General features: G+C 26.5%; 2 protein-coding genes across 4 annotated transcripts; both read left to right on the top strand.

Moving 5' to 3' along the window:
- Positions 1-11,676: 11,676 nt before the first annotated feature.
- On the top strand, positions 11,677-15,127 carry LOC112603268. The gene is made up of 3 exons (XM_025351774.1): positions 11,677-11,967; positions 12,828-12,942; positions 13,735-15,127. The coding sequence occupies exons 1-3, from the start codon at positions 11,748-11,750 to the stop codon at positions 14,327-14,329; spliced, it is 930 nt and encodes a 309-aa protein (XP_025207559.1). The 5' UTR covers positions 11,677-11,747; the 3' UTR covers positions 14,330-15,127.
- Positions 15,128-21,072: 5,945 nt separating this feature from the next.
- Positions 21,073-110,760, top strand: LOC112603264 (two pore potassium channel protein sup-9-like). Of its 3 annotated transcripts, XM_025351768.1 has the most exons (9): positions 21,073-21,276; positions 21,646-21,780; positions 22,222-22,289; positions 24,414-24,566; positions 27,106-27,261; positions 27,444-27,585; positions 29,810-30,011; positions 80,231-80,349; positions 108,740-110,760. In XM_025351768.1, exons 4-9 carry the CDS (start codon positions 24,440-24,442, stop codon positions 109,056-109,058), a joined length of 1,065 nt encoding a protein of 354 aa, XP_025207553.1. In that variant the 5' UTR covers positions 21,073-21,276; positions 21,646-21,780; positions 22,222-22,289; positions 24,414-24,439; the 3' UTR covers positions 109,059-110,760. The 3 variants fall into 3 exon arrangements, with proteins under 3 accessions (XP_025207553.1, XP_025207552.1, XP_025207551.1); XM_025351767.1 differs by lacking the exon at positions 21,646-21,780; XM_025351766.1 differs by lacking the exons at positions 21,646-21,780; positions 22,222-22,289.
- Positions 110,761-112,297: the final 1,537 nt, after the last annotated feature.

Genomic DNA, 112,297 nt, shown 5'->3' with positions numbered 1-112,297 from the left:
TGGCGGCGGCGGCGGCGGCGGCGGCGGCGGATGTGAATGCCCGACAAGGAACACGATTATGTAGTATTATTATTATTTTTGTTATTGTTGTAGTGAACTTCGACGCACGTTTCGTGCGTACGCGGCGGCGGCGCTGCTTCTGATGCACGCACGACGCACGATACTAAATAATAATATCATAGCACATACATACCTATACATAATATCATATTATACGGTTATGGTAGTCGTTGTACGGGAACGTCGACGGACGTACGCGCATCATCGGTTGATGTCGCCTCGACCCGAACGCGTTTTTTGATTTTTCACTGGCACGTGTTTTTCTCATCACCACTCGCGCTCTCACTTCTTCCCGTTCGCGCCCTCTCTCCCCCTCACCACCCCCCGTCCATCGCCTGTCCGTCGTCCACGCACACGCACGCTCGTTCTAGCCGATCACCGCTCGGTCGCGCACATCATCGCGCTGCCGCCGACTCCGCGGCGATCACACGACGACATTCGGCGTTCGACACGCCGATGTCGGTGGCCGCCCATATCCTCCGCCGCCGCCGACATGAAAACGGCCGACGGCGGTCACTGCGGCTCTATAGCGACGCGCATAGTAGTAGACGTCATCCCGACAGCGGCCCACACGTTCTTCCGCGGGCGGCCGTGCAAACGAACCACCGCGCCGCGATGGTACCTATTCATTATAATATCATAACATTATCGTCGGATAGGACGTATTCGACGCCCGATAAAAACGTCCACGATTGTTAAACGACGCCGTCTCGTTTGATTCGCGCGCGCGCGTCCACGATGCATCTGAAAATCTCCACGCAAATAGGGACGAGATCTGCACAAGTCGCGATATTATTAAACGGACAAAGACGTAAACGCGATTAAGTCGTGTTACCCCGCGGTGGGTGAGGTCAGGATTACGGGAGTCTTACGCACTTTAATTTTTGAATTTTTTCGTTTACAGTGCAGAATATACCTGTCTATAATGATAATATGTCATGTGTAAAGTCGAATTTCAAAATATAAATATACTTATAACGCCGTAGTGAGAAAAAAATCAGTAGATAATAAATAACAATAATGGTAACGATATACATGACACATAAATCGTTTTGCAGTGCGTAATGGAATAATATACTGAAAACGTTTGATAAACAGAGATCCACAACGTCTCTGCCGGCGTTAACTCGACGATTGTGCTTACACGTAAATCTGAATTCTGAAATCTCACGCATAACATGATTTCGATTCAATAATTAATAGCATGTCGTGTCTATATGACAAATTTAGTATAATGACGTCGTTCGTAAACTAGAAATGTGTTTAGCGGTTAACAATAATTGATACTATAAAAAAATTGAGTCATTTAATGTTTCCAGTACTGGGAATTTGATTGTATACTATTATTGTTGAACGTCTTTAACTGATTTCTCATTTATATTATTACAATGGTGAATGAAGACGAAAACTTTTAATTTCAAAATTGCAGCTATAATATTATACAGCTGATACTAAATATATATATCAGTTAATTAATTCCATGTCCTGTAAGAATAATATTCTAATAGAAAGTTATAAGAAAGGTCAACGTCGATGACCTTATATATCAAACAAATATGGTTAATTAGTGTTAACCGTTGAATGATTAGACTGCATATTATAATATAGTACAAGAAAATAATGATAAACACATTTTTTTTTTACACGCTCTCGTAATTTCTATTTAAACTTTAAATTATTATATTATAAATATAATTGGCGAACTAATGTCTTTTTAGATAAGTATCCCTATCAAATATGCACGTATAGTCGTCGATGTTAATAAAAAAAACAACTTACCGATAACTGTAGGTATTATATTGTATAGATTTTTTTATATAAATTGAATTCATTAGGTTTTAGTTATTATTTAAATTAATAATGCATTTAAATGCATTTTATCCCTTAAAATTTGAATATTTCTGTAAATGAGTGAGATATACTTCGATTTTTGTGTAGTAGATATTTCAAATATTTAATAACACATTTTCGTATGAATTTTACTCGACATTCTGAATACTTTATCCAAATATTTAAGCCTATAAAAAAAATATTGTAATTTTGTATGATGTTTATTATATTGTTGTTTTCTGGTGGTATGTTACTGATATTTCAAAATATTTTAATGAATCAAAGTTTACTTTATATTTACTATATAACTGAACTATTCATTTAAAATTCAATGTATTTGTATCGAAGTAGAAGTATACCAAAAAAATTTTTTTAGGAATATTAAATTAAAAATATTTGTGATCAATCAAAAAAGTAAAACACTCAAACATGATTAGGTATGATAAAAAAAATGTAAAAATATTATAATATCATTCTAAAATGTTATTTGCTGTGTTATACAATTATATAAAAAAATATATGTATTTTTTTTTGAAGTTAAAACTTTTAGAAACAATGAATCCACATTTAAATAGATGCTCAATTTTACGTATTATAAATTAAATCTTATATGAAGTTAAAAAAAAAACCTAAGTAAATTTAATGTACTATATGTAAAACCTATGTATACGTAGAGATAGATAGCGATTAATTTATGGCTATTATAGGTATGCAGTGTATAATAAATCATCCAAACAGATGAGAGCTTATTATATTATAAATTACAGTGTATTTACAGTGTTACCTGACATGTACCTACCTACAATCATCAAAATATAACTTCTAATCTTATAAGAAATAAATAAACGTTTACACGCATTAAATTGCTGCAATTGAAGTTATTAACCAAAAACCTAAAAGAGTCTATCGATATTGTTTTCAAATACGTGTCAACTCTTATTTTAATTCATGTATAGTTCGAATTTTCATGGATATTTCCTTAGTCTAACAATTAATCGAAAAAAATCCTTAAGTTTTGTAATTTAAATTCACTATAATCTTATCGATTAGGTTGGTTTAACTTAGTCCCGATTACATTATTATTACATAATTGTACCATTTGTGGGAAACTCTAAAATTTATATACAATTTAATAATTGTTAACAATAATTATTATGCATGTCAACTGTCCTAAAGTTGATCACATGTTATAGTAATTTATCATTGTATAAATGCAATTCAAATTGTCCATCTTGAAAATAAAGTTCGATATTATACGTAGATAAGTCTACAATAACTAAGTCTTTTGTTTTTAGTTTTTCTTTTAATTATTTATTATTTATACTATTTATAAGTAAAAAAAAAAAAAAATTCCTGAAGATTGTATTGAATAAGTATAATAGTCAAGATCTAATTGCTCCATCACAATCAACGTAAAAATCTTAATACTATATAAGTATAATAAGTATACAAATTAATAGAAAAAAAATTATTGTAAAAAAAGCGACATAATTTTTTCAAACATTAGAACTCAGTGCTTTACAACACATATTAAAAACAAAAAAAAAAAAAAAAATTAAAAGTGAGCGTGAAGCATTTAAGCTAAAAATATCTAACACGTAAAAGTTTTTTTTAACTAGATAATGATTTTACGGACAAATACTTTTATTTTTTTTTTATAATGATAAAATAAAGCAAAAATTGTTCTAATTAGTATTCAAAATAATAAATATACAATAATAATACATAACATTTTAAACCTCTGTTGCACAGACACCCACTGTTGTTCCTCCTTGAGAGAATTCTCTACCTATTATAGACAAATATATAATATTATGATAATTTATCATCGCCATTAGAGCATAATAAACGGTAATATCGTGTTATTGTTTTCTCCTTTGAATTTTAGTGACGGTTAGTCTCTAACCTCTGTTTTGTTTCATATAATTGTACTTTATACACGACAAACACACTAAGCATTGATATTCCAAAGACGTCACGTGCTGTATTATGTATATCTTAATTTTCCGCCGCAGGGAGAGCCGAAAAACGTATTATCGTGGATAATTAAATTATATCATGTACATAATACTTCTCTTTGAAGTTGTACACACAGATACACGACTCTTTGATTTATGGGCTCATGGTGTATCTAACCATAATACGACGACTTGTTATCGAATAAAGACACGATGTATATGTGTAAAAAATAAAATCGTATTAAACCATTTGTTTTATAATTAGTATAACAGTTATTTTATTAATATTTAATTCAACACTAATATATTATAGTACAGTAGAAAATTTAAGGGGGGGGCCCGAACCCCCTCCCCTTTCCGGCAGTTATATTATAATTGTAGTTGTAATTATATAAGCTAATAATGATTATACATATATCGTCGTTTAAATTAATTATTACGATAATTTTGGTACTTGTTTGTAAGCATATCTGTATTTTATACTTAGTGTTCATTGTTCAATAACTTTAACTATATAATATAATATTTATGAAATTTTTGGACCTAAAGTAGGTGAATATGGAAGTGAAAAACTTGGAATATTAAAAGAAATACATATGGTTATAATTTGTATTTAAAGATGCTCTACACGATAGTATTGTTAGTACATTAGTACTCTAATAGCTAGGTATGCTTCTTTTATTACTTCGTGTAATAACGTTATTATAATATTAATTTATCGATACATACACGCAATTTTCAACTAAAATGAACAATATGTATTTATATAAATCCTGTAAAATAATCTGAACGAGTGCTATTCAAATATAGGTAATCTATTTTGAACCCGATTGTAATTTAAACATTTCCTTTTTTGGTAATTCGAACATCATAGTTTGGGTAGGAGTGGAAAAGTTTCCGTATAATCTACTCGGTAACAAAAACTAACACACATATGTCTACCGGTTCTTCATCTTATTCCGTCCCAGGTATATTAAATAGAACCTAGATAGTTTGAATGAATTCAGATTAAGTGCGATCTATCTGGATAACTGTATTGGTCTAATAGTTTTTACATACTTAAATGACTAAGAAATTTTGTTACACCAATTTACTTACTAAATTTAACAAATAACAAAAAAAAAAAAAATTAATTTCAAGTTTTAATTGTTTATAACTACATACATATATTTCATGTATACACTATATAAACTAATGAAATAGATAGTATTCCGAAAACTTACTGTCGACAAAATAACATAATAATAAAATTTCTAGTTTTGGAAATACTGAAAATATAATACCCATTATAATGTCGTCCGGATTACCGCGTTCCTGGACTATCTACTGTACTTTCCTATGTCTACTTAAAATTATGAAATCTTGATGCTTGAAAAAAAATGTCTCCCGGTGACCGGTACAAAGCGATTACAATATATATTTTGAAAAATAAAATACCTTCAGAAATTATTATATATACCTACCTACATGTATATATTTATAATAGGTGATTATACACTTGATAAAATATTAAAATATAACGCCATATATACGTAACGAGTATATTTCTTATAGGTACCTATAGTATATATAGGTACTCAGATGGCCAGATACCAGGAAAATTACCCTCAAGTATTCCATAATGCTAATAAACTATCGACGGATCATGAGGACCCTGAGCGTGTATACGAAATCGATTTCGAGATCGTTAAAAGTTATTGCTGTGCCGACACAAGTGCACATAAAATAATATACCTCATAAACAATACAAATATTACATGCTATACATAATATGTGTGTAGATGGTACCAAAATATAATGCGTGCACAGTGCACGTATTCTAACAAGTAAAGTGGAGGAGAAGCGTGGATCGGAGTCGTTGTTTAACGACGGGTACATCGTATTAACACGATAATAATCATAAGATCTATTATACATTTATACCTAAGCCGGGGTCGTTATAATATTTTACTATACGTAGGCCACAGGACGAGCGTTTTGGAAATCGCGTTGAGGGTGAGTTCTAAGAACGGCATCAAACTACCAACCCTTAAGCTATCTATATACTATATGTATTTGTACACGTGTGAAGGGTGAACGGTATTTATTATAATAAGTATGCATACTGTCATCGTCATCGTCATCGTCTAACGACTACCTGGATTTAAAAAGATGTGCAAATGTGTGTATATATATATGATAATAATGTTTATTATACGTATTAAGTGTATAAGTAGGTACCGATTGGCTGCAGCTAAAAAGTTCTATTGTTACCGTTATGTATATTGCCCTGAGTGAAGTAAACATATAACGAGGAGCGCTTCGAGTTTTTATTATACCTACTCGGCAAACATTATTTCATATGCTTTGTTAAAATAATAATAATTGAATCTACTTACGTCGTTATAAAATGTCGAAATAAGCATGAAAAATTATTATAGTTATGCCTATTATATTTTAATATGTTGCGGTACTTGTTGCGCCGCCGAGGACTTATATATATTAAAACGTGCACCTGCAATTGCAACACACGTACGCAATCTTTCGAGAATTTATTTTGGTGTCGGTCGTTTGTATTTTTGTGTACGAATAACTAACGAATTTAATAATTACGCACCTAATATTTCAGCAATAAAAGTATCCTGCAGTATGCGATGCTCCGATATAGACATCCCAGTACTTTCTAGCACATATAAACGGGACTCTAAAATATGACCCTGCCACCACTATAAGTATACAAATTTATGCCAAACACCAAATTGTAAAGTTATTCGTATAAGCTAAACTGGTTGCGTTAACCCACAAGATAGTCCTCAAGATATTTACCTATAACATCATAATAATAATTTTTGATCACTGATGTAAAATCTATTTTGATTAGCTTCCATTTGCAGTTAAATATTCGAACTGTTATATATTATGTAAATATAGAAAATAATTTCTTTCTAGAGGTAATATTATATTTACACACTATATAATGCTGTCGAGGATAATATTTTCAAAAATCAAACTTGTTTACGCCCCTCCAAACTCCAGCTGAATCCCACAAAGCGATGTGTATATGTAATCTGGTTGTTAATACAAAATGTAAATACCGGTACACGAACAGAGTTCGATTATAAACCTGATGCACATATCTGTAACAGCATACACTACGTGTTCGAATTTTAAAATGCTCAAACAAATGAATTATTATAACGTATACTTTAATTTCTGTTGACTTTTTCTACTTCATGTCCCTAAAATTCGAAATCGGACACGTATACGTAAAAAAAATTAAAATATAAACAGGTACCTAGGTACATGATTAAGCCTTCATTTCATATCGATATAAAAGTTCAAACAGAAAATTAATATTAAAGTGTTAGCGCCTAAGTAAAATTTATACAAATTAAATAGGCTATGGAAATATTATTTGCTCAAAATTAATTTCATTCATTTCCAATCTCGAGTATCCGATTACTATAACCATGTTATACTATATTGTATATAAATTTACAATATAACTTATATACGTATCTCCAGATAATAATTTTTACCTTTTCATATGAATACGTATATTAAACATATTATGTAATAATTATTTTTTTTTCACGTGGATATCTCTCATAACCTATAATGAATTTAGAACATTATACATTTATTGCAACTATTATCTATTTTAAAACTATACTATTTTGGCCATTCCAAAAATTCATCAAAAGTAAATTATTGTAATGTCTTTACGCACCGTAGTTCATTTAATATTTTTAATTATTTTGATTTTCAAAAAAATTGTACTGTATTTTTAATATTTTAAACCATTTATTAGTTTATAATTACCTCGGTAGTACGAATACTTAAAAAGGAAAATAATAGCTGAAACTTAAAATATAGATTAAGACTTAAACGTAAATTTGAATACCGCTATTTTTATAATTAATTATAAAATATACTCTGATTTCAAAAATCACAATATTTAGTATCTATGAGAAAAAATATTTTCCCATACATTATGCATAATGCTATATTTATGCAAATTTATACGTAAAAACTCATGGAAATACCGGTGTTACCTAAATTATTAATAATACTAAATACAATAAAAATCGTAAAAAACAGATTTTTGCTTAAAATGTTTGCTTTTCATATATTTCAATATACTCGTTTATAGTTTTGAAATAAATATTTAACACGTATGAACTTTCGGATGTTTATGTATGTGTGTGTGTGTGTATGTGTGTCTGTGTGTGGATTTATACTGCATGTAATATATTATAATATTATGTTTATTATAGAATCATCGTAGTGGGACGTTATGTCGTGATGCAATAACAAAATTATAACTATAAACGCTGTGCTCATAATATATATACTATCATCACCAGTGAAGTCATCAAATTCTTATTAAAAACAGACCACTACTATAGTATATGTTTAAGAAAAGGATGTTTTGTGTGTATAATAGTGATAATATATTTGTTCGATTTGTGCAGGCATTACAGTTGCAGTCAGCTAAATCGAGTCACCTTCGCTTTGCTCATCGCGACCCCACATCCTGCATGTCACTTACGCGCCACTCCTACAGCCAGCTAGTTTCTTTAAAACTAAAATTATGCTTTTACTACGCTCCTGCTGCAGGAAATTAAAAATACGACAACTATACAACACGCAATATGGGCATAATTAGGTATAATAATATAATACATGGCACTGTACATACATATGGAAAGTCATCCATCATCAATCGCCGTATTGTACAATAATATTATGATTTACATTTTCCGATTAACCGATAAAAGTCAATGAATAATAAATAAACAAATAAAAAAACAATAATTGGATTTGGATATTTAAAATAATGTTCAAATCGTTTAGGCTACTACATTTATTTTATGTATTATCTATATGCCCATATTATTATTATTATTGTATTCATAATTCGTGCAATGTATGCGAATTCGATCGATTGATTTATCACAAAAAGACGGGCCCGGCTAATTGTTCATCGTAATCTGCGTTCAATATTTGTTGTATTATTATTGAGATTGAGTCGTTGCGCACGTAACAACAATATTATTATGTTAATATTTAAAGGTTCTTAATTGCGCCAATATCGAATTGACTTTACGTAATCATCAATATTGTAGTGATTGATTAATCGTTATTCATAACTAATAGGTATAAATGTATAATATTATGTTATGAGATTTAACGCGCATGTTCAATTACAGAGTTCAACTAGCAAAATTTCATTTTAAGTATATATATATTATAATTAAAGACCGCAGTGTTGCTAAAGATTTATAAATTCGAGCTTTATCGTTTAATGGCTTAATGAGTTCATCGATAATACGAACCTATAATACTGTATAGTATGTGTATAATATTATTTATAATTTAATAATCATATTATTTTGTTTTGGTTTTTGGCATTTGTTTCAAATTAATTAGGCAGATAAAATCACATTGACCGGAAATTGTACTTAATATATATACATGGCACACATTTAAAGCCATTATAAACTGTGAATATTATTATTTATTTTTATTCAATGTAATCCTTTGAAATTGTTCGACGACTGATAAATTTTTTTTTAAACAACCAAAGTACTTGAATTATATTTATTAATGTTATTTTTCCAAAGAATATTACTATTTTCTAATCATATTTTGAGGTATAATTATTATTAAATTATTTATAATAAATTATACATATATGTATCAATTTCATCATTAATAATATTATTTTTATTCGTGGGAGTGTTTTATCGTATTTATTATGAAATTAGTTTGCGTCATAATGATGTTATCGGTGTAAATTAAATAATATTATATTATATATATTTTATTTTAGTAACCATAAATTAGGCAAATTTAAAAAAATCTGTTTAATTTCCACACTTATAATCAGTTGAAAATATTAAGTAAAGTTCAATTTTATTTTTTAATGGAGTAGGTACTTTTTATAACTGTTGTAATCTGTTTCATCAGAGTCCCTGCACTGTTACAATTATTAAGACACATGATTTGTGTTATAATAACATATTGAGTAAAGTATCATAGTGGCATACCGATTTGGTAATATAGCATTATCTTTATACTCGTAGATTAACATCGCAGGGACAAAGTGTGAACAGAGAGCACGTACATTACTACGGAGTGGTAGTCTGAACAGGAGTATCATCTAATGCGACATGTGCGCGAGAATGGAAAACCAATTGTTGTAACTGGTTAAATTTTTTCAAATTTTTGTTTATTTTACGAAGGGAGTGTCAATCACCGAGTAAGGGTCTTAGTTTTTACCATACTATAAAACAGTATTTTCATACACATCGTCTCTTTTTCTACCCATTGAAAACAGCCCAAATCGAACGTGGGTTCCTAAATATTCTTAAAAATTGTAAGTTAAAAAGTGTAAAACTACATTGCACAAAATCAAATCAATATAATATTTCTGCCATAAATCTGATTCAACAGTTGAATTTGATTTAGAAAAAAAAAGTAAATACGTATATAATAAACATAACCTCATATGCCATATACTATAATATAGTCATATAGGTAATTTAAATTTCTATATAAAATAACAATATTATGGTAGTTCTACCCATGATATTTTTGGTTGCTCATTGCAATAACTCTAGTAATAAATTTTAAGTAAATTAATCCTTTAACATAACCAACACAGTTTTGTGACAGTACGTTTATCCGTAAAAACTTATACTTAATTAGTCACATTTTTCGGCTGTATAAACAACTTATAGGTATACCAATAAAACATCTAATTATGGTATATTAAAATAAAATAAACAATATGTTATACGATCGTATAATCGTGTTATCGGCTATATTTTTCACAGTTATATAGTACTTATTTTAATTTATTTAACGATATTGACAGGTAGATTTAGCAACTTTATTCAAATTATTAGTACTTTTATAAAACTAGGATAAATATACTAGATCCGTTGAAATCAAGTTATAGTCTTCCTTTTTTTAATGCACTGATTAAATTCTGTATAAACGCATTACAGCGTCGTGGTCATAAAATATACACGAGTAGATGAACACATAATGTTTGATGTCCGTTAGGTCTGGGTGGCGGGTATACGACATCGCGTAAGACAAGCATTATTAAAAAAAGATATTTTCATTTTTACGAGTTACGAGACACAGGACACACATGAAATTATTTCGATGCGATTCTGTGGGGTCTATATAAATTACACACGAAAATACAGTTCATAAATATTTTAAAATATCATAGTTCTATACATACACGCGCGCGCGCGCGCACACACACACACACACACATTTTTATATATATATGGAAGAATTTCAATATCATAAAAGTTTTTCATTTTTTATTCTGCGTGTTACTTTTCTTACAGCATACTATTAGGACTGTTATGTTATAGGTATCTACTGTATCTGAGATGTATATTATTATAGGGCAGCTTACAAGTATGTAACGCGTACTGCGTATTGTGAATTATTTTTACCACATTGATGGACGTAGTGCGTACAAAATAAAATCGCCTGCCTGGGCCTAATTGAGGCATCTACGAGTATTATACCATACGTGTACTCGTATATAGCGTCATTATTATTTAAATATAGTTAAATACTGTTATAAATTAGGAACAGTCCTATATCGCTTATACTCGTACATGTTGTATAACATGCGCTTGTACACCCAACTCGTAACAAAATAGAAATAGATTTTTTTTTTTTGAGCGAGATTTCTTGTTAAGTTTTGAACCGACACAATCCACCAGTACTGCTATTATCAATGGTTATTACTTCAACCGACGCAGTACACGACCGCACCGTCACGCCGCAATAGTTATATACGTATTATTGTATAAGTAAGTTACATCTATAATCTATATTCTAATAAAATATAGCATATTCGTATGATTTAAAAAGATTATCGCGATGATCACTGCCGCTGTCATAGGATTTACCATCGGCTCATTATTGAAAACCGTAGTCGTAGCCCAACAGAACGTTTCATTTTTAAACGGACTTCCAGAAAACTTTACATCAGACGGCGCCATCGACGTGCAGTATACATCATGTAAAGTCATCACTGACCGTATCGTGGCCACCGCAGAGGGAAAGTTTTCGCGGTTTTGTCATGGAATTTGCAACATAAGTATAAAATATACACCTCTATAATTTGTATCCGTTATACGTACATTTAAACTCGTAGTTAGGAAATCAATACTGCATTGTCCAAACGATGACATAATTTATTATGATAATTAATATGACAATATTATTATTCATCATTAAAAGATGCGGTATTATTTTTTATTATACTTAAAATTTAGTAAATTTCCGTGGGAATGTCAAGATTAAAGATCAATATTATTTCATTTCATTTGATAAAATAATTTTGGTCATAACTTATAACATTGATGCAGGATTAAAACGCAGAGAAAACAATTTAACGAGTATCATATTATTGTATCTGCTAAGAACGTATAATTAAAATAATAATTATTACAGTAATCTAACTGTTGAGCTATGTTTGACGTTAAAGAAAATTAATGTAAATATAAGAATGTTATTATTTATATGTCGATGTCAATATGTGTTTAAAAGCAAAACAAGTTTCTTTTACTAAACGAAAGTGTCTCTAAGCATTCTCTTTGACACTCAATAGAATGTTCATTTTTTTTCTTCAAAAGTTAATTTCTTGAACTACTTTACATAATACAATACTTTAATACGGAGGCTGATCTTCTTATTAAAAATATTTATTTTATTAATATATTAATAATAATTTGTGTTTATTGATATAAAAAACAATATTATATTTTTAAAAATCTACATGTGGCTCAACAATTGCATTATAATATACTTTAAATTAATTTGTATTTATTTACTTTTGTATAAATTTATTTAATATAAAATAAAACGTATACATTTTAAATTATAATAACATTAGTAACTAACGAGTAACGATTATAGTTCATTATAAATGTATTATTATTGCAATTATAATTTCAGATGAGACAAACGTGAGGCTGCACCACATCGAAAAGTTGTTAACAGAAGATGCAGAAAACATAAAACAACGATTGTTTCATATAGAACGCGTTTTATTGAGCGGACAAACCATTAGGTACATTAAAAGTATTAAACATTAAGAACAAATATAATTTATAGATAAATTTAATTATCTACTTAGCCCAATAGTATAGAATACTTGTATCGCTTATCTATACGCAAACCAATAATATTGCATTTTTATTTAAAATATAAATTACAATCAAACTCGTATTTTAATGTAATATTTTTAACATGACATCAGTTTTTATTATTGTATTTTTACATTTGTACAACGTTGTTTTTATGATATGTACAGCTTTTGTTTTAACGATTTAACGTCATATTTCTACCATATGTATTAGAAATATGAAATATACCGAAAAAAAATGACGAAAAATTTACCAGTAAATTTGGAATTATTTTTTAATGTAATATACAGGTATTGTACATATATATTAAAAATTTAGATGCATACATTTTTTAAAAAAAATGTACAACATTGGTAACACGTATGACAGACAATAACTACGTTCAAGAGTAAAGCTATAACATTATATTTTCAAATCATAATATTTCAGTAATATAACTTATAAGTTAAGTCACTATGGAGTATATTCAATAAAAATTGTACGTTACAACATGACAGTTAATCGAACACGAAAAACACGGGATATTAATCTGACGTTCGCCAATTTTAACATAAACTCTAATAATCCTGCATATTGGCGCATTTGATGGCTACTCCTCGGCCCTCTCACCAAACTGTATACGTCCTAGATCCGCGCCCAAACGTGTACCCGCGCGCACAGCATCGAACCGCCGTCGATATAATATTAATATTCCGCGCGATATTTTGTATTTCCAGCAAAACCGGCGACGGTGCTGCGGTGCAGGACACCGAGAGACTCCGGGAGATCGGTACGTACAACGGCACGGTGTCTACCGTCGACGAAGGTCCGGTAGCCGGAAGTGGACGTCCGCGGAGCCTGCTGACCACGAACACGGTGTTCGTCTACTATTGGCGTGTGGATGCGTTCTGGCGGCTGTCGTTCGGCCCGGACGGCCTGGCCCGCAGTCCGCCGTTTTACGTGTCACCTCGCAGCTACCGGATCTCGCTTTCCGTCCATTCGGACGTGACGGCCCGCACAGTCCGCGTGGCGGCCGTGCCGGCCGCCGGTGAGTACGACGAGCAACTCAGGTGGCCGTTCGCGCACCGGATCCGGCTCAGCGTGCTCGACCAGACGGACGTCGGGCCCGAGGACATCGTGTCCCGGGTCTGGGACGACGTCCAGTGCGCCGCCGCCGAACCACCGACTACGCAGCACCGCCGCCAGAACCAGCGCACCGCCGCCGAAACCGTCTGCGCGTCCATGGAGTTCCGGCACGACGTGCTTACGTACAGGCGTTACGCGGCCGGCGACGCGATCATCGTCAAGCTGACCGTGTTCTTGAATCAGTGATCGCGTCGAGGACCTTATCGTCTTAGACCTCGATCCGCACAACAAATTCGACCCGACCGAGAATTTGGTCGATGATAAAAAATGCTAATTAATTAATATTTTTAGTAAAAATTTGTGTTTTTTTTTCACGTAAGTTGATCACGATAGTGGGAGTAAATATGAGTTTACTTGCGACTTATTGATAACATAGATACACATTGTATTCAGGAGTAGGTTATGATGGTCAATAACATCTTTTCCGAAATATACTTATATATAGGTACATTATTCAACATATTTATTTACCTATCGTATAGTTTTTAATTAAAGCTAGCCACCAAGAAATTATGTGCAAATAATAGATTTTTTGCAAAGCGCTATTACCTTAAACCAAATTTTGAGTTTTCTAATCTAAAACTACATATATTTTTGTTACTAAGTTCTATGTAGGCAAGATATTGATAATTGATTTGTGGAAAGCGTTAATTTTTCTTTTCTTTTAGACAGTGGATGTTTGATGTGTCGGACACTAAATTTTGGTATGACACACACACACACACACACATAGATTAGAACTATTTGCGCTGAGTACCCTATATAAAAGTAACTAAGCAGTAGCAGTGGAGAATAACCATATATGTAGACGAGGAACCGTTTTTTTATTTTTTATTGGGTGTAAACCTAGCCTAATTGTTAGCAAGGATTGTAATGAACACGACTGCATTCTGTAATAAATAACAACTTACATGCTGTCATTTATTTAATTAGCTATTATACAATGCTTGCCATTTATATATAAATATACGTGTTGATATTCATTTTGCACAGGGCATTATTTCGTATAAATGTGTCAAGTATACCTATACTATACATGTATCATTTTCTTTATGTAGTTAGTATCTAGTAATATATTGATATATATATAATATTATTATATGTTATAAATGTATATATATATATAATCACGAAATTAATACGTTGACACTTTTTGAACTGATTATAAAAATAGGACATTTTTGATATTTTTTAAACATTTTATTCTATGAATGTCTGTAGAAAATAAAATGATAATTGAGGTTTAACAATACAAAACGTAATATAATTCTTCATAAGTTTTTTACATATGGAATTAAAACGAATTAAGCGTAAATCTATAATGATATTTTTATAAGCATTTAAAGTTAGAATTTTAAAAAATCACAAATTATTTTGTAGTTAAAATGTATTAAATTTTCAATTTTTATAGCTAATTAAGGCTTGATAATATTTTTAAACAAGGTTTCTCATTAGTATTTTTTATATAATCCCAAAAATTTAACAAATAAAAAGTTACGGTTTTTAATAGACATTCTAAATTCCAATTCTGACGAAATTAAATATTTAAACAAAGTACCTATAACGATTTTAGTTATTTTGTTGCTATTTAAAAATATTCTTAGGGACTTAATAATTTATGTACATCAATCTATTTTATTATACGCATTACGCAATGACATTTTCAAAATATTATTTAGATTAATTTTAAGCTATTGCATATTTATATCATACAACGTCTACTATATTACTTTGTATTAGTAAAATAAATTACTTTAATCACAGCAATAAATAAAAATTTACTATGAAAATATATTATACAATATAAGTTGACGGACAGTTTCTATTCAAAATTGTTTATCGTATATTTGTATGTGATGATTTATCATTAAAATCAAAATATTTAATACATCTATTAAAGTGTCCTACTCAATGATAAGATACATTATTGACACCTATACTTTACAGCAAAGCAATCAACTTTTTTATATTAAATTTATGTTGATTTTGTATGTCATTTTAATGGATGACTTCTCACATAGAAGTTTCTACGTAAATCTGATGTGTTTAGTATTAATTCGGTAACATGTTTTATAAATAAGTAAGTATTCTCTCAATCAAGTATATTTATTGTGCCTCATAGATATATAATATTTTAGTAGTGTATAAATAAAAATAAGAAAAATAAATAAAAAATAAATTATATTGATGAGATTTTTGTTTGTTGGTCAAAATTCAAAATCATTAAAATATAATAAAGGTTCTTCAAAAGTATTTCTCATAGTAATTAAAAAATATTAAAAATCGATATTCTCAGACTTTTTAAAAGCGTTTGAACTTTGAAGTTTAAATTTTGATATACTCATAATTTGATTTTTAGACAAATAAAAAATAATAAGCTTTCTTAAATTGATTTTAGTAATTTAAAAATATTAATTCTAGAGAATTGTGACTTTTCATTAAGCATATTATTGTTGGCATATTAAAATAAGGCGACTCACGAAGGAAGTAATCCGCTTAATTTTTTTTTTCAGAGTAAAGTTGCTTAAAATATATAAATGAGTATATTATTAAAGACATTTTCAAATATTTAAAATTAACTTTAAGCTACTTACAGTAAGGTATATCACGAACTTATAAATCCACATCATTCTACAGTATATCGTTATGATAGAATTAATTCATTAGTTTCCATTATTATATTGATAAAAATTAGTTTAATCTTCAGAATTAAAAAAAAGTACTAATTATACTTACACAGTATACGTTATCTAAATTATCTCGAAGCTTATGTATAGCTGAGGTATAGTTCTTAGTTATTCATAATTTTTGAATAATGAATAACTATTATATTTTTTATTTATTTCACAAGTTTTTTTTATAATATTATTTTATAGGTTACTAAGAAAGGTTATAGTGATATTATATTATATGATATAGTCCAAAAATTAATATAAATATATTAAATATACGAATGCGTAGTATTAATGTTAATGTTAATATTCGCCAGAAAATAATGCCGTTTATTTATCTTCAACGACATGTTATCTAACATAAATTAATGTCCTGATTATTAATATTTTTATTAATAATTGATACAGCTAGCTTAATTTGTTTTTTTTTTCATTAAATAATTTAATTTTGTTTTCAATTTGTTTAAAATAATAATAATAATAATAATAATAAAAATAAAGAAAATATTAATAACTCATTTTTGTTTCACAATTGTATTCACTGTGTTAAACGAATATAATATGATAACAATAATAAGTAGGTTGGTTTATATAATGTTATTAATAATAATATTTTTATTAATTAATCTTTTTGTATTTGTAATTATAATTAATGACCTACATCATCATATATTATAGGCATAGGCATTGAGTATATATATATGTATTATATATTATACTTAATGGTATAGGTTTGTTTTAATATTAATATATTTTTCTAATTTAATTATCTAAACATATAGGTTATATAATATATATATATATATATGTGTGTGTGTGTGTGTGTATGTGTGTTAAGTATAACACTATTATTCTGTAAATGATTGGAAAACCTTTTAAATTGTAAACTTCATATTAATTATACATAAGTATTATAATAAGGTGTATTTAAAAATAATATTTCTCTCGGTATTGTATTCGAATTATCTACTTAAAACTGATGTATCTAAATGTTTTTAACATTAATTAAAATAAAATATTTCTTTTTAATTAGTCATTTATAAAAGTCGGAATAATATTCTCTTAATATAGCCAAAATAAGATGCTAATATTCCCCTAAAAAATTGATAATATTCTTCTAATATTCTTTAAAAACTGTAATTAAATATGCAAAAACTATATAATAAAGGTTATTAATTATGATACAATTCTATATGTTTACTGAAATATATATTTTTTTAAATTTACTTAAATAAACAATTATAGATTGGTACCATACAATTTAGCTTTAAAAAAATGTTAACTCAACATTTTATTTACTCATTCCATATTGCTATTCCATTTATAGTTATTTCAATAATAACGGACTAAAAACTTATTTAATATTGTTAATAATTTTCGTCTCTACAACACAAATTATCCAAATTCTATAAAATTAATCGATGTATTCTCTAATATCCTTTTTTTATACGAAATATTCTCTTATCTAAAAATATTCTCAAATATGCAAAAAAAAAAAAACTTTTGCCATTGAATTATATGAATCATAATATTTAAAAATTTCAAACCGAAACTTGATTGAATAGACTCGAAAAAAAATATACAAAAGAATATTATTTTGACCTCCAGTCATATAAAATACTTGTTACATTAAAATTACTAATAACATACAATAAATATTTCATTGTATGATTATTTATTGTTTTACACTCAAATATCTCAAAAAAATTACAATAATGTATACATTTAATGAAAATGTTCATATGTACTAACTACCAAGCGAGTGAGGTATGATTATGTAAAATGTGTAATTCTTTCCAGTATCTATAACAATATAGTCGTTGTATAAATATTAAATATATTGAATATACATTCAATGGTAAGAAAATTTGATTTTAATTTCTAGTAACAATATTACTTAATAAAATTAATATAAACGAGTACGGAGTATTACAATATATAATATTTTTACTACCTATATGTATAAATAAATAAGTCGGACTTGAAGATAATTGCATGGCGTGTTAATTCATACCTCGTGCGTGCATGTGAAAACATTTTAATCTAATTCAATTTATAACTATATATTGTGTAATATATAATATGTGTTAAATACGGTAATTAAATATTTAAGTTTATTTCAAAGTAGTAGGTATTCATTATAAGTTTTTCAGCATATTATAATTTATTATAATTTATTAATTATGAGTTGTTTGTGTACAACAATGAAAACTTTACGATAACATTATCGAAACTGAATAGGAATTTTTTGGTTTTCGTGGTTAAATAAAATCCAGTACATTTATACACTATACTAATACATATTATACACTAAAGCGGCCATGAAGAAAGATACTGATACACATCATAGTAATAATAATGGAATCTTTTAAAATAAAAAAAAATAGATGAGTACTCAATAATAACATTGTGGATAGCCCCTATTGTTCAATTTCAAACGAAACTCAATGAATCATAGCTATATAGGTAAGCATTCATTATACATTGTTTTGAAACAGATCTCTTAAAAATATTTTCGAATCATAAAAAGTCATGCATACGATTTATTCTTTTGATATGTAGTTATACATAAGTCGTTCGATACATGGTTCAAACATTTTTGACTATCATTTGATCGTTTAATCGTATAAAAAATAAAATGTATAATAAATGAATAATTTATAAATTTATAGAAAACAATTCATTTTTAGATTGTTTTTGTAAATAACAATGCTTGCCGATGAATAAATTTTCCAATAAAAATATCAAGCACAGATATTTGATTATACAATATACTTGTAATAATACAACTAAAAAAAAAATAACAATGGACACAATGACGTTAATATAGAACGTTGAATGTATCGACTCAAAATATTGAATATTGTACTTTGAGAATACCTATAATTACTCTATAATTTTTAATATTATAATACAATTGATTGACCTATCACCAAATTTATGAAATAAGATATTATTTAAGATCTTATTTTGGTCAATATCATAATACTTAAATAATAAATTATTTTAAAATGTTCATAACTTGCTTCAAAATTAAAATATCATAAGAAACATAGTATATAAGGTAATATTTTTATCTTTAAATTTAATCATTGGTCAATTTAGTCAAATACCTATTTAAATAACAATAGAATAAAATTGATTCTTCTAATTATTGCTATGTAATTGCGTTATAGTAAATAGGTACAAATTTTGTGGATACAACGTCTTCTTATAAGTGTTATATCTTAAATCCTTATAAAATATGTATTTTTAAAGTTGTAGGATTTTAAATCTATATTTTTTGAAACATATTTTATCTAGATAATTCTACTTCGACAGTAGATTTTTGTTTAACGTACATTAAATAAATGTACATCCCTGAGTATAAATTTTTTTTTTTTTTAGTTGATCATAATTAAATGTGTAAAAACTTACGTAACCATACTTTCCGCTTTCGAGCTTTGTGTCCCGTTGTTTCCAAAGAACCCAAAAATATCTTGTTTTGAAAAAAGACGATCTGTGGCATTTTATTCCGCTACGATAAACAGCACGTAATATTTATTCATCACAATCAAAAGTATGTTGGTAGGTACCTATACGGTATCGTATATTGTTCACTAATATATACGTACATACCTAATATACATTTTATACTGTTGACGGTAAACACTCATCATAGTCTGAACAGATAGAAATTATACAAAAATAAGTACTTAATGGAAGTCGACAATTATTATAGTTTTCCTAGTAAAATTTACAGGTGTCCCGCTTTGAGCAAAATAAAATTATGGTCACGTTAGTATATTATAGATACGACTTGACTACGAGTGTCGTTCAACAAGTAGGTGCCTATAAAACATAGCTTCATGTCGGTTGGTGGTTTTTACCATTTGGAATCCACGAGTTAATCTCGTCACATCATCATAGTATGATATTTAAATCGGAAGGATGTACACAATATTCGAATTGTTCTGATCGAATCCGCGCGGAATCGTGCACGACTGATAATAATTCATTACAGTTATTGCATTATTGTGTAACGATATTTTTAATATTATATGACGTCACGATGACGATAGCAGCTGCATCGCGTACGAGAACAATGCACGATAATAACGTACGATTATTTTTATTACTGCAACCCAATGACGGGACGTTCGCGGTATATATCTCGCGCCGCAGGGCCGGCGACACTGCGCGTCGCAGCTTCGCGCGGGAAAATCGATTATTTTCTCCGTCCTACCCGGGGTGGGCGCGATAAACGGTCCGGCGGCGGCGCTCTCGCACGGCGGCGGCGACGTCGATGGTGGCGGTGACCGGCAAACCACGACCGACGGACACACGGCGAATATTATGATGATGATAATATCGTCGTAACAATATTATGCGGAAAAGCGTTAGGCCGCCGAAGAAAACGAGAAAAACGATACACGGACGTCGGCTTTGAGATAGCGCTGGATGTGAATATACATGCGTATGGTACGTAAAATATTTTAATGTTATCTATAAAGTATAGGGCTTTTAATAATACGTATACCATAATAGCGTATTTTAAAACGACGTGCACAGCTATTATGGGTATGTAACAGGATGGGACGAAAATCGATCGCGAGTTTGTCGTCCGCGGAAACTGTTTCCAAAAACGCGCTTGGATAATAATAATATCTACTCGTACATAATATATTGTGACGTGACGCCAAACGGCTGTGGATCGTTCGAGTTCCGTAAATCCATCAGAGACGTAAGACGGCTCTCGAATGGTATAATCAACACTGCAATATGATAATATGACGTTGGTCGAATGAACAAAATTAATAATATAATTATTTATATAATATATTATTACAGGCATACACGTCCAATCAAATAATATTCTTTTTCACAATTTCACCGAAAATTGTTGATCTCACTGTATAATTATAAGAGGCGTAACGAAAGTTCCCGTTTTTAATTCTTCGGACCGTTGGATTGATTTAACAAACGGTAAATTATTTTTAATGTCTGATTTAGTAACCACAGACAAAAATCAAAAACAGTACTTATACTCGCTAGTGTTTTCATTAAAAATACACTACCTATGTGTTATGATTATTTTTTTTTACTTTAGATACTAGTATACTACTATATAATATATATTGTTATACGATATCACTTGAAATAAAAATGCAATATTAAAGTTATCGTTTCTATGTTTTAAAAGAATCTGAGATTGCCAATTTATATAAAAGCTTTTAAAAAGTATTAATTTTTGAATAGTTATTACTTATATTAGAGTTTAAAAGATTCAAAACACACCTGTACCTATCTATTTTACATATATAATTTATTGGTTCAATATATTATATCTGACATAGATTGATCTCACATTGAAAGTAAAACACCATATTGTTTTCAATTATTATTATTATTATTTTTTTTGTGAAGGGCTGAGGTGGGTGGGAGCTCATCCGCATTTTGAACTTAACGAGAGCACCTCTACTTTGTGAAGAACGGTATGTATGGCTTTTATTTCTGTCATGTAAACACATTTATTTTATAAGCCAAACTTTTTATTTTGTCCAATTAATTTCTATAAGCGACTGTTTTTTATACGGTTGTCAAATATTTTCTTGCACTTCAATAATTGGTTTTTTATTTATTGTCAATAAAGTTATACGTATATTTTATTTTTAGATAATTAATTATCAAAATCGCTATTTTTGAAAGATAAGTTTAGTATTAATTATAAGTTTTTGTAGTATAAATTGATCGTCGATGAAGAATGCCACATATCCAAACAAAGTGGTGTTGAATTTAAATTTATAGTTTGAGCCTTGACCTATTTTTCTTTTACGTAAACAGCACCTCTTCTTCAAAATTTCCACGTAAGAAACGTCAAAGAGATGTTTTGGAGCAGTATTACTTTTTTTGAAAAAACGTGCACAATAAATAATAATTTCAACCAATATAAACAGTATTAAGACTGAGTTAGTACTAAAAATCGGTATTGGTAGGTCATAATATATAAGTATACCATTTTATTTCACTGTTACATTACAGATAACTGAATCTAAAAAAAAAAAAAATATTAAACTAGTGGTTCTTCAGAAATAAGCTCTCACTTCCTCTCTATCAATCCATATCTCTATTTGGTTGCAGAAGAACTAAATATTTTGGTGTCTATGACAAATATGTGTGTGTGTGTGTATGTGTCTGTGTTTGTGTTATTAGCATAGGCGTAGGGAAGTCAAATTTTTTGGAAGGCTGTAGCCCTCCTAGAGGAAAACATGTACTGGTGGAGAACTTTGTCTACATTGAAGGGAGGGGGCTAAGCCCCCCAAAGCTACCTCTAACTATGCCTATGGTTATTAGTAATAACTTATTACACACAATATATAGATGTAGATTGTTTTTGTACTTTCTTTCTTTCTGTTTCACGTTTGATTGATTACTATCGGAACTGTCATATATGTGTTTCGATAATAAATAATTTCATACAGCGCCATCCAGATAAATAAGTCAAACATTAGACTTCTCGTAGGTAACGCAATATTGGGGTTATTTAAAATGGATGATGTTAAACAAATACGAGTACGTAGTAAATATGCATGGTGATACGGTACGAATGGTCCAAATAATGATGATCAGCTTATAATATGTATTCATTCTAGTTCTAAAACAATAATCTGTATTATAATATGTAAATATAATACCATGCGTTGTGAAATCTATCGGTATTATATATTGTGAAATATTCGGAATATCGCGATTTCATTATATCTTACGCTAAGTTACGGCCAATCACATCATTTATTGTCTTTATATGTATACAGTAGTCGCGATAATGGATTATATTATGATAATAATAATAATAATATGTAGAGACATATTCGGACGCGTACATAAACTGCATGCCTAATCGTAAAATAATCATTTTTGTTTTAAATATTGCTATCGTTGTAGCCGTAATCGTCTATAACATTAACTCACTTCAGATAACAAATTATTCTAATACACATGGTAATGTGGACCGTTTATGTAAAGAAATCGTTATTACGTTTAACAGTAAAAAGCAATATAATATGCAATACAATTTACAATTTACAACACAGAGCGATTATTCCTTGGACAAACGTTTTCTTTTATATTATATTATTATTGTACAACACATTAAAATATTTTTATAAATAAAAATTATAACTACGATAACATAACATGAAGAATTCATCGTATACAAACTCCAATATAATATAAATTATAATATACGTATGCCATTATTATAGTAACTACGCACATAATTAGTGAACGATGTATTGAAATTTAGTAAAACAAACACCCAGCAAATAGCTTGACAGAATTCATATCAAGAATAATTTCCACAATATAGAACATGGCGTGTTTGCTATATTTTGTTTCATTTACATGCATAATTTTTTTAATTATTATAATTAACGTTTTTAAATTAAATGTTTGATTAAAATTTAAAAAAAGGTATTTTTTATTGCAAACACGAATATTTGACTTCAGTATATTTTATTAAATTAAAATGTAAATGTGTGTGGATGTATGTCATATTATAAAACATACTGTAATAGTACATAATATATCGCAGCTTAATTAGATTTTGTTTGTTTCAGTAACACGTATCGAATAAACAAGAAACATGAAGCGGCAGAATGTGCGCACACTATCTCTAGTAGTTTGCACGTTTACATATTTGTTAGTAGGAGCTGCTGTGTTTGATGCATTGGAATCAGAAACTGAGAGAAAAAGATGGAATCACCTTTTAGGTAAAAATCAATTATTTATGTACGAGCATAAATTTACAAATTTATTGAACGCTAAAACATAATATTAAGTTTCTTCTTTTAATAAATCTTTATTATGAAAAATTACAATCAATTAAATTCTTGTACAATAAGTAATTAAAATAGCAAGTGATAATGAAGATAATAAGATGAAAGAAAATCTCACGTTAAAAAAACCTAGAGACTTGAGTTAATTAACATATCATAGCACTATTTTTGTTGGTGTCATTTGATTGAATTTCCTAGTAGTATTTTTTTAGCCTAGGCCTTTAATAAACTGATTGACATTTAGTTTAAGTTTAAGCGTCTGTGTTAAAAAAAAAGCGATCTCGTCGATTGAACAGATTTTTTCATCTGATTTTATGAAGTTGTTTGAAACATACTAGAGTTTAATATTAAATTATATAAAAAAGACGAACATAAAAAAAATAAAAACCTGAAAATTCGCACTGCTTCATAGGCTGTATACACTCAGTATATATGGATAGTAAGAGTTTCAAATATTTCATTATTGATTTACAGAATGGAAGTGTTGAATTTGAATTCAATGATACATATTTGCATATAAAAATCGTTCTAAGTTTAGACAGTATGTCAGCCTCTATTAATAACAATATTTTATAAATAATTTATGAATTATTAATATTCAATAATTTATTTTTCTATACGTAGTATACTATAGTATGGAGTATGATACTTAGATCTAAATTTTGCCAATAACATCGCATAATGTTTTTTCTGTTATCAACTTTTGGTCTCATAAAAATGCTTTGATTTTAAACTTTAGTATTTTTTATGGTAGAAATGTGAATATTTGATGATTAAAAATAAAAAAAATCCTAGTGGTTAGTTTTTTTTTCAATAATTGAGATAAATAAAAATTCATCATGATTTTTCATAAATTGTTCTTATGACACAAAAAATCAAAAATATGTAATAGGTATATAGAATTTTTTATAGAATTTTTTAAAAATCAAATATTATTTAAAAAAAATAAAATATGATTTTAATAACTTTGTTGTAATTTAAAAAAATATTATTTGCAGGAACTTGAAACTTTATACTACTTTTTATACGAATTATTATTTACTATAAACAAGGAGTTTTATAAATTTAAATTTATTTTGATTCATTTTAAGTTTATTATACCAAGAAAATATTCAATCTGTTTAATGATAATAAATTACTATTAACATCTATAGTAATAATTACAAAAAAACAAATTATTTGTGAAAATAATAATATAAATATAAATTACTTATTGTAATATAAATAAATTAAAAATATAGACCACTTCCACACAGAATTATTTTTAAAATATTATACAATTGTACCTATATTAATATAAGTAATATCAATTACAATCATTTATTCTATAACTGTTTCATAAGATACTTATTATATAGCCATATAGGCATTTAGCAGAATATTAAATCATGTTCCTAGATTTTTTTTTTTTTGTTTTTGTGATTATTTTGATATTGATAAGTATACTTTTGATCCTCCAAAATACCAACTACTCTCATAGCTAATGATCACAGTACTTTTACTACTCCAAAAGGTGATGAAAGAGATTAACTGAACTAAATACAAATTTAATAAAGAGTACATGAATAGATCAAAATAATGACTTAAGTTATTTTGTTGCAATTTAAAACTTATTAATCACAGGAACTTGAAACTTCTCACCACTACGTCCTTGTCTATTATTATTTATTAGGTATTTACTTTGTATAATAATTACTCCTGTAGTTTAATATTTCTTCAACTTTTGAATACAGGCAAGAAGATATAGAACATTGAGTAAGCACTCTGTAATTCTGTGAATATTATAAAGAGTATTCAAATAAATATGAAAAACTTAATGTATCCACTCTAATACTAATAATAGTAATAATAATAATAATAATAAAAATAAACAATATGATTATATTATAACTAACTTTTCCTAAATTTTAAATTAAATTTTGGGCATTTATTTTTTTATTAAATATTTAATATGTACGTAATAACTTTTTTTAAGAATTTAACTATATCTGTTAACTAAGTTTAAAATATGATAAAATAATAGACCTGTTAAAGTTTGTAAATACACGTGTTGGTTTAATAATCGGTTCTAAATGAATGTAGGTATACCATACGTGTGTTCAGTAATCTTAATCATAATTCGAATATATTTGAATAATATTATTATTTATTATAGCTAGGTTCACTTCCTTTACTAAATTCAAATACTAATAGTTAGGAATGTTACTTATTGTTATAAATTAATGTTAAATTATTTATTTACTTGTGAACTGCTTATTAATATTTATGTTTTAACCATTTAATTGGTTAGAATTTGTATTTTTGAATTATAATCAAACAGAGATTAATTCAAAGTCAATCTTCAAAGTATATAATTATGATGGTACTCGTAACATAAATTTGTAATATCCTTTAAATCTATGTTCGTTAATAATTTTAATTAATAAACATATTATATATTATGTGTACTATATATTTATAATGATGGTTGTAGAACTAAAGGCAGCTTTGGTGCAAAAATACAGCATAAGTGAAGATGATTACAGGATGATGGAGGTTGCCATCATTGAAAATAAGCCTCACAAAGCTGGACCACAATGGAAATTTGCGGGCGCATTTTATTTCTCCACAGTCGTTTTGGCTATGATCGGTACACAGCTTTACGATTAATATGTTATAAAAATAGATAATAGTGATGTTTTCTTATTATACAAGTTGTGACTCATTACTTAATAAAATAAAAAAATTGTTATAAAAATGATTTAATAAAATATAGAATGATATAATATCATGTTTAATATATGGATCCTAAAAGTGGTATATTTTTCGCAGGTTATGGACATTCAACACCAGTGACAATAGGTGGAAAAGCATTTTGTATGGCATACGCTATGGTGGGCATACCATTAGGACTTATTATGTTCCAGAGTATTGGTGAACGTTTAAATAAATTTGCGTCCGTAGTTATTAGAAGGTGAAAAATCGTTTTAATCTTTTTTAACTTGAAAATTTTAGTACACTAAAGTTATAATTTTTATAATAAAAATTAAAGAGCTCAGAAGTGTAAAAAACAAAATATTTTAGTAAAAAATTAAACTATAAATTAAACTTAAAAATTACACCTATAATCGTAATGTTATACAATGAATATGTCTTCATTAAATTGAACTTATAAAAAACCAGGTATCCAAATTTCAAGCCTTGATTTAAAAATTAAAAATTAAATTAAATATTAATTAAAAAATAATTTAAAATTTTTGTGATTTTGATGAATTTTTTCTAAGAATAAAACAACATAATTTAAAATTAAAATTATAAAAACATATCAATTTTTTAGTAAAAATTAAGTCTTAAGTGTCTTTTAAATTTCAAGGAAGTCATTAAAACAGTTACGTTTCAATAAACTAGGATTTCACCGTTTTTCTTTCAATTTTGATCTAGTTAACAGTAAGCAATTCTATTTTGTTTTGCAAATACAATATTAATGTAATTTTTAAATTTAACAATTTTTGTGTGATTTCCTGTTTTTAGATCAATAAAAAAATTTCGAATGATAGACAGTTTCGTTGATTTGTTGTTATCAACTTAATATTAAAAATATGCTTAGGCATATGTTATCTTTATTTTAATTATTGGCAGAACAATTTATTGATTATGGTTTTTGAAAAATCAATATATATTTTATACAGTGTACAATGTACATAATAGTATATTAGGTATATCATCAGTAATATGGCAAACCTATTTTAAACCCTAAGCAAAGTATTTAAACAATGACCTACCCATTAACTCCTTACAACATAATATATAATTTTAAACTTATTGCTAATTTAAAATTTTTATTATAAGACATAGTCGTTACTCATTAATAATTTAATATTATAAACTATGATAATATGATTAACTATGATAATTAATTAATAATAATACATCCATCCACACAAATTTTTAATTTTTAATTTCAATATAAATGTATATAGAGCTAAGCAATTAAATTAAGCAAAAGTCATTCACTATACCACTGTATTTTATAGTTTACTACAATATTTATAAAATTACATTAACCTTGTACCTATACATAGTTTTATTAAATACCATCTAAATTGTATTTTCATTTATATTAAGTAAAATTTAATAATTTAATACATATTTAATACATTATCCTTAACAAAATGTCTCATAACTTCTTAGTTACACCATAAGTAACGATAATCAGAAACTCAAAGTATAGATATTAGTCACAGGCTTGTAAAGAATACTTAAATTCCGTATTAAAATCAATTAATAAAAATATATATTATTTAAAAAGAAAACATCATATTTAATTTGAATACTTTAACATATATTTTATTACTTCAATAACATTTCATTTTTTTTGATAATCAACTATAAATATGTACTTAAGATAAATTGTTCTGCCTAATTTAAACGACACGAAGTCTCTACATATATTGTCACATTCTTGCTAAAAGTATTTTATAAATATAAGTAAATTCTATTTATTTTTAATGAAAACATACTATTATTTATTTGACTTTTGAAACACGATTGGTCCATAAAATTGTTTTTTATTATTCGTGTGTTCAAAAAATTTTAATTGATCCTACAAATGAATTACATTGATCACCGAAGTATACTCATACCTACTCACAATATTTTTAAACTTGTTTTGTTGAACCAAATATCAGATTTGACAATTTCCAAAATTATTCGTATAAATAATTTGATTAAAATATCATAGAGTTATTTCAGATTGAAAGGGTTTGGTTTTAATATTTTTTATTTGAAAAAATTCAAAATAGATCAAACATAAGTATCTGGATTATATTTTTTTTTCTTAGCATAAATATGAAATAGAAAAAAATAATTGAGTATAAATATTAAAAACGTATAGATATTACGTATTTAAATACAAAAGTTGTATTAAAATAATTACATTAGTACGCTTTACAAAACTATATTTATAATCGTTAGAGTTTTAAGGAAATTAACAATTTGCATAAGATTTTTAATGTTTGAGAATGATATTGCAAGTGATTAAAAACCTTTAATTTTCTTGCTTTAGAAATTTTGGTGATTTAAAATTGATAGCTTTAGTAAAGAAACAACAAGAATTTTTTATCATGTTTTCACATCAATATTTCAATACCCAACAACATTTTTTGAATATATGAAACGTTTTAATTATTCATTTGTAGGGCTAAACAGTACTTAAAATGTAAAAAGGAAGAAGCCACGGAAATGAATCTAATGTTTGCTACTGGACTGCTGTCATCGGTCATCATTACCACTGGCGCGGCCGTGTTCTCAAAATACGAAGGATGGAGCTATTTTGATAGTTTTTATTATTGTTTCGTTACGCTCACCACCATTGGTTTCGGAGATTACGTCGCATTACAGGTACTTATCAAATGTTTTTCACATAATAGATTTTCGATACTGGTCCTATACGCCTCTTATCATCTGACGTTCATTTGCTTTCAAACTATAATATCTTAACACTTACATTAAACGTTTAGAATAATGTTAAAGTAAAATTAAAGAGTAATGCGTCATAATAATTATAAATGTTTCATTAAAGAATATAGTATATATTTAATAATATGCAGCGTATACCACCTATGCTATACAATTATTATCTTTTGTTCATTATCAATGTCGAAAAAAAATGTTTTTCAATGAATAACAATACATTGATGTTAACTCTTTTTGAGATTTTTTTTTTATAATAAATAATAATAATAACAAAAAAAAAAAAAAAACGTTTTTAAATTTTATATTTTGACTCTGATTTCACCAATCGCAATAACTGGTTAATGATAGTCTGCATTAAAATATTTAAATTTTTAATTTTAATAAATATTTTTTTTAAGCAAAATTCTTATCGATTTTAATTTATAATTCAAAACGTTATTATAATATTTTCTTATTTGATAGAAAAAAAAAAAAATTATAATTGAGAGTCAATTATTCTTGGTTATCGAATGAAAACGCATTATATATTCCTATATGATTTCTATACATCGCAGTGATCAAATAATTTTACAGTAAACAGAATGTATTAAACTTAGCATGTATTGGACCAGTACCAATCTTATATTTCCCTTGATGTAGTGTACAAGAACAGTATTTGCAAATAGAAATTAATAATCAACACCATTCTATTTGTTTACATATACGATATTATAGTTTACATAAGGTAATATATGATAATAAATAATAATGTGTACTCGCTTTAATATATTACTCGTAATATATGTTATCAAGTTTGTTTATTAAATCGTGGTTCTTATACCAAACTAAATACACCGTTGTTAATTTCGGGGATTACAATTAGAATTTAATTCAATGGTTATAGCTATTAAGTGTTATATTATCACTATATGAATGTAATAACACAACTGTTTTGATTTGTAATAATTGTAATTTTTACTAAGAAGAATTTATATGAATATATTTACAAAATATATCCTTAATTGAAAGTTCAATAGATAACAGATATATGCTGCAAAATAAATTGTTTTTATCATATTTTATTGTTTAATAAATAATATATACGCAGTTTATTAAACATATTTACTACAGATCCATTGATTGGATTTCCGGTTGGTTTGATTTTAATTGTTATGTGTCTAAAATGTATTGTTAAGAGTTGTTATTAAGCACAATTTTGAAATAATTATTCATTTAAAATGTTTGAATTTTAATTGTAAGAACAGAAAACTAATTCTGAACCGATTAACGGAGATTTTAATTAATTTTTAAGTTAAGTGTACAATGTTAATATTTTACAAGTATTATTTCAGAATTTTTAATATTATAAGCTATTTTTTTTCGTACCAACTGAAATTAATATAATTGTAATATATTGTATCTACTACAACTTTTGTAATATTAAATATAATCTTTATCTTATCGCAATACCACTTATACCTAATCTCTGTTAATTTCCATACTACGACTATTATGTCATTAGAACAACACAAAATAAATAACAAAACTAATAATGATGAATAAGGAATTATTATTTATTATAAACGATTATCATCATCATAATACAAGACTTACAAATTTTAAATTAACAATAATTATTGGTATATACTATTTATTAGTTCATTATGTCTTCACAGATACTAAAACTAAATGCGTATAAATATTTTTATTATTAGAACATGGTAAATGTTTGAAATACATGTTACGGGAACAGAAGACTATCGAGTTTTACATTACCCAGTCAATGTATACTTTGTCCAGTGTTTTTTGGGCAATATATTAAAAATACTATTTTTGCCATGCAGGGTTATATTTTGACCGGTTCAAGTTACTTTTCCTGTAGGTACTTAGTTGGGCATTGTAACTTAAGCTATAAACAAAACTTTCCATTTGAATACAATTTTTTTTTAAATGTGTTAAACAGTTAAAAAAAAAGAGTATAGATATATAGTGAGAAGAATATAAGTACTATGTTACAGTCAATTTAGTATCTATTATATTTTTGGAGTTATAAACGCACTTTTATATTTATATTTTATAAAGTAATTGGTATGCGAGTGTAGAAGTAATGTTTGGATGTTGTGCAAAAATTGGATTAAACGATGATTTTACATTATGATTGTACATCCAATATCAATAATTAGTAGATTAAAAGCTGAAGAAGATTTAGAAGCTGTAATAACATCTATGAATACTGGAACTCATTGTGAAGTAGATAAAACATTGATTGAAGAAGAAATAGATAATAGAATAAATAAAATAACTGTTGTAAGAACAGAGTCAATTGTAAATTTAATGTTCAAGAGAATTAATTTATATTGCCCAACATAGACTGGACAATCCTATACAGCCCGGGCAAAGTATGATTTTTCCTACATTGTTGATCATAATTGGGCAGTACCATAATGCTCAAGTAATGTTAACATTGCCTGATAGTCTACTTTGACCGTAACATATATATTAATAGAACATTAATTGTGACGAATCGATAAATTTTAACAATTACTTTTAGTATTATACTGTTTTAATGTACTTACAATCAATGCTGGATTTAGCTTATTGAGAAGGTGCAATATAATAGACATTCGATGCTGAGATTATTTAAGGGACCTTAATTTATTATTCTAGATTTTTTAACTATGTAAATTAAAGTAATTAATTATTAAAAATATTAAATAATGGTCAGAAAAATAAGAACGAGTAGTTTAAGAAATTATCCACACCCATTTATTCTAGACTGTTATAAATTTCGTTTTATTCTTACTTGTGGTTCAATTTAAAGGTACACATGAGTCATGAGGTACCTTAAAACGTTTTGTTTTTTCAAATCTATATTTAATATTACCAAACATCGAAAAAAAAAAGTATTATTAATATATGATATGAATAATTATAAAAAGCAAATTTAAAAGAGGTCTCTGATATTAATAATTGCACCTTAGCCTCCTAAGACTTAAATCCTGCATTTCTTACAATAATTGAATTATGTAAAAAAAATTTTTAAAATATTCACTAACATAGATTAAACTACATTTAACTTAATTAAAATTGATATAAATTAAAAAATTGACAGTTCTGTACTTAAAAATTAAAATAAATAAGTATAATATAAAAACATATTTTCAATAATTATGATAGGATGAATAAGACTTGGTGCTAGGAATTTGGTCTTCTTGTGACAAGGTTATGATACCAATTCTTAAATTTGACGTTATTACCAATTCATCCACCTCACAGTTAGTCTTGAAATCCTTTTAAAAAATACACATAAATTATTAACATTTTTGTATAGATTTATCACATCTTCAATATTATTATAAAATAAATATATAATATAATGCTTAATGATAAAGTATAATTTATATAGTTTTAAATACTTTGAATTAAATAAACATTTAAAGGATAAAAATTAATTTTGTATAAGTTATATTCTGTAGGATTATAAATTTTATTGTGTAGGTATGTCATAAATTAATTATAAACTGAAAATATTATATTACGAAAAAACTTATATCATGTTAAGTTTTAATATACAACTCAGTGTTATAAAAATACTAACCAATTTTTCGAAATTATTTTTTATTTAAAGTTTAAACTATAAAATTTTAACAATTGTATAAACATTACAATATTTTAAACTACAAACAAATAATAAAGTGTATCCAATTATATTAGTTAATAATTATAAATTAATATGGTATAATATATTTAACATATTTGTCTATAATGCAAAAGAGGTTTTTCTAAGAAATTAAAATCTAAAAATTTGGAAAAACTATTTCTGTTACCCAAATAAATATGTTTTTAGATATTTTTATAGAAAAATGCATAATTTTAAAACAATTAATTTTGGATAAAGGTTAAATCATTGTGAATTAATTACTTGTAAATGATTTAAAGTATATATCGTGAAAATATTTGAATTTTTTTTTTTTATTAACGTATAATTAAAATTAGAATATTTAATTGCAAAATTATTATACTATCTAGTACATGCAACAAAAAATTATAAACATTTAATTATAAAAATAAATATATGAACGAATCAATATTATAAGCTCATTAAGGGTCTCCAAACTATGATTTTTGAAACTGAATATGGTCCACGAACAAGTTTATCAGTCCCCAAGGATGGAAAACAATCAAATAACATCCAACCTTAATTCGATAAAATATTAGTAGAAAAACAACGATATCCTACTTGTCATCAATTTACAATTTACAAAGTATTATTAAAGTTAATTTTAAGTACGTGTATTTAAATTTATTATAAGAATTATTTTATGAAATATTTATAAGTATATATAAAATTAAAAATGTAATGTGTTTTGTGCTTATAGACCGCTAAGGGCTTTTAATATTTTATGTGGCCCTTGAATCAAAAAAATTTGGAGGCTCTTATGGCTTGAAAAATTATCACCAATAAATGATTATAATTTTATAAGATTATATGTATAAGATATGAATAATTATATTAAAATTTACTTTTAATAAGTCATGTGTGTACAATAGCAGTATAAAGCATTATTACTCTATGGTATAAAGTAAATCCAATAAAATAATCTCTTAGGTTTTGAGTTAACCTCATTATTGGGTCGGTTACTGTAATAAATGTGTTAAATGTATACTCAATAAATCAATTTTTTATATAAAAAAGTGATATTTTCTATTTCTAAAGATAGATAATATCATAAAATATTTATATTATTATTGATATTTTCTTAATTTGATAGGTTGAACTCATTATTATCAAAAAATATTGTAATATGTTATATAACTTATGAATTAATATACTAATGTACCAAAAAAAGACATGAATAGATTATTCTAAATAATTTGAAAATTTTATTGCATATATAAAATAATAATTAACGTTATTACACGGGATCATTAATGACCATAATGCTTCACTTAATCTTGAAAATGATCTTAGCCAAATGAAAAATTGATATGCACTAAATGGTAGGTAATTCAAAATGCACAAATCTAAACTCGTTTGATATCAAATTTAAAGATGATCGCAAAAAACTTAAATTATTTTACAAACGCTTCAACAGTCATATAATTTTCCATACAAATCTACTTCTCAAAAATCTTACAGCCATCATAATTCTTGGTAATCCTAGAAATATCTCGAATATACACAATTTTGTTATTTTTTAAATTTATAATATTAATAGTATTACCTATTTGAAAATAAATATATTGAAAAAAAAATCAATCTAAGTTGCTTCTTTCCTTAAAGTTTAACCACTTGTCTAAATAATGTATATTTTTTTTAAATGTCCAACTGTATATTGGTACTAATTGCATAAATATCTATCTAAACATACATCATAAGTTACACAATTAAAAAGGTTCAACTAATATCTATAGTATTATAAACTGTTAAATTTTTTTATAAATTATTATTTTAAACTAGCGACAACAGTTTTAAGTATTGCGGAAAAAACTATTTAAAATACAATTTAGATTTTTGAGCGGAATGAAGATACCTATTTTTTTTTTAATTACATTTTATTAAAAATAAAAAGCTTAAAATTTTTATGTTTAATTTCATTATTTTGTTAATTGGATAAATACAGAAAATTATAAAAATAACTATTAACTATATTTTATCCGGTGAGAAAACACGCCTTGAATCAACAAAAATCGAGGTTTTTATCCAAAAAATAGTAGAGCTTTGAATAATTTAGTTTCAAATAAAATTCTAAAAATAAATCAGAATATTATTAATTCTAGTGTCATGATCAAACAAATTGAATTATTATTAAAATTTTAAAACGTATAAAAGTTTTATACTTATTAAATTTTGAACAAAGATGATGATATACTATAATTTTATACATTTAGAAAAAATAATGTATAATTTTTTACATCTGAAGACACTTAACTTTTCTCTATAATATTTAGGATAGTTTTGATAGAAAATCAGATTTAGTTTGTTATTTAGAAGTTAAGAGTAAAAAGTATATTTTTAAATAATATTAAAAATAAAAATAAAATTATGGAAAAACGAGAATTTTTATACAAATCAGTTTTTTAGATTTAAACTTTTCACCAAATATTGATTTTAGCATTTTTTATAAATTATATAATTTTAAAAATATTTTATGTTATTTATAGACATTTTACATTTTTTAGTTATTTGGTTTATATTAAGTTATATTAAAATTATTATTTAATATTTGCAATGTTTTTGACATGAATAGCTTATAAAGTATACCATATTATTAAGAGTAATATACATAAATTATAAAATGTTCTAAAAATAACGCCTTGCGTTAACGATCGGCATTGTGTTTTTTATGCAACGAACTCAAATTTAATACAATATATTATATTGGTGACATACTCGATGATGAGATAAAATTGAAACCTAATACCTATATAGTAGAGTGACTTTTCTGGGTATTTTTGTTTAGACAGCTATTTCATTTATTATTAAATAGGTACCTAATTAATATAAAATATTTCATGTTATAATACTGCAATTTCAAGTTGTTGCTAATAAATTCAAAATGTAATAAAAGACAATAACTACTTTTGATAAAGCATATAATAAGCCAATATGATATAATAATATCTTTAAGAATATGATAAATACATAACAATTTAAAATGCTTTAAAAATTGAAAGTATACAATGCTTATAATTTTTTATTATTAATATATATTATTTATTATAATTTAAACTGAATGAATAATAATTTATATATTGTTTAAGACATACATAAATTTAGTTTTAAATTTTATTAAATCACTTTAATATTAAAAAAAGTTATCTAAAAGTTTAACACTTCGTATTATGCAATTAAGAATTTTATCTTAAATAAATGTTGCTTTAATCTTTACCTATAGAGTTATTTTGAATTCTTTCTAAGTTTTTAGAATTATGAAAAAATATAGAATTTTAGTAAAGGAATCTTTTCCAATAATTCAAGGAAGTGAGATATTTTTCAAAATTATTTCTTAAATTGTTAATGTTTTATTTACAGTTTATATCTCTTATGTTAAAAAGCGTGCAATTATTGTTATGTAGACATTATATCGTATGTCATTGTACATTAATTGATTTATAATTCTTGCAGATCAATAAAAATGACGACATTTATTATTTTATTATTGACACATAAAAATATTGTAATTACACAATAAAATTGTACCACTATTTTTTTACATCTTAACAATCATTATTATTATTATTATTTTTTATGGATTTTATTACTTTGCTTTTTTTGAAAATATTAATATTACTCTTAATTATATATTTTTATACACTTCTTAAATATTACCACCAAACTTATAATTTACAGTAAATTATTTATAGTTTTCATTAAAATAATATTGAAATAAATAATAAATACGTTATTTATGTAGGTTTCTATACTAAAAATGATAAAAATATATTTTTACGTTAGATAAAATTTTTGAAGTTCATAAAAAAGATCTATTATTGTATTAAATAAAAAAAAAAAATAATAACAATTAGTCTTATAGTAAATTAATTTTATTCCAATTATTTAAATTAGATTTATACATTAGGTTATTAAATCTTAGTGTGTCCTAGATAAAATAGCGAATAATTGATGATTTCGTGGATTTTTATAAAGTAAGCACTACCGAAATTCATTGAAAATATAGTTGTTATAAATTTAAAAAATAATAATAATGTGAATTTGTTGTTGGTACATCTGTGTGCATAAGATAAAGAAATGCATTGGTATTTTTAGATATATTTAAAAAAAATTTAACCATAAACAAAAAAATTAATTTATACAACGACATAATATTATATGTAAACTCTGTATAAGCATTAGACTCAATAATATAATTACAATATTTTTTATTATTAGAGTTTATTTTTGTAATGTGAAGGAGATCAGAAAACTTAGTGATCTGCATCTGGGAGTCTATTGTGTACATAGTACAAACGATTTTTGTTGAGAAAAAATTCAAATTTACATTTGATGTTTTATCGAAACTTTATTGGCGTACATTTATTTTGAACGTATGAAAATCTTTCGAATGGCATTTATTGCTGCACACGGGAGATGTAAATATTATAAATTGTACGTATTTTTATTTTATTTATTATTTAAGGAAATCTTCTATTAATTTCTTATCTCAAGTTATTGAATGTACAATCACAAAGATTCAAAAACAGCAATTGAACTAAATCTAATACATTCGTCTAATGTCTGTTTAAGTCTTCGCAATGTATACAATTGAGAGTACCTATGTACTGCAGTATATTATAATAGATTTTAAAATCTTAGTTCAATTAAATTCTATTAACGTTTTACTTGGCACAGGGATATTAATAAACTTTATATTTACTAATTGGTAATTAACGTATACTTTGCGTAAACTAATTAATCAGTTAACACTGAACTCGACTTACTAATTATTAATGCCTACTTTCTTGTATACTTGTGTTTGTGTAAGACACGATAATTGAAGAATTTAAGTTTTAAAATAAAACGCGAATTTTTCATTGAGGTGGAGACTCATAATATCATTATAATATATTTTATTAATATTATAGTTAATTGCGTTTGTATTATTAATGCATTTTAGTATTTTCTGAATATTGGCTTATGTTTCTAATGTTTCAAATAAAAATCAAAATTTGACGTCCTACACATTTAGTATAATATTATTTACTAATATATGGATTACATAAAATTAAATATTTTTGATTTAATATCAATCATATCATGATTTTAATGTCGGATTCGTGTATCTTTAAGACCATTTTTGCATAGTTAAACTGTAGCAGAACAACAATTACTTCGTTATCTGATTAATCAGAGTTTAGGTAGTCATGGCCATTACCCGGGTAATGTTTGTTACATACTAGGGGTGGTACTTACATCATTGGAGATATTATGACCAGATTGTTCCCAGTTGCGACTTTTCACAGCATAACGTTTCAGCTTTTTGTTCATCCGTTTAATCATAACATTTGCCTCTGAAAGAATCTGTGATTGTATCACAGCATATAGCTGTATTCCATATGCACCCTAAAATATACAGTATAATAATAAATATAATAATTACATTTTGAATTATTTTTAAAATAAACAATGTACATTTTTTAGCGTAATAATAAATATGTTCCTCAAAATACACCGTTTTATTATATAAATACAATGTGTTGAAAACAGTGAACGAAACGCAATTGAAAGTTTCAATAAAAATTGATTATTTAATTACAAATTAAAATACATCACGCATTTTTTTTTTTTTTTGACGTATTGTAATTAGATTTACAAATGATTTTTATTATAATTCTTACATTAATCAATATCTCTCAAAACATTTTGGTTTTAATACAACAATTTTATGCATAAATATCATGATTGCAGTTTTTAAACTGCGAAAATCTACTTGTTTATTAATTATTGACTATTATACAAGACAAACCTTGTGTGGCCACCTATAAACATAAACAATAAATGGTACCTATTGTAGTTTAATGTTTGATTTATTGTGATTTGCAATACATGGCATGATATAGTGTACCGTAATGCATATTCAAGTACTTTTTAATATTTAATGGGGGAGTGGGAATTATAGGTAACGTTAGTCGAGATGGTTTTTTTAAAAGGTATTTACCTACGCCTGTTTACAAATTAAGTGTACTTGATTTAACGCAATTAGGCGACATTAACACGAAGTATATTTTTATTTTTTATAGAATTATTAATAAAAGAAATATATGGTGGCCCTGCAGTGGTGTATGATTATTATTTTTGAAAGAGATACAGATTTTTCTGTAACTATTAGGATTATTATAATGAATTATATTTTTTTATTAACTATTGTACCATGTAAAATTACAAATAAAGTAGTTTGTTATTTTTATTTACAGTGTTTAACAAATTCTAGTTGCCTTTGTCATTCAGCTTGAAATTTTAATTCTTATATTTTGTGTATACTTAGAATTAAAATACAATATTGTTTTATTAAACCTACCACTAGTTTTAGTAATTTAACGAAATTAAAACTAATAGAATGACTAGTAACGGTGTAAATTATTTAATTTCGTGAGGCAAATATAGAAGTAGTATTTTATAAAACGTATCAGAAATTAATAAAATTACTCATGTTTATGTACCTTATGTACTTTAATAATATAGCTTTCGTTATTTTGCGACCTATTATAGCATAGTCTATAAATAAATAAAATAATGATACAATAACTGTAGAAAATAGATAATAATAATTATGTTCTAAGATAAAATAGTCATTTTAGTTCGTGATAAGAATTAAAAATTATTATTTATGATAGTGTCACGTTTTACCACAATGGCACAAGCTACAAATATCACGTCATTATATAGAATTAGCGGTGTTAGTGTGTTATCAGTTACCATGAGGTACAAATTATTCTAGTTATTAGAAAATTAGTATTAGTTAACCATATGTGATTTTTTACAGCCATTCTCGAGGGGTACCACCATCCAATAGATTGTGAGGCTCGTGAAACACCCTATCTTTCCGCCACTAAAAACTACCATAATCTTCTTTACCTTATCCCACTAGTATGCTACTATGCGTGCCTACCATTGTTATTTAAAATATATTGTGATTATTATTAAGTACCTTTAACGAACAAATTATATAAATCCATTACAATATGCAAATCATAACTTAAGAATGTAAATATTTTTTTTATTTTTTTTTAAGTATTAAATTAATTTTTATTTCCTATAGATATTTTATTTTATATGCTTAGACTTTAAAATCGTATGGAATTTCAACTTCTGAAATGTATCATGTAATACTCAAAGAATTACACTTAAATTATTAATAATATAACATTATTATTTTATTATTTTATTATTTTTGTAATATAGGGATATAATAATTAATTTAAAAGTATATTAAATACTTATTATCATCTTTAACTCGTACCTATATTTACGTTATAAAACGCGTTCACGCAGTATAATGATAATAAAATAGTAATGTAACTATAATGATTTTTATGACTAAAACTATCAGCTTTAAAAAAATGTTTGTAAATTAATATTTTTTAGAACTCATTTAATTTTCATATGTTATTTTTTATTATAAATTTTAAAATTTAGATTTTAAAATATTGAAAAATATATTTGTTTTTACGATAAGCCTAACTCATTAAAGAATATGTCATAATATCAAAGCTACATCATCACTAATTACTGAATTAGCGAACACGTGGTTTAATAATTGTACACTTTATTTACAATAACAGCAGAAGCAATAGACATTCTTCATATCTCACCCCTTGTCAATGTCCGTGGAGAGTTTGTAAGTCTTTTGAATTGTTAATTGTAACATTATAACTAAACATTTTAAATTCATAAAGGAAACCGAAAAGCACTTATATGTTTATATTATTTGATGTTATACTAAATATTATTTCAACATAGTATTATTTTCTCAAAATTACAATGTTTGATATTGTTAATTATTTTCATACATGCCATATATTATACGAATTAAAACATATTTTGTATTTCGGGTAAATACTAAAATATTTACTTAATTTTGAAGAAATTACGAAAATTCGTTTCGTTTTAAATAAATCTGTTAAAACTTCGTAATTAAAAACTAGAAAGTAAACTATTAAGCTTAACTTTTAAGAGACTATCCATTTTAATACCAAATAATAAAATATTACTCAATTACTTGTCTAAGAATAAATTGAGAGTATAAAATATGTAATATTTAAGAGGACGTCATACCCACATAATATGTTGTTTCCGTCTTACACACGTACGATATAGAAAAAATATGTTTACGCTGTTTTAGTAGAACTCGCTCAATTTTGATTCTAGAGTAAATATTATAATTATAAAATTAAAAGGTGACAATATTTCGGAGGGTTAGACACTAAGTTTTTGTCCATTATTCCCAATTTAACGTTCATATAATCGTTTAGCATAAGCAAAAATTTCAAAATTTTCAAATAACCTTTAATTTTTTAAAATTTAAATTTAAATTAAAAAAAACTTAGCAACTTACCCTCCAAAATATTATCATTTTTTAATTTTATAATAGGTAATTTACTCTAGAACAAAATTTGAGCGAGTTCTATTCAGACTGTGTAAACGGGTTTTATCTATGTCGTACGTGTGTAAAACGGAGACAACACATGCGGATATAACGTCCTCTTAACAAATACAAAATTAAAATTTTAAAACATTTGAAAATACTCATGGAATTACTTATCATAAATTATGTTACCAATAAAATCAAAATTAAAATTGATACTATTACATAAGTATTTTAAATTTAATGTTTATTATAAATTATAATACTTTAAAAAATATTGCTAATAAAAAAATAAATACGTTTAAAAGTTTTTAAACCATTAGGCTATCTATCTGTAAAATAAGAAACAAGTTCCAATTAAAAATTAAAAGTTAGTGTTTAAAGTTAACTATTACCTACAGCACAGGGTGATGAAATATAAAATGTTTAAATTGTATATACTTTAAATTCCAAAGTGAAAATTTGAATAAACTTAAAACTTAGTTAATACTTTTTTAAATTATAATTATTCTCTGTTAATAGAATTCTTGTTTACATTTTAGACTCTGAGTGAAGCGATGACTGTATTGATTTTACAACGATGTGTGTGTTTATTTTTATTATTTCCTATGTACGTGATAAGCAGATGAAAAAATGTTTTAATTTAAACTTTGAGCGTGGTTTTTGATAGAAAATCGTAAAAAACAAACAAAACATTCTATTAATATAATAAATGCAATATTTTTGGAAAAAACTAAATCAACCTATATCAGAATATTTATAGTAAAAATAATCACTTTAATAGTAATAACACAAAATAATAAATATTTACTAACTAGGTACTGGTATTTTTAATGAAAAATTTAAAGTATACTAAATCTTTATTTATTATTACAGCTAAAATTTTAAAATTTAATGTAAAGTTTCTCTTAGATTATTCGTATGAAACTAAAAAATCTAATTTAAAAACACAAGTGAATTTTATAGGTATTTTAAGTTTAAATTTGAACAAAATAACATATTTTAAGAATGAATAACGATGTTAATAATTTTATTATAATTCGAAAATATTATTTGCAAGCATTCAAAACTATTATATATATTATATATTATGTTACAATGCGCAATTCAATTTTCAAAATAGGTATAGGTATATTAATTTTAAGACATTATCTATTGTGTTATGAACCTATTTACACTGTTCTTCATAAGCACATAATTCAGTATAATATAAAAATTTATTTTTATAATAATTAAATACTATATAGTATAATAAATTTTTTCGAAAAAAATTTAATCAGCCTACCGTAATAATAATAATATTAAAAAAATAAATGACTGAATAATTTTATCAAAAGAATTATCATGAAATATACTTAGTAATATAGGATGGCAGTCTCCACTCAGAACCGTTTTTCGCATATAATTTCGGATATCAATGGTATTTAAACCTAACACATTTTAATGACCCACTCAATACTTAATCCACTGTAGAGACGTAGAATAGTGCCTACTTGAGCAGCTTTCTTAAGTATAAATTTATAATCTATCATAATTATATCATTCTTTACAAAATTAATCATAATATTAAATATCTTATTATAAATTGTATGATTTTAGTAATTTTTAGGTTTTTATACAGCAACAAACGTTTTTTTTTAATTTTTCTTTTTCTGAATTATTCAAAACAACTTTCTGAAATAAATAAATTCCAATTTTACGATTTCCCGTTTTTAATAAATTGATGATAAATAAGTTAAAAATAAAATAAATATATATCTAAACGAATCAACTTTCAGTATTGAAAGACCTATGAAAAAAAAAAAAAACGTATATTTTGAAAGTACTATAATATAGTAGCTTTTAAATTATTCATTTAATCAGTCGTAGTAGCCCACCCGAATCAGTTGTACCCATGTGACATGTATTATTTTTGTTAGCTTAGTAAAAAACATAATACTCTGTCTTTACTGAATCTACCAATTTATAATGTTAATAATAAAATCTGATTGGTTATTCCTATTCTTCAATGTTGGTTAATGTAATTGATTTTGTAATTATGTTTGATTATATTAAATAAAAAAATTAGAAAAACAAGATACAGATGTATCAATAAATATACTTTATTTTCATTCATATACTTAAATAAATGATTCTGTAATTACCTATATGGATACATGAAAATTTTAGCGAAACAACCATAAGTACATTCGAATTTTTTTTTTTTTTTTGAACTCTTGTTATTTTTAAAAAAAGAAAAAAATCTTCAATCATCAATTTTGAAAGTAGTTGTTAGTAATTAATTTTAAATTTGATTATGTTGATAGTTTATAGATTTGAAAATAGAATATTTTTAATATTTTTTTCCAAGAAAAGTTAACAAAAAACTAGTAATATTTACGCAATGTTTGGTTTCAAAAAAAAAAAAAAATGATTTTATTATCATAACAATTTTTGTTTTTAAAAAAAAAAATCATAAAATATTGAATTTTTAGTAAACAATTAATTAGGTATTTTTATATTTTTTAGATGCAATGAAATTTGTCGTAAAAATAGTAGGCATATATTAACTATTTATAGAAATTTAAAATTGTCTACCTTTTTTTTAGTTTTTTGATTTATATTTGATAATATTTTTGTTCCCAATTTAAAAGTTTGAACATTTATTACAGTTAGTTATTTTTACAACTGTAAATACTATCGAAAATACTTAAACAAATTTTTTTTTTTGATAAGAATTTGAATAGTTACTAATTTGGAAAAATTTGATCAGCATTTAAAAGTTTAACCTTTCACTTCTTATGATTTTAGTTTTTTTGTTAAATTTAAAAAAATTTTAAATTATTATTTTATTACTTAACCTAATCTGGAATTTAAGTTAAGTTTATAATATTATTCCAGATAGGATTAAAAACATAAGCATTAATAATCTAATAAAATTTAGTTGACAATGTTGATATTTAGTTATTTTAGTGAATTACTAATCAATAATGGCAATGATATTTCATAGTCATTTTAAAATATTATATCTAACTCTTTCAGGCAATGGTGAAATATTATTATATTGAGAAGTCATTATCATGAGTGTAAACGTTCTTGAAAATAAATATAATTATTATTTATTATTATAATATGAAATCAAGATAAATAATTATGGTGCTTGTTTATTGATTGCAATAAAAATATTTATTTAAGTATAAAATAGTATTTGATTTAAAAAGAAATATAATATATATATATATATATAATTTATACTTTATCATCTACCTAGTTGCTAGCAATAATAATATTATTATATGAAAGAGTTATAAAACATTAATACTATGAAATTCGATGATATGTTTTTATTCTAAAATTCACTATACTTAAAATTAAACCATATTACCTTATTATAAACTTGTGCAGTTGCAGCTAAAAAGGTACTTGTAAAGGTAAATCCAAATAATAATAATAATTTTATAGAATCTAAGCTTGTGCCTGCGTATAAGAATAAAATAATAATTTAAAGAATCGGTGAACACATAATATTTCTAACACACATGATCAGAAAATATCGACAATATTTAGTAAATACATACATTTAGAGAAAAGTGTGAGTGATGCAAATTACTACAGATTATTATTATTATTTTCCTAAATATCTAGTTCTTAGACCCTAATGATATTTTTTTAGTAAGTGTTGACAATATCATAATTAACATTATTTTTAGTAATATATACAATAATAAGCTATTAATAACTGATTTAATTAAAATATTATAAGAATTCATTAGAAATAGAGATTGGTATCCGTTTTGGTTCAGTTACGTTTTTTGTATCTATACCTAGTATACTTACAATAATTTATCATTAAATTCGATAAATTATTAGCATTGATTATAGAATATAATATAGTATATTATAGGTTTGAAAAATCATAGTAATAATACAATGGCTAAGACACCAAAATTAAAATAACCAATATCACAAATAACAAATGTATCAGGATAACTATTAAGAAACTATAACTTGTAACTATAACACAATATATAACTTGTATAATATTTTTAAATATCTAAACTATGAATTCATTGTAAAATATAATACAAATCAATTAATTTGATACTTTACCTTTGGTCGCACATTTTTTCTTTATATGTAAATATAATATGTTAATATATGTGGTAAATGGAATTGTATTTAACTTGTGGACATAAATGATTTTGATTAACATGCTAGATAATTCCCGATTAACATATTATTTTTAATGTTATAATTTATTAGAAATATTAAATTTTTAATAACAATAATTTTTTGTCGTTAATATAAAATTAATAAACTTTATAACAACATAATTGTTAAATATTATAGTTAATAAAACTTTTTTACTACACAAAGTTTTCCGACAGTATACAATGTGATAATGATTATGTTATTCTATATTGAGATGAATAATTAATTATAAAATAATATATTATAATACTGTATTTTAATGAATTGGCTTGGAAGAGAACAAGTTTTTTTCAAAAGTCCCTTATTATAATATGAATTATTATTTATTACTACTCATTATTTATTATTAAATCATTAAATAGTATAATTTTCTCAAACAAAACAAGTTAAGTTATTAATCTTTTCGTTTTTGATAAAAATATTGAATCTGGACATGTTATAAGTATATGTGCGTATAATGATAACGTTTTAGTGACGTTTTATTCAAAAAAAATATTTACAAGACTTGTTGTGTTTTGACTTTAGAAAAATATAACTAGCTCATAAAATGAAAAAAATTATTAAAAAAATAGTTACATTATTTTTGGATACCTACTTAATTACTTAATAATTTGCAGAATTATAAAAACTACCTACATTTACCTACTGGACTTATAAATTACAATTTTAGGATTCTTCGAGCCATTGTAATATAATATCACACTAATCGTTACTAAAAATCAAAAATATTCAAACACTGTACCAGAGTGTGTTTTAATAATGTTAACTACGTTTAAATAATATCGGATTCTATTAGCTTATACTCTAAGGCGTATACCTTACAATGATATTACTTTTTAGAATTTCTTAATTTATTTATATTTGGAAAAAAGTAAGTATTGGGACTTGACATTTTAATGCGTATAGCGGACATTATTGTATATTTATTATTATAAAGTAAAACCTATTAATGTTCAAAACTTCAAAATGTTTAGTTATTTATCATTTTTACAATGAAATTACTTTTAATAATTATTTTATCCTATATGTATATTATAAAATATAAATTAAATACCTTAACATAACTCTAGTAAAACGTCTAACCTGGGGCTCAAACATTAAACTTGAGCCTAAAACAATCAACTCCATATTCTACCTTCTAAAACCGGTGTTGAAATACAATATCTCTCTATTTAATAACCTCACAATATATAAATTAATAATAGTACCAGTATAATCATACAGTATTGAAATATAGGGTTCTATAATACCTTCTAATGCTAAAATGCTTTAGACGTTTCAATTAATTTGCATGCAACAAATAACCTCCTCTTACTATTTTACAAACAAGAATCTTTGTTAAGGCCTAAAATTTCTACCTTTCATTAATTAGTTAATTTGTATAATTAATTAATAATTAAAATTATAATTTTTATACTAATTTAAATGTTCATGGTAATCTACTAACTAAAGACTATTATTTATCTCACATTCAAGAAATATACACAAAAGACTAAAAAAACATTTTGTCTTAAGACCTATTAAAATTAAAAATAAAACATTAATATAATTCACACAAATTGAAAGTATCTTGACATAAAATTTCCCAAGTATTGATACACTGTGGTTGCAACCACGTACTACGAAAAGTACTATTTTAGGCTGTTGTATAATAATAAGATTTCATAATATTAAAAAGTATTTATGAAGTATTTATTTTACAGTGTCGTATTTTTTTGATATCGTTAAGATGAAAAAAAAAGGAAAGTTAAAGTAACCGCTCTGCTATACAATAGGTGTCGAATGCACATCGCCTTTGATAAAGTTCTTGTTATGTAGCTAAGTGTTAAAGTGTAATTCAATGATAAATTATTACATACAAAAAATAATTCTGACTGAAGATGTTTTATCAATATTATTACTAAATATATCTTACAAGTTATGATATATACTTTACTTATATTTAAGTAACTAATTTAATTATTCGTAATAAGTCCAGCTTTATTTTTTAATTATAGCAATAAAAATGTTTGTGGAACATTGTATTTAAGTTTTAAATCTTATCTATAAATAGTAAAAGTGTTATGAATTTTTAATTACAAAATAATTTGCAAATTTTCGTGATTTTGACAATTATGTGAACATTTTAACTTTAAACAATTATAAAAAGCATTGTAGTTTGTCGTTATATGCATATACTTTAAATATTTTTTAATTTGTGTCTATATTATCAACTTATGAGGAACCTTGTATTAATATTTTATCGACATTTAAAAAAAAAAAAAAAAACAAAAAAAAAAAATAGATACAGGATACTCTTAAATGTTTATAAACAGTCAAATAGCTTAAAAAACATTAAAACATTTTAAAAATGTTTTTATGTACTAAAATTGTTGACATTAACATTTAATAATAATTTTAAGTATTCACGATAATTTATATTTTAGTAATATCTAAAGAGAAAATCAATTTTGTAAAAACTGGATTGCATAAAAATTATAGTATTTCTTTAATTATTATTCTACAAAGTACCAACTATATCAAATTTGCTTTTAGAAATCATGCTCAAAATTGAAAATCTAAGTAATCTTTTTACTTACAAAAGTTTCTTCAAACATACACAAACAAAAAACGCACTTATCATTCTAAAATTAATACAATCATCGCTCTGTCTAGAATCAATAAAGTTATTTTTTTTTTAGTATTACTTAAGTATTTTGTTTTACATTGAAGACAAAACATAAACAAAAATAGTAAAACACAAAAATCATTGTCTCTTGTATCGTTTATAAATTTGGTTTCTCAACTGTGAATGTAGCCTGAATATTATTATTTTCTGTTATTTTTCATGTGAAACGATTTTTTATAAACAATTTATGGATGTCTGACGTCCTCTTAGTTCCTCACCCACATATTCAATGTGATCAGGATACTCTGGTTACGGATGTAGGTATTATTTTTATAAAATGTATTGTCATTTTTCAAATTACACAGGAGGTCGTGAAAAATTGTGAAAATCGATTTTTTGAAAGCTTTTTAATGCGTAAGTCTAAGTAATATGTGCTATGACCTTGCATTGCAAACGAGTTATTTTTCAAATCTTTCATATTATGTAGGTGTTTACAGACTAAGACCGTATGTACCTACAAAGTAGTTTTTCAAAAATAAATAAATTCAAATTACAAATCACATGGTTATATCTCACGATAGCGTAAAATACACTAAATAAACTGTAGTAAATTATGAACGTACAGTAATTTACTAATGCAATTAAAACAATATTCAATATTTGTAGTTATTTAAATTAACATCAACCTAATTGATTCAACTATTAAGATACTAAATAATGATAAAGAAATTCATAAAATAATTAATATTACTATCATATATTATTTGCTAAACAATAACATTAATTTAACATTGCGAAATAACGTTCTGAGATATAATAAGTTACTTACGCAGTGAAATACCTATAATTTATACTTAGTCACCTAGTATATTATTATAGTTACTACTTTTTTTTAAACTTTTAGTTTAATCTCGGATTCAATATAAAATTATAATACTATCGATATTATAATAGAGGCATTACTCGTAAAGCGTTAAGTGGTATAAGTAATCTCTATGTTATACACGTACAGGATACAATGTGCCTCTTAAAACTTACAATAAACAATAAAACAATATTTCCTTCAACGTCAGACCAAATTAATATAGAATTTCATGAAGAATTAGTTTTTCTATAAGTTTTAAAATAATTCTGACTGAAGATGTTTTATCAGTCTATATTACTAAATATATCTTACAAGTTATGATATATACTATATTTATATTTAAGTAACTCATTTTATTATTCATAATAAGTCCAGCTTTATTTTTTAATTATAGTAATAAAAATGTTTGAGGAACATTGTATTTAATTTTTAAATCTTATCTATAAATAGTAAAAGTGTTATGAATTTTTAATTACAAAATAATTTGCAAATTTTCGTGATTTTGACAATTATGTGAACATTTTAACTTTAAAAAATTATAAAAAGTATTGTAGTTTATCGTTATATGCATATACGTTAAATATTTTTTAATTTGTGGCTATATTATCAACTTATGAGGAACCTTGTATTAATATTTTATCGACATTTAAAAAAAAAAATAAAAAAAATAATAGATACAGGATACTCTTAAATGTTTATAAACAGTCAAATAACTTAAAAAGCATTAAAACATTTTAAAAATGTTTTTATGTACTGAAAATATTATATATTATAATAGAGGCATTACTCGTAAAGCGTTAAGTGGTATAAGTCATCTCTATGTTATACACGTACAGGATACAGTGCGCCTCTTAAAATTTACAATAAACAATAAAACAATATTTCTTTCAACGTCAGATCAAATTAATATAGATTTTCATAAAAAATTGGTTTTTCTATAAATTTGATTAAAATTAATAACCAACTAGAAATACGGATTTTATGATATATTATTTAAACTAATAAAATGTGTTGTTCAAGTTCGCCAAGTAAAAATTTGAATTTATTTCTATTATTATTATTTTTTTTTTTTTTTTTGATCTATGTAACTTTTAATATATATTTTCATTCAATTTTAAAAGTAAATGTGTCTATTTTTCATGAAAATTTTAAACAACTAATCGATTGATTTGTTTAATGAGCTAAACGGAGAAATTACAAAATCATAGTACAAAATTTGATAAAACATATTGTACAACGTTTTTAAATTCATCACAAGTAAAAATAATTATAAGATTTAATAGAAATTTTAAAATTCAATTAATTATATTATTTTTATACTTTTTGTTAAATTATTCAATTTTTATATCTATTTATAACTTAGACTCTATATTATAGCACATTCTTTAAAGTTAACTTTAAAGTTTCTTGGCGTGTAACTACATGCTTTGCATCGGCGTTTGAGAAATTCCAAGCTTGTTAAATCTAAAATTTGGTAATTTTGTCGTTATCTCACAAATTTATGGTATCTTAAAGTATTTTTGTTTTTGAAATCATATACGTTAATTATAGAGCTTACATGGATGAAAGTTTTTAGATAGCTATGTAAAAAAAATGAAATCATCTAAGTCCAGAAGTCGTACACAATTTAACTTTTATTTTTATAATTAAAAAAAATATATTATGATTTCTTTTACTTATGTATTATAGCTTATTTTTGAAATAAAATGTTTAAAAAAAAAATATAATTTTTGTAACTATTAATTTTATTATCCCTATTACCTATAACTAACATAGGTCATAGACCATTGAACAATTTTTCAGTTGAAAAAATAAATATTTTATTCTAATATGTTTTTATTATGATATTTTTTATTAAAAAAATTACAATATATGCTACGTGTATAATAAGAAAATGTGATGATAGATATAGAACTTTTTTGTTTACAGAATAATATGAGAAGGGAGGCCACATCCAATGATGGAACCCAAAGAATGATATTTACAATGAAAAAATTAACTGTTCTATAGTAACAAATATAAATCTATCTATTTTAGTTACATTGCAGTTCACTTATCTTATAATAAGAAAAACAATAACTATCAACTTAACATTTCAATTTTACACAAAAAATTTATTTCAGAAAATTCACACTTAATAATATTTGCTTAATACATACAATTTTAATTTAAAACGCCTAATATATTTTTTTTAATTTTAATAAAAAAATTGTTTTATTTAATATTTTACATTTTGAGCTACCATTGTAAAACATATGATCTTAACTGATGTCATTTAATTTTGTGTACAACATACGCTGACTATATTGTATGCACATGTAATAATAGTAAATTTTTATTTTTATTGAGATATTTATAATTGAAATGCAGTATGATAAATTTTAATTTATTTGACTCTAACAAATTGTAAACTATTAAACATTTACTGTAAGCAGATAATATTTTTCAACACAATCCGTTTTAATGAATATGATGAGTGTTGACTTAACACTTCAACGTATAAATATTTTTTTTTGAAACGCTAAATTGAAACAATAGAAATTAAAAATAACTAAATTTCTTTTATAAAATCGACTGAGTGATGTTGAAAGTTTAAATATCACTATAGTATCAATTTATAACAATATTACAATAATACTAATGAATTTTAAATAGTAATTAAGTTTGAATATTCAATATTATCATATTATAATCTTCAAAAAATATATGTGGTAATATCACTATAGTAAATAAAATTTTTGTATTTCCTATTAATACTTGAATCATATGTTCAAACTTTAAGTGTTAAATTTAAAAATGTTGATACATTTTTATCTATAAAATAGTATGAATACTTTCGTGAATATTTTGATATAAACTGTAAATCATTTAATTTTACACCTTGAGTACAAAATAGACCCAATTTTCTACTAGTAGCTATTTATAAAGTTAATAATCGAAGCATTTTTAATATTTTTGAAGTTGACTTTTTTATACTCACAAAATATGCATTATTATAAAACCAATAAACTTATCGCTTCACTTAAAATTTAAAATAATTAAATATTTATAAATAAAATAATAATAAGACAAGACATGTGAATAAAAAAATAGCATAACTCTATTTTTGTCTTTCTAATAACCTCATATTTTATTCTATTATTATACAATAAATTTAAATTATGGGATTGTATAGATTAGATTATAAGTACACCTTTTTATAGTGATATAGTACTTAAGATAACTTAATTCAATAAAATCAAAAATATTTTAAAACAATTATTAATTATTATTTATAGGTATTATCAATCATGAATAACATAGTTATATAAATCTAAAGATAAAATAATATTAAATAAGTTTATCAAAAATTAGTTATTGTTTTATAATTATTTTATTTTACATATATTTTTGAAAATCGATATCACACTCAAGTTTTAATAATTGTATAATTTACTCTATATAAATAACTATAAATTTAAGATTGAAAACTAAAATATATTTTTGGTGTTTTTGTATTATTATTGTTATTTTCTTGTTTTATATTAATTATTTATGTATAAAAATGTAAGTGAAAAAAATATTATGTCCACATTGTTTTTGAACAATTACGTACCTAAACTGGTACAAACTATATATTTTGAAAACGAAATAAAATGAATAATACTATTAATATATTATATAATTTTGTGTAATAATGTCAATTTTGATAATAAAATATTGTAATTATAATGTTTTAAATACGTAATCAGCAAATGCATATATTATATTACTTAAAACAAAAACTGGAATTTTTAAACGTCAACCTAAAAAAAGGGGGAAAAATAAAAATCACTTTGTTGTACAATAGGTATCGAGTAGTTAACTGTAATTGATGTGTTAAATGTAAACATTGTAAACATTACATGTATTCATATAGTTATTTGTAACTGAGTTACACTTAACTCAAAAAGTGAATTACCTAGCGTAAAATTTTCATTTTATTTTTATTTTCAACCTCTCAAAGTATTATATCCTATTTTCTATCAAAAACTACCCCAAAAGTTTTAAATCGAAACATTTTGCTGCCTAAAACAGTGATAACAGACATCTTTCTGCGTATAATGGGGCTTGACGAGTACATCTGGCTTTTACCCCAGCAACGCTCCACCCTTATATGATAACGCGGTGTTACCTCTTTTAAGCGAAAAGTCAGAGGCCCAGAAGCCAAGCACTCCAAAATCCCGCCAGGGGCGCCGCCTTTGTTTGGGTGCCATCAGTGACGTACCCAAGATTTTAGTACTGTGTGTCTGCCTTATTTACGAGAGGCCACTGAATAGAAACTTTAACCAACTATGTATTACAAAGTAGTTGGCTGTGCTCGCGATTATCCTTATTAGTTAGATATTTATATCACATTTTTACACCAACATTCAATATAACTATATAAAATTTTAAACTTACTTACAAACTTTAGGTATTATCAATTAATTGTTGCATTAAAATATATATTCAATTAATACATATATCTGGAGTATTTAAATAATTTTAAGAATAAAGGATTATAGATATTTACTATTTGATTTGTATAGGTACATTTATTTGAGGTGTATTTATTTTAATTTAGTTTTCTTTGATCTAGAAAAGTTGGTTCTAGATTCTAATCCAATACAAAAAATAATTAATTCTGAGCGAAGACGATTTGTCAGTCTAGAACATTTTATACTATATTTATAATATTTTTATTAAAACGGTAGCCGGTTGGTTGAATTAATATAATTTGCATATCATCATATTTGTATATAATAATATACTTAATAGTTAAGAAATTTCAAGTACTATTATGTAATATTTTATATTTATATAAACAACAGTATTGGTTATGTTTTGTAAAGACCCGTATTGCCGTATTGTCATATCACAGCTACATGTATTGTGTTTCCCGATTTAAGTTCATTATTTAAGTTGATGAGTTAAAGCACGATTTCGTATGCATTATTGATACTTTAATATTTAGTCGTCAGGACTATAATTTATAATAAATATATACATTATATGTTTACTATTTCTATACTTAAACATCACAATTAAATTTTTATAGGATCATTCTTGAGTTTGTGTACATTTAAAAAAGTATTATTGTTAAATTTAATTTTTAGATTGATTATTGTATATATTTTTTTTCAAATAAAATAAATGTTATGTAGTTTGTAATTTTGAGGGGCCACATTAACCTAAGAAAAAAACTGTGGATCAGCTGACCTCCCAAATCCCCCTCTGGGTCTGCCCCTGGGTGCTATAATGAGCTGCTGCCGCGACCAGGGCACGGCGGTTTTCTGCTCAAATCAAATCCCTCCAACTAAGGCGCTATTCCCATACCACCGCGAAGCTTTCCTCAAGAGTGACGTACACGCCACGAACGAGCGCGGACGCTCTATGAACGCCCGCGATCGCACGACGCGCGCATGCCACCACCAGAGCGGACAGGCGAAGCAGGCCTACCCGCCGGAGATGGTCTCCAATCCCCGTGGTACAAGGTTTGAGCCCAATGCTTTAGCCTTCGCAACTGCTGAGTCCGCAACGTCCTCTCGGGACAGTACGCGAAGTCTGCCGCGAGGTTTCTTTATGTGCGAAACGGTTTTTTTTAATAGATTGCCGTTTCTGTTATGAGTGTCCAAAGATCACTCTTGGCCCCAGCTGGCCAGGTGCGCGCACGTGATACTCGAAAGGGGAGTCAACCACTATTTACGAGACTTATTAACTTAATTAAATTCCTGCCGGGGAGCCCAGTTTTACGCTGCTCGGAGAGCGTCGGTCTTTGGCAACGGGCGCATCGCGCCTGGTCACGGGACTCCCGTCGGGAGTCTCCCGGCCTTTCCTACTGCGACCAACAGTAGCCGTCATGTCTCGATCGACGGCTATCGGAGAGCCGATATAGCTTCTACCGCACCTTTTCAGCAATTCATCCCGCTGTGCGGTCTCCTTACATTCCGGCGCGATAGTGCGTTCCCAGCAGAGTCGGATCATAGCGCTTAGGTCGCGGCCCTACCGTCACCTATCGTTGTCCGTCGCCGTAAAATCACTAGCCCGACCTTCACCAGTAGTGTGCGACGTTTGTCCGGGAGGACCCACCACGCCCGTTTCCCGGCTGGGTCGAGCCGGGAGAGTCCGGAAGTACGCCACTTAGCCCTTAATAATTATCACGGTCCATCACGATTCACGGTCTATCCCGGTGGAACCGAATTAACTCACTACCGTCTCGCTTCACGGTTCACTTCCTGGCGGCTTCCCAGTCAACGGATCGGTCGGACAAAATCCGAGGAAGCCCCGAGTGTTTCGTCGTCTAGGTTACAGTAATTACCGGGACCCTTCGCGGTAATTCTACGCGCTGGATGTACACCCGTGTCTCCTAGGCCGCCAAGTACGCACGTGTGGGTTGCTCGAAAGGAGTTCTGGTCGTTACGGCCAATGAGCGATCATTATTCCGGTCCAGGTCGCTCACAAACCTTTTTGGGTCCGGTTCTCAATGCTGTTTAACGTCGATACACGGTTGATACTTTTCTCTCGCTGCGGAGTCCCCGATAAAAGCAATTGTTAAAATAGACCGATGTTAGCCACCGCGACCTTCGAATGGTTGCGACGTTTCTATGCACCGCTACGAGGAAACCTCGGTCAGTCGGTACGAGCGCGATTCCACCTATAGTTGCATCGAAGCCCACTCATTATTCCTTCGTGGTCCTGACTCGTCGGTCTCGAACCCTAGAATTAGGTAAAGCCCCCGGTGGGGGCGGGAGCGAAGCGATCGTGGATCCCTACCGCCGCGCCGTGGACTAACGGACCCATAACTGAGGTTTCGCAGAATAGTGATAACAGGCAATGAAAAACTAGCATCGCTCAGAATATAAAATGGTAATTATAAATGTTTAAAAATTAAAATATGAAGACTCATTTCATTTATTTACATATATTATTAGTAGGGACCGGATTTACGTATAAATGCACACATAATATGCATTGGAATAAGCTTTTTGAAATCTGATGAGAATTGTCCCAGATTTAGTTCATTTTCATTAAAATAACACGAATTATGTTTTGTATATTTGTAGTTTTATTGTGCATATTGTTATTTATAACACAAATATTTGTTTTTCTTCGTATTTTCACGTTCTGCCACATAATAACGATAAAATTACGACTGATCGTTATATATACCATTAATATAAATAAATTCGTTGTTCATATAAATGAGTTCAAGTGTTCGACGATGGTAACCAATCAGTCAGTATTATGCGTTTTATGTTTAAAATTGTGTCAGATTTTGTATCTAGTAATTTTTGATATAATTTTTTAATTCGTAATTTCAAAATATTAAATATAAACCACTAATTACTAAGAATCACATAAAACAATTTAAAACTTAAATCATCAAGTTTAAAAATTACAAAGCAAAGTTTCTTTTCTAATTTAAACGCGGATAATTATAATGAATATATCTACCAGACTTATATTTCTGCAAATATTCTTTTATTCAAATAATGAAATTCATTTTTTCGCGGTTTCCTTGAAAAATATACTAAACGACACATACCAAATTGAAAACGAGGATTGTTAAATGCTGAACATAACAAAATACTTTTTCATACTTTTAAAACCTTTTTTAAAAGGTTACTTATTTTTTTTTATATGATTTTAAATAAAATATTTTCGATTCAATTTTTAGTGTATATTAAATAATAAATGCATATTTCTTGGTATATTACAGTATATTTTGAGGATTTTTTTTTGCATATAAATCTGGTCCCTACTTATTACCATTTGTATACATAATGTATACAAATATTCTTAAAATCCAACAAATTAAAAATACTTTAAAAATTTATATATACCACAGTATACATAAATATACATAATATTTATTGTACTTGAATTTGTATTTTCTTTATGTAGTTCCTATAAGTTTATAAAATAAATGCAAACTAAATAATTTAAATCGATTCTATTCAAATCAAAAATTTAAATTGACTGAAATTTTTCTATTAAAAATTTAAACTACACATAATATACTATATATTTATACACACTAAAAACTGATAAATTATAGGATTATACAATATACCACAACACAAACATCAAAAATCAAACTTGTCATCATTATTCACAAATTTGATGTTTTATAATATTATAATATCCCCACTATACATGTATTCACGAAGTGCTTATATCATTTTCTATACATTGTATAATTTTTAAAATATATTTATAGGCATAAAAAATTATTTATAAAATTTTTTTTAAATTGAATATAAGAGTCTACATAAGTTGTTCTGATATCTGTAAAAAATGTTAAAAATATTGAGTATAACTTTTTTTGTATGCATTTGAAATTGGAATTTTGATAAAATTTGCCAAACATTTGCCAGCTATTTTGTAGTTATTCAAAAATGTTTATACTGAAACTAAATAATTTAAGAAAATATATATAATGTACAGTTATTTTACTAGAAGTTAAGCTTCGGACAAAATTATATACAAATTTAAATGATATATAATTATTTTGTTATAGTTCAAAAACATTATTCATGGGAACTTAGAACTTATAAGTCATATATTATGAATTTTAAAATGCGCAATGACATTTTAAAAATATGTATATTAAAATTAAATAATTACCTATTTATACCATGAACCTTTCCACTGTTTTACGGTGAAGTAGTATTACGTGATTTAAAAATCAAAAGTTAATAACATCAATATATTGTGGTATAAATATATATTATTATTTATTATAATAAAAATAAAAAATATAAAAATAAAATAAATATTTTTAGTAAAAATTGAATTAACTTAGGTATAAGACTAATATAAATTAAAATAAATTACTTTCATAGAAATATCAAAAAACAAATGATGAAATGTACTTTGTGATATAAGCTTATAGATGGTCTCCGCCCATAATCATTTTTTGTATAAAATGATATATCATTTAATTTTAATTTAACATATCCAATCAACATCGACTGCACAACATAGTGATACCTATTTGTTTCCATTTTTAAAACATAATTATGAGTATTGAATGTAATTATTTTTTTAAAGGCTTTTTTATTTAATATTTATTACTATATCGAAACTTATCTACAAGAAATAGAAATTGACAATTGCATAAAATATTATAACTTTAAATTTGAGACGTCACTATTAAGTATAGTTTGTTTAGCTTACATCCGGTATATAAGTTCACTATACAAAGATACATCTAAATCTTTTGTATAGCGTTAAAATTGTTTATTTTAGTTAATATTTTACGTATTCGATTTCCGACAGAAAAACAATGTTTGTGTAGAAAATCTTTATTGAAATAATAGATTTATCTTGTGCTTTTAAAACTGAATTTGAGTTGTTTATCTTAGATTGTTTCTTTAAGAGTGGGCTATAATTAAGGAAATGTTTATTTAGAAATGTGTATTTTCTGTTTCGATTTTTGACCAAACAGTTGTCTGAGTAATAATTGTGTACACTCGATATATTTCATACAAGTTGTTTGTTGATCAGAAAATAAACAATAAAATGAAATGTATATTAATTAAAATAACATGTCTACAGCAAAATTTATTTAATAATTATTAGATAACTAAAAAATTTAGAAAATTCATATATTTTATGTAATAATTAGGTAACAATAAAATTATTTAAAACCCTATAAAAACATTTTTAGATTATGTAAAATATTCATAAAGAGTAAACTATTGCAAAGTGGTCCTATTTAATATTTATTAGTATTAAAAATTAAAGGAAGGAATATAGGTAAGCTTCACTTTGATTTACAGAGGATTCGTGTGTACCTCGTTATTATGTAAGAACTATAATGTAGCTGTAATGTGTTAATTTTTAATACAATTATTAAGTATTTTATTCGATAAAAAATAGTTCTAAGAAAATATGTCCATCTTTTTGGTTACCAAAACAGTTATACTAATAATAATATTAAAATTTCAACACATTTTCTTTTTTTTTTTTTTTTATATAGCTTTTTCCAATTATTTTGAAAAATACTAAGAATTTTCAATTTTTACATTCGAAAAGTATTGCCTATATCTAATTCTCTTTTATAATCCACCATCATAGTTAATGATCTAAGCATTTTTTCTGCTAGAAAAAAGTGTTTTGTGATACAAAAATAAAAAAAAACTTGCATAATAAAATTATAAAATCAATAAATTCATCGCTATGTCCGTCCAGAACCTATAATTACATTGGTATTAAATCTGTTGACATAATTAATTAAATAAGTAAATATAAATAAATACTTTTTTTTTACGATCTCAACAGGATATTTTTATATTTTTATCTAGCGACAAGTTATGTACCCAAGTATATATAACAGTAATAATAAATTCCATTTTTATCATTGTAATATGACTTAATAATTGTTTGGTAAGAGCTAAAGCTCTTATTTTTTCACATTTAACATTCTTATATGTTAATTGTAGGTCATGTAAAACGTATATCATCATTCTTTACTGACTTTGTAAATATTTATACTAACCATTTTCTAAATATCAAAAAATTGTATTTTGTTATCTTAAGTTTAGATAACTGATATTAGGAAAACTTAAGAAAAAAAAAAGGTCACGTATATGGTGTATAAGTTGAAGATATTTGTTGTAAATATTTTGAATTATGATGAATATTATATGATAAAATATTATTGGAGGATGTATAAATACTGGAATTTTGAAAATATATTTCATCTTATACATGAAAATTGTCTTTATTTGATCTATTCGTACCACTGAATGATAACATTAGTTAAAATATATTAAAATTATTTAAGTACATCATATATATTTATTTTACCCTTAATAAACTGACAGTTCGTATAATCGTTAAGAAATTGTATGTATATTATGAAAGCTTTACATTTAATATTAAAATATCAAAAATATATTGTATTTGTTTATTTTTATCATTTTATCGCAAACACTTGAGATTTTAATCAAAAACTTTTTATTATTATTTAAATTTTAAACCAAATAAAGCCAATTGACTTTAACAACTAATAAAAATTAATCAAAAACTTAGTTCGAAATAAAATGTTATATTATGGTGACTTTCCATTATTTAGCCCACCCAACTTTTACGAAAGATATCCATTTTGTTTTTTATTTTGTCTCATTTGATAAAACCGTAATAGGAATAATACTTAATAGTTTGTATTCAAATTAACTTTCAGAAAGAAAACTAGTAAACTAATTTTTAAAAATTACTAGGAAAATTGTGTAATTTTCGTTTAAAACAAATGTGATATGATTGTACAATCAATCAAAATAATAAATATTGTTTTTTTTTATCGAAATATCAAATTAAAATAAAGCGTATAATCTATTTATTTATTTAAGACTAAAGTAACATACAATTTAAACATAATATATAAATTATAAGCCGATTGATTGGTACCTACTATAGATAACTATAACTATTCGTAAAAAATAAAAATGATTTTTTTTTTTGCGAGAACGACAATAAAAAATCAGTAACAGTAATTTTTTTGTAAATAAAATGAGTTTACTTTAAAATTTATAGTCTACCCAATTCAAATCAAAATCTTTCTACCTAGGTGTACCGCAAATTTTCATGAAAACTCTTTAAATTAATGCTTAAAAATTTAATTTTTTTCTTATTAAAAATACTTGTAAGACGAAGTTATTATTATACCTTTATATTTAAAAAATAAGTGAAAAATATTTAAAGAATGGATTTTAATACAATTTAATAGAATTCGTGTTTCGCTAATACAACTAACCCCAAATGCATAATTACTTGATATATATGTATAATGAGTATTACATTGTATATATATATATATGTGTGTGTGTGTGTGTGTAATGAAGATCACGATTGACTTTGAAGATAATAGCTATATATATATATATATATATTTGTTCCTATATTTTATATTATTTTATAAATTATTATTATTTTATTGTTATTGTTGTGTAGTTAATAGTTATGCATGACATTAATAATAATTATAAAACTAGTTATTGAATTTTCTAGTTGATCACATCCTATTGTTATTTTTACAAGTCATGATCCACAATAATATTTTCTTCACACATTTTTATTTTAGTCTTATCATTTCAGATTCAAAGCGGAGCAGATGAATGAATTGATTTTACAATGTATATTTATTTTTTTTTTATTATTATTTTACATACGAGTTATAATAAAAATAATGCTTTGACCTTTAATCTCGAACATAGTTTCTAATAAAAAAAAACTTATGAACAATAAAAAATTACTTTTTAGTTAAAAATCAATTAAATTTGAGATTTTTAATACCTAAGATTTGAAAACAGTTTGATACAAAATCCTTTTAAATCAATAAACCTTGAATTAAATTTTCAAGCCTTAGCTATAAAAATTGAATAATTTATAAAAACTATAATATAATTAAAAAATATTTGTGATTTTGACGAATGTCATCAACATTTTAACTTTAAGCGCTGGTAGAAAAAACTTTAAATTCCTAAAAGAACGCCTTATACGGAATTTTCTATTAAACTTTAAAGCTATTTTTCAAACCTAAAACTGTTTATCAATACTTATCCTTAAAAATGATTATCCATCTCTTGAAATGTCTTTAATAAAATTCCATCGATTCTAAATATTTTTGAATTTTCATTGAATATAATTAATGGTGAAATGTTTTAAGTTCCTATGCCCTATGGTTATACTTTATGAATTACAAGAAAAAAATGCGAAAGATTTTTTCGATTTGAAAGGGACCTGAGTTATGAAAAATAAAACTAAAATCATTTTATGATAAGTGGTTATTAATTTACGCGTGAATATTTCCTATTTCATAAACGTTTTTCTGTTTTTTTTTAATTCTAGCAATAACAACTTTTATATTAAACATTTAATCTCTTTGGACAAGTGAAAAATGTGTTATCGACATTTTTAGAAGAAAAAAATGTGAAACATATATAAATAGGTAACTCGAAAATTCAAATTATTTAAAAGTCAAATTATCCCATGTAAGAAAATACAAATATAAACATATGGTAAAAATTTCTAGTACTTATAGCTATTCATTTTTAAATTACAATAAAATAAGAAAAATTATTTTATTTAAAATTGGTTTTGTATAAGAATCTCAGTTTTTTCTCACTTTATTTTTATGTTTCTATATTATTTAAAATTGTATTTTATATTTTTAAATTAAACGTTCTAAAAGCACCAACTATGAAAAATATCCATTTTTTTTTTTTTTTTATCAAAATCATCCTCAAAGTTGAATATCATTGTAAGATTTATAAATGAATTGCTTAGAATTTGAATAAATTAAGAATTGTCACAAGAAAATTGTACGACAGCCATTTTTTGTCATTTAATTATAACTAAAAATATGTTGATGAAAATATTTTACTATTATTTAAATTAAAATATTCTATATTCAGTGAAATATTCAAAATATTTGGATAAATTGTGAGGTATTTATAGAGATTTAAAATTGTTATTGATTTTTTATAAAATAAAAATTTAACATTTACACCTATACCTAATAATTAGATTGCAATTTTATGTTTTTTATCTTTTTATCTTTCTTTTTTTTTATAAATGATTATATATTTATTTGGCATTAGAATATAAAAATAATTATATTTGATTTATTGCTATTATTAATATAATTACGATGAAAATATTTTTGTCTAAAATAATTTAATTAATGTTATTATATTTTAAATTTTAAATTAAAATTTAACCCAACTCAATATTATAAAAATATTCATTGATCACTATCAATGTATTAGTAAAGAATTAATATAAACTAATTATGTCATTAATAATTATATATGAAGTCATATTTTGAGCTGATCATTTTTTATTAACATTTTTATTTATATTAGTTTTAAATTGAATTATTGTTATTCCATTAAAAATATAAACTCATAATATAAAATTGATATATATATATACATACATACATACATACATATATAAGTGGTAGTTACTATTTTACGAATAAGCAGCAATAATTTACGAATATTTACCAAAACGATGACATCAATATAACTTCTATTCTATCCTAGAATTAATTTTTTGGAATCTAAAAATATTCATGTACCCTTGTCAACAACGTAGAAAAAAAGTCATGACAGTTTTTTATCTAATGTAAAACGATTTCCAAGTGTTTAACAATCACTGTTATTGACTAGTATGCTTTGAAAACTGGCTATATTATGAGGAATAACATTTGCTGAGAATTCAGTATAGCAAATATAATATCTATGACAAGTGGAAAAAACATAGGTAAACTTTAAAACATAAACAATATTAACAATAGTAACATGAAACTTGAGCGTCATGATTGAGCATAATTCCAATTAAACATTTTATGTAGAATAAAAGAAAGTTTTAGAAAGAATTATTAACAGTTTGTTTTTATATTTTAAACATGAATGGTTCAATGGATAAGCTATACTGTCTCTAAAAAGCATACAAACAAGTTATTTTAATAACAATGTCAAATTAATTTGACATAATAATTAAGAAATACGGACCATTGGTTAATGTTTAAACAAGAGAGGATTATTTTATACTTTTTAAAACGACTTTTTATATTGAAATAATGCGATTAAAGTTAAAGGTGGTCTCGGAATTTTATTTTTAGGTAATGTAACTTGTCAACCAAAAATTATATTACCAAATTTTTGAAACGCTTTGATTTTCACCAAACACGACATCGTTCATTTTGTAATTTAATGATAAAATATTATTGTGTGAAATTTTACTAACATCGTTTTCTCAAAATTATATTTTATTAAATTACAAATGTTGACAAAGGGCAAAATATTTAAGATAAAATCAGATGACAAGGGGTAGCGAGACTCCTCTTTTACTTATAATATACGTACTGCGGTCTGACGATACGATGCGTGAGAAAATTATGTGGGGTAACTTACAATAAAATCTAAAAACTTTTTACTCAAGCTACTTAGCTATAAATAAAAAATGAGTATAGAATAAAATAAAAATACACTTTGTTATTTTAACAAAGAATTAATTTCTATAATCGCATTAAAAATCGGTTTTATACTATGCATTTATAAAAAAAAGTACCAAAAACCGTTTTAAAATAAAATACAGTTCAGTAAACCAATAATTACTAAAAAATATATATATAAAAATATCTAAAATTTCGTATTCTGTTGAATAAATTTAATATTAATGAAAAAAAAAAACTAAATAATATATCTATGTCCTATACATAGCAATATATTTATTCCTCTAATATACCTATAGGTAGTACGTAATAGAAAGCCTAGATATCTAGGCTCTCTAGTACGTAATATACACAATACACGGAATACACGGGTAAACTTTTAATGATAACCCTGTTTAGATTTCTACAAAGTAAATTATATGTCATCCTAGACCATTCCCAGATGCGACTTATACCTTCATATTTATCACATTAAAATTATATTAAATTCTGTATCATGGTAGACGTACAAAAACTTATCCGCTTAAAGTGAATAATTAAAAATTTCATACTATAGATATTTAGATCGTATTTAAACATATTATAACATAATATTATTATACTTTTCCTTATATTTTATGCCTCGTCAAATATTAATATGCATCGATATACATTAATTCAGTCCATCAACATTTATTTTAATAACTATTATACAGTTTCTTGTTTCCAAAATTTATAACGGTACCTGTCTTTGTGAATTTTAATAATTATAAGTGTGATGAAACTGACAGGACCGTATTTGTGGTAATTTCCTCGCGAACAAAAGACCTACTACATGTATATTCATAATTTATAATATAATATTCCTTAACTTTAAACCCATACGGAAGATAATTTTCGACCTGCAGTTCTAAATGTTTCGATCCGATTAATGTTTCGATATTCCATCATACAATATATTGTAATACACAAAATATAATACGGTTTGACTTTCCACAAAATACAAACAAATGCCAGAATCAGAAACTATTAATGGTTAAGTTTTTAATAAATGCAATTCTATATTTTGGTGGTTTATCATTTGAAATTAAAACTACGACAACATGCGTTGGTACCTACAATAATTATTAATTTATGAAACGAATACATTAAACAAAATACTTCCGCTTAATATATTGATACTTCATTGGTTACAACTATAAATCATTATGCGCATTAATATTATGTATCCGGTCAGTAAAATGCTAAAGACGCTAAAAGCTAAAAGATTAGATTCCAATAATTTTGGTAGATACATCCGACCATAAAACAAATAATAACGAAGGAGATAAAATATAATTCTAAGAAAGTATTAACTGAACAATTGCCTGTTGCGGTAATCAAATGAAGACATGATAAAATTACAGTGGTAATTACAAAATAAATAATTCGAGTATATTTGTACAATTTATATTTATTATGATACATTTTACTAAAGTTAAGGTTTTGCTAGAATTTAGATTTTGTTAAATTATAAAATAAAAAATTGGTCTTATTTCATATTTATTTCACTGGTCTGTGAAATTGTGCATCGTATCAACATTAAACTACTTAATATTTTAACAACAATAATTTAAACATTAAACTATTTTAATTACTAAGAAAATTCTTAATAATTTAAGCAGAAACGATTTGTATTTATATTTCAAACTCGTATATTTCATTCATTATGGATAGTTCGTTCGAGTGATTATTTTTTGTAGTTTTTACAATTACGATGATAATACTTATGATTTATAGATAACGACATACATATATATACTTATAATAGAACGTATAATAATTAAGCAATTATATTATAGTTTTTATAGACTTACATAATCGTCTATAAATGCGAATGAATTATTGTTTTTGAACTTTTTGATATCTTGAATTTTGCAGTTTTTTTGATAGGGTACGGTAACTATAACAAAAATTTATTACGTTAAAATGAAAAAAAAATGAACAACTTGAGCTATAGCTAGTACGGCGAGAGTGTTAAAAGGATAATTCCACTCAAAAACCACCTCCGCAATACTCGGGATCCTTATAGTTAATAAATATATAAATCTTTAATAATAGAATCATCAAGATTGTTTAATTTTATCACAAAGATATTAGGATCCTGTTTAAAACGTAATTGTTCCTTTTTTTCTCTTGTCCCGACAAACTTTAAACAACAAGCTTTTTGTTCCGTATTTACTATTATAGATAGTCCTGTTTCTAATGTCATAATACCCATATACTTATAAGCATGTGTATAAAAAAAACATGTGAACACGAAAAAAAATTTAAAACAATATGCTTACTGTTTTAATCAAAGTTAATTGTTATACGCTATTTTGTATAAAGAGTAAACTGTGATAACTAACAGTTATTAGTGATTAGTACGATACATATCCTATTGATGCAAATATAATGAACCTCACAACATTCACTTTTTATCTCATATAATAAGTAAACATATCTCCAAAATCAAAATATCATTAAAAATACAAAATATTAAAATAGAACTTTTAGAAAATTATTTTTTAGAATCGGGCAAAATTAAAATTTCTTGTTTTTTTATAAATAATGTACAAAGCATTTGTTTTATTAATTTGTATTTTAATCTATTAAAAGATATTTGCGATATCGGTAGTTGCAATTGGAGATAGAACTGAATTCATACCGGGAACAACTTTTTTTAAGGAAATACTAATAGATTTTAGTATATTACATTCAAACTTATCACTTAGATTTAATTCATATTATGCCATCAACTTTCGATAACTCAAACTTGGATGTCTCGAAATTCTTGATATTTTAAGTATAAAAATTCTCATTAATACTGATTTTGGAATTTGTTTATCTCAAATTCATCCCCTTGTGAACTCTGAGTTATCGATTATTGACGATTTGACCTTATCATAACCAAAACAAATTACTTACCCGAGCGACATTGAATGTGATCGAATCCGAGTGGAAACACGATCACGGACGTTTTCATTTCGTTACTTCGGCTGCTCGTGAAGCTGAAAACAAAAAGTATAAACGATTATTCGCAAGTTTAAACGATAAAAAAATAATATGTTTATTAACAACAGTTCATTAAGGCTATCGAACAATTAAGAACACTTCAAATTAACAAAGAACTTACCGCTGACTCCAAAAAACCCAAAAAACAATACGATTGAAAACAAATTTACGTGCATTTTATTATTACATTTTATTTATTACATATTATTTATTTGGCTTTTGAAAAATTCAGTATTAATAAAATCGTATTCAAATAAGCGCCTAATAATATGAAATATATAATATGAATAAAAATGTAAAATATGTTGAACTTATAAAATTATGAAATATATATCTATAAAAATAAAATAAATATAATATTTTGTAATGAAAACTTAATTACCTATATATCAGTTATAGCGGGATAGCGTAATCCAACATACTCTAATTAATATTTTAATAAATTATTAGAATTTTTATTTCCCACATATACTACATATATTTACTATGAATATTAAGTATTTTATCCTTTTGTTTTTTTAGCGTTTCTTTTTTTTTTACTCTGTATCATAGCTATTTTCAATATTATTTCTGCTTGAGTTTTATTAGGACTGTAATAACTATATAATATTGCTGAATGAGAGCTGTACAATTGACTATTATATTATTCTCTAGTATCTGATATCCAAGTTACTATTAATATCCGGCTAATCCGATTAAAGTCCAATAAATATCAACAAATTACTGTGCTCATATTATCGATTGATTTCATTTGGCATCATTGGAAAAAATAAAAAACTCAAGCATTCTCAATCGTATTTTATCGGTTCATAAAATTAATAATTATCATGCGGTTATGGACAATGATTACATGGGTACTTACGAAAGGAGTGATTTTAGCGGATTGTTTGTTACGGAGATTCTTTTTGATATTATGCAGGTAGTTACAAGTATAGTATAATACCACATTGTAACAGGTGTCTTTCTTCTACTTCTTGTTCTTCTGGCGACGTAGGCGTATTTTGATCAGGAAATAACGTTACACGAATTGTGTAGATACGGTTACTCATGACTATGGGAGTCGATAAAAATGCAAGTCTGAAGCGAATAACAGCGGTTAATACTATTTGAATCATTGGTACGCGGATGTCCGGAATCGTAACTTCAAAAACTTGCCAATTGCAATATATACTGACGATATAATAAATAATAATAATAATAAACGTATATTAATAATACCGAAATTAATAATAAATAATAATATTCGTGTTAATCGTGTTGCATAATGTTTCCGCGATAAGGACGAAATAGCAGACCAACAGCAATAACGACGGACGAAACCGATAAGCGAGAATAATAATAATATCACAATATCAAGTCGCGTACGATCGCGCTCTCGGAGAAGGATCGTGCGCCGGCGCATGTACTTGCGTGCGCCCCGTGGCTAAGGGTAGGACGACGAACTTTTGAGATGAGGGTAAATCGAGACGGTGGACGCCGACGCCACCAAAGTTGTTGCATCGTTATTGCTTAGGGTCCAAATTAAATGGGAGGAGCTCATAACCGGGTTCTGCTCTAAGGGTGTAAAGGAACCATTATATCGTCAACCTATAATAACACTTCGAGTTTCTTATTATTTACTAACAATTATAAAATTATTGTTACGGAACAAATTATTTATAATTCCTATAGAAACCTGAATAAAATTATTTGAAAGATTATTCGTATAGATTTATATGTAATATTTTTTGTTCGTTATTATTTTCAATTAAAATTAAAATTTATTTCATATATTATATATATGTAGAGCATATTTATAGGCGTTAAACATCGGTGTAAATTATTTATACAGTTATATTTTAATTTTGGATACAATTTTAGAATTGAATGCATTCTTCTTTAAGTTCAATAACGGTTGTATAGTTTATTTATAAATAACAGAAGACAGTTTCAGTTATTTAGGTATACGCAAATGGCATTATGTTCTAAAAAATTTAAGGATATTTTTTTTAAATTGATGGAGACGCGCAATTAAGTTTTAATCCTTGGGCTTTTTGAAGACTTAATCCGATTCGAAATGTGTCTCAGGGGCCGGTTTGAAATTATTCCATAGGAGATCATATCATACATGTACATGGTTATTATTAATTCACACATTTATTAGACATACAAATGATAACGAAAAAAATAATTTTTTACCGAACAAAAATAAAAATCAACATGGGACCAATTCAGGAGGTTCCCATACTTTTTATGGTACGACCCACTTTGAAAATTATTTAAATTTTAATAATATAATAAGATGATGGGTGTAGTTAGTTTTTTATTTGATGACCCTATTTTTTCCTTCGCTTTTTCGATTTCTATCAAAAATAATGTATTATTTAATAATATAACGTGACCCTCAATCCATAGTTTGGGAACCTCTGCTATAGAGTATAGAGTATCTCGCTAGATTCTAACTACGACCTTCTATTTTTTCTCTTGGTAAAATTTTTATCGAGTTGTTAAAATTTGAATGTTTGTTATTTTTAGGTCAATATCTCCAAAAGGAGAAACGTTAATAAAACAAATAATGAATATGTTAGTTGTTTTCATTTATAATGTAATAAAAACATTAATAAGTAATAACTATACATTTTATACTCCAAGTAAATTTTAAAATTTTAGCAGAGTGGGAATGTAATGGTTTTACATTTTTTCAATTTTTTTTATTGTAAACGTAAGAAGATGAGCTTCGAGTACCTGCTAACATTGACATAGTAAATAATGGCAAGTACACGGCTCTCTGCGCTGTATACCTACTCCATATTTACCAGAATGAAGTTATAATATTTGAATTATTCAAATCCAACTTGTAGCTTGACTTGAATGTCTAGATGTATTAAGTTTATTTTTGGTTACCTATAACTTTCTATTAATACTTTTAAGGTAATAAATTGAATATTAATACCTTATGTTTAAAAACAACAATAATAATTTCGTAATCTTTCATATTTTATCAAATTCTAATTACTTTTATCGTTTGATATAAAATTAAATCATTTTCTTTATACATAAAATATAAATGTATCACAATTTATATTTTTCTTAATAAAATCTAACTGTAAAGAATGAATAAAATATCAAGACATTTAGAATATGAATATTGATATTTTAATTTTTCATTGTAAGGTCATATTACAGTTATCTTTAAGCCACTAATGCATTAGGCGTATTTCTGTTACATTATGGATTTACCGGTAATTTACTAAACACAATAATACATTTATATAATTTTAATGTTCCTAAAAAGGTTTTTTCCTTCATCGTCACACCCAATTTATAATACATACACACTTATATATATATATAACACGAATACATATACTATTATTATATATATTTCTAGTATCACTGACATTTTTTTAGTTTATACAGTTGTATTTGATGCTAAGGTCATACACGTCATACCCACCAATAATGAATTAATATATATTCTGTTCACGAAAATTAGTTTTTCTCTGTATAAATATCGAAAGTTGGTTTTTTTCTTCTATATATTTATTACAAATTTATTTATACATTTATTTATTTATTATTATTATTTTTATTATTATTATTATTATAGAATCTCACCCTAGACTTGGTTGTTTGTGTTGATAAAGTCGTATATATTTATTGCGGACCAATGCATCCAGTCCACCACCTCACTATACACACAACTAAGTACCAACCCTATAGTCTGCAATTCACCCACTCACCGTTACATCGTATATATTTATATTTGATGTATCATATTATAGGATCCATCGTGCACAAAATATTAATAAAAACGTTTTCAGGGCGATCAAGAATATGGTTTATAATTTACACATAAATTTTATTACTTATTGAGCAGTTGCAGGCTATCGGTGTTCGCGTTTTGAACCCAACGATTTTATTGCGACGCCTCGCAAATCAAACAAACTAAATAAAAATACATAAAAACGTATTTCATGTACGACGATGATTATTTTTTAGGTCATATATGGCTTTTAATATAGCAAAAGTTTCGGACTGGGCTATGAAGTTTCTTATTCTTTTATAACCATGACAAATATATATTGTTGTAGTATATCGCAATACAAATACATTTTATTCGGCAATCTTCAATGTTCCGTCCCTCTTAGCTTTTAATATAAGAATATATCCCATGATAAACCTTTCTAGGTACCTACTAGAAAAGTACCACATACCTATTACTTTGGCGGTCAATTAGTACAACAGGTACACACATTCTATTCAGGTATGCATAATTTCTACTTGCTATCACACTAGAGCGATACTGTGGACGCGCTATGCCACCGTACGGCATACAGTGTGGACCACGATGATCCGAGCTGAGTGGCCGTGCAATATTCAGCTCTATACTTTTAAAATTTACATTTATTGTATGTCTTTATACTGAAATTGAGCCCTTTGGGCCTTGTCTGCGTATAATACGATAAACCTTTCCCACGAGTCATAATAATTATACCTAGTAAGCGACATAGAAAAGACGGAGAATCGAGCAAAATCGGTGTACAAACCGTATTCACGGTAGTTATATAAACCCTAACACTAATTTAAATACTAATGACTTGCACCCTCAACATGAAATGTCTAATCTATTGTTATATGGTTGTAATAAATTGTGAAATAGTATCCCTCTCTTTATATGTATATAATGTGTATATATGTTATAACTTATAACGTTCAAACAACCGGTTTTGTAAGTGAAATTATCGTGTACTCGTGTTAATTAAATAATAACTGATGATCATATGTATACACTGAGGTCAAACTCCAGACGTAGAAATGAATAATTAATTAAATGAAGGTTATGAGCATCCTATCGGTTCGCAAATAACGTGTTATTTGGAAATTAAAATCTTGGATGACATATTCAACGCCGAACTGAGTATACAAACAAGAATCAAAATTTTAAAAAATGACAAACGTAATAATATCCAAATAATTTGTTAACTTAACGCTAAAATTCACTAACAGACGTTCACACCTCGTATTATAATCGACTTATGATAGATTATAATATTTTTTATTAAATGTACCTCTGCACTTTTAAGAAATTTGACAATTTTCTAGAAAAAAATTTATTTTTTCATAAATATAATCTAAATGCCGTGTTGACTTCTGGCCAACCAGCAATGCGAGTAGTATTGTCTGACATATCGAATCGGCCCTGTATACAATAGCATCAGTTTACACCTGCCTACACTCGTAGGTATGCAATCGGACGGGATCGAATGCTCTCCGGTCAACCCCTATTCTTTTTTTCACTTAAATGTTTCTTGGAATTGCATTCCTACCCACAATATGATTGTTGGGGTTATGTTATATTGATAAATTATAATTGGTCAGACAACCTACAAGACCCAAAGTATTTTTCGTTAATTGTTAAGTTTTATTTTTCTTTATCCTATAGCAATATAAGTACATATATCATGTCATATGAAAAATGTTTTAAACCATTTAACACGATAATAAAATACATTATTCATATTATGTAAGATAATCATGTTATATCGATTCATGTGTACGTTTTCTCGACTCTAACGAATAATTAATACCTATCAAATAAAAATAAATTACTTGTCAGACAAAATATCCAAATATTTGAGAAAAAAAGTTAGAATCGTATATTTATGTCACGGAGGACAAAAAAAAATCCACCCCATTGTCTGTTATGTCAATTTGACTGTTTCAGTATTCCGAAGATATTACTAATCTCGAGTTCCCCCGAGTTTGCGTTCCCAGATTGAAATCCTTATTTTATATTGCCGTTATATCCATTCATCACGATTTTCGTTTATATAGTCAATAGTCACTATATATTATTATATTTGATTTAAAAAAAAATAAATACATCATTTTACAATATTAATTTTATCCTTTGGAAATCATAATATTATATTGTATTATTTTTCCCGTGTGATTGGTTTATTAATATTAATTAATTTAATAAGCAAAACAATATGTATGTTCGTTTCATGTTAAATTTTACATTTGTATTTTTAATTTTTGTTTGTTCACTATATTACGTTCTTTAATTCTAATCTATAATTATTTATATAGTTATTAATTCATAGGTCCATACAGTTGGGTACAATAAATTATAACTATTAGTATGTTAATTATTACAAACATTCATAAAATAATCGCATTATATAATATTCAAAGAATTGATTAATATTTTTAATTGGTATTTTTTTTTTTCAGAACTTTTGCTTATACTCATACGAAATAATCATTCCAATTAAAAGTTATCAATTACTTCTTAGATAATATCTAAATGTGCTAACTCGATTAATTAATAAAAATTCAAAATGATGTAATATTTATTTTATAATACATTGTAAAATATAACATAACTTATCGTTTTTACAAAACTGTACCAAATGTGATATAGGTTACTCTGAGGTCAAAGATATAAAAGTTAAACGACTCCTATTTTCTAGTTATTTTCAAAGTTATCAGATAAATAGAAGTTTTTATGCAAAACTAGCTTTTGGCATAATCAATTTTATTCAATACTGAATGACTATAAAAAATTGAATTTTTCAACAAATTTATTTTAGTGGTTTCTAATATAATTTTTAAAATATATTATTGAGTTACCTTTATATTATTTATAGACATTTGAAACTTTCAATTTTGTTAAATTTTTTTCAGTTTTTATTTAATGAAACTTTTGTTTGAGAGCAAAACAAGTTAACAATTTATTAGGAGGTTCTTGATATTGTTTTTTCTAGAAGTAAATTTTTTTGAAAATATAAGTACAGTTATAATTTTAGTAAATTAGTCAGACACATGAAATTACTGAATTAATTTATTCCAGTTATAAATAAATAAATTAATTAATTTTAATACCTATTGCTTAAGAATGTTTAACAAAATCACTTATTGTTTTTAATTTAATATTTAAGCCTAAACTAAAGCCACATTCATTTTTCATTAGCGATTGCAGTTATAATTTTTTATGATGTTTGGTATTTAAACGTATACAATTAATTTATCATTCATAAATTATTTTAAATTTTTAAAAATTTTAAAATATAAATAATTAGAAGTTTACTCCTGCTGCATAGTATAAATTTAAAAAAAAAAGACATTTAAAAATAAATTGCGAGTTTGAACCCCTCTTCTCTAAATAAATCGTTAGATATGTACATAAGTAACGTGTCGACACTCGACAGTGTTGGTATTTGCGATTCACTGTCGGATAGAACATTTAAATATACCTGAAAAATTGTATACCTATAATGCACTTATTATAAATACAATTGTATAGTCTATCTAACCGTTGTTTTCATAATATGCATGTTGCAAACATCTGTTCAGGGTATATAACTATATTATATAAATGCAGCTGCAAATTAACTCGGTGACCCCCTCTCGTCGTTAGGTAGTGTCTTCGACTAAGAGTTGGTTTTTTTTCTACTTTCCAGCCTTCAACAGATGCTTTTCTGTAGAACGATATATACTATATACTCACAAATCTGGCAGATGTTTCTATTGTGCCTCAATGTTATTGATGTATTTTTAGTACGACAATGCGACATTATAGCCATATGGTTCGAAACATATTATATGACCTACCTAAAATATATACATTATACACATTTGAAGTTTACATATTTTTCGAAAATACCATACCTTTTTTTTTGAAATCTAAAAGAATGCAGCACTGTTATAAAGTAAAAATGAAATGTGACAAAAAAAAAAAAAATATATTATTTAAAAAGGATTTATTTAGATTCCATTAATGAATTATTTCAGTGTTGTTTGCAAAATAAAATGTATGAATATTATATACTTATCTAACAATTTTTAAATTCAACCAAAGAATTTTTTTTGGTTAATCCCAGGTCAATTCGTTAATATTTTGTGAAAATTGGAAGTATTTCTCATTTATTTGTTGAAATCAATTATAATAATACCATATAAATAAACACAATGTGCTTTTCTCTTTAATGAGGTAACATTGTATAATATTTAATTGATAATAATATTTTTCTGACAAATGATTTGGGTTTTTTATTGTTTTCGCCGCATTTTATGGTTTATTCTGTTTTGATTAGATCTCATTTGAAACATTTTAGAGGTCAAACGTTTGTTCATTAATTCCGCTGATTTTTAATGGACTCTGCCTAGTGCTGAGTATTTACTGTTTAAACTAATTTCATTGCAAATTTGATATGAAATATAATATAATTCCAACAAATAACAATAATAAGTCATAAACTCGTAGCATTCGTAAATAAATGACAATAAGCGAAACATACACACAGTTAACTAATTACGACTGTATAATATTTTATCTTCTACTTCAACGATTCTTAAACTCTGTATTTTTAATGAAATATTTATATTTATAATATATTATTATAAATATAAGCCGTTAAATTCTAAACACTCGAATCGTATTGTATTTATTGACGTTTCGAGTAAGTATTTTAAAATATTTTTCACCCCTATCAGTATATTTTATATTATTTTGATGCGAATATAGTAGTATACAATAATGACAAACATTTAATTAATATACTATTATGATAGTACAAGGTAATAGGTACACTCAATAAAATCTTTGGCTTTGACTATAAAAATTAAATATTGATGCTTGCAGGAACTTTAATAGTACCTATATAAACCATCGTAAGCCTTAGGACACTGTATTAATGGTTAATCCAGCTTTGAATCTTATACAAAACATGTGATTCATGTGCATAATAATAAATTATTATAGTATATCTTTGTGGTAATTAATATTGTTTTACACTTTTATCCGTTTTATCCCTGAGAATCAACACGACGACGATTAATAAAAAGCTATCCATTTTTCGATTGGATAATACAATAAAACCCACCTGTGGGCAGACTAGGCACGCATTATACAATACAAATATCATTAGACCACCTTAACTATAGTATCGCTAAACTTTCACACTCACATAATGGCATATAAAAGATTATTTTTGAGGTAAAGTCTATGAATTTCTATACCAATTATGTTTATTACCAGGGCTCGCAAGTTATAGCATTGAAAAAATACAATAATAGCGCATTAATATACACTTTATAACACCAATGTAAGCGCAAACAAATGGCACTAAAAATTAGAATACATAAAATAAAATTGTCAACTAAATTTTTTTAAATTTTTTTTTTTATAAAAATGTCATTATTTTATATATATATATAGGTATTTAAATACTGTTAGTCAACTCTGAAACGTAAATACGGTGAATCCGATAATTGCAGTAGAATTTGTTTGACATATATTTTAAAAATAACCAAATTATTGGAAATGAATTGAATAAATTGTGTGATGTCATCGATAATAACAATCAACAACGTACATATACTGAGTAAAAATCAAAAAACATGTTTTCATTCGCGTATTTATACACTTAACAGGTGTTATATTGCTCATTTCCTTTATTATATAAAAATATTTTTATAAATAGCACTTGAAACTTATGAAATTTAAATTAACAAAATACAATTTCTTATACATTAGAAAAGTGTGAAACAAATTTTTATCTTACTTTCAATGTTCATGACTTACCAAAAAAAATTTGCATTCACAAAAATTTTCTAACTCTGTTTATTACCATGAACGCCTCATGATCAAATTCATACTTATTTTAATTGTCTTTTTTTTACTTCTCTAACTGAAATTATCGTTTAATTATACTTAAGTATCTTAATATTTTTAAATAACAAGTAGGTCTACTTCATTGTTGTTAATAGAGCAGCCCTTTTATTCTATGGTGCCTCCCTGGTAAATTTTCAAAAATCTCACGCTCTCCTTTAAAAAGACCTTTTTTATGTTAGTGATATAAAATAACTAAATATTATACAAATAATGACATATATTTTTTCATCATTTTAAAAACAGAGTATAAAATATAAATCAACTTAATAATATTTTGTATACCTATTTTTTAATACAATTTTATAAATTTTTTTATTAAAAATTAACAAGAAACTAGGGATCATTATTTCATCATCACTATATTTCTCCCGTACAGTATCTAAATTTCTCCCTGGGAGACAATTCTATTACTCGTAGTTGAGTAATATTGTAAGAAGTAGTTTTCATGACTCGTTACACTCAATAGCTCTCACTCTAAAATTATGAATCACAAACTTAACAAAAATACTTGAGTTTAACGATAAGTCAATAGTTGTAATACATGTTCATAATAGTTTTTAGTTTATTACCTCTAACTCAATATTGATTTACAGCATCTGACTAACCCACCCGCCGACTTAGATGGGGCACTGTCTAGGATACTCTGTTATTGGATCTTGTATTCGGGGAAAATAAAAACCATTGTCTCTGTACAATATATTATATTATCAATGCGTCATATTATTATTACAATACCATGTTTTCTTGTATATTATTATACGTGTACACGGTAGATATATAAATATAATAATAATATGATGACGATGACGATGGTGACATATTATATTCGTTTACTGTTTGTGTATCGGAGCGAAATCCAGTGCCAGTGACCGATCACTTAAACCCGTCGTCGTGATGAATACTTCAAAATACACATGACAGGATAATAATATACTATGCACATAATATACATTTATGACATATATATATAAATTTATTATAAAATATTCATGTTATCAGTACCATCAGGGTCGCAGTGGACTCTATAATAACATAGCCGAATAATAATGCCGAACGAAATAGTAATACAGACGCTCGTGTCTATATTTGTAGGACACCGAACGATGATGTATCATATTATTAATATTATTATCAGTATTGTCGTCGTGTGGTCCTCGGCAGTACAGCAGCTACGCGACGGTTAGGTGCCACCCATCCGTCAGCGGATTCGGCTGTGACGCATCAATAATACTACATTATTTTTTTTCCCCCCGAATAATAGGTATTTTGTGACGCGGCGCGTGTGCGGAGACATCAAAACGTGTAGCGCAACATTCTATACTGCGATATTATATTATTGATTTATCTGTAATTATCACACGAAATAACGTCGTTTCACTCAGAAGACTGTATAAAGTTAATAGTATTGAATAATTACAGTATTGTTATTTGTACATTATTATTAGTAATTCGTCATGTCGCTAAAAAAAAATATAATAATATTTTGTCGATTTATTATTTACACGTGATTTGCTATATTTACTGAAATAAAATCGTCAAGTATCAAACAAGAAACATCATTCGCAATGAAATTGTATATTAACAGATTGACTAAAGTTGCATATACTAATAAGCAATAAACATCGTAGGTGGTAGATATTACGACATTTGATCGATTTCGTAACTTGGCGTAACGAAACAAAATATTCACATTATAAACATCAACGTTGAAATAAAATAAATGTTGTTCACTGAAGTACCTACAAAAAATCGGATATGATCAAATCGTTTTTTTGCCATATTGTTATATTGTGCAGTCTAAGATAAATTTTATTAAAAATATGTAATATCTGAATAACGGGTTTTGTTAATCATAAAACGACTATACCTAATAAAAACCAGAAATTATTTGGTTACGAATGAAATTTTAAATAATTTTTTAACGGTATACACGCATTACCATTCTACTTTTTTTTTTTTTTTTTAAACGTGTTTTACCTATGGTCGTTTAAAAATCAATATTTGTTAAAAAATAAATAAAAAAATGTGTCGATTTCGACGAAAGCTTTCAGCCAGTTTTCCGCTTAAACAAAAAGACGACTTAGTAGGGGAAATCATTAAAATGAAATAGAAAGTAGATAATTTTAAAAATTGTATTATTAGTAGCGTCATTCATGCTGCATAAGTGTTTTCCGTATCTCAAAAAACGCATTGTTTAATATTGAAAATAAATATTACAGCTCAACGTTTTAAAAAAAAAACAATTTGGAGGGTTCCCCCGTGATGATAGAATAGCGTAGTACTGATGATCGATGATATTATTATCTATTTTATTTTTGTATGCCCCCAAACGATATTCTGAGAGGGATTAAATCGAGGGTCTCGCGAAGTCTTGTACGTGCATAAATACACAACACACGATTCTCGATTGAATACATAATATTATAATCCGCGACACAACGCACTATAATACAAAAATAATAACTATTCGCAGGTGTTATGCGAATGTGTGTATGCGTACACACGATATACGCCGACACTACATTCATTTGGAACACATAAACACAATACAAATTTTGGATTCAATTATTATTTATTTATTTTACAAATACCAACTTTGGTTTGATACTTCAAAATGATGACTTATACGTAGGTACTCGTATAATTATTACGAGTGCGTGACTGTTATTTTATACAATATGTTCTGCAAACACCCATACGAATATAATATATGGAACCATTGATAAACATTGTAAATTGTAATATAATTGTTACACGTACGTTTGTTTCAGAACGATCAAGCTTTGACGACAATGCCCGGGTACGTGGCGCTTAGCTTGGTGTTTATTTTGTTTGGACTCGCCGTTGTTGCCGCCAGCATCAACTTATTGGTACTGCGTTTCATGACCATGTGAGTACCTATAATTATTAGTATCTACTAGTATGAGGATTATTTCTTGCTTCTAATTAATTACAACAAAATTCTCTGTCTGATTGTTGTTTATTTTTGTTCGAATGTCGGACAATTATTCAAATAAAATAATTGTATATAATAGTTATATTTTTTGTAACTGTTCGTGTTTAAAAATAATTTTACCATGTATTATATTGTATATATATATATAAATATACAATATATAAAGCAACGTTAGAGAAAAATTATTAATTCCACGATATACATTTTTAAAATGAAGAAAGAAATATTTAAATTATTTTTTTAGTACAATGCTTTTTCAGTATAATTGGCATTTAGCAACGTTTTTTTGAATTTAATATCGAGGTAATAGTATACCATATTGTTATTAGTTTATGCTATTTAATTTTACACTATTAAATTAGTAAATAATATTACAGAAATATTCCCTTTGAAAAATTATATAATATAAACATGAAAGACTGGAATCGGATCTCTATGAAAAAAACATATCGGAGCCAAGGCCTTACTAGAATCTTTAAATTACAATTTTCGAAACTAGAATCTATACTTCAATAGAATTATGGACATTTTTAAATTTAAAAAGAGACAGTAATAAAAATTTTATTTAAATTTTATACTGGAACCGATCAGAATAAGACCGACATTTATTATAGTGAAGAGCCGGAATCGAAGTTTTTTGTGCTAAATGTATACCGTAAAGGCAACAGTAATAATTGAAATCAAATGTCAATATTTCCAAACATCCAAATCAAAATTCAACAGTCACAAAGATTTCAGTGCTCGGTAAATATATACGCAGGTCCGTCTCACGACGTTCATTTTAAAGGATAAAAAATATGAATCGTTGAGACGGTATTTTTTTTTTTTTTTTACAGCGCCTAGGGACTCGTTCTGTACGGTCAGACGGTTGAAATCGAAAATATAATCTTAGATGAAAAACATGGTAATGAAAAACCACGCGATGGTCGATAATGCATAGCGCTAGGTAACCGCGACATAGTACAAAAAAAAAAAAAAAAAAAAAATGAGATATTTTTATTGGGAGGTCGTCTCCGCAGAGGTATACACGCCCAAAAAAAAAAAAAAAAAATAATAAAAAAAAATAAAAAAAAAATAAAAAAATACATTCTGAAACTTATAAGTTATTTAGAAATCCAGTGAAAAATACAGACGACTCGATGACGGTCGAGCAATCGCGACGCGCCATCTGTCGCGGCCGCGGCAAACGGCGCGCGGACGACTTGCGACGACGCCGTTTGCTCAGTGGGTACGGACGGATTGTTGTCTAGATCCGATTAACGAAAAACGTCGAAATTTACTTATACTCATTTTTTCCTTATTTTTTCTTTTATTACCTGCCTTTGAGCGAAAACGTCGCGCGCGTAACGCATACAATATTCGCATCGACACGTCTTATAATAATCTAATAATTATTATTATTTCTACACGCGGCGAGCATCGGCGCCGTGCTGTTTACCCACAGCGTTCTTTATTGTTATTATTATTATTATTATTATTATTATTACTATTATCATCATCGTTGTTATTTATTTTTGAATTCGGGTAACGGATACCGCGCATACCGGGTAGACACATACCGCGCCACGCGTAATGTATAGGTAACGCGATACCTACGTGCGCATATAATATAGTACAGTCTCGAAACACGTCATCCCTCCGGCGGGAATTCCTTTTGTGTGTCGTTTTCGGGTCCGGCGATCTCGTCCAATCGCCGCGCGGTAGGTGCGCCGGCGGCGGCCGCGGCGCCCGGCCGCGCGGGACGAAATTTCGAGAACCGGCGACGCGCCGTCCGCACTGCACGCGCGTGTTATTATACACGTGCCGCCCGCCCGCCGCCTCAATCGCCGCGACCATAGATGCCCTCCGCACGAAACGCACAATAACTACCGCATCATAAGGTGTGTTGCGTGCGGTGTGCGAGGTATTGTGCGGTGGTGCGGCGTGTGCGCGCGCGCGTAGATATATGATTATCATGTCGGTGCGATGCGGTGTGACTGTGCGTGGTGCGTGCGTGCGATATAGATGAGGACTACCCCGAGCCTTGTGACCTTTTTCTGTTCCGTCTCAACGTCGGCGGCCGGCGACGGTTCGGCTGCCCGCGAAGAGGGTCGCCGCGGGTCGACCTTGGGGCGCCCGAAAACCCGTACGGACGATGTTGCGTCGTGCGCGCTTAACGCGTGTGCACCACCGCGCATTAACCCGGTATAGAATTATTAACTAATAATAATATAATATAACGCGATATACAACATAGGTAGAGACCGCGTTCGATTTGCTGCGCACCGCCCCGCTCGTGCGTGATGTCGGGTGCGCCCGAAATGCGCGCCGCGTACGATTTTACCGATTTTTGTTTTTTTTCTCCGTCGACCACGGCTTTCCCGCGATGGTCGATAAAAAAGAACATCGAAATTCCGTAGACACTTGCGCGTTAATCGTTCAAATCTCGAAGCCGTTCGTTCAAACAAAACTTTATAATACATACGATTCAGTTGTACCGGACTCGTCGCGAGTTTCCGTTAAAAGCATAATATATACCTAGGTTTATTATTGCATGAAATTAATATTGATTTTGATTTAATTGGACGGCGATAACGCGAGAACCGTAATGATTTTTAGTCATTTCGTAGGTAGTGTAATTCAAAAAATATCAATCGGTGCGTTGATTTTTTTTTTTTTTTTTGAGCGACTAATACCACGAACCTATTCACACAGTTCTAGGAAACGTCGGAATTCAAGTTGATATAGGCAATGGCAATTAGTAGTTTTTTTACATTATTAGGTAACAGTACCTATTTTAAGTGATATATTTCGTTTTTTTTTAAAATCAGTTTAACCGCCTACCACCGTTCTATTAAAATAAAATAAGTTACTATGGGATAACACTGCTGACTGATCGTCTCCGTTTAGAATAATTGTATTTTTATATTTTTAGTCAATGGTTATTAAAACAATTATTATTATACATGAAAGCATAAAGCGACATAAATTCAGGCAGCCCTACTAAGAAATTACGGGTAATTCGGGAGTTTCGTTAATTATGATTGTATTCTTGGAATATATTCTGAACGCCCTTTAATAATCTCAACAATAATTATAATAATAAAGCGTTTACGCAGTATTCACGCCGTGGCACAAGTCGAAATTAAATTCAATAGGCCATAAAAATTTTGGGGACCAATTACTTTTAATCGTGCAACACGGCACACTACCATAAATTTTAAGTCAAGCCATCTGCCAACTATTGTGTGTTCAGTGTGTTGTGGATGATACAATGCACTTACATTTGGGTAGACCTCAGGTCCATATAGCGATAAATCGACGCTAGCCGTCCCTATAAACGACAAAAAGTAAAAACCTACCCAGATAAAATCGATTTATTAGTCTTCTAAAAACCTTTTTAGTGTAGGTCTCTCTATGCACTCAATATATATTAAAACTTAGGTATACCTATATTCTGTATCTCTATAGTTCATGTATACAAAATTAAAATAATATTTATATTCATTTCGAAAAATGATAATATGATAATATTATTTATCACAGTAATGCTTGTCTGTACACGTACCACTTTACTGTACCGATGTAGGTACTCCGCTAGTTTAAACGTGTAACCGCGTTAATATTAAAATAATTTATAAAATATAATTTAATATACGTAGTAACTTCTGGGGTCTCGAATTGTGACATAATATCTATCTGAACCGTGCATGGTAACAGAATATTATGATTGCAATTCTCTGGGCACGCACCCAAATCGTGGTTAAAAAAACGTCGCACTCCCATGTGTTGTCTTTGTCTTACGCATGTACGATATAGTACATTTTCGTTCACCAATTTCAATAGTGTGTTTTAAGTTATGATAATAGAGTGAATTGACCTTGGTTTTTTACGATATTTTAATTTTTAAGTGAGATTTATATTTTTTATATTCATAATTTATTTAAAAATTAAAATTCTAATTGACTGAAAGTGGAAACAATGACAATGAAATATTCATTCAAGTTGAACACAAATATTAGAATGTACTAGTACAAATAAGTGTTAGCAAACAATCGACATTAAAAAAGTAACAACATTAGCACCTAGCGAGTACATAACTATAGGATGCATTGAAATGATCAAAGACATTTATTTTTGTATGCATAAATGTAAAACCGTGTATTTAAAAAACCCGAGGAACAATAATTATTATCAATATTAATAATATGTTTTTTAATATCATACATCAGTTATGTTATAACGTATACCAACTTGAAATCTAAAACTTTTAAAATAATATCTTTGTATAGTATTCATTTTTCACTTATCAACCATTATAATTTTAATTTATTTCGGTGATAAATTATTTTACGATGCTCAAGACAGACTAATAATAAATACAATGTGTTATCTTACTTAACGGCCATCACCCCGCTTCGTTTAGTCATAACCAACATAATTTTTCCATTAATGTAAATGATAAAAAGTGTGGCTCTTGCGATAAAAAAACTAATCCCTCTGATGTGAAAAGATTTACTTAACCCGAAACGTTGTCTTGAATATATTAGTATCGATTACTATCAGCTACAGTTGTCAGTCACTAACTTATAAACGAGGTAGAGTGAATTTTCGTATATAAATATATATACTCAGTATATATTTAATAAGAGGCATTTTATCGGGACCTTGCAGTAGACAACTAAACAACAAGCATTTTATACAGTATTCGTATAACATGTGTGTGCACAATCAACCCACCCTAAAGAAAAAGAAAACTACGCATAAGTTATCCCCAACATATATTATATTATTATAAGCACGGCGCGTGAACGCATTGCAGGTATTATATTATGTTATTATGACGTGAATATTATAGTGAATGTACACGGCATATTGCGGTTGTAGTTCTACATACATACATATTACATATGGATAATTATCCATTGTTGCTCGGAGCCATCTTATTGATCATCTATTTATGGATACGGTATACATACGCATATGAAATACGATGTTTGGCCAAATTTATTGATTTGTTGCTATATGCGGGCGCAAACAAGTATTTTAACGTATTTTAATTTTATTAAACGTAATCGAGGTATTTGTACATAAGCGCAAATACGATATGTATTTAAGCACAAGCACGGCTCTCTCATGTAAAATACAATATCAGGTGATCCATTTAACTTAGGGCACTACATTATTATACCAAAAGCTTAATGTTTTTAAAAATAAATTTTTTTACATAATTTATGTCGCTGAAAAATAAATTTATTATGTTAGTATAACATTTTTTTTTTTTTTTTTTAATGACATCAATATCCTTTTTCAAAAGCAAAATATTTTTTGGAGTAGTTTGATAGATAAAAATCGAAAATCAGATAAGTAGTTTTTTAAATTTAAAAACGATGGTTATCTCGGTAGATGACCGTGCTTGAAAACTAATAAACTTGTCCGAAATTATAACGAAAAATAATATAATTGTTTTTAAAAAGTTTTGTTTTATACTAGTTTTAAAAATTTTAAAAATTATGTAAAAGAAATATTTTCAAAAACATTATCATTTCCTGAAATAATGAATGTTTACGTAATGTATGTACATATAGATATTAGATATGCTTCATATGGGAAGTTCATAACAAGTATGATACATTTTTCTGGATAATTTACCAAAATGTGGTTGTAAAAATTTAATCATATCTACACTTCGAAATTGAATGTAATAATTCGTTTAACTTTTGGCTGTGTAGATTTATTTAAGCATTAAATAATAATTTCAGAATTCCCGACACGAATATAATCCGGTAATTTTGTACCCCCCTTTCCCTTTAGGCGGAGATTTAATCGAATTTTATTGTAATTATCTCCCCCCCCGCAATTCTCCTTCCTAAATATAAGGCAGTAAGGCTGAGTTGAGATGGTTGATTATTTTATTTTTAAATTGAAAAACATAAATACAGTAAACTAAAGCTATAGTGTTTTACGTATATTTTAAATATATAGATTGTAATTTGTAAGTATTATTATATTATTTTACTATCGCAACTTCTCCGTCATGCAATATTTAATAAAATAATATTAAATCATCTTTAAAACTAATAAGTCATGGAAAAAATGTTTAACTTGTTAATTTGTAATAAACATTGTTAATAAGATAAAATGTTTTATTTTTTATCGTCGGTACTGTGATCATGTACCCCTCATAAAACATAAAACAACACTTAAAACTTTACACCTACATAATTTCAATGCGGACATGTTGTTATCCATCCAAAAAAAAAACGTTAAGACTATAATCACATAATAGGTAGTATTATTTGGGTATCTACCTAATACCTATATTACATTTCATTCGTAAGATTTACATAATCTCAAATAGTCAAATGTCGAAATCTATGCTGGTCTAAATCAACCGAAATTACCATAAAAACAATTGTTAACTTGCATTTGATTGTTTTTCCATTCTACATTACCGTGTAAATTGTATCTTTTTCAGCTGACAGTATAAGTAATATTCCATTGTGGGCACAGTTCGATTTAAATTTTAAGACATAAAAGCGACATTTTTTTTTTAAATTAGGTTTTATTTACCAGAAAGCATTTGAATAATGTAGATTATTGGATAAGCTTATAATGTATTGTGAAACTAAATAGTAGTGTCGAATTTACATTGACTTATTTATAAAGTAGGTTTAGTGAAAAATCAAAGAGACGCTTGGGTAAGACAAAACATAAAATTAGATTTTTCTCCTCGTAAATGATTTAGATTAAATAACCTTGTGGACCCTCATTGACCGTAGACGACGTACGGTCGTTATTACACGAACCTCATCGTTGAGTACGTGTGTTTATAGGTACTTAAAAATGAAACTAATAAATAATAATTTTTATAGTGGATATGACAGTATAATAGGAGAAAACTTATTTTTAAGTTGTCGAAGTTTTTTCATCTATTTTTAAAACCTTTAAACAAAAATATTTATCTATAACATAAATAAAAATTTTATATCTACTGGGAAGATCCCCTCCACGTAATAGATGAAAAATATATTGCTCCAACGTTTTGTAAGAACATTAACTACAAGAACCTTTCCTATTAATTGTATTACACACATTATCGACGAGTGACAAAAATATGTATAGCCGTGATTTCATGACGAACGATTTTTAATATTACTTTTTAAGTATATAATATACTGAACAAGTATGCGAACAAATAACGTAGCATTTTGTACGTAAGATTACATTTTAAGTATAATAAATACGTAGGTATGTTATTGTTATTATTAAATAAAAAATTGTAAATGTCAATTTGAATCAAACCATTCAACTTTATATTAGCTGACGTTCTCAATGCGTCAACTAACGATAATACTATAAAACCTAATATAATAATAATGTATTATATTATTATGTAACTACTAGCCAACTAGTAACTATGCCATTGATGTCGTGTATTGCAGGAAACTTTTTTAAGACCTACGGTATAAAAGTTTTTTGTAGCATTGTACGTGATTACAAGTATAACGATGACATGTAAAAACTTTTTTGTGAAACCATTCGTCACGACGTTTTAATGATTACCTACGAATTGCCAACAACATGATTAGGGGAGGAGCGCTACACTTATACCTGCATTAGGACCTTTGAACTTCAACCTCGCGTATGTGTGTTTCTGTTATAAGTACTAGGTAAATGCGGTAACAAATAATAAGTATTATACTACGCTGATTACTATTTTCCCAAGACCTTTTATCTTTTATACCTTAAAATTGCAACGACCTATTTCTTAAGTACTTATTACGAATCAAAACTATGATGCTTTTATATTATTTATTTAGATTATTTAAATTACTTGTTGTACTCTCGTAAACAATCTCCTATTAATTAATTAATTAATAAATATTTCATATTTTTTCAATATTGAATATTTAATTTTTTTTTGTGCCTAGCGTATTAAAATAAAATAATGCAGGTTTAGAAATGAAATAGCACACCGTCGAATGCATAATCATACGATTTCACATTTTCGTATAAATATATAATATTTATGGTAAATAACAATTTGGACTATATAAATTAATAATAATCAACTATGAATAATAAATGTATAAAATAATTTTATTGTCACTTTGCTATATTATTATAGTATATAATGATAAAAGCCAAAAATAAAACATACGTCTAATACCTTTATATGGTAATTGGAATAATGCGGTTCTTAATTAGTTCATGAACGATTAATATGAAAATGATTATGAAATATCAATAAAAATAAAATTATCACAGAAATAATGGAATGTATGAATTGACGTAGATTCATAAAATGTATAAGATCCATTTAAAACCATATTAAAATATATGTTTGAGAGATTATTCCTAATTGAAACGCATATTTTTAATATAATTTTTTTAATCTCCATTAATTAAAAAATATAATATTGTATTATTTTAATTATAATACTGCGAGATAAGAAAGATTACGGAATACAATTTTACAGTCAGCAGCCTAGCGATTACGCGGAAGTGTCTATTTAGTATATTATAGACTTATGTAATATGTTTTAGTTATCTAAGGATATGTCTTTCATATCAAGCATAATATATAATAATGAAATAAATTATATTTCAAATTATTTCTTAGAATGTTTAATTTTATATTGTCGAATGACAAAATACAAAATACTAAAAAGTGAATATATTATAATATACAATATACATACTGTTATTATATTTTTATGTGTATAATTTATAAATTTGAAGAAATCATGCCAAGTATAAAATTTATTGGCAATGAATTCTTTACGGTGTACTCTAGTATAAATCTCGTGATTTTGTTTAATTATATTGAGTATCTGTACATTTAGAAGTACGTTTTAATAAAACTCATGGTTAAATATTGGAAAGCATAATATGATAGGTTATAAGTAAATATCCCTAAATTTTTATTTTCTTAGAATTGTTTATAGAACACGAATATTTCAAAATTGAATCTTAATTTTATACATGCAAAATAAATCTCACTTAAAAATAATATATAGAATACACATTATCGATTTAAGTGAATTTTAAATACATATTTGTTTCATTAACTACCATAACTCATAAGAGTGTTTATTTTTATGCAATAAAAAAGTTTAAATATGTATGTTATTTTCCAAGAATTTTGTTAAAAACATGATATGTTAAACATACAGATATTTTATTTTACATTAATTTTTAAAATTGTTGTTATTATATTATATTAAAGAAAATTACTGAGTAAAAGCATGAACAAGAAAAACTAATTACTATAATACTAGAATATTATATTGCGCAGTACTAATTGATATAGTACCTAGTGATATCAAAAATCGTTACTTGTCTTATCTTATTCATTACAACATAGTATGTACCTAATAATGATTTACAACATATTAACAAATTTCCTGTAATATGCCTGAAATTAAGTAAATATAAAAGTATAAAGTACATACAATTATGTAAAAATGAAAACGTTTTATTTTATTCATGATGATAAAAAAAATATGTTTATTTTCAATAAGAAATGAAAAAATTGGCATTAATACAATTTTATTTGCACATTATCAATCCGCGCTCTAATTAACATTTATTTTTTTACGTATGCAAAAATGTTGTATTTTTAACACAAAACAAAAATGCGTAAGCACAATTTAATAGATTCTGTAGACATTTTGTATGACATTAAGAAAATATATTTAGGGAATGATCAAGGATATATTATTACATTTTATCAGTCACTGACCACTGTAGTGTAATCAAAAATAATAGTTCTTTTTCCTCGTCACGTTGAAAAACTACAAACATCTTTGTATTTACTTACAAAAAAATCCAATTACTAACAGAATAAAAAAATTCGTTTTTTCGTTTGGTATATATAGCGCTTAATTTACACTTGTGGACTTAGCTTCCTCCCCCCTCCCGTCAAGTTTTACTCATTAATTGAACTACTGTGGCCATGAGAACAGACCGATTGAATGAAAATATATATTTACCTTTATAATAATGTTATATAATTATACATATAATATATACAATCATTTAACGACGTCCAATGTGACTGCGCACATAAATAACCTAAGGCTTATCAACATTTTTAGGTCAGAAGTCAGAATAATCTATTGTTAATATACTATACATACAGATTGGTAAACGTTATGATATTATGCAGTGGCCGAAAAAGTATGACGCGCATCCGGTCCACGTCATGGTGCACAGGTCGTAGAGCCGATATCTCCCACGAAAAGCCGTACACGAATTTATATTCATTGGTATACTATACGACTATACATGGTGTCCTTGAGAGTTTAGACCGTAGTTTTTGTTCCAAACGCGTGTGTAGTTGGGTTTCTATACGATATAATACAAAAGTGTTTTAAATTCATGCTGGTTTTTCGTGCAGCCGGAATCGATTCTCATACTACGACCGTCATCGCATGTATAGATTCAAATACGAGTATAATAATACGTTGTACAACGTCCTATTCATATTTATTGTCATAATATATCTTATAATGTGTAAAGAATATAAATATTTCAAGTTTTTTTTTTTTTTTTCATGTTAGAATATAATTTTATATACCTATTTTTGAAAATAAGAAACATTCAAATATGTATTTTGAATACTCGATTTTATTTTATTCACTAAGAAGATACTTTTTTCCATACTCATCCGAAAATAGTTTTAAATTTGTAACAAAGCAAATACTAAGGGTAATAATAATGTACAGATGAAACATTATTGAAGAACAAAGTTGTCGAAAAACTCGGGGAATTGTTTTTTTTGTACCTGTTAATTTTTGCTAAGAAAAAATGTATGATGGTGTGGGAGAAGTTATTTCTATATGTCTATATTATATTATTATGTCTGAATATATGTCTAATGCAGTTTTCCTATAATATAAATATTGAAGATTTAAAACCAATAAAATAAATATTGAAAAACAAGTAAACAATATTTCTATTTCGTACTAGTATGACTTAAAAACTTTTACTATGTTTTTAATTTATTTATTATAGTATTCCCAAAATACTTTCGTTGACATTTATTAGATATTAAATTTGTTTAATGTTACAATAAAATATATCCTGAGTATCAATTTGTGGGAATCGATTTGTAGAAGTTTAGAAACCAATTCGTATTTACTAAATACAATGCGTTATATTATATATATATGGGTATACAATGATGGGGATAAAACCATCATTCATCATTATAAATCTCTTTTGTAAACTCACATTGTAGGCGCGTCATGCACTTATCTGAACGGCTTGAAAAACTCGCCCCGCCAATACCTACCCATATACGCAGATGTAATAACAAACGAACGTGGGAAACCACCTGTCCCCTGGGGTCGGCTATTTCAGTCGTGTCCTCATCGAGGTCGGGGATTAATATGTTCTTGACAGTTGAAAATTGTAGAATGGGATAGGATCGAAAATAGAAGGGTGATTAAAATCTCGGGGGGGAAGTTGATGCGCACACAAAAATCAGTATACTCATATACAATGAAAGTAATATAAAAGGAACAATGAGGGTCCCGTTAACATCGTTTTTCGTGGGTCAGGTAGTAAACCACACGCCCAATGTATGGATACATTAAATATATTGTATTAACATAAAAAATAAAAAAAAAAAAACCATTACCGTATTTGTTTGTGATGTGATTGTATTAAAAATTTAAGCATACAGTGTTTAGGTCCATTTGAAATCAACAAACAGTGATTTAGTTACACAATATATTTATTTATGTAAAATGTATTTTCAATTAAGAGCTGGTTTTGAAATCCCGACGAGCGAAGAATATAGTAGAAAAAAAAGTTCTCGAAGTTTTTTACGTTATTTTTTGTGTTACTACTCACAGGCTGTGCTTTTTACACGACTACACGTCTGTTAATCTTAAAGATGCTAATGAATAACGGGCAACAGAATTAATAACCGCAATAACTGTATATAACATTTTTTAATTCATGTGGACTAGGCCATAAAATTTGAATTTTATTATTATTATTTTTTTTTAACCAGTTTCATTAGTTTGTATAAAATCTCGAATATTCACTAAACAAAATAAAAAATATTTTTACACGGAATTTTTGTTTTTTAGGACGTCTCAAAATGCGTTTTTTTTTTTTTAACGAAATAAATATTTAGATATTTTAGTAATATTATTCAGTATAATATGTGTTACAACAGGTTTTTAAAAACCTTGAAGTGAATAATATACTTAAAAATTCTCAAAAGTCTTTTATACGGAATGGTTTTTTTTTTGCAAGGTCAAAATATGGCCATTGTTATGTTTCCAACTACCTTTTAAATAAGTATAAGTTTTCTGAGTCGTCGTGATAAAGGCCAAATTGTAACTTTCATTTATACCAAACGCCGTAGTTTCACAATCACACACAACCAGACGAGTACAATTTGGATAACACTACATTGTTCATACAATCTTAGGTGCCCAACTATATGAGCTTGAAGGACTTATTAACGAACAAACTCCCTTTTTCCAATGATTTTTGCAATCTCTGTTTACATTGTGACGCGCATACGCACAGGCCGCTTGTCACAGTCAGCGTCTTTCAAGCTGATATTATTGATTTTTCCCTCCACATTATACGCTATCATGTAGGAATTCGATTGTCACGTCGTTTTCCCCACTTTCGTTTAAAATTATTATTAATAATGCATGAGTGTGTGAACGCACACGTGTGTGTATTTTAATAGCTTCAACTGGTTGTGGTCGGTATTTGAGTTTGTATTACAATAACATCTGCAGCTGCATCCGTTAAAACTGTTTTTTCACCAGTCCCCGAACTGAGATTGTATAATATTTTGTACAACCGGTTTGCCCAAAATGAGTACATTACCTTTATACGAGTATCTATCCAATAACATTATAGGTAGTCTAAAAGTATATATAGTAACGTTACAACATTTTTATTAATATTAACAATTATATTATTGTCGTTACCAAAATGATCGTTAAATAACCATAACACTCAATGAAGTATAGGTAAAGCAGTTTCTTTAAACTAAAAAACATAGATTAATATTTTTTTAAATTAGAATAGTTATAAAATTATAGCTTGTGCCACCTACAGTGTAGCTAACTAAATATTCTGAACAACTCACAGTTTAAGTAAATATTCTTCTTGACGTTTTCGTAAGAAAAAAATATAAAATCACAGTCTAGAAGTTTAAGTTAGTTGGGCGCTAGAAGAAATAAAATACCTAATTAATAACTATCAAAAAATATAAACATTAATGGTTAAATGACGAAATTAAATAAAATTAAATTAAATTAAGTTGATAGGTAGTATAAAATAATGTACAATATTGTCAACACAAAAGTCTGAATAAAACATTAAGATCATTTTATACACATCGTTTGCTGTATAAAGTAAAAAAGTCATGAACTACACGACACCATATTGTGTTTGATATTTATTATAATATCCAATATGGCACGTTTCATTTGATTGGTGAGTGTAATATATAAAAAAATATTCAAATTTATTATTATGTATAAATGAATATGTTTAACTGTAATAAAAATGAAAATATTATGTGTGTGTAATGTGTATATAATGTTATTATTTGATTAAATATCAAAAGACTTTAGAGCATTGATTTATTTGACGAAGTCATCTATTCATAAATTGGTGGTGAACAAATAAAGTGTTTGGTATTGTTTATTATTGATATTCATAATGGTGAATGATAGTGGAAGCTCTATTACTACTTATAAACAACACTCTGAATTAAATGCATTCCTATGATTTTTTTTTTTTACTTATTTTGTAAAAAGAAATATCTAGTGTGGTCAAAATTTATTTTACATACCAATACTGTACATTTCGACGTAAAAAACATACTTAATCTTATTTAGACAAAAATATCTATTGTTCTTATCCTAAATAAACTTCTTTAGCATAATAAGCACTTAAATATGTACATCAACTTTCTTTTTTTCTTTCTCTGTCAAAAAAATTTTCAATTTAAAAAAAATAAAATATTAATAATTTTACTTAAATAAAAGGATGATTTAAAAAGAAAGCCGGATTTGAAAGTACAGTTATTTTTGTTGTTTCTTGAAGGAACAATGTTTTTACTATTTTTTTTTTTTTTTTTTTTTTGTCACTAAGGTTTTTTTGCAACATTCCACATTCCAAGGGAAATAAATAATCATTTTTATGGGACAGAAGTTTTCTAGACTAATATTTATTATTATAAAAAATAATCAAACATTAAAACATTATCTTTCTGTTTCCTTATAATACCTAATTTGAGAGCTACCAAAATATGGAGGAATAGCAAGATGAAAAAGTTTTAATACCTTGATCCATTATATGTCATAATCACCTACAACATGTTTGAATATTAATTATGCAACCAAATCGCTGGAGATTGAGTTTTTGATTTTAGCAGACTGACCGATTGATATTTCATTTTAATAACACCGTACAGATACCAACTCTATCATTTTTCTGTTTGATCTGTACCTTAATAATTCGACTGTCAGTCGTCAGAATGCACTAAAGCGCAAGACGTTCGACTGATTTGGAGAGTGTTGAATTAATCGCAAAAACGATAAAAACCACATATTACCTACTATATATTATACTCGTGTAATTTTTTTAAGTAACACGGCAATGTATTACCGAAAAAGCTCACGTTTCATGGCATGAAGTCGCCTCTTTTCGCGATTAGAACTACTACTATTGTAAGTTTAATGTATGTCATGCATTATTCATGGACAAATAGGACGTCGTATATAAAGAACAAATCCATGGTTGCCGATCCCTATAACTACCTATTCGAATCGAATAAAGAGAGAATATCGTGCGTGTTGTCGGTAAAGAAGAAAAGAATTTCCGAAAGTACGAGCGGGTGTGAGTTTGTATTTCGTTTATGAATGACCCGTTGTTTATAAATATAATATTGTATGTAGGTATTATTATAATGGTATTGTATAACTGGTTCACCAACCGCCCAAACGAGTATTAAATTACCTATCGTTTACGTTAAAATTATTACACTCTCGTGTGTCTAATAGTGTAGAAGCGCATTATTACAATACGGTAATATAGATACATGGCATATTATTTGGTTTAAATTATAGTGCGAATACGTATTATTATAATTCGTTTATAACACGTATAAACAAAAAAATTGTTAACGGCCATGATAAAATAAATTCATACTCGTATTATTGCTACACAAGTAATAATGTTGTTAAATAATATGTTATTTGTGTATGTGTGTGTGTGTGTGTGTGTGTGTGTATGTGTAACCGCATTTTAAGTGTCACAGTCAATAGAGCCCTACGTATATCAGGACGATGGCGGTGAATTGTTTGTAGGTATATGCCATATTTGCATACTCGACATTTCCATTATAGGCATTTAATTAAATTGAGGTGCTATAAGTGACGTTTTATCGAAATTGAGTTCTTGTGACAAACATTACTATTAATTTAAACATTCAAATCGGTACGGTTTCCAAAACTCGACAATGAACAAATACAATTATTTCTACGCCAATAAGAAATCACGTACCTTCGATTAAATTATGTTTTTACTCTTCCTTAAAATATAAAAAACAGCATTTTTTTTCTTTTTACCTCTCTCGGGAGTTTTGTATGCGTCTAGTCTACCTACGCAATATTGTACACGAGACAGGATTTTAAAATAAGTATGTTTTAATATTGTTATGATTTTTGTAATATAATTTTGATTTAATATGGTTGCACACTTTTTTTTTACCGATCAATCAGTCAACTGTTTTTTAGAATATTTTCCGCGCAAATGATGTTGTAGTAACATGATTTCATTAATTAAATTTGGCGTCGTGTTGATATAATTGGAATCAAAAGTAATAACAAAAATTTTCAGGTCAGTGAATAATAAAATAAATATAAATAGATTTCCATTTTATTTTTGCTAGTTTTATATTATAAAAAAAAAAATAATAATAATAATAATTTTTTTATTATCTATTTATAATAACAAATATTATTTCTACTGAAAAATAAATTAAAATGAATACCTACATCTACATGACTATTAATAACAACTAATAAAAACACTATTGTTATTTCTTTTCACTTTTCACTTTAACATGTAATTGTTTACATTTTATTTTATAATTTGTTATAATCATAAATGATTTTTAAATTATAACAATACTATATTTGCATAAAAATATAATATTGGCTATAGTGTATAGTGAAATAATTGCTAAGTTGGGTATTAAACGAAAAATATTTTTTCTGTAACAATTTTTGTTATTTTATTGTGGTTTAAAAAATATTAATTTTAGGGACTTGAAACATTTTTCCATTAGCCATTAGGTACATATATTATTTTTTTTATACACAATGGCATATTCAAAATATTTAGATTCATTTTATCTATCATAAGACTTTATTAAATGGCCATTTCGATCAAACAATCATATTGAAATATATCGAAAGTTCGAGCTAAAGTGGATACCGATTTAGGTTAAAGTACAAATTATTCACACTGGAATACGTTTAATATGCATAATATGCATGATTTAGTTATGCTAACTTTATGTGGATATGACCTTATTTGTATTATTATTCAAAATTCTGGTTGATTTTGGATAAGGTACCAGATGCGATGAATGCTCTTAAATGTCTTTTGATGGTTACTATGTATTCACGTAATATTCTGTTGTAAAAGCCGCAAAACCTTTACAACCACCCCATTGTTGTGCGTACTCAGGACATATTTATTTAATTGTCCTCAACTTTACTACAGTAGTTTATTTATAATAATATAATAATTAATAAAAGTTTTTGTCGGTCGAATTACTGTAAATGAACATGCTTGAATATTTTTCACTCGACCTTTTACACGTACGTAATATTATTAGTACATAATACGTAAATTAATATAAGATTTAATGATGATTAATAGCACTATTATTTCTGGGTAATTAGATATTACAATATATTATAGCAGCTTAAGTTTACACGAGGTTTAGATATGCAAAACGGTAATCCGTAAAGGATTTTAAAACTGCCACAGGATGGCCGATAAAATCGTTACGGGAATTCAAAACACGAGGTATGCCTACTTTCACATTAAATATTATAAGTTGTCATTCTTACCACAGCCCGCCCGGCCTACAACTATCAAAAACCGCTTCATAAAGTAACCAAAAATTCCAAAAATAAAAAAATGAAAACTACTGGCATTTTTTTTTTTTTAATATAATTTAATGATTTAATTTTTAGCAATATTAACACTTCTCTATCTTAACTTGACTAATAGTAATATAAAAATAAAACACCAAAATTAGATATTTATAAATAAATACTATTGCGATGCAGTGTAATGAAGAACATTTAAAAACCACTAAAGTAAATATTATGAAAACAATATTTCTTGATACAATAATTTGAATTTATTTATTTGTATAAAATACTGTACAATGTTTATTTACATAAATTACAAATTAATAACATTTCCTGAAAATGCTAAAAGATACTCAAAAAGTAGCAAAATATGAGATACAAGTTTTACCTTTAAAATATCTGTTACATTAAATGAATTTTGTACTTAAAATTATTTCTCCTAGAACAATATTTTCTAAATTTTCTATCTGTCGGACCCCTTAATAAATATAAAAATAAAAAATAATGACAAATAATAAATATAGTATATTAATGTATATTTACGTTCGCGGCCCCCTTTTGATACATCGAACCACAATTTGGGAAACGCTGTCCTAGAATATCTAAAAAGTGATACATTGCAATGAATTTCGGCCTATACTATTACCATAATCTCAATAAGAGTAAACAATATATTTCTATTTGATTATTTATTTTTTCTAGGAAAGTAAATATATTATTTTATTTCCTGGCTAATAAATATTATAACTAATGTAAAATACAGATCATTATTATTGTTTGGAGACATATACATATTTACAAGTTCTATATGAAATGAGCGGGTAATAAAAGGTCGTCAGTTAATAATTACGTTACAAAATTCGTCAGTAGAATTGTTATCGTACATGCAAATTGTTCTCAAATTCAGAATTTGATTTAATAAAAGATATTGTCAATTCCACTCAAGTTTTACTGTTTGTAGGAAAACATGTTAAGAACACATCTTGTACAGTTGTATCTAAAAATAATTTTAAAGTTGATTTTATTACAAATGTAAGATTTACTTACTACTTTCATTAAAAAAAGGTACCTAAATTTTTAAAATCAAATTATGTTTATTTAATACAATACTTAAGTTATTAATATTGTTTGATTTAATTACATCATACATATTAAACATACTTATTATTATATTTTGTATTTTTTTTATTCATTCAGTGGATAAGTTGTATCTCAAAAAGTAAAGTTTATAAATCATAATTTATTTATACAAGTTATACTTTATTTATCTATTTTTTTGTATAAATTACACTACTAAAAATAATAATACATCTACAGTCATAAATGCATATATTATTTTTAAATTCTGTATTTTAAAGTTGTCTAGGCTTAGATATCAAAACTTAGTTGCTTTATTATACAAAAAATTAATAATTTTTTTTTTTTAAGTTTAAAAATTACGTAAAATAAATAATTATTTTATAACTGTAGTATTTTGCGGACATATTTTTTAAAAACTTCTTTTTAATTCAATATTAAGTGCGTATTTTTTTTCATTAAAAATCCCATTACCTATCTTATTACTTTTGAAAACAATTAATTTTGTTAATGTCATGAATACATTATATAAGTTTTTTTATTAAGTTATTTATCTTGATTAGTAAAATCAATAAAACACTTACATTTATTTAATTAACTATGCTGTAGCCTGTAAGTAACAATGGCATAAAATCCCTAAACCAATAGATATATCTATATATCTTACGTCCAAGACCTTGGGACGAAAATAACTTTTAAAATTTAATTCACCTACCTTTAATTATTTTTTTTTTCATTTGGACGCAATTAGTTTGTATCTAAATTTATACGTGAGCACGTGTAGCGCTTTTAAGTGTAATTCACAGCACCCTTATTTCTCAAACGGTATAGGCTTAATAGAACTGTAGTTGATAGATTAATATCGTTTAGCTACACGGTCTTAAATAAAAGGAAACTTGTTGGATATAATAGGAGATAAAATATCATTACATTTTAATTTCATTTGCAATAAAGTAAGCTGCCTTTATGCTTTTGTATTTTAAACGCATAAATATTTTAATAATAGTATAGTAACAAAAAAACCAACAAATGCACTTTTCGATATCCACGAAACGCTACTGTATATCATTTGTATGACGTGTATGTGTGAATATCGTATAGTAAATTTATTTTTAATTTAATTTAACGAATAACCGTTTTACTTAACAAAAAAAAAAAAGTAATATGTATTTTTACATTATACATCGTTGAGGTTGGCCGTCGGCGCATAGTAATAATATCGTTGGGCTTGGGCGCACATCGTTGATAATTTTATGCTCCAACGCTTCGCAGTTACTGAAACGATTTACACGTTTTGTTGACGGGCGACCACGCAATTAATATTACTTGTTGAATTCAAAATCTTTTCAACTTTTAGATCTACATTTTTCATAAGAGGATGCCACGCCATCGCCTGTTGTTTCCATGTTTTCGATGAGTAGAACCAATTTTGTGGATTAAGCTTTAATATCCTTTAATATCTTAGTGAAATGATCTATTATTAAACATTAACTCGTCAGTTTCTTAAAATATTTAAATTTTTAAACGAATTATGATTATTTTTAAATATTAATATTTTACATACCGCAAAAACCGACAAGAGAACACAGATGATATTTTTAGTTTTAAATTTGATAATAAATCAATTCACACTACTGTTTAAATAAATAAACATATATAATTCATTGTATTGAACGAAAATTAGCCGTGTTGTACGTGTGTAAGACGAAGACAACAAATGCGGGTGTGGTGTCTTTTTAGAAGTAAATCTTTGAAGCCGATTTAAAAAAAAATATATACAAATAGACAAAATTAATATCTTTTCCTCTTTTAAACGTATTTATGTCAAGTACTCGTATTTACTAATCGAAAAGTCAAAAAATATGCATTTAACTCGAAAAATGAATAAATTTATTAGAAAAAAAATTAAATGTTATTATTACTATTTAATTATATACAGTTAAAAAGTAATAAAAAATTCAAGAATTCCAATATTTTTAAAAATATAACCAAGTAAATCATTATTTTCAACAAAATGCGAATATTTCATATGTTATGAGAAAATATTACTCAAATAAAACTAAAAACACTAAATTAGCAAAATAGTAATAAAAACCGTAAATATGCAAAAAAAAAAAAAATAGCAAAATTTAATTTCGTGTATGACATTAAAGAAGTGTGAAATATTTCTGTATCTTACTATGGATGTTCTAGGACAAACTAAGAAAAATATGCATTTATTACAATTTCTGAGCCCTGATTATAACTCATAATATTATATAAGTGTAATAAAAAAAATGTATTCTTAGGGTAAATATATCAAAAGTTTTGTTTGTTTTATTTTTTGCTAAGTGATTAATTCAGTATTATTATTGCATGCTAGTTATTTTAATTTATTCAATTCCTATATTTTTTTTCTTATAAATTAAGTAAATGTATAATTCATAAAAAAAAAAACAATAAACTTTAATTTTAAATATATGATACATAAAGACGAAAAAATAAACTATGATAACATTACAACAGTTAAAAATGGAATGTATACTTTTATATACTTAATATTGTATTTTTTAAGAGTTCAGCATTCAGAGCTCTTATCTCTAGACTTAATTACAGTTCATCGCTATGTACCTAAATGAATAGAAAATGTTCATTTAATCATCAGGTATAGTGTTATGTTATGAAAGTGGATTATGTACCAGTAGTCGACAGTTTAAAATATTTCAGGTAGCCTGTATACAAAAATCAAATATGCGACTTCAGATTAAGAAGAGGGGACGTGTAGCGTAATTAAGTTATAGAAATTATAAGTTTAAAGTTAAAGAAACTATGATATTTTAACCAAGACAATAATTGTTTTCTCTCGATATGTAGATATAAGTTTTTTCCTTCTATCATGACCCCTAATTCACCGCTATTTTGGGATGTAAACATTATCTTAATAATTATTCTATCTATAACAATATAATTACACCTTTTGCACGCACACAAGCATTATGTTGAAAAAGTATAACCTCTCAAGTTCATCTGGGCTCTCATACCAACCAACTGTTCGTATTTAAGAAAAAAAAAATTATGGTTTGAAAACTAAATTATAGTGAAAAAAACATCATGATCCCACTCTTTGTCTTAATTCGTGTTTTGTAATATTTATTTTTAGTAAAATATAGTTTTCAGACCACTGTTTTTTTCTAATCGTAACGGTTACCGAATGCGGCCAGGATGAACTGGACAGGTTATAACTGTACGTCACTTTTTATGGGTATGGTTGTTGAATAATTTTACACTCTGTATAAGCCTACTCTTAAGTTATGTCACCACGTGTTTTGTGTAAAATAAGAGGCCCCCACTTTTCCCGTCCACGGGTCATTGACCGACATCATTATGTTTGTTATTATAGTGGTTTACACGTGCGCCAATGCTTACACGTGCCATTATTAATACACGCGCACTTTAACTACAGCTAAATATCTGATTGGTTAAAATAGCATAGTTTTTTGTACCTATACAAAGTTGAAAGTATAATTCCTAGTATTTCAATATGAAAAATGATTAACTTAATACATTTAGACTGAATGATTAGATTATGTTGAATCGAAAACAAATTAATCAATCAATAACATTAGAGAAGAATGTTTCGGATATGCTAATAATATAAATAGCTGATGCGTACTGCGTATATTATATTACAATATACGTAATGTCATAAATAAATAGCTATATGAGAAAAAAATTTGAATTCGTTTGAAACGAATTGGAACAATAATCACTATGGTCCTCGTCATACCCCATATGTTTAAATTATGTGGTTGGAGGCTATTTGCTTTAATATTTTCAGCATAAATAATATAACCTAACCCAAGCACGTGCGTACATTCGCAATCACAAAACACTGACAATAACTTCATTCATATTTCATATACCTACTCACTCCGTTACTCGTATGGCGACAGATAGATCCAAAACTATGCCGATTGAATTTAGTCACTTAGATAACATAATATAAGTTAATAATATAACGATACAGTCACAGTTTTAAAATAAATTACCTTATGTATTATTTAATAATACATAAAACATTAAATGTTGTTTTTTCTCTGCTTTTATTAACCAGAATAAATTTAAAAACCGGCTGGGAAACAGGGACATGCCTTTAAATTCGAATGTAAGTCTAATTTGAATACTTATTCTAAATATTTTTTATACAGTTTAAAAAGAATAGTAAGGACTTAAATTCCCAATATAGCGTTTTATATTATTTATAAATGTTAAGTTTTTGTAGTATGATGGAAATATAAAAATAATCAATCTAAGTATTTACATTAGATTTATGCGAACTATAGTCATTTCAATAGCATTTATTTGCATAAATATTATTTTGCAGACAATTTTTAGTAAATGTTTTAATAGCAAATGATATATACACTGCTCAGAGGTATATTATCAATCGGACAAAACAACAGTTGACTCCTCTCCCCTCATTCAACAATACCTTGAAGCTTTTTTAAAACAGTTTTGTTTTAATGATTAAGTTTTTTATTATAGTTAATTTTCTGAACTGTTTCTGATTACAAAAATATTAAAACATGACCTCTATATATATATACGAATATAGACTAGTTACTATTAAAAAGATTGTTAAAATGTAATAAATTTTTATCATATCTTATTCTTTTAATATGTTAAATATGTCTTAATAGTTTAAAGTACGTCGTAATACACATTAGTTATCTCCATCTGACTAACGTGTAATATGGCAAATTTTATGTTCGAAATTTTTTCTTTTAATATTTATAATCTGACCTAGAATCAAAATTAAAAACAAGAACATTTTTAAGAGCCCCACTTAGATATTTATTTTAAATTTTAATTGTAAAAAATATTATCATCATTTTAAAATACTCATAGCTGGCTTTAAAATTAAAATAAAAGCATACGAGGAGAATAATATTTTAACCGTTAAATCAGGTAATAGGCAAATTCACTGTAATATTAAAAAATAGTATTATGAATTATTCTATTAGTAAAATATGTAAAGCTATGCGTTAGTAAGATGAAGACAACATATTTGGGTATGACGTGCTTTTAAAACATATTTGTAAAAATAAATACTCTTACATTTTACAATTTACAACTTAAAATAGAGTGCAAAGGAATGCACATAGATTCCACAACTTTTTAGGTTAGCAAATTTTAGAGTAAGATTTATAATATGGAAATCGCATGTAAGTTTCACCAGTATTGATGTAAGTTCCACCGATACTAAAAAAAAAAATAAAATCAAAATTTGTATACATAATTATACATAAAAATATGTGAATATATAATATGTATACAATGAATAATAATAAAATTAAATCTACGGTTTATCACCAGATTAAATTGGTTAAATAATCTATAATATTGAACGCCTAGCATGATTATATTTAGCCTTAAATATGACTGTACTCAAGTTTGATCCCAAATTTAAAATATTTACACTACTTGGACTTCGGATTCTTTTTTAGGTATTATGCTAATTGAATTTAGAATATTTATCGGTAATGTAACATTTTGCTAACATTTTCCTTTTCAATTTAACAGATAGTTTTTTTTTCTTTAAGCATATTTTATTTCAAATTAAATTTGGAAAACTTTTGAATGTGCCATCTACATAAAATGTATTGTTGTTACGTAAATGTTTTGAAAATATTGGGTACAAAACTAGGATAGTTCCTAAAAAGTTTTAGATCCAACTTGCTGTGGTTAGTCCACAAATCTATTCTAATCTCGGGATCCAATTCAAATGCACCAAAAATGTGTAGAATTATAATCAAATTTTATTTCAATATAAAAATAAAATAATATCAAATGAGCTTATATATATTATTGTGGTTTAGATAATAATAATTAACAATTAAATGTTCATGTTTTAATAAGTTCACAAATCGTATCTGTATAATTGACATACAATAAAGGTTTAATCTGCAAAATATACAATCACTTATGGAAAAACAAAGTATAAACCTTTAGTTTTAAATCCTATTAGATATGTTTCTACGGACGCCCTTGCACGCGTTTTGTTGAACTATATTAAACGCGTGTCTACACGTGTCCAGATAACTGTACAACAATGTTATCTAGTGTAATATTATATTATCGGACAAAGACCAATCTAAAATCGAATCGACGTCACCAACACTCAATCAATGTGCTATTACGCAATGAAGCAAATAATAATTACAATAATTTATTATATTGGGACGACCTCGACTACGACGATCACGACGCGACGTTCGGTATCCTTTAAATACAGGATGTCTGTACGTGTATATGTATATACAATTATTATTCATGTGTAATACATACTACTCGTGGTTAGTTTAATTTTCTTACCAAATCGACAATAGTTATTATTATTGCTGACAATTTTGGGTCCCATCAGCTCGACGATTTCCCATTACAGCAATAATATAAAGTACGTAACGTTTAATCGGTCTTTATCATTCGTTATAGTTTCCAAGCATCGATGACAATCAAGTCGATTGATATAACGTCCAGAATAATTAAATTCCTCGTATCCCTGTGTTATATGTTTATATATTATATATATATAGTATATTATAGTGTACGATGAGATCTATAAAACTAGTTCGAAAGCAGTACAAAACAAACGTCGGTGCTATATTATATTATAGTATCCTCTCGCGTGTATGAAATTCATATTAAATATAATTAAACAATAATTTTGCTTCAGTTGAGATTTAGTTACCAGGGAAAGAAAATCGCTTTGAAATTGACAAACATGTAAGTTTTTGTCGTCAGCGTTTTGTAATAGACAATACTTATTGTAATAGACAATACTTATTGTAATATGCAATGTATTTTAATAGACAATATACTCGTGCATGGTCGCATACTACATGGTTTTGTTATCGCGATATATATTTTTAAAATTCACATTTTTATGTTATCTTTATGACTTTGTGATATTTCAATAAAAATACATAGTTACTTACTATTGTAGTATATAGTATATTGTGTAGTAGGTTGTGAATTGTGATCCATAACGAACAGTTTTTTTTTCTTTCGGTACTTATCTGAATTCGCTTAACTGTTCCATTGTTGACCATTGATCAGTAAAGAATTATCCCACCACCTATCTACCCACTAATATTTGGTATGCTGGATAAAACGTCGATATATACATTTGTAAATATTAATTTTATTTGAACTGTAGCTTTTTAAAGTATTAATAATTCTTTTCTGCTGGACACAAAAGCATAATTTCCAAACGATTTAACCAGTATCAAAAATTACACTTTTGTATAGGCGTAATAAAAAATTATTTTATTTTTATATTTATTATTATATTCTCAGACGTTCTATAACCAGTATGGATGGTAATTAATAACAGCTTATAACAGTTTTCCAATATACTATTATATAGAATTAACGGATGTTTCGTAATACTTGAATTTCTCCAAATATAACCCTGGGTCATTTGGAATAAAAAAAAAAGTAATAATTATTTTTTTTAAGTTCAACTCGGGTTCTCTGATGTCCATAAAACTCAAATAAAAATATAACAATATTTCAAAGTTACTAGACGTTTATTTTTTCGCTCAACGATTACAACTGAACATATTATTATGCTTTGGAAGTCATCAAGAAATATGAAAACCAAACAATTATATCATATACCTACTCATATTATACACATGTGTGTGTGCCAAAAACTAATAACTAATAAGTAATAACTATTAACTCAGTTGGTGAGAATGCGGTTAATTCACGCATACGATTACGAACAAAGTACATTACATACCTTTATGGCTTTATTACCGGCAATACTCTCTATTGTACAGCGAAATAACATACCGACAAAATTTAATGTTTCTGCGCATTTCTGTGCGAAACCTAACTATAACAAAATATTCGAATCAGTGCTATAGAACACTATTTGCTTTAATGTATTTTACGATTAAAACAAAACACAATTAATAAAAAATACAAGTACAAAATATATTATTTTTTAAATATGCATACATTTATATTTTCAAACATAAAAAAAAAAAAAATAATAATACCATTTAATACGTTTTTAAATTAAATTTTCATCCGATAATTATTTTTTTTATCTGTAGAATGTTGGTTTTATCGCTATTGCAGGTATAAGCACACGTACCAGTTATCTTATTTGTCTATGAATATTAAAATTTAAAATAATAATATTATTATTTCTATCAAAGCTGTTCCATAATAATGATTGAAAGTCTTCTTAAGTACATATCTTTTTTTTTTTTTAAATAAACATTTTAATTAGATACGATTTATGTTATTTGTCAAAATATTTGTACGGTTGAAAATATTTTAACATAAACTTTACCTCCCCCTAAATATAATATGATCAGCCGTAGCGTGATGCATTAATAAAAAGTCTGTGGTTGGAGTTAACATACAAAACTCAGTTTTAATTTAAAATTATACCAATAATCTACATATACCACTATATCCGCAAAATAATTATTTTTTTTATCCGATATTATTCAGTTTTATATATTTATTCTTTTACTTTGAGGGGAAAAATTGAATTATGAAAAAATAAAGATCAGCATGTCGTTGAAATTTTATAAGATTTTAAATAAGGATATACTATTAAATTAAAAAAAAGATATTTAAAAAAAAAACTCACTTCGACTGGGTTAGCATAAATTATAAAATATTTAAAATATGAAAAATTATAGTTTTGGCAGTGAAAAAAAAACATGAGAAAATAAATCAGCTACTTTTAGCATTGAATTTTATCATAGCACACATTTTATTATAAAAATATCGATACTAATAATTTTAACAGTACTAATAAGTTTGTTAAAATTCAACAAGATACGCGATACTGCCAGATGTAAGATTTGAACAATTTAAAAGTAAGTCTCCGTGAGGAGTGTTGAAGAAAAACCAGCTGACAACCATATTTTAATATTTAATTAATTAGTATTCTATCATTATACTACATGCGTTTTAGTTTTTATTCACGATAATGTTGTTTAAAAATAGTGAATATATAATGATATCTACGGTATTGCACACTTAAAATTTAAATCGTTCCAAAGCACAATTTTATTGATAAGGTGGTAACTGCAACTTGAGCATCTATCAGGATTACGGTTAGGACCCTATTGAGTTTCGCTAATTAGTTAGTTGTGTTTCTGTATACAAATATAATTCTAATAAAATATAAAATAATGTATATAAGACCGTAAATAAATAAAATATTTTATTATGTTAACGTTTCTTAAAATACAATACATTTAATTTGTTTTAAGTCATTATTTTCGGTTTTTATTTTATTTCTTGTTCTGGTTCTACAGCCAGACAATTTTGTCAGTTAATCTTATTACAATTCGACCCTCTTTAAGTATAAAACACTTTCTGGAAAATGAAACACGTGACTTGAATATGTCACGTAAAGTTTTATCAACTATATCAATCATGTTATGAGGAGATGATCCCATATGAATAATCTTATTATTGTATATAGCTATTTATTCAGTTACTACTTTTCATATTCGAAGTCTGTGTATTGTTGTCGTGGCAACAATGTAATATATAAAAATTGAATTATATCTAACAGTGGTATATATTAATTTTATATTGTTATTATCAAACTGTATACCAGAGGACTTTAACCCCTGATCGTTTTTCTTGTCGACCGGTGGGTGGGGGGGGAGACACGTGTGGTAATCGCTTCCGTAACTCAGAGGTCACCTCGCTTTGAATCTTAAAATTTAATATCAGTAATTCAAAATATTAAAAAATAAAATATACAAAACTGTTTTTTAAATAATATAGTCTTAAGAATTTAATCATTAATAATTATCAATAATAATAATAGTAATTTATTCATTAATAATTATTTGTTACGGAAATTGTGTTACTTGGAATATGAAATAAAATTTTTTTTTTTTTTTTGTAATATCGATATATTGTTATGATGCTTTACTGTTCAATTTTACATCGACAAATCTTTTTCATGTAATACGACACTTAGACACAGAGACCATTATTATTATTATTATTATTATTATTATTATTATTATTACTGCGTGCGTCATTAACGGCTCTGGGAATTTTTATTTTTACAGGAACGCAGAGGAAGTGAGGCGCGAGGACAACGAGCTTCAGGGGGTGTCGCAACACGTAATCACCGTCGACGGCGAAGCAGTGACGTCCGTCAACGGCAAACTGTTGGCCGGACACACGATCGGCCGGGATGCGGGTGACGACGTGGACCAGGTGTCCGTGTGCTCGTGCACGTGTGTGGGACCGGTGCAGTACGACTACAACCGGGACATACGACCTGCGGAACGGGCGGCCGCGAACGCTGCAGCCGCGGCCGCCGTGGTCTACAACAGCCCGCCGACCGAACAACCCCTGTTGTCCCTGAAGAGGGTGTCCATATAAACAGTAAATGGCGGCGTCGGAAATTGAGGGTGGTTTTAGTGTGTCGGGGCGGCAGCGCTGTAATGTGATCGTACAGAGACGTATTATTACTATTATTATTATTATTATTATTATTATTATTATGATTATACATTCACCCTCCCCCTAAAACTCTACATCGCGAAAAGTAATATGGCCCCAAAGCCTGTTCGTCATCGCAGCACTACACGTTCGATCCGAAATATATAAACGCGTAGAGACGTATTATTTTATTGTACAGGGTCGTTCAAAAGTCTTCCTAGGATTTCGAAAATCAATGTTTACTCTAAACCCGATGGCGGCGCGAGAGTAAAGTAAAAAATAATCAAGCTCCCATAAAGCGCGTCACAAAACACGTTCGAATATGCGAACTATCGGCCCGGCACAAGTCTATACGCGGTAGGTATTCAAAATACAGCTTTGGTATTCAAAATACGGCGTTGTTTTTCATGCTTCCATATCGGTAAGCCAACCGACAGTAGTTCGCCAATCGTTACAAACGTTCGTGAGACACGCGTTTGTCAGCAACTATGGTACGTGGAAAAAAAAAAATTAAACGAAAATAAACTCGACCATCTCATGTTCACGAGAATGGTGTATAGGTGAAGGCTTTTGAATCGCCCGTATATACTCAACAATATACGCATATAGTTTTCTATTAATAACCATACGTCCCGACCGTGTCTTACGGTTGACATCATTCATGATATTCTATGGAAACTCGAACCTTACGCTTTGCCCTTGTTTTACATTAAAATACATTTTTTTTTTTATTGTTTCTGGAGTTTGAGGGAAAACATTAAGGTACATATTATTTTAAGGTACGCGCTGTCGTCCCCATCGAATACATACATACGTACGTTACACAGTTGTCGCAGTTAAGAATATTTTCGTTTATTTTTCGCCAACCCAATCGTACCTATTATTTATTCATAAAGTTTAGGATATGTCAATTATTAATTTTTATTTTTATTTTTACGATTGAATCTTTTTGTTGTTATACACTAGTTTAAAGCAAACGTTTTCATTATCTCTAGAATACCAGAATATATTAATTAATTATAATTGTGGAACTTGTATTTTTCCTATTGAACACTTCTATTGAACGATTATCACTGTTAGTTTAGTAAATTATAAACGTCCTTTTTGAACTAATCGTTATCATAAAGCTTTTGTCCGCATAAATGTATGTCACAGTAACCGGAAAGTGATTGGCGCCACGGTCATTTACCGATAACCGAGCTTGGCACACACACATTTAATATTATTTAAAAACAATTTGTGCTCATACGACGAACGGTTAAAATATCATAATATACCATGTTTCTATTTTTCGATAAAGTCGTAATAGACCTATATCGTTGTTTATTATTTTATAGTGAAAAGTTATTTTTTAGTTTTATTTAATTCTGTTTTTATGACTATATAAACAATGTACAATATACAATGTGTTATAGTTATAATATTATTTGTGTGATCACTACGACGGATAACTTGACGTACGCAAACCCATTTAAATCACGAACATTGTTTTTTTTTTTTTTTATTATTATTATTACAACCGTAGAAACTATAACAGTTTTAAATCTTTGAGTCTAAAACTAAACGTATTCATATTACTTTATTATATTTTTGTTTTAAAATTTTAACCGAATATAGTTATTTCATGAAAATATATTAAACAATAGGAAATGTAAAAGTATAAATGAGTTAAACGAAAACTCATTGTTTATTGTTTATAAATTGTAAATCTTAACAAAATAACATATTATAATTATTATGTGCAGATTTTATATATATATATATTTTTTTTTTGTTTCCGTTGTTAATATAATATAATTATAAATTATTATACAAAAACTGTTTTTACTTTATTTTTTACAATCAAAATATTTTGTATATTATTTGGTCCTCTTCTTCTAATTTTAACCTTTTTTATTATAGTATATCAACTTTATCATGAATCATATATTTTTAAACTCAGTATGATAAAGTTAAAGTAAACACATTAAACTGCAGTTATTGTCTGATGTCCATATTTAGTGGGAGATCTAACACCTGAAAGTTGAAACACTAAGAACAAATGAATAAAAAATCGATATCGTAAAACTATATTTAATATTATTACTAGAACACAGATTTTTATGCGATCACAAATTTTTTTTCTTCACTTTTTAGGATTTTTGTCAGTTATCTTCACGAATCATAATAATTTGAATCTAATGGTGAACTTTTTTTTTTGCAAATTTCTGAATATTTAATGATTCAAAATGTTAATATTGCATATTAAAACGAAAATGTTTCATTAAATATTTAAGTAATTAATTAAAATAAGTTGCTTAATTTGTAAATTTTAAATAAATAAAAAACATTTTCTTACATATTTTCGTGATTTTTACAGAAAACAATAGAGCATATTTCGATACTCTTTTAGTGCTCTAATTAATACCAATGAAAAATAATTGATACCAATATCGTGAAACTATGTATCAGTAACACATAATATCTAATAATCGGTCCGATGACCATTATATAGTTAACTATAATTAATATTAATTAATGCACTAGAAAACTAAACTAGTTAGGAACGATAAATCCGGTTAACTGCATACGTTTATTATATAGGTACCTATTGATATAATACTATTACTATATTCTACTTCCACCTGTTTATAAAACATCATTGTTCGTGGTGATGCAGAATATATAATATATGAATATAAGTAATAATGTTCTTTGTTCAACTATAGTGTATTATTAAATAAGTTTTTTCCTCTAAGACCAGTGTGAAACAGAATATATCAAATTTCAGACATAATAATATTATAATCCTGTTGTATTGCGTTAACTGTGGTCAAATTATTTTGAATGTTGTGACCAAAACTCAAAAGTTAAAGTTGAACACAATTTTGTTTTAGTGATTGACGGTGAGGGGTAGTATTAAAGGTAGGGCTACACCGATTAACAATAAATAGCGTATATTTATGTATATCGTTCATATTATTAAAAGCATTCATGCTGGTAATAACTAAATTTTCAGTAGTACAACTTATATATTATTATAACTGTATATTCTATATACTTTGTATATTTCCTATTTTCTATAATATTGTATTTTATACAAGAATATAATACTACAATAATTTTTAATTTTACCATCACTTGTTATGTAGGCGTTATACTGACCGTTTTCAATGGTAAAAATATGAACACGAAAAAAT

The sequence above is a fragment of the Melanaphis sacchari genome, unplaced genomic scaffold, assembly GCF_002803265.2.
Source record: "Melanaphis sacchari strain LSU unplaced genomic scaffold, SCAv2.0 Contig9_pilon_pilon, whole genome shotgun sequence".
Lineage (NCBI taxonomy): Eukaryota > Metazoa > Arthropoda > Insecta > Hemiptera > Aphididae > Melanaphis > Melanaphis sacchari.
Note: the sequence above shows the minus strand (reverse complement) of the source record. Positions and strands in the feature narration are given on the sequence as shown.

Excerpts from the sequence above, each read along its gene's own strand:
- LOC112603268 (XM_025351774.1), top strand. The coding sequence starts at position 11,748 with ATGATCACTGCCGCTGTCATAGGATTTACCATCGGCTCATTATTGAAA. Across the intron at positions 11,968-12,827 it reads TCATGGAATTTGCAACATAA|ATGAGACAAACGTGAGGCTG; the intron begins GTATAAAATATA and ends TTATAATTTCAG. Across the intron at positions 12,943-13,734 it reads TTGAGCGGACAAACCATTAG|CAAAACCGGCGACGGTGCTG; the intron begins GTACATTAAAAG and ends TTGTATTTCCAG.
- LOC112603264 (XM_025351766.1), top strand. The coding sequence starts at position 24,440 with ATGAAGCGGCAGAATGTGCGCACACTATCTCTAGTAGTTTGCACGTTT. Across the intron at positions 24,567-27,105 it reads AAGATGGAATCACCTTTTAG|AACTAAAGGCAGCTTTGGTG; the intron begins GTAAAAATCAAT and ends TGATGGTTGTAG. Across the intron at positions 80,350-108,739 it reads GTACTGCGTTTCATGACCAT|GAACGCAGAGGAAGTGAGGC; the intron begins GTGAGTACCTAT and ends TTATTTTTACAG.